Here is a 144,179-nt window from a genome sequence, read left to right as displayed (position 1 = left end):
TTACAGGGAGAGTAAAAAAGAAAGTTTCTCATGCAAACATAGAAAAACAGTCCTCTGTTCCTGTATCTTTTCTGTGTCTTTAACTGCACATCTTTCCACCTTTTTAATTTTAAAAGTCATGTGTGTTAAGCCTAGAATTTCCTGTGGCTACAAGGGATGAGGTCTGATTGATCCTAATAAGGGACAGTCTAAATGAAGTGCTTGGACTTGCCCCGGGCACTTCTCTCTGCAGGTGCTGGGATCCCTTGCCAATGTGAATGACTTTTTGGAACACAAGTGATTATTTACTGCTGAAGCAAGCCAAAGGCTATGCTTCTCCTTGCAGCTCACAGCCCTTGGCCTCCAACAGGAAATGTATTTCATTTTCAAATCCCTCTCTGACCAAAAAAGAAATTCCAGCAAAACAGCAATAAACATTCAGAGAGTCTCCTCTTCTGTCGGGAAAAAAACCTCATGAGCTTGGGTTTAAAGTGAAATATTCTGTGACTAATCTATTTTAGGACCGGGCTGGGGTCAGTTTGTTGCATGTGGGAGTCAGCAAGATGACCTGGGAGAAGGTTGCCACACCTTATTTGCCACCCATCATACTTTTAGAAACTCTGAATATCACCAACATGATGTTTTCAAACAAGGATTGCAAAAGGCTTTACTGCTTGATCCTCCTCTTCGCAGTTTGTCATTGATTTCCCCCATCAAAATAGTTTGTGCAACGAATCCCAGCTGTATTGCTGGTACTTTACTAGCCAGCAAATACAATCCAAATGTTAATTCTTTGGAGCTGAGAGCTGCGTGCCAAGGAATGAATAATCTGTGCAAGGCTAAACAAACAGTTTATTGACAGGGTGGGGTGGGGTGGAGGTGGGGGGTGGCTGGGCTCAGAGGCAGAGCCTGAGCAGGAGGACATCAAAGCTGCTTCTGTCAGAAGATTCAGTCACATGGGGTTTGTTTTCTCCCACCGCTAATTCAGTTACAAGTTGAACTACCAATATTCCCAGGCAAGAGTGTGAGAGCTTTCCAGCCCAAGCACAGCAGGCAGGCGAGGCAGATGTTTGCACCCTGCTCATCCCAACTTGCCCTCTTTGTCTTTTTTGGGATGTGAGAGTGCAAGGGACACACTGAGGCCCGGCCAGGCACTCTCTGCACTTGTCTCTGCTTTATAAATGGAACACATGAGACAATTTGGAAGTTGACAGTGGCATTCCTCTGGCAGCTGATGGGACTGTGGCAGGGCTATTCTGATGAGATTTAAACCAATAGATTTCAATTACCTTGTTTGATCTTTGCACCTTCTGCCTTTCTCTCCCACATTATCCAGGAGGTCAAGACCAGAAGCAGGATTAAAGGCTAAATGCCCTGAGTCCCAAGCCAGCAGCAGTGCAGACCACTCATTGCAAATGCTGCTGGATCCTGACCCCAGCTGTGTGCTGTGGTAATCCACTTTGCAAGTTCTGGGCCAAAGCCAGGGCAGGATCCTGCCCAGACAGGTCTCATTCCTCTTCCAACCCACTGAATGTTGCAGCATGCTGTCTGTATTTATTGGGGGGAGGGGGGTGAGGCCAGGGAAGGACTGCGTTGCACTTAAAACCTGAACCCAGTAAAATATACAGACAGAAATTTGATTCTTAATTTTAAAAATAGAATATCTACTCAAATTTACAAGAGCCACATGCTGGAGAGATTGTAGGAACAGGTCTCTGCTGCTCATTCCACTTCTCAGATGCACTGACAGAGTAGGTATCTCCATTTTTCCATTCCTCCCCGTGGCAAAGAGGGTCCTTCCCACCCGGGGATGTGCCTACACTGGCAGTGTCCCTGCTGGAGACACTCATCTTGCAGACAGACCTGCCTAGGCTGCAGCTCAGAGGAGATGGAGGGATTCCCTGGCCACCCTCAACTCCCAGCACGGCACAGACAGGCGAAGGTGAGGGCCTGCAGCAGGATGGTTTAATAAGCAAAAGGCAGGAAAAGTCACAGGTGAGGGTGTTGTGATGACAGGCTATGGAGTTAAGTGTGTCAGGGGTTAATCTAACTCAGGTACTGATGCAGGCGTTTAGATAGTGGGTAACTCATGCAGTCATTAACCTGTCAGCATTACAGCAGGAAGATTATATCCTCACAAGAGTGTATTGATCTGGAAAGGGACGTGTTAGGCATGACCAAGCTTTTTATATACTGTCTTTTACCACCTGCTTTTCCCCTGATCAAACATGCTTGATGTGTGTGGTCAGTGCAAAGAAAGCCATGCTTTCCTCTAGGCTGGAGAGATGTTTCTCTTTGTCCCCTTCCCATTATCTTGGATGCAATCTAAATGTCTGGTTACTTGCACAGCCCCTTCCTTTTCATGCTGGTGGAGCAGAGAAGGTTGGGTTGGTGTCTCTGTAGGTCACCACAGACTTTTGCAGAGAAATTTGTGCTTGCTGTGTGCACTATGAGCAGCTCAGCTCTGAACTGGAAGCTGGGTGTGTAACACAGGACTCTACTGGAGCTGGTAAGCCTGTTCTCAGCAGGTGACTTACTGGTTCAAGGTGATGAAGTAGATCCCCAGCTTTTGGAGTAGAATTGGTTCCTCCAGATATTCAGGCCTTGGGAAGAGTTTGCCAAGGTGTGCTGCCTAGAGATGCATTCCAACATCTGTTTTCTTTCACAACACACCAGAAAATGAAAGTTTATGGCCTTCATTTGGGAGAGGCCGAGCAACAGTGTGCATGACACACGGAGAGGACAAGGGTTACAGCCAAGGGTTACAGCCATAAATGTCTTAATATGCACCAAAAAGCTAAAATTGAGGACCATTGCACTGGCAATTCCATCTAGGGTAAATGATCTTTTACAGGCAACAGCATTCTTCTGATGACAGAGCACATCCATTCCCAACAGTTCCCAGACTGGGGCAGGTGGCCTAGAGATGGTCCCCAAACCCATGGCAGACTCATGTGTGCAGTGCTTTTGGGTCACTCCCCAAGGACAGGACCATGTGGGAGTCCATAGGAAAGTTGGGCAGCTGGCAGATATGCCAGGACTGAAAGTGCAGGAAAGAGCCACCCTTACCAGCAGGATTGCATTTCCATTACTGAGTGGCATCAGGATTTTTCACAGCATAGTGGCATCTACTTAAATTGGGATTTTTTTCCCACCTTATATCATGTGGATTGGCAAACATCCCAAAGAAAAGTTTTGCATTGTGAAATCAACAAAATTCCCTAGGAGTGGCATAGAAATGCTGATGTTGGCATTTCTTACGCTGGGTAGGAGACTACATTTCTGTGAGCTGTGCTGATGAAAATTCAAAAGGCAGGTAAGTTTTTCTTTCATTCTCCTGGTTCCCTTGCTTTGGGGATGGAGACAAGAAGTTAGTTGAGTTCAAGTGAATGTTCCTTGTTCATTGTTTACGTGAGAAAACAAAGGTAACTGATAGTGGAGATATTCTCTGGGGGCTGTGCATGGCCGGTTGCCCTCCAGACCTGCTCCTGGCAGGGACTAGTCATGGAAAGTCAGAGGAAGCAGTTATGCTTCCTTTCCCTTTGCTCACCCCAAAGCACTGTGTGAGATGTGAGCAGCTTTTAAACACTTTCCTCCTTCATTTTCCTGCAAGTGTCCACTCAGCACAACCTTGTGCTTCCAAAGTCTGAACTGGAGACACCTGGGGAAGCATGAGAGGCCAAAGAGTCTCCCAAGAACTGTTCTAACTCGGCATCAAAATGTTGACAGTGTTTAGACAAATCCTTGCTCAAAGCCTCCTGAGAAGAATTTATTTTCAACACTGCAGTGGAAACTGGCAGCTCTTGGATAGGAGGCAGGTGGAAGTTCAATGGATGTGTGGCTGGTCCTAAATCCTCCTGCCTCAGACTGGGGGTCTCCATCATCTGTTGGCAGCTGGGTTCTGGAGAGCTGATGTATGTGTGCAGGGCACTGAGCACACAGCATACAGCTGCAAACGCTGTTCAAGTGCTCATAAAAGGTGCCTGCACTTCCTTTATTCAAGCTGCACCACAGCTCTGGGCAGATGACAAAGTGGCTCTTCCTCTCCCCTTAAACACATCCACAAATTAGGACTTAATGTTGAGAACAGAGCAAAAATTTCCCTGTCTCTTATGTCAGCACATGACACCCCTGGAGAAAGCTCCCCAAGCTCCCACTCACCCAGTCCTTTGAGAGGAGGCAGCCCTGCCTCGCTGGGCCTGGTGCAGTCATGGCTATTCCTCGTGCTATTCCATGGCTATTCCTTGTGCTATTCCATGGCTATTCCTTGGGCTATTCCATGGCTATTCCTTGGGCTATTCCATGGCTACTCCTTGTGCATGGGCCACATAATGATATAACACACAAAAACCCCATAAATGGAGAGAGGAACAGAAACAAGCATCCTTATCAAAACCACGCTAAAGGCAAGGCTCTTTGTGATGTGCTGTTCGAGAGCAGGCGGGCACTGAGCTGTTGTTACCAGCCTCCATCATCTGAGGGCACCCCAGCCTTTGATGTTGGCTGCGGGAGAGGGGAGAGGTGCAGCACCATCCCCAGTCCTGGCAGGGCTGCCTCTCACTGAAATGCTCTCTTCCCTCCAGCCCTGCAGGTCGGAGCTGCTGGGATTTGCTTCCTCACTGATGGCAGCAGCACACGCTGGGCTCGCAGGTCACCAGCCTTATTGGAGTGTGGGGGATTGGAGGTGAATTGCCTAAAGGAGGGATGCGCTGGCATGCCAACACTGCTATTGATTAATGCTAATTATGATTTAATTTAACCTCCAATTAGTTTTAATCAATTGTCACATTCTCCCTGAATATGATTGCAAGGATGATGTACAGTAAGGAGGATAATTGTCTTGAGCTTTTCCTTGTTTGCCAGATGGCTATTTTCTATCCCTTTCTTTTGCTTTCAATGGAGCTGGGGGAATAATTTATTTACCAAAATTTGCTGCTGCTGCTGCTGCTTCTTGTCCCGTGGAACTATCTGTAAGCACAGTTTGAGCCTGATGCCTGGTCCAGAATTTCTCATCACAGATTATTGGTTCTTGGTCTGTACAACGCATTACAGCCATTTGATCCTGAAAAATCAAGCAGGGTGGTTTCACTTTAATCAGGCATGTGGTGGAGTATCATGGCCCTGGCCACACTGTTGCTGTCAGTCATAACTCTGGGGATCCAGTTTTGCTTGAATTTTCTATGTTTCTTTAAAAAGTGGTCACAGTCATGTTTCTGTCACCTAGAGTGCTTCCCTTCAAAGGGGGAAAGCAGGGAGAAGGGGCAGTCACATCTGTTCATCTGGATCATCGTCTCCAGGGCTTGAATGCAGGCTCTAGCAGTAAGAGAATGGCAACTCAACTTCTTCTCCCAAGGGGCCAGCTCCTCTCTGTTACAGCACCAGCTCTTTTAACATTCTCCTCTGTGGTCTTCCCACTGAAGCTGGAGAGACTGGTTTTGTCTGAATATCGCCATGACAGCCTGGCCTTTCCATGTTGCATTTGAATGGACAGTCACAGAATATATATATAATCAGAGGCACTTGTCCAATGCTAATAATAGCTCTGTCTGTCCAAGAGAATTACAAAAAAATATCAATTCATTAATCACCCCCACTGTTTTTGTGTACATTACTGATGAAACATCAGGCAGTGTTCCCTGAAGGTCAATAAACTGGGGCAGTTATCCAAAATTACCTTCTGAGATCTCTCTGAAAGCTAAGGGAAAAGTGAGCAGAGCACAGTCCCATCTATTCTTGCCAAGGATCAAAAGCAACTCAACAATACCTCAGGGCATCAAAGACAGCTGATAGATCTAACAATAACATCTTGGAGCCCTGATATTCATCTGTAACCTGGGCTGCCCGTGCAGTGCAGTCTCTGTGCTCCTCTCTGTCTGTACCCAGACCGACGCGGGTCAGGGAAGGCTGGAACTGTCAGGCACTCGGGGAATTCGCTTCCCTTCACAACTTCCTCATTAACCATGCCCACACTTGAAGAACAAAAACAACACAGCCCCATGGCCAGCATTCAGCAGTAGCTTGTTTGGGCACCTTCTCTGCGCCTTCCAGAGATGTCCCCCACCCGCCCTGTCGCGGTTTCAGGCGGGGCAGTTTCTTCCCCCAGCCCTGCCACCAGGTATCTGCAATGCTGATCAAAAGCTGTGGTGGACAATGTGGGTTCATTTCAGCTGGTGGGCAGGTCACATCTGTGCCACCAGTGCCACTGCTCCTCTTTGAGCCTCTGCTGTGACCTGAAGTGAGGCAGTGGCGGTGTGGGCAGGTGGATGTGGCCCCTCTGCTCTCTGCTGGCGAGGCTTTCCACATGGGCATTGGCCTCCAGGGCATTCCCTCCCTTCTCTTCCCTGCAGAAGGCTGGAAGAACCTCATTGCTGGAGTACCCAGAGCCTCCCCTGCAACAGAAATCCAAAAGAACCCGGGTGCTTTGTAAGAACCATGCAGTTCATCCCAGGAGTATGATCTGACTTTTAATTTAGTTAATTTTTTTAGTTAATTTTTTTAGTTAATTTTTTTAGTTTTAAATTTAGAAAATTAATTTGTTAATTTTTTAGTTTTATTTTAGAAAATAAAAGGTCAGCTTATGTGTACAGCTGAGCCCTCCTTCCTCCTACCCAGCCCATTCTGTCCCCAATGGATCAAATTATATGGGCTCACATGTCCCAGGCAGATAGTTATGTCTTGGTTCAACGTTATTTTATTATAACCATTTAAGTTACAGGAGAACTTCAGTGAAAAATAAAACTATGGTAAAGCAAATCCATTGCTCCATCGAAACGAAAGCTGACCCCTTGCTCGTCTTTGTGCATGGGCTGGATTACAAACCCATTGTAAGATTAAAATGAAAAAAAGAAGGAAAGCCAAAGCTTGTTTTGTTCGTATAAATATGGGACTTTCAATTTATTTTTCACAGAGCTTTGACTGAGCAACAGAAGAAATGTGAGATATCTCACAATGTTCCCTTGGCATAACATGGTGCTTTCAGTCTCATTATTATTGCATTATATGTAGCACATCTGTTACTGGTCAGGAGCCAAACTATTTAATTCTATTAGATACATCTATACAGCTAAGTGATAATCTACACCAGGTTTATGGAACAAGCACTTAATTCTTGGCAGGGAGCAGCTCAAGACTTGATACAAGAGCAACAGAATATACGCAGTGTAGTTGTAGATCAGTGTCAGAAACTGGCCAGAAATCATTTCTGCATTCTTCAGCATGCAGGCATTCCAGTGTGGGAAACTATTCATTCAATTTATTGTTCTAACATCTGTAAGTTATTGGGTGAGGGGGAGGGGAGAGGGAGGAGAGGAAAATGCTCAGAGGGTAAAACGTTTACCTAACAAAATACTAACTCTTTCAGGGGGTTGCATGTCAGCACTCTGTAAATAATAGGAGCCTTTTAATGCACATATGGTTGTATTTACTTTGTGGAGAGGTAACACAGAATTCTGCCTTGCTCAGAAAATTTTGTGCCCTGGTGCTTCTCAGGCATACAGTTTTTGCTGAACATATTTCGTCTCAATCCATCTTTTATCTTGCTGAACACATCTACCAAAAGCAAAGTCACGTTGCATCACCTCTGCTTGCAAGCACCCCTGGAGCAGGCTGAACATCAGGATGTGGGGTTGAAAGAAAGAGCTCAACTCCTCAGCCCTGCTTCCCTCGCAGGGCACAAGGCAGCTCCAACATTTGCTGGCTGGCAATTTGGATCCTGGTGCTTTTTCCCTCCCTTCTCTGCAAGGCCCTTCCAAACTTTGAGAGGAAGAAGCCCCAAGCCATGTGTCCTTCCCAGAAACAAGCAAACATGGTTTTAAACCCATTTTGGAGGGGAGGAGGAAGGGCACTGGGAGGTGATGACTTGCTCGGGGTTGCACAGGATGTCTGCAGCAGAGTGGAACAGGGGCCAACTCTGAACTGTCAACAGTTCCTCTACCTTTATCCACCAGGCCATCCTTCCTTCCTCTATGCTGAAGAGTTGAAACAATTCTGAAAAAAAAATAAAAAAGGGAAAAGGAAAAAAAAAAAGGAAGAAAAAAAAAGAAAATAAAGAAAAGAAGAACAAGACAGAGTCTCCACCTGCAGACATTTCCGACCTTCCACTGACAGGGCTTTTCTGTTCCTTTCCTCCTTCCCCCCATCCATTTTTTTGGTCTCTCAGCGGAATTAATTGGATCTATTTCTCAAGGAAGTGATGTCAGGAGACCTGGGTGTTCCAGGAATAGTCATTTCCATATGATTTGAGCAGGTTCTTACATACTGTGACACGCACATTGTAATTTAAACAGACCTGGCTCTTCGGATTGAAGGCCATTTATAAGAGTCTCCAGCTGGAGAGGAATTCATTTACTCGTGGCCTTTGGGGAGCAGCAGCATCCTTAACTCTCTGCTGTCTCCTCCAATGCCTGGTGTCTGAAATTTCCCTGAACTGTCTTATCCTGAGCCTGACCCTACCCAGGTAAGAACATCTATTGATTTCAGAGGTCCTGCTCCGCTGTGGGTGAACGTGGCTGGGCTCCACTGCACATTGCAGGCAGCAGCCTCATAATTCCAGCAAAAACATTCCTGGTCATCACTGGTAGTACTTGAGTTCTTATAAGAAAAAAACAGCCCTTGCACCTGAATTTGCAAGCTGAATCCAGGAGGATAAAAACAAGGCTCTGAATGAAGGGAAAAGGCTGTAATGCTGAACTGTATTTAGGCTGGGAGCTTTGGGGACAAGTGCTGCATTTATTTTTCCCATGGAGTTGTACAGCATCTAATACAGTCGGGTTCTGGTTCAGGACAGATGTCTGACATGAAACTATAGTGCCAAAATAATATCATTAAATACCAGTAATAACATCATGAGGTAATAAATAGCAATAAAACCTTGGAGGGAGGCCAAGTAGAAGGGTCTTTAAAGGCTGTGCTGCCCCCTGCTACTCTTGATTCTGAATTGTACGTGGTGTTGAACCCTAAGTGAAGTGGAGACGTGTCAAAGAAACAAGGCTCTTGCTTGGTGTGTGGCCACAGCACCTGAGGATGGGATGAGGAGGGAGAAAGGTCTGTGCCTTGCTGAGCCCCTACACCTTCCCCTCCCACCCAGCACAATGTCCTTCTGACCATCCAGAGCACTGCCAGGACTTGTCACTGGTTTGGGGACTTCCGGAGATCATTTTAAAATCAAATCATGATTTAGTATTATATTTGCATTTCCCAAGTGCTGCTCATGTCAGGGATGCCAAAAGCAAAGCCAGAGACTGGCTGAGGCTTATTAGGTCTCAAACACAGCCCTGACTGTCTTCTCCCTTTAGCTGAAGGCCTTGGGCAGGGCCAGTAAGAAGGAGCAAGTCACTGCTGACAACAGCAATTTGTACCACATTTGTCAATACATCCACTTGTACAAGTTAATTTCCCAGCACATGGGTCTCTGTCCATTAAACAAATAGCTCACAGCCCCACATGGCCTGGACTGAAGGAAGGAGTCACTGCTGGCTGAACGTCTGACTTCCAGCCAGGTTCTTCCAGGGGAGTTTTGATCTCTGTGGAGCAGCGAGCAGAACAGACACATCCTTTGTACTGACCAGCCTGCTCCCACCACTGATTCTCTGACTCACTGTGGGGAAGGATTTATAAGCCCTCCACATCCTTTCTTGAAAATGGGGAAATCAAAAAGACCAAATTCAAATGGTAAGAAAAGTCGAATGGGGTTTTTACTCTTTATTTGCCATTGGTTTTGATAACTGCTCCAGAGTGCTGTACCTTGTGATGGTGTCCCCTGCGGTTCCATGCTGAACATATATGCTGATATCCAGAGGCTTGAGGGCAGCAGCTCTGGCATCACACAAACTAGCACTAGCAGCAGAACTCGTATTCAAAATGTTGAAGTCATTGCCAGTTACCCCAGCAGAATCATTGTGCTTTTCACAGCACCATTTCTCTCTTTCCTCCTCAGAGTTCTTCAATTATACCAATGAAGCATCCTGGCATTAGGCTGCAAGATGGCTTTTTCCAGTTAGCAACTTCAAATTTTTCAAAATAAAGGATTTTTTTTGGTTGGTTTGTTTGTTTTGGTGGGGTTTTTTCCAGGTTTTTGGGTTGGTTTTGTTTGTTTTTTGTCCCTTTCATGAAACCTGGTGAGATGCTGGTAACACAGGCGTTGCTTACTAAAGTGGGGTGATTTCTGCAGGCTGGGAAAATCTTACATTTATTATAGAAATAATACCCCCTATACCCTTGAAGCCTGTTCACCATTTTAAAACTACTCATGTGATGATACCAATTCCTGATGCTGGGTATCAAAGAAAAAGCTCTCAGCCATCTTCTGTGCAATCTTCCTTTTGCATGTTATTTGCCTGTACACTTGATAGGCAACTGAAATCCCTACAAAAAAAATTATTTTGTCTACTATTTTCTTGCCATGGTCCAGAGCAGAGGACTAGGCAATGATCTCAGAACACCATTGCAAAAAGATGACTTGCAGACATTTAATTTTAAGGGCTGCTCATTAGATATTTTTTCTTGCTCTCTTCCCGTGGAAGAGAAAAATATGTAAATGGAAAACCTCAATGGGAGTAGTTTGCAGTGCTTTGGATTACACCTGGAAAATGGGTGGGAGTTCCAAGATACAGGTGTTTCACCTGGCAGAGCACACCGTGGTCCTGCAGCCAGAGCTGGATGAAGCCTTGGCTTTGGTGCCATCACAAATCCACCTCTGGAGAAGCGAGGTGTTTCTGCCATCCTCTGCTGCCAGTTACAATCCACTGGGACCATTTGTAGGGCTATAGCCAGCCCCTGTAAGAAACATTCATCTGCCCATCTACAAATAACAGGATTCAATTCCCCTCTATAAAATCAGCATGAGGCTGTGTAGGAAGCACCAGGACAGGAAAAGCCCAGCAGAACAGCCCCTGGGGCTAGTGCAGATCTGCTGACAGTTCACACTGCTTGCTGCTAATGATAGCTCATTGGCCATGGTGTTGGACAAGGTTTTGAGAGGTCTGACTTCGTTTTCTGGTTTTCCATAATATTTTTGTGCCCTAATTCCTCACTTCTGAAAGTAAAGTTGGTAGGGGAATGCACATCCTTCTTGAATGTTGTGAGGGGTATGACCCTATAAATCCCATACAGTTATAGCCTCAGTCACACTGCACTGTTTTTAGAGCCTCCAAGTTCTCCACAGGCAGTGTAAAATAACCATTAAATCATCTGTAATGAAGCCAACTAAACTGTAATTCTATAAGGCATGGATTGAGGACATGTAACTAACAGATCTGGTTAGAAAATGTGGGAAACTTTCAAGGGAGAATTAAAAATAACCTTTGCATTTATTTTTATCCAAATTTACTTGTTTGCTTTTAGTTAAATGAACTTTTCCTTTCTCCTTTAAGCAGGTTTAATTCTCTCCTGCTTTTGTCTTTCTTATTTTTTTCAATGTGAAGTGAAGGAAAGAAGGGGATGAAAATCAATAGGGAAGAGTGAAAACCTGAAAATCCTCAAACCTTGCTGGTTATTTTTTTGAGATCATTGGGCTGGGGTTTTTTTTGTTTGTCTCAAAAAATGGATATTTATGTAAATGCCAGAAAGTTCTGTTTGATTAAATGGGTTGTTTGTGACTGGAAAGTGTGGCTGAATTGAAGAGGGCCAGGCCTGATCTTCTCCGCTGCAGCTGGGGAAACTGAAGTGTGTTTGACCAGAGTGATGACCCTGAGGCCACGTGTTGGGGGCCAGTGTCAGAAAAGATATTTAGAGCAGAGGAATTGTTGGCTCGTCTCCCAGATCTGGGCCATCACTGCTCGCAAGGCAGCTAGGTGAGGTCTTCTCCTCTCAGGTGTCTGTGGTTGAGATGACCCCTGAGTTATTAGAAAGTCTTTTCTTTCCCAGCCCTGCAACTGAAGAAGAAGAGATGCGTTGGTTCCGCTTTTCAAGGTTGTTTATTTCTTCTTATCTATTATATTCGTTCTCTGACCTGCTGAGATCTGTCCAGCAGGTCGGGTTGACCGCCCTTGGGGTGGTGTCAACTTTTATACTAAGAACTACGTGTACTTTATTTACAATAATTTTCCAATACCTATCACCTATGTTAGACAGTCTGTCTCTACTCTAAACCAGTCCAAAAGTGCCACCATCACAGCAGAAGATGGAGGACAAGAAGGAGAAGGAGAAAGACAGGATATGCCCAGATTCCTCCATCTTGCCTCTTGAACCCCCATTTTAAAACCCCAAAATTCTACTTTTCCACCCTGTGACAAATTCACTATCTTTCTACTCAAACTCTTGTGGCTTTCAACTCTTCACACAAAGTTGGTAATTGTTTCCATGGATTAAAATCAAAGGCACAGGTGTTTTTGACTTCGTGCCAAGGTCTCTGAGCCTCTTACCAGGGTCTCAAATCACCCAGGGCAGCCAGAGGAATGTCCTGAGTCCTGACATTGGAGCAACACAACCACGCTGTGCACAGGGAAAGCCTGGAGGGCTTCTCTCTCCCCCTCCTCACAAAAAAAATATCCCAACATCTCAAGATTCCTTTTCAGGCCCCTTCTGCAGCAGTGTGATGAGGGAGCACTCCAGCATGGGTGTTGGTGATGGGTGTAGGAGGCAGAATGCTGGTGCTGGGGACAGGTGGCAGGTGTGGGGACAGGGAGCAGGGCTGTGGGGCACAGCCAGGAACGTGGCGAAGGACTGCACACACACAGCTACAGATGCCTGAATTAATTGCCTGCTGTTTACAGCTTGGGTTTATTGCTCAGCTTTTAATTAACTGTTTCCGGATTTAATCTCACAAATGTTCTGTCTTGGTCCTTGTTTAATCCGGCAGTCTAATGGCAGGCTGATTTATGCAGATCAATACTGTTTACAAACATGAAAGCCGCCGGTGGCTGTTTGAACTTTCGGTGTGATGGCATTGGTTATCAATAGCTGAAGCAGCCTCAGCAGGTGGCCTGTCAATATGCAGCCAGTCAATATGCACGGAGCAGCCAAGATTAAAACTTTTTTTTAGCAGGAGTGGGAGGGAGCTGCCTAAACTCCTCATCATATTCATATATGGAGGATTTACTACCCGCTCCTGCCCCCGCTTTCTTTTATTCGTTTGCAGCCATCCGAATGCAGTGCTAATGAGAATAATCAGGTTATTTGAGAACATAGGTGGTGGTGGGGGAAATCACTGTTCCTACAATCTGTTTCAGACTCTCTTTCTCCCTGAGCTAACTCACCTGCAAAGGTGTTTTCCCTCTATTAAAACTATTTTAAGTAGCAGCAAGGGAGGCCTGGCTTGGTCTTTGCACCTAGTTTACCATTGATTTAAATAGAAATTACTGAAGGTATTGGATTATATTCAATTTACTCTATTGACTTCAACAGGCACAGAAGAACCATTCAGCAAATTCTTCCCTGAAAACAAAGAATGAAAACCCGGTGGCTGGGAAGTTTTGGTGAGGGAATGCATGGATAGAGCAGCTGTTGATGTGAACCTGCTTCTGTAGCTTGTATCTCCTTGGACCTGTTCTTCTATTTGTACCTTGGGCAACTGTTGGCATAATTGTAAAGGGGGGAAAGGGTGTTTTCCCGCTGGGTTTCATAGGTTTGAATAGCACAGAGTTTGAGCCCCTAAAGGACTGATGCATGCCTATTTTATTGCTCTCATCTCTGTTAAAGTCAGAGGCCCTGTTTTTAACAGGACAGGTTAATCATGTGCAAACCTCTGAAAAAGCAGAGCTGAAGTTAATCACTAGTCAGGGCTAGTTAAAGCTTTTCCTTGGGAAGACTTATAGGCCTAAACATGGAACACAGAGCCTCAGCCTGATTTTATCTGATATAACCTTAACCTACCAAGGTAAATGAGATCAGGCTTGCCTGTGCCTTCTCTTTATTTGCGCAGTACTCCCAACACCATCTGCATTCAGGGGCCAAGGCCCTGCTGTGCTGGGGTTGGTACAAGCAAAGCTAATTGCATGTTGGCTAAAAACACAGCTCTTACACAGTTGTTACACCTTTCATAAATACATTTCTAATAATCAGCAGACAATAGCACGGGCAAGCCAGAAGCATAACACAAAGCATAAGAATAAATTGCATTTAATTACAAGGAGAATCTAATTAAGCCTGATTTTCTTAGGCCAATGTTAGACTAGAAGTAACTTCATACACATTAATAGAGTTGTAACAAATGTGACCCGTGGTATAATGACAATGACTACTCAGGGGTGGATTGTCAGATTGATGCACGGCATGACATGAACACCATCCCCTAATTTCAAAGGTGCAGAGTGGATCATTTTTATGCAGAGCACAAGGGCTCCGATCCCCTCGTTACCTTTGTGCCTTGGCTTTATGCTTTTGGCCATTTGCAGCATTTTCCAACATTTTCCAGTCTGTTCTAGTATTCATTGTCAATTAAGTAGTCAGGAACAAGACTCTTGGGGCAGCAGCCGCGGTGTTTGCACTGGGGTCCTGTGGCTTCCTTGGATCGAACACCCTCCACAGCCTCCCAGGAGGGGGGTATTTTGTTCTCCGGGTTCAGAGGCAATGCCATGATGGTTTAATCTGGACTCTTCCCAGATGACTCACAAAAGCGGGAAAATAGGACGTGGGGAAGTGGGAAATGTGGGGACATTGTGGGAACGCCGGGCCAGCCAGGCTCTGCAGAGCCAAGCTGGATTTCAAAGTGACGCACCCTTGTGTACAGGCGAGCTGGTTAGAAGCTGCTGATCTGTTCTCTAGCAACTTGTGGCACACCGCAGGCTTTGTGAGGCTGGCAAAGTCGGAGCAGCTAATCAATTCTGCTTTATTCTCCTCACCACAGACCTTCGCCTGCAAAGCACAGCGCCGGTTTTAATAGTGACATCTTGAGCGCCTTTCAGAGTCTGCTTGAAAGCAAATATAGGCCTTTTAATAGGTTATTTTAATGCATTAAACTATGGAGAGGAGGAAGAGAAGGGTAAAAAAAAAATCCCTGGCACATACATCTCTGCAAAAGTTTCAGAGTCTGGAAGAATCTGATCCAGAAACAAAAGCCCTTTGAATCTCTCCCCTCCCCTGTTCCCCCATGCCTGGCTCCCCCTCCCCTTCCTTCCTTCACTTCTCCCTCCTCCTGCTGAGCAGTAACAGTGCCAACTTATCAGATACTTTTAGCTGCCAGCTTCCCAGATACTTTCCTTTGAATGTGACCTGGCAGCAGCTCGCTGCAACTTTTGAACTGCTATGTATGTCATATGCTAAGAAGAAGAAGAAGAAGGAGCTGAAGTATAATGACTACTGGAATACGCGATTCAAGACAAAGTCAAAATGCTTTCAGTGGGGAGCGTGAGGCAATTTATTTTAACTCGTGAGGCAACTTTGCTATCCGACAGGTAGGGGGGTGGGGAAGCGAGCAGGATAATCGCCGCATTTTATCTTCACCTGAGGGCTGCCAGCCCGTTGCCAGCATCCACAAATTGCCCCTCCTGAGAGCCCCGAGGTGCCCGTGGGAGTCTGGGGTGAGGAGGGAGAGCAGAGTAAGGGCATGTGCCTGGCTGGCCAAGGAGGCACCTGGGGGCACCATCCATTTCCCCTGGGGAAAGGGGAAACTGAGGCAAGCTGACTCCTGCTGCTGCGACAAGCCTGCGCAGGGAATAGCACCAGGGATCAACCACCTGGGTTCCCATTTTCTGAGTCACTGGGATGCCTCTGTTATGCAAAGGAATTCCCAGAAATCCAAAATACACATGGAAATAGGCTAACGGCTAAGTTTCCCATGTCAGTACCGGCTCAGGAAAAGGCTATTGTAGGAGCAATCATCATTCAATGATAATTAGATCTTTTTTTCCTTTTCTGGAGAAAAGTATGGATTTTGACGTGTTACTTTAAATCAGTTATAAAGGGAAGCATCTGATTAAAAACAAAGCAAATTCCATGAACAGCAATACCCTGATTTTATTCATGCAGAAGATATAGCTTCAATTTTTGAAACAAAATAAATTTTCTTTTGGCAAGGTGGGAAGGAACAGAGACGTTTTCAAGGCTGAGATGTGGTGAAAAGTGATGCCATTTATGAAAAGATGTTTCAAGTAATTGGGCATTAGTTTTTCAACTTTTGCCTGGAAAGAAATGGTTGAATTCCCAAGTTTTTTTTTGTTTCAGAGCAGAGTGGATGTGGTGTTCATGGTCTGTGGGGTATTCTGCACAGAGGAGAAGCCAGTTCCTGAACAGCTCTAGCTCTAATACTTTTAATGCCCACAATGCCAGGGATCTGGGTGCCTGTAGCTGCCAGTTGAGGCTGTTAATAAAGGAGTGGGAATGCTGAGACTGGAGGAAGGTGGTTCAAGATGTTCCCTCCAGCTCTAGCTTGTATTTCTCCAGGAAGCCCCCAAGTGCTCCGTGAGCCTCTGCTTAACCCTCACTGAAACAGGTAAACTAGTAATTATTTCCTATAAAGTTTATTAGTGTCCTTGGCACATTTCAGCAGAGGCAGATTAAGACCACCTTGGCCCCAAGGAGTTTGCTGGTACACTGCCACCCTCACCGGGGCTTGGCAGGAGACTTAATACAATAATTTCACAAAGCGCTTTGAGATCAGGGGATGAAAGCTGCTACAGAAGTGCAAAATATAATGATTAATTGCCTTTTCTTGGTGGGAAGTTGCTATCATCTCTTCACTTTCTATGGCTGGCAAACCGGAGGGAGTATTTAACTTTTAAAAAAACCAACATCTTTACAAAGTAACAAATTAAGATGCAAATCTGGAGGGGTTTTTTCCCCTCTTCTTTTTTTTTTCCCTCTCTCTCTCTTTTTCTTTTTGCTAATTGGCAGAAAATTAATGACTGTGTTTCTGACTGAGCAGATGCTCTCGTCAAAAAAGGCAGATTTGGAATTTCTCTAACCCTCCTTTTAAAAACACATCAAGAAGGCAGTAGCATGTGGCAGGTCAGAAATTAAGTGAAGGTAACTGTACAGATTGTAAAGAACACAAAGGAGGTTTTGTGTGTGCATGTGAGTGAGTGAGTGACTGAGTGGGGGGTGTTATTTTCCCCCCATCTCTCCCTTTTGTTTTAACTTCCTTGCATTGGATTTTATGGGAGTTTTTGTTTTTTTGTTGTTGTGGCATTTTTTTTTTAAACCCATATTCCACTGCAGCTCACAATTAGCAGCCAGGCCTCTGGGACCTAATTAACCAATTCAATTAACAAAAAAAGCATACAAGTCACCCTGACATTTGTCAGCCATTAGGAGGGATGTCAGGCTGGTAGGTTCTACCGACACATTAATGATGATTAGCTCATTTGCAGCTCACTTTTACCCCAGGTGTCCACCTGGAGAGACTGGCACGAAACACTCTGCAGACAGGGAGAGGAGCTGGGGCTGGGGAGAGCTTTACTGAAGCTGTGGTGACCCTCAAAGGGAGTTTTGACCTTTTATTGAACGTATAATCAATAAGATTTTTGCCTCAGTTAAGAGAAGCTGCTGCCCCCTCATCTGGCTCCTGTGCTAGCTAACCTTCAGAGGAGTGCTTGCCCAAAGAGCCAGGGGACCAGTGCTTGCCCCAGGGGCTGAAAACCCTTGTTTTTCAACTCCTTCAGTGGGAGAGAAGTCTTTATAAACATTTTCCTTGTCGATAGTGCTGTTTGCTTGCTTACCACAGCAGGGCTCCTTCACTTGGCTGGGGCTGTTCCTTGGTTCAAGCCAAGCCCTTTGTTCTCAGGATTGATTAACTACAGTACTCTATATAATATAGGCAGATATTTATATAGATGTCGCTTCCGCTCCTGCCTCTGATCTCCCTTAATTTAACTCCATTTCCCCAGCAGCATTGATTTAATAATAAGTGGCTGGTTGTTGCGGAAATGAAACCGAGAGAAACGCCGGCGAAGATCACTTCCAGGGTGGAGAGATGTTTCACCCTTTGGGGATTTTCATTCTTTTTTCTCAGCATCTGAGTGCAACTTTCCTTTCCTGCCCAGGGTTGACTCTGGGTCACCTGAGGCTGCATCTGGTTCTTGCCATCCAGGCGAGAGCCAGATGTGGCTCGCACTGCCTGCAAGGGCTCCCTTAAGCTGGATGGAGAAAAGGCGTTGCTGAGGTTTGCTCCTGAGGGGACATTCGTGGGGCTGGCCAGGGTTCAAGGGCAGGTCCCTTGCCCTGTGGAGGCTGTGAGGGTATTTCAGGTGAGTGAAGAAGGGCACAGTTGTGGGAACACACCTCCACCATTGTGCAGGAGTCAGTGACCCCCATGAGGGACACAGTGGGATCCTGCCAGCATCCTCCTTCATCCCACCCAGCCCTCCTGCCTTCGCCATCCTGGCACCCAGTCCCAGCTTGGTGCTCGTGGTGCTGTGTAACATAAAATGAGAACAAAACTACATGCACAGGAGTCACCAGAAGTATCCCTGGGGCTTCTTGAAGCTTCCCTCTCATTCAGATCTGTCTGACAGTGCTTTTCCTGGAGGACCAGAGCATATCAGTCTCCTTCTCCTTGCCCCTTCCTCTTGTCCATAGCACTGCTGGCCAGCCCTAGCCAAGAACAAACTACAAACTGCTATCAAGGAATATATTTCTGCCTTGATTTTGGCATTTTGCAAGTTTTCTGCCCTCAGGGTGAACTCCTCACGTGCAAAGGCAGTGACAGCAAAGTGTGGAACCCAGGCACACCATCTCCGAGCAGGGGAGAAAGCCCAGAGAGCAGTTCAAAGGCAATCGGGTGCTTTCCTTAATTTCAATTAAATCCTAACTGCCCCTTCACATCACCTAATCACTGAGGGGCTGATTCAGCTCCTTCTGCAAAACCGGACATGTATCAATAGCCAGAGCCAAACACTCCTTCCTGGAAATCTGCAGTGCACAATAGTAAATACAGAGAACCAGGACTATTCATGTGTTAACAATGCAGCGGCAGCAGCCCTTTATTGTCACACACATTGTTAAACCCACAAAGAGCAACTGGTAGGTTAAATCTATTTTAGCTGGGAAAGCTTGACAAAAATCCTTGCCACCAAGCATTTGATACTGATCACAGTGTCACATCAGGGAACAGCGAGCTCAAAAGAACAAGTCATTTTTTTTTTATTTCTGAACTTTAGAGGCAACGGCCTCTCCTCTTCGCTGGCTCCCCAGGTCTTAGTCCTCTTAGTAGGAGGTGGTCTTTTTTTTTATTTTTATTTTTCTTCATGCCACTCAATGAGAGCAAATTCGCAGGGGTGGGGAGGGGAGGGTAAAAAAAGCAGGAAACATAGAATGCTGTATTGAGGCAACACAGGTGGATGGGAATGTGAACAGAAGCTTCTTTCTCAAGGGAAATCAAATCCAAACCTCGGGATGGCAGCAAAGGGTGTGGCTTGCGAGGCAGCAGGACTGCTGGTGGCAAACAATCACAGCATAAATCAGCTGTCTCATACAGAGACAGCCTACCTAGAGCATCTCTCTGAAATAAACACCTTGGTATTAGCACAAAAAGCTCGATTCAGATGAGTCTGTTTGAGCTGCAAACATTACTGCAACCTATTCATTTATCCTAGGAATTTTCTATGCAATGGGACCAGATGTTTTTTCCCCCCTGTGACACACCCCCATCTGAAATTATGTTAATTATCACAGGCACTCTCCACAAAGGTGTCTTAAAAAAAAAAACAAACCAACAAACAAACTCTGGGTCTGCAATAGGACAAAGCTCCCCTGAAGAAGATGGAGAAAAGTTCTTATACAGCACCATTTGTCCCCATTGCAGGGATCACTGAATACTGCCAGGAAGGTCTGGTGTGACAAGGGGACATTAGTGTTAGCCAGCTGCTGGAGTCTGTCTCTTGCCGAGTGGAATATTCTTATTTAGATGATGGCAATGAGTGGCTCCTTAAAAAGGTAATTCAAAGCTTCCAAAGTAGGATCCCACACTGATTTCATAACTCACGTGTTGGTTTTATAGGGGTATTGAAGATAGCTCTGTAATTGTGGATGCCTTTCGTATTAAGGTGTTCCTCTTAAATTTTACAAGGGGATTTTTAACATTTGTAGAAATAACAACTCACTGGGAGGATAAAGCCCAGGGCTCTCAACACAAAACACCATTTTTTATAACTCCCATGCCTCAGAGTAGCAGGGTCACTAGGGGATAAGAAATTGCATATGCTGTATTTCCTGGGAAGAGTGGATGACATGGTCCCTGAAAATCCTTCTATGTATATATGGGTGAAGAGAGGGGTCTGGATTAAGGTCTTTGGATGCAAAAGGAACTTGGAAAATGCCAATAGACAGGATTTTGAACTACCCACCAGAGGACATCGTGACTGGTGTGTCATGCAGGGAAACCTGGGATTAAGGAATTTACCAGCTAAAATGAACTTCACATTCTAGAGCACTCTGAAAGAATTTTTCAAGGAGAGGGAAAAAAAATCTGGTTCAAAATCAGGGCTGTATTAAACTCAGTGATCTTCATAAGCATCATCACCTCAGCTTGGGCACTCAGGTGCCTTTCAGCTACCCCAGGGACAAGGGTGAACTGCAACTGCACCTTGATCCCACTGTCAGGGGCCGATGTGGTTCCTGCACCAAGTTTCTTTGTTGTACTGCCACTCTGCTGAGAACCTTATGGCTCAATTTTATGGATGAATTTTATGCCATTGAAAGTCAGCCAGGCAGTGTGGAGAGGCTGTTTGCTCAGCCATAGCAGGAGTATCTGAAAACACTGACATCTTGTGACAGTTTGGAGTGAGATGACAACAGAAAAGAGCTGGAGAGCTGGCAGGGTGTCCGTGCCTCTGCAAGGACTGGAGATTTTAAGGAGGCTTTTACAGTTATTGCCATTTTTCACAATCCTTCTGCACCACAGCCCATTTGGAGGCCCTGCTGCTGCCAGTGTGAGCAGGTTCACATGGCATTGAAGGTGTTTAAGCCCTGAGTTTCTGTCCACCTTGCTGCTGTTACCCTTCAAACAAAGGTTTGACAGCCTAAATCTTGCGATGGCATCTATAGCCCCGATGTGGGGACGGTGCCACTACCACCCTGTCCTGCAACCTACAGCCTCTCCTGTCTCCCACAGCCCCCTTCCCATGCAGCGATGACTCCCAGGACTCTGTGGGCACACCCTGCACTGGCCCCCACACACCTGGACACCTACAGGAGCAGTGAAGGTGTCTGACCCCCATGCCCAAGGGCTGCATGAAGAATGGCAGCAGCCCCACGTCAATAAAACATTTTGTGCCTCAGAAAACTGGTTTTAGCTTCTTTAAGACCACAGTGAGGAAACATCTGGCTGGTGCTGCCAGCGGTGCAGAAATGGGGCAGGGCTGTGGTGTGTGCTGCTGCATCCTTGCCCAAATTGTCATCATGGCTCAAAGGGCCAGTTGAGTGGCTGCCCTCCAAAACAAACCAGAGGGAAATGTGCTGTCAGAGAAGCCACACCAAGTCCCTGGTCTCAACCAAGCCACCAGATTGGTCCAAGGTTTCATCTTGTGTTCAGGTCTTTGGTTTAGATAGTTTATTTATGGAAAATAGGTATTTTTAAGCCGAGTCAGTTAAACTGAGGTGGCCTTTTCTAGCCCAGACAGATTTGCCTTCTCCGTGGGAAAAGTCAAGTCTCAATAGACCTGGTGACTGCCAACCTCAAATGTTTAAATTCCAGAATCAGGAGATTTGCTTAAAATTATAAGATGAAAAAGGAATTGGAGTTGCTTATTTACTTAGCTCTTTGCTTAGGTCTTTTGAGGAGTGAGTATCATGTTTTCAAACTTTACTGGCAACTGCTGTGAAAGATTTTTACTTTTTTTTTTAAGAAATGACAAGATTTTCATATATTCATATGACTCCTGGAGCTGGCAATTTAAGAAAAATTATGAGGACTCAAGATAAAACTGTGAAAGCTGGTATTGTTGGGACTCAAATTTAAAGTTATTTTGTAACTTAGCTACAGAGTAGAAAAGCAATAAAAATAATGTGGTTATAGGACATTATTTATTCCATATCTAACAGCTATATAAATACAATTAAATGTAGGAATCTTACCTAATTAGTTCAATTCCTTTTTATTTGCAGGAATATGTTATACGGAGTATCAAATAAATAAATGTTGACAATTATGACAAACAACATAGAAGTCTTGCTGTGAAAATTTAAAGCAAATTTGTTATCGTTTGAAAAGAAATAGCTGGTTGAGAAGCCAGCCAGTGCTTTCCAACTTCTTTTATTAAAGAGAAACTAGACTGTTTTTAAATTTCTTTCTTTGAAAGATCCCGAGGTGTTACGAATAGTCTGCTAAGCAGAGTCCAGGTAAGGCTGATGAACTGCTTTAACCAGCTTCTGTTTCCAAAATTAAAGTTCTGTGGGCAGAAGAGGTCGTCAGGGTGGCTTGCTTTTTCCTTATTGAAGTCGTGTTTGGGCTTCACAGATTTTAAAGCCAGAAGGGACTATTATGATTCTCCTGCCTGACCTCCTGCATAACACAGACTGCAGAACCTCACCCAATAATTTTCGCATCAAACCCATAACTTCTGTTTGATCTAGAGCATATCTTTTACATCAAGACTGGATATCTTCTTAAAGACTTCAAAAGTGATGGGGAATCTACCAAGTTCCTAGATAAGATAGTTTGAATTTGTCTAACTTCGGCTTTCAATCACTGGATCTCATTATGCCTTTTTCTGCTAGATTAAAGACTCTTCCATCAGAAACCTCTTCCCATGTAGGTACTTGAAGACCTGGAGAGGGTGATAAGAGAGGATGATATTTCTTGAATGGTTGAAGAGAATGTGTCACCTTAACAAAGATAAAAACTTATCTGTGGATATTCTTTATTTTCCCCCCAGTTTACTGCTGGTAAAAGGTGAAACCAGAAGTCTGCTCTGGTGAGCAAAGATTACTGCCAAGAATAAGGGCTACAGAATCAAACTCTGACGAACTCATTGTAAGGTATATTATTGTGGATTTTAAAATGTCTGTCAATTAAATTGCCCTTCCTTTTTCCAGGTAGAGACATTATTGTATAGTAGGATGCAGCATCTGCCCATATGATTGGAGATTGTGTTTTTAACAGGCATTTACAGTTTTAATTCACTCAGGTATGATCCATTTCGCTATTTTTTTATCCTTTCCTTTCTAAACACAAGCACAAGAATAGTGTCACCTCAGGCTATGTCTGTTTTAAAAATGTTTACTACAGTCCCAGGAAAAAGTCTATTTTTTGTGTGTGTGAATCTACATGAAGGGCTAATTTTTGCTGTAGGCTAATTGTGAAACTACATACACTTAAAAAAAAAAAAAACAACCAGCCAAATAAGCAAAAAAATACCCACAAACCAAAATGCAGCACCTCTATTCCCAAACATCTCCTTTCCTGCCCATCTAAAACAGTCTTATTGTTATGAAATAGGAGAGGACAAAGGAAGTACAAAAAAGAAATATTTGCATGGAGGTCAGTGGCTGCTAATTCTCTCCATGAACAACCTTTTCCTCCCTCTTCAGACCACTGACAAGAATCCCAGGGATTATTTGGCCAAGGAGTTTACAGGAACACTACACTGTGGATTATTTGGCCAAGGAGTTTGCAGGAACACTACACTGTGTATTATTTGTCCAAGGTGGATAGTGCCATAAAGTGCATTCAGCTGGAATGCTCCACACCTTTGTGTGAAGGAACAAAGGAGATTATTAATGGACAGTGGTGAACCACATGGTCCTGGATTCATGTTACAAACTCTGTCCTGCATGTTTTTTGATGAGACACAGCTCTCACTTCCATACACACTGCCTGACTTGAACAGAGTAACTTTTCCAGGCCAGCACTGGAGCTCCCAACCTCATATCTGGTGCCTTTCCAGGGCCAAGTCTTTCCAAAGGGAATGTCTAACTGTATACTATCTATGGCCTTAGGGTTAAGGAAAAAATGGGATTTTTTTTTTTTCCCCATTTCATTATGCAATTCTTGACAGTCTGAGGTGGAGCCAGGAGCTCTGCAGGATCAAGTCCTCAAAGCAGAAGATGGATATGACCACACGAATGATTTTTTTTTCCAGAGAAATTATTTTCTTACATCTGAAAAAAACCCAAACCTTTTTTAACATCGTGTTTCACTTTTTCCATTGTGCAAACATTAGGGATAAGGATGGAAATAGCTAATGGTATTTTTGGCCCAGCTCAGTGATGTTTTGGATAAAGATAAAATTCTGGGTGTTTCAGCAGAATTGGCTTTATCAACACCATGTGGTGCTCCAGCCTCTCCTGTGGGTTTATCCACGTGCTGGTTGGGCAGTAGAGGTCTGGCATTCAGCCAGTGTCATCCAAAGGGCTGAAAGGGCCTGAAGAAGCTGGGAGAGTTACGTGCATACAGACAGGTCTGTTTCATTAAAACAGGCAGGGCACACAGTTTACCTTTTGGAGCCAGCATCTGCCAATACAAACTAAACTTTCCAGTGTTCAGCTGGGAATTAGCCCACAGAACCCAGTTGGAAAAGCACTGCTGGATGTGGAACTAACACCTGCCTGTTCAGCCCCAGCCTGCAGGCATGCAGCAGAAAAGATCACTGTCTTTGGTGACACCCAGCCACTCTTAAGCAGGGAATGTTAAACCAACATTGGTAATTAAATTTTTTAAGTAAAGGCTCTTGTAAAGGCCACTTATTATCCCAAGACACCTCATCAGCTCCCCATGGAAATGGCAACCTGTCTCTTCACAGGCAGGTGACAGCCTGGCAGCCCCACTGCCATTCTCGGGCTCCCTGGGCTTCGCTGCCCGTGCACAGAGCAGCCTGTGCGGATGAAAGCAGCTGCTCTGCAGGTATCTGCACCAGCAGAATGCAGCAGGCTGCTGATGTTGAGTCAGGCACTGCCTGCCCTGCAGCCCTTGGGCATCCTGGCTCAGCCCTATGTCCGCCCCAGTGGTGGCTGGTGGCAGCAGAGCCTCCTCTGTGGTCCCCATGCAGGTCAACCCAAACCTGCTCCACTGCACCCCTGGGGGATTTACAGCTGCAGAGAGAGGTGGAGAGGGAACAATGAGCAGCACAGTGGTTTAAATTGTTCCCACTGGCATGGTAGCACCTTGAGCACAGGTAGGAAGGTGGCACCTGGGGGAATGTTCTCCAAAAAGCCTCCTCTAAAGGGCTGGACTCCTCACCATGTCCTGATGTCCCCCTTGGAGGCACACAAAGCTGTTGCTCAGCTTGCTTTTCCTCTGTGTGAAATGCAGTGAGCAGAACTAGCAACCCACTTCACAGGCATGCTGTGAGACCTCCTTAATGAATGCGCATGAAGGACCCAGGGATGATAAATGCAAAATAACAAATAAAGAAAACCATGGAGTCTCAGAGCTCTGCTAAAGGAAGTCAAGCATGTGATGAAAAGAGGTTTTAATAGATCCTGACCAAACCTCCCTGTGTTGCAGGCCTGTGAGCAAAATGCAGTTTGCCTCATGCCACGTGTGAGGAGATTTAGAAAGCCAATTAAAACTGTAAGTAAAGTCAGGAAATTTTAACTTCCTTTTTTTTTTTCAGCATGAGATTTTTAGGCTGTCTAATCCTAGGCACATCTGAGCTGTAAGGCACCTGTGCTGTGCTGTGGTTTGGTGATCTAGTGCTGATACCCTGGGCGGTAGCATAAAATATTCACAAAGACAAATGCGAACTGAAGCTGTACAAGCTCTCTCTACCAGCTGTGTGGACAAAAAAAAAAAAAAAAAAAAAAACAAATCACCCCCCCAAAAAAACCCCCAAAAACCCAAACCAAAAAACAACAACCAAAAAAAAACCCCCCCAAAAAAAACAAAAAAGAAAAACCAAAAAATATTCCACCCAGTTAAAGGAAATGTAGCAAGGAATCAGAAGTGCCTCCTCATACCTGAGTTGGTCTGTGTGCTTTAAAAGCCAAATTATCAGGGTTTTGTGAACAATGTGCTCCTGACAAGTCAGAGGAATTTTATTCCTTGCTTTCAGCTGCTCCAGTGAAATTTTATGCAGCTCTCTAGAGAGGCTCAAGCATACAGCACTTCTTCCAAAAATGTCATCTTTTCTGTCTTTGTTGCATCCCTCTCCTTGTCAAACTTCCACTGCTCCAGTCCCCAACTCTTTTAAATGGGCCTTTCCTGTTCACTTTTGTGCTTTAATGGCTGCACATAGCCAAAAGTTTTTCTTCCTGTCAGACCTGAAACACCCATGAAGTTAAACTTCTTCCCTTTGACAAAAGAAGAGGGGCATGGAGACTTGGAAATCTCCTGAAAGGAGAGAATAAAGTCGGGATGGGTCTGTGAGAGGCTGGTTCTCTGGGTGTCCATGGGTTGAGGTGTCACTCCTTCACAATGCCTCTGAAGGATGTGCCACGAGTTCCTAGAACACATGAGGTTTGGACAACACTGGAGAAACAAGTAGTAGAGAAGAGAGGGTGTGGGATTTGGGGGATTTTTTGTTAGTTTAGCTTTTTTTCCCTGTGATCCTATAATATATAGGATTTGAGGCCCAAAGTAGAGGTTGAAGGAGCAGAAGCCTTTCCAGGCACTGCTGGATGTGTCTCCTTGACGAAGGCAGGCATAGCAGGGGCTCAGACTGGTCTGCCCAAACTCACCCTTGAGGGCAGGTCTGTTTACCACTGTTCTCTCCTGGCTTCTCTAGAGAGCCATGGCATTCATTAACGCCACGTGGAATGCTGGGGACACCTGCCCCTGCTCCGTGGGGGCCCAGTGACCCTGCAGTGGCAGGAGGTGGCGGCTGGTCCACCCAGGGAGGACTCAGATGTCCGACCCAGGAGCAAACACCCCAGTATCCTGTTACTAACCCAGCATCCAGCTAGACCCCCAACTCTCCCCTCTTTTTTTTTTTTTTTTCCTTTAAAGGGCATTTGCTGCACCAGCTGCCAGAAGATCTCACTTGCATCATGTCAGCAGATCCATCTCAGGCTGGTGTTTTATTCTGGGGTAGGCTGGGCTCAACTCTTCCGTTGAACAATTAAATCCATGCGCACCAAACTCGAACCAGGCTCTGCTGGAGGAGAACAATAAATATTGGTGACTTGAGGCAAGTCTGGCTTTTGTGACGTTTGATGACAACTGGTATCACTTACAAAAATTGCATCATAAAGAAAAGGCAATGAAATTGCATGTCATCAGGCATCACTAAATGTCAGAAGAAATATGTTTATCCTTTGTTTTCAGATCCAAATTCAGTTTTAACATTTAAATGAAATCTAGGGCCATTTTGATATTTATCAGGCACCATTACAAAAAGTGCTGGGGTATTTTTGTTTGCTATCTTGCTCATTGCCAAGGGTGGTGTGTTGTTTATGTTCCTGTTCTTTCAAGCCAATTTATGCTCAGTAGAGCATCCTCTGAATTGAAACATCCCCTTCCTCTTTACCCCACCCACTTATTTTTGTCTGTTCTCATGCTCTGGAGGATTCATGGGCTGGCAGCTTGTTGAAAACCTCAGTGTAATCAATGGCAATACTGGGCCTGGAGTGAGATTCACAGAGGTCTGGTATTAGCAATAATCCATGGGTTTATTGAGATACTTGGAGATGTAAACACTTTGTCTCCTGTTTTTTCGTAAGCTAAATAAAATTAGGACTGTCTGGACCACTGCACCACAGCTCTGTGGTTCAAACAAAACAAACCCTCCCTCTGGACATGAACCTCAAGATCCTATATATAACCACGGATGTTAAAATAAATGCTATTATTAAGCAACATTAGAATTTTCAGCTATTCTGGATGCTTTAATATCTACTGTCAGACACATTAAAAAAAAAAAAAAAAAAACAAAAAATGAAAGCAAAACAACAAAAAACCAACAAAAACACACAGAGAAACCTTAAAATGCATGTCTTAGTATTGAGGTCCTTTTGCTGGTCAAATTCTAAAAATTCTTTCTTGCCTTTGCACGAAATGGTAGATCACATGAGAAACCTGGCCTGGGGTTCATTGCTGTGTTTGTCAAGTTCCACTTTTGATAATTGAAACAAATGTAAAAAGTTACAGTTCAGGGAGGAATAGGTAGAAGAAAGCAGAAATGGCACTCAGCAAGCATCTGGGAGGGTACAAATGTCATTTCTCTTTGAAACAGCACACAACAGCATTCAGCACCTTTTACAGCAACCTACATCTCTACGGTGTCTGAAACCAGTGAGCTGTTTGAGCAGAAGAGCTTTGCCATTGCTTTCATTGTTAACAATGTCCCCTGATGTCTTATGCAGAGGGAAAAAATATGCTCAAGTTTTTTTGCCTCAGCCATAGCAGATGAATGTGCTCCCATCCTCCTGTAGCCCGTACACAAAAGGTGTGGCTGCCCCACGTGCATCTCCAGGGCAAACTGCGCACACAGCTTCAGTGTCTGCTCACACATCAGCCACAACTTCGCATCTAAGCCCTTGGAAGGTTGGGTAAAGCCTGCCCTGTACCTTTATTGCAAGTTAAGCCCCCTGAAGATTTCGGTGTTTTTCATTTAGAAAGCTGCTAGGAGGGGTCAGGGGAGTTGCTTTTGACTCTGGGGGATCTAAACCCAATTAAACTATGCAAAAAGTACATTTCTGGAACAATTTTGCTGTAAAAGTTTCAGTCAAGTTTTACTTGTTGAATTTTTGGCTCATCCCTAAAGAGCCAAAAAAGGGGGAAATATATTATTTTTTTTCCTCCTGGATGGTGCACAGGCTGCCAGTTCATGCAAACTGAATAATCATTGCTGGGTGTTAGGTCTCAGATTTTCTGATGATTTTAAAGCAAGGCAGGGGCAGCTGCAGTTGTTTTACACTGAGGAATTTCAAAGAATCATCATATGCTTTTTCTTGTAGTTGAAATGCTTAAAATATTCCTGTTCCTAAAGTAAGCTGAATTTACACACATTTATATGTATATATAAACAAACACATACTAAGGCTCTAAGTCTGCTGGGAAAAAAAAAGAAAAAAAAGTAGCAGTTGAAGCAGGAATACATCTAAGTTATTCTGGGAGACTATGAAAGCATCAAAAAATAAATAAAACCTAAAAAAAACCCCAAACCACGGGAAAAAAAAAAAAAAGAAAAAAAGGGAAAAAAAAGAAAATATAAAAAAAAACAAGCATTCTTAAGGACAGGAAGATATTTCATTTGCTTTGCTCATTTGCATGTCAATGCCACAGTGCCATGCCAGCTTGGATCTGCTTCATAGCAGCACTGGAGTCTGAGCCCAAGGGAACAATGTGAGAGGTCAGAGCAGCACATTTGTAGGTTCTGTGATTTCTTTTCAACATGCTCAGGAAAACAAAACAGAAGTGGAGAGACAGGATCCGTATCCTACGTGGTGATTTGTCACTGACCTTTCAGGCCTCCAGCACAAGCATGGTGGCTGGTTTTCCTTTACACTGCACAATGTGGGGCAAGGAAAAACCCTGGAATTCCACTGTGGGCTCTGCTGCATCTTCACAGTCAGCACAGCACCCACCTAGGGATGCTCTGACTGTCAGCTTTTCTGTGCCTGAGCTGAAGGTCAGGGTGTCTTCAGCTGAAATAGGAGCAGTCAGCTTTAATTATTACTGTCAACTTCTCTAAAGCCTTGTATCTGAATGTTCCAGGGCATTTTATGGATGTTAAGGGGTAAATTTGGCTCTGTTATACATACAGAGCACTCTTAAGGGTGTTGTATTTGTGGCTCTGATTTGAAACAATTAGTGAAATTTCATACTATCACATCAGCAAGTGCTCTTAGGAGGAGCCTCCAGCTCCTGTGGAAAGCAAACTATACTGATATGTGAGGAAAGAATAGGAAAAATACTGAGTCTGAGGATGGGAAGGGTAAGCAAGCCCGGTAAGAAGCTCCTGCTTCAGTAGTTCACAGGTGAAGCATTGTTCTGTAATTCCGGCTGCACCTTATTGGTATTACACAGGACTCCCTTATCTTTCCTTAGCACTTGCCACTGGTTCATGATCTCAGCCCTGAATTTTGTGGTTCACACTTTCAGGTGGTTATGGCTCCCTTCAGGCTTAACTCTGGACCACTGCCTTCATGAGATGGTTAAGAACTTAGAAGTTGCAGATCCAGGACTCAATTTTCTTTGTGGAGCCAGCTCCAAGTTTTCTCACCATGCTTAAGATGACTGCTTAAACAAGTCCAGCTGTTGCCACATGATAAACACAAACAGCTACTCTGGATTAGACCTCCTGCTACAGCTACAACTGCTCTATTTTTTATTTTCTTAAATGCCTGGGATCTTATGCCACCATGCTGTAGTACCAAAGAACAAGAGACCTGTAGAGGAATCCAAAATCTCTAAACAAACTGAAAATAAATTCTGCAGCTGGAGGATACCAAGAGGAAATGGAAGAGCTGCCAATGCATGCAGCATTTTTCAGCCTATCATTATGTGCCAATTTTAGCTTGTCAACCATTACTGGCAGTGGCCAGAGAATGTGAGTGATTTTCATTAATTACCATTTCCCTGCCAATGTAGATAACCAGAACTTTCTTCCACCTCATTGATGTGCAATTTGACTTTTCTTTTTTTCTCAGTTACAAAACTTCCAATTATCTCTGGAAACAGGAACTTTCACCAGGCCTTAAGACTGCAGATTTTTTCCTGGATTGAAGTTGTGTCTCATTGATTTAAGTTCTGTTTTACACTTGCTTGCACCTTCTCAGACACTGAATGCTGATCAGCTTTTCTGTAGTTTCAGCTGGTTTTAGGTGATGGTAAAACCTTCTCTTCTCTGCACTGGATTTTTTTTTTTTCCAAAAGACAATAAAAACCCCCAGACTTTCTTTCCTTCATCTTGGCCATGGGATAGGTGAGCAGAAAGTTGAATTGAAAGGGAGCAAAAATTTCCATTTGGGGAAGATCACATTGTGTTAATAATGAAACAGAGTTTGTGGGAGTAAACCAGCTAGAAAGCTGCTGAAAGCTGAAATGTTGGTGTTAATCTATCTCATGTTTTGTCATCACCTGTACAAAGGGTGAACTTTACTTTCCACCCTCTAGCCACAGTTATCAAAGTGTATGTAAGCAAGGGCTGCAAGGAGAGGCAAAGCTATTTGACTTTATATAACGTAATTTCTCCCTTACTGCTTCTGTCTTGCTTGTGTTTTTAGACTAGCAGGACCACAATGGCGTTGATCCTTTGTCATTGGCAAGACTTGAATTATTTTGTTCATGAACTAGCAAGTGATTTTGAAGGCTACAGGGTTTTAGCTCAGATTTTGCTCCAGTATTCAGTGGTTGTTTTTTTTTTCTCCCTACATGGAATATTTAGTCATGGTTGAACAAATAACAGATGAGCAAGTTTGAGAAAAGTGAAAGCTAATTTAAACCATTGATTCAAGACTGCTGGTATATTCAGAACATTTTTTCTAATGTTTCTGTTAACCTAAACAATTGTATCTCCAGCACAAAAGGCAAAAATGCCGGAGTTTTCCATAGCAATGTTCTCAGCCACTTTATCACTTTCTGTGAGGCCAAGTTAATAGTTTTCCTCTCTTTAAAGGATAACACCTGTTCTACCCACAAACTTAAGGCTCACTTTCTGAAATAATCCCTGCAGTTCTGTTTTAGCCTCTGATTTAACATAATTCACTTTCTGTGTTAGCACAGAAGATCAGCCTGTTTCACTCCTTTTGGCAACCTGCCACTGAAATCAGAAAAGTGTTTAGAACCAAACAGGTCTGTCTCAATGATGGGTAGACAGTGTTTAGAGAAAAGGGTTTTGATGGCAAAATAATGTTATTATCCAGCTTTCCATCAATATTTCTAAACATACCTAGATTCTTCGTAAGTTCTAGAGAATGCCAGTGGTCTAGTTTGATTTATTTTCTTATCTTAATCACCTGGGCGCTAGCATTTATGAAAAAAATCTTTAAGATTTATAGTAGAAATAAAATTTTAAAAAGTAGTAACTTTGGTGTGTTTCTCTCATGTCTCCTTTATAGTATTCAAGGCAGGTTTTTTTTCAGCTTTGATTTGGTTTACCTGCAGCTTTATCTTTCTAGTTTCTTATTAAATAAGATCTGACTCATACAGGAAGCATTTATATCCAAGTCATGACCCCATGAAACATAAATGTAAGCTCCTGATTAAGTTCCTACCTGAGGAGATGCCCGGATTGACCATTTTGTGCCTGTTGAGATCCAAAATACTATTTCCATTCTCCGGTTTCTGAATGAGTATCTGGCCACTCCTTCAGGTCATTTTTGTAGGCAGATTGAATCTCTGCTCTTATCCTTCCATCCTGAGGGACCTGAATCTTTGCTAATTCTACCCTAGGACCCCGAAGCACTTTGTTTTTTCTGTCCTTCAGGCTGTACCACAAAGAAAATGAGCTAGGCTTGATCTTGTAACTCACTGTCGACATTTCTGAAAATCTGTGAAAAACTCTGCTAATTGTGCTTATGTGTTTGCATACCCACGATCATGTTCAGCTGTTTAGCTGAACTCTAGGAACAGTCAAGCCTCATTAACTAATCATATCTTTGGTGAAAAAATTGGATCTGACATCTTCATGGACATAAATGCCCTCTAGTGACTGGTGATCAGCTAAAGTACAGCTAAAGAGATGTACTTTGGATACAGCCTGTGTATTCCTTGATAAATATCTTGTACGTCTGTCTTGAAGAGTTACTTGCTGGACTGTTGGCCACTTATGGTACTGGTCTGTTATGGGAGAATTCAATGAAGTTTAGGGTTTTTTGAGAAAAAACTCACTCTTTATTCTTTAACTCTATGCTTAGACTGAAGGTATTATATGTGAGAAACCCCTCTGATAGTCTTTGCTCTTTGCTTTTCCTTCTCTCCCTCTTTTTCAGATAACATGAGCAGATGACAGCTGTCACATTTCCCTGACAACCCTCAGTGCCATGTTTTCCCCCAATACGGAGCAGCACATCTGCAATCAGTATTACTGGGTCTAACTGTGCTTCTAATTGTGTTTTTCCACAACTGGAATAATTTAATTCTCCTTAATGAGCAGGAGAACTGGGAACAGGAGGATTGGGACGGCTTGCTTCTGTTCCCTGCTCTTAGTGTGAGATAACTTGTACAAGTAGAGCTTTATTTTTTTTTTTTTTCTTAAAGCTCTTGGATCCCTAATTCCTGGTTTCTGCTTCTGTTAGCTGGGGTTCAGAGATCCAAGGAGCCCTCTTGCAGAGAAAGTACAAGATGCCCATTGCCTTTGCTTTTTAGCAAGATAGTGCCAACCCCTCAGGAGAAGACTCTGCCACTGCTGTTCATTGACCCATGGACGGATGGGTTTGCTCCCAACCCAAGCTTTCACCAGTGGAGACAAAGCCCTTTGAAGCTGCACCTAACCAGAGCTTTGACTCTAGACCTCATCCAAGTTGTCATCAGACCAAGAGATGTCTTTCATCCTCTTGACTGGGAGACACAGGTCTTGCCCACTGGCACAAGGTGTGACAGCCACATTTCCACACTGAAGCCAGGCACCCGGGCCACACCGTGCTGGCCGTCCTCTACAGCCTCTGGCTGCCCAGCTTGGACCTGCTGTGCCTCCTGCAAACCCCCTGTCATGTTCTGAGGTGGATTCCTGGCAGTCTTCCTTCCCTGCTCCCAGCCCATCCTTATCCTGCAGTGTGTGCTGGCCGCGCTGTGCTGCTGCTGCTGATGCTGCTGCTGCTCTGCATGCCAGCCCATCACTGCCAACGAGCTGCTGCTGCTGGGCTGCATGCACTCACCCTGCACGCTTTGGTTGGGGTTGTGTTCCTTTTAATGCTGCTAATCCCCAAATCTTATGCAGGACGAATACAGGACAGCTAAAGAATGGTTCTTTTTTGGCGAGAGAGCCTCGCAAAGCTCTGCAGTCAGCGTGTCAGTGCTGTCTGGGGAGCTGATCTTGGCTGTGTCTCAGGGTGGCTGAAGGTTTCACATTAGTATGGGCTGATTTGTTTGGAGCTCTTTATGCACTAAGGTGCTTGCAATATCTGCTATACAAACATATTTTGTGTGCTTTCATGCATGTGTGTTATTTTCCATGTCGCTCTTAAAAGGATTTGCCATTGCTATTCATACTCCTGCCCCTTTTGGGTGTCATTACCTTCTGCCATGACAATTAAACCAAGAAGGGGGAGGGAGAAAATAACCACACAAATAAAAACTACAGACTAGTCATATTTGACAAAGGCATCAACGTTAAAACGGAGGTTTTCAATACCATGGCTGCTTCCTTGTTATGCCTAGCTAAGGGAAAATGCAACTGATGTTGTGTTTTTTAGTGATTAAGTGGTTAATGATTTAATGAACTAAAAAAAATCTCATTTGTTGCATCCCTTGGACTCAGAAAAAACCTCAAAGAGCTGATTTTCTGTGTACCTCAGTCCAATATTGCTACCTGCTGGGATATGAACACAATCTCTAAATAAATTGCAAGTGGCCTTGGGCAAATGGAAGAGTTTCTCTTTGATCTTGCTAGAGAGAATGAACTCAAATGTTCAATCAATCAAATTCATAACTTCTAGCTACAATCGGCCTGACAACAGCCTATTATTTATTTTTAAAATCATATATTTCATTATTGCAAAACACACAGTCTCTCGTGGGGGGAAAAGCCTAAATTATTGATAAGCCTTGTATGTGACTGAGTTTGTTGGTTTTGACATGCTTGTCACTAACTATTGTCAGGAAGAATTTACTAAGATGTTTAGTCTGAAAAGTTGGCCAGGAATGTGTGTTGTGCCACATTTAAACTGGGTAGAGAAAACTTTAATAGCTGCTTTCTTCTTGAATTCCTAGTTGGTATAGACAGCTGAAGGCAGACTGGGCTTTCTAGTGTGAAAACAATGCCTTAGAACAAGCGCCCTTTGTTTTAATTGCTGCAAACCAGATGATTCAGGCTCTGAAATTATCCATGAGCTGGGGATATGAAACTTTTACTTGATTTGTGTATTTCTGGAAATAGCAATTCTCAGTCTGCAGAATATTTATGTGTACAGAAAAAGGAGAACAATTAACCCCACACCTCAAGAGTCTGTTTTCACTGGTGTTTGCCAAAAGCATCTGAGGAGTGGGTAAGGGAAGAGAGTATGAGGGAAGTCTGTAGGGAGAGTCATCCTATTTTACAAAAGCATTTATAGACATGTTGTAATGAGTAGTTTCTCCAGCCCAGCCGGAGTTTGTTTGCAGGCTGTGCAGACACCTGGATGCAGCTCCCACATCCCACAAGGGACCCCATGCCTGACCTGTCACTGTGTGCCTGGTACTGGGTAGAGTTTTGTAGGAGAGCCACCAGCTCTTCATTCCCCTCTGCTGTTTATGTGACCCTTATGGGCTTTACATGTCTGTAAATAGCTACCAATACTTCCTTCTTGCTGATGCAGCTCTGGAGCAGATTGAGGGACACCTCTGATCCATGAGTATAGTATAACCAAAAATCTGCAGAATTATTTAAAATGCCAATATGTCACACAGTCGTAGGGCTTGACAGAGAATTCTGAAGATAATTTTAATGGGAAGGTGATTGTGTTACAAAATCAAAGTGATTGAAATAAAACTTGCTTTTCTTCTAAATTCTGGCTCTCTCTGCAGAGTCTAAATATGTCATTTTATTTCAGCTTAGTGTAACACTGATCTTTTTTTTTGTTTGTTTTGGCATGGCTTGATTCAAAATGAAATATTTCAGGTCACCAAAAGAAGAAAAACTAAATGTTGTCATAATCCCCAGAATGTTCTTTTAGTAAGATATTGAAACTACCATTTTAGTAGTTCTGCCTGTACTTGGTCCCAAACAATTTGTTCCATGAACTTTTGGATGATATTTCATCGTTTTCTGTTGACTTCACAACAGTGGAGTATCCCATGGGCTACAAGTTCCATGAGAAGGTAGTGGAAAAGCTGAGCAAGAGGACTGATTGAACCAAACTTTAACAATCTGAAAGCTGTGAATCTCACCCAAGATCTTCCAGGGTGCCTCTGCAAAGAGGGGCCCTTCCAGGGGATGGTTTGCCTTGTGCAGAAGCAGTTGAGCATGGACAACCTTTCTCCATGGGAATGGAGGTTACTATTATAAGTACTATTTGTATTTTTGACAGCTTTCCTTGTTTCCTTATTTTAGCTGCCACTGTTTCATGGTTTGTCAGAAGTAACAGTGCGAAAAATCTCCAAACCTTTCCAGGTGCCTCTGTTCAGATGTGTCAGAAACAGCACCATGGGAGCAACAGGCAGCTCCAATAAATCCTGGGGGCTTTGGGAGCTTCCCTTCCTGGTGCCTGCTTGGCAACTCTGAGCATGAACTCACACCATTTGCCTGGTCTGTGTCACATACGGCAGTCCTATTTGCACCTAGGCTTGGGTCCAGGCTGTGGATGTCTTTTAAGCCCCACACCAATTCACACTTGTTGCAAAGCCCGGAAAATTAAGCCTTTCTTTAGGCTTTACTCCTGTGGCATCATTGCGCTATGTAATTATAGAGACTGTAATGTTATTTTATTATGAAGGTTTAGCAAGATGAGCAGTTTGGGACACACTTAATGCCTAACATGCAGTTCAGCTTGGCTTTGATTTCCGTTATGAGATTTATTATCACAGGGAATACACACTTCACTTGACTCTGCTGTGTGCCTGTCTAAGCTGCTACAGTAGACTTTTTAAAACTAGAAAGATTCATTTGTTCTTTTTAATGTCTGGGACTAAACTTTTGCATGGAAGGAATGTGTTGCCTAAATATAATGTGATCCTTCCAGGTATATAGTGGGGTAGAATAATTTGCTTTATATCTGTTTTTGTCTGAGAAATATTTCAAAGATCTTTCCGGCCCAGGTTTCCATAGGGCTCTAAGCGACTGTTGTCTGTTTTCAGAAGTTCACAGGTCTATCAAAATGTACAAATCATATCTCTTCCCTCTTAGCACACACACAGGCTCAGATCATTGTGGGGAGACAGTGCCAGCGTTGTGTACTTTGCCAGATGCTTAGCTGCTGGGATAATGAGGGTTATTAAGGGAACAGGGATATTAGCTGCTGCAATCCATGATAGTGGGGGACTGTGCCTGATGACTCAGAAAGTCTCCTCAGCTGCTGTGTTCTTGTGTTTAAGGAAGGTGGTGTTTGTTACCTGCCAAGCAGCCTCTGATTTACAATCTCAAAGCACCGTGAAGTGTCAACACCAAATTAATTTCTTTGTGTGTCGGTTGTGATCTCAGACAGTCCCTTCTGATACGTGGTGGTTATGGAAGAGTGGTAAATTCAACTCTGAGGTTGTTTTGGTTTTTTGGCTCAAGTGAACATCAGAGGAAATCCTTCCCTTTTTACTCAACTGTGCTATTGAGAAGAGCGGAGCAATGGCTCAGCTATGCAGCTGGAGTCAGTTGGAAGTGTTTTCAAAGGAAAAACAGCACTTGAAAACTGGATTGCCCTGTGATTTCTCTTAACCAGGTACATTTTGCTGTTAACTATAATAATGTAATCCCAAGCAAGCCACATACCATCTGTTTATCAACTTATCCACTTGGAAATGAACACGCAGCAGGCAATTCTGCTGCTGTAGGTGGCTCAGCCATGGTACCTCTGGGGACAATAATTATCAATCACTTCTGTCTGAATTAAGATACCCTCTGCACCAGTTCACAACAAGAGCAGATGTTGAAAGTTAACCACACATGCCTGCACAGGGGACCAGTAGAACAAGTTTGTCACACAGGACAGGATCCTGTTGCTATTTTGTGTGCCAGAAATTATTCATTGACTTCAGCAGCCACAGAGTTTCGGCCATGGCTTGGAGTGCATGTAGCAAGGGCTTGTTTATGAAGACTTTTGACAGCACAGCAATACCTACTGCCTTCAGGTCTGGGGAATGAGACAGTTGGACATTTTTCTAGGGAACCTGTGCATGTTGCTGCCTCAACCTCTGTTGGTTTTCCTTCCCATTCCAGTAATTTATCACAGCATTTCATGACATTGAAACCTGGAATTCAAGGACACCTTTTTACCCAGGCAAGCAATTGTGTTCTTTATACATACACCATATGTGGGCACTTCTGAAGGAACCAAAAGTACCATGTGATTGTTTGCTTCTGGCTTTTGCATATGAGGCTCTCCATTTGCATAATGGCATGTTAATATACCAAAAATAAACACCTTTTCTACAGAAAGTAGAAACCATATAGACAACCTGATGCTTTCTCCAAGTGAAAAGTGGAAGTAAACAAATCAGGCAGTGTAGGATGGTTTAGTTCCTTGTCCTTGCTGTGAAAAATTTTCTGATCTAATTTCCTCAGGTTCTCGGGATGCTGCTCACCTGCATCACATGCTTTATCAAGATTCAATTATAGGCAATCATCTGTTTCCTCAAAAACATAATTATTGATGCATGTAATATCCACCCTTATAAAAGCCTGGCCACAATGAACTAGAGGAATTGAGCTTTATCCCTAAAGAGAAGCTGATTTATTCTAGCAGTGTAGTTGTAATGGGACTCTGTGAAATAACAAAGGGACAAAAATGACGCAAGAGGATGATAATCAGTACATACAAACTGGAAGAAAGGCCCATGTAGCAGGCTTGGATGGCAGCTGGCCCAGGCTGGCATAAAGCTGTAGCTAATTCAGGGTGCCCAGGTTCCCAGCAGAGCTCCATCTACCCCTGCCTGTGACTGAATGGGCAGTGCTGAGCTCCAGACTCCACCTGCTCAGAGCATTTCCAGATCTTGTCCATGTTCTGGTTTCTGATACATACAAGAATTCAGGTGTGATATCTCAAGCTGGTCCATGAGCTCCCCAGGAAATCTCACTGTGCAGCACTGTTGCTGATGCTGGTGGGTTTCCCACTGCTAGGTGGAACACCTTGGGTTTTGCCATGCTGTGGTGTTGTTTGGAGGTGTCCTGCTCCCAGGGAGAGCAGCCTCTGAGCACAGAACCGCTCATCAATGTCCATCCTGATCCTGGCACTCAGCTTACTGTCTATCCACCAGTTTTAGATTCACTGTATTGGGGGGCTTGATTTCACAGGGGCAGTGGAAAAGATTTGACTCCATGACTGACTTTCCTAGAATGACACTGACAATGGTTGATGGTTAATTTCTGTTGGTCTCATTGTGTTATTTTAGTTGAACTTCTTAAACCATAAAGTGCTTATATTCCCATTTTTATCCCTGTGGTAGCACAAACTGCAACTCATCTTCTGGATATAAGATGTGGTTATCTATAAATGCATGGGAGAGAGTGGATTATGCAAATATGCTTATTACTCTGTTGTGGTGCTGGTGGTGGTTTGTTTGAGCTTTTTTTGTCTTTGCTTTATTTTTAATTCGAGCTCATTAACACTTGAGGCAACGTGCATTTTTCCTGCAATCTGAAGACAAAATCACAGGAAAAATTATTGTTGCCACCTCTATTATGCCTGGGCTGAGACATAAAAACAAAGAGGCTGCACATTGTTGACCAAGCCTCTCTCAAATCCCCCCAGCTCCCCCTATGTCAGTCCTTGTTTTCTCACTCCTGAGCTGAAAGTATCAACCAGGAGCAAACATACAATGTTTTTGTAGCTGTTTCCTTAGAAATTGGGCAGCTCTGCTACACCTTGCATATGTGGCAGATCCCGTCATAAGTCATTCTGACAAAAAGGCCAGGGAACGTTGATATTTTTGTTTACAGTATGTTAAACAGATGTTTTTTTCAGTGTAGAGATAAGACTACATTAAATATGATTTTATAAATAGAGGCTCTCACAGCTCAGCTCCTCTCGGGACTGCTCTGATTTGCTTGTTGGATGATTATAATGGGTTTTTAATTACACCTGTTAGCCAAGGTGTATATCAGAACTAAATTACAAAGCACCTTACAGTCAAGATTTTTCCAGTGTACAATGAGCTGAAAAACACTTTTTGTCCATAAGGACAAAGAAATTATTTTTCACATTATCAAAATTACAGAAGCTTTCTGGGCAAACATTGTGATAACACAGTAGATTAAGAAAAACAAACTTTTTCTTTATTTTTCTTATTTGTTTATTTTGGAAGGTGCTTAGTAATTACTCCCAGCAAGTTTAACTCCTTGTGAGCAGCTAGCTAAGCCTCTGGTGTTTTTCATACTTGGTGAAGTTTGCAGCAGGTTATTTTGTCTTGGTTTTTTTTCTAATTTATTTTTCATAAGAATGAAGAAGGCCAACTGTGACATAAAAAAAAAAAACAAAAACAAAAACAAATACCCTACAAACAAAAAAATCCTACCCAAAACTAAAAGGCTGTTGAGAAAGTGAGGACAAATTATTTTCATCCTTGAAAGAATGATATTTAGAATAGTTCAATGTTTAGTGAGTCATCTACAGCTGTCACTTAGGCTGAGAGGTACCTCTAGCTGCCACGAGGAGTTTGACAGCTGGAATCATAAAGGAGTGGCTATTTTGGTCATTTATGAATGCTCAGTGGAGTTACAGAAGCACAATAATTCCATATAAACAATGATTGAGGCAATATTTAGAACAGGCTCGCTTAGTGCAAGCTCTCAAACACATTATTTCAAACATAATTGTCAGGGTGGTCCAGGTCCTGCTGAGGACAGTGGAGATAGACCAGTTTCAAAGTTTTGGTTATGATTACAACCAGATCCAATATCTTTTGAATTTACCTGAAACACAGGGTGAAGTTTTCGAAAGCACTAATGTGAATTAAGCTTCCAGCTGCAGAAGTTATTGAAGCATTTTTGAACATTTCATTGGTGTTGTGGTGTGCTTTCAGCCAGGAGTTGTTGTGTGTTTCCATCCATTGAAGCACACGATGGCTTGAACATCAGAAGATCTGGGAAGGCCAGAAGGGATGTGCTTTGCAGGGCTGCCCTTTCTGGCAGTGTGCACAGAGGGAAGTTGATGGGTTTGCTGGGAGACCCAACTCTTTAGGACTTAACCCAGCAAAAGGTAACCTGGCCAACCTGCATCTCTGTTTTAGACATCGGTTGGCATTGGTTGAATTCCAGACTTCCACAAGGAGAGCCCACCAGTGGTGTCTCAGGGACATCCAGATGTGTTTGAAAAAGCCCTGTATGCAATGAGAGATTTGATTGTTGGGTAAATATAAAATGCCTGTTGCTTATCCTTTTTTAAAAATATTTTTTCCAGTATCACACAGTATCAAGGAAGCCACCATGCACCTCCTATATTTGTTTTTCACCTTCTGGGTGTGCCAGCATGCAGGGACACTGCTGGTCTCGGGAGTGACAGAAGCTGTGGTGCCTGGAAGCCCAGCTGCACTGCTCCAAGAACTCATGTGTTTGCAGGGTGTGAAATGGAGTTCAACCAACCTGTCTTGACTCGTGATGTGTGTCAGGAAGAGCCGTTTCACTGTGCAAGTGAGTCTTTTGCTCTGTCTTTCAGAATAATTGTTTTGACTTATTGGTGGTTTTAGGGAACTGATTACAATAACCATGTAGGTCTGAACTTCTCTGAAAAGCACAAGAGCAGGCGCTACCATAGTTTCTCTCTTAAATGCAGAAGTCTGCTCAGAAAATATGCTTGTCTCAGGGTGTAAAAGACATTTTTTTCATTGTTACAACCTGCGTAATGCTGATCCCAACTGTTTGCCCCATAGCAGCTCAGCACTGCCTAGTGAAAAGAAGAAGAAATCTCTTTTCCCCATGTGTTTTGAAAAGGGGAGGGGTTGTTTTTTTGAAAATTTTAGGAAACTAAAAACTCTTCTGTTAAAAAAGAAGGGTGGATGTCAAAGGAAGGAATGCTGAAATAGTCACCTGCAGATACCATTGTTGAAAAACTGTGCAGTCTGAGGACATTAGTCAGGCATAGGAAGGGAAAAAGGGCAAAAAGCAAAGCTGATTGCCATGTTTACCCTGCCTTGGTGAACTTACCCACAGGGCAGCCTTCCCTGCTGAGTTTATTCCCCATAAATGTGCACATGTACTGAGGAGGCAGTATCTCTATTCTTGCCTCATATATCTTTCAGAGAATGAACTTGCTGTGTTTCTGAAGGTATTGCTTAATGGCCAAGGGGTAAATGGACCACTTGAGATAAGCCATATTTGAAGGAGCCTGTAGGCATGTTGTTCATGAACTTTAATTTTTCCCTGAGTGGAACACTGGAAGACAATAAGCTGAATGTTGAAAGGTGGTGATGGAAAAGTAACACAAAAAGAAGGGGTAGGAGGAAATGCAGCACATAACAAAGTAAGAAGAGATGAGTAAATGGGAAAATGGAAGAAGTGGAAATGAAGAAAGATATTAGTGAGGCAGCTGGTACTAAGGGATTGGTCCTAACATGAACCTCCAGATGAGATTTTATTAGCTCATTTTATTATTCTCAGGCAGAGAGAAACTGACTGTAGTATATTGGCTTGGACATTGTTTTCAGACACTGTTTTCAGCCAATACAAGTGTTAATGCTGGTTTGAATGAAGCATTTAAAGTTTCATAGAGAAAAATGGAATATGATCCCCCTAGGCTCTAATCTTATGGTGAACAGTGGTGTTGTCCATTGTGCTGATTCCAGATCTAGTGCAATTCAGAGGGTTCACTCATACAGGGTGTCATCAAACTTCAGAGGAGCTCCAGTTAGCACCAGGTCAAAGAGAGGCTAACTGTGCTTCCATGGAGCCTTCTCTTTTGGAAATGCCAAAAGAGTGGCTGACCCTTGTTTTGGTTTAGATGTGGCACATTAGAGCTGGCATGGTTGCAAATGCCAGCCTAGTTGGTTTGGGGAGTAATACTTATTATTATACACAGCTCCTGATAGGATCATGAGCACAGGGTATAGAAGGCCAGATGTGTAACAGGTATGAATTTTCTACGCAAAAATCTCTTCTGTTCCATTGAACCAAATAGTTCTTTCACTTGTTAAGAAGTGCCGCTTCTTGCTGGATGTTGACAGTCAGGGCTCTTCCCAAATGCTCTCCTCATTTCTCTGCTGGCTTTGGCCAGTGTGTGGTGGCTGGCACAGCCCCTCCTAAGTGAGCACAGCAGGACTGCCGGTTTCTGACTTTTTCTTGTTTTCACAGGGGAAGCAACAGTGCAATAACTGTATAACTTCCCTGATGTTGCTGACTTGAAACGAACCCAGGTAGCATGTTTATCACAGATCACAGCTCTCTTTCAGAAATCAAATTACCTTTGATCTCCAAATCCTCCATTTATTACCATTCAAGACCAGAAAGCTTGATTCATAAAAATGAAGGTAGAACCATGTTCAAGAAGCTGGGCCTGGCCTCTGTTGTTCTTCCTTTCCTGAGGTGTTGGAGCCCATATGAGGGTACTCACATGCTTTAAGGCCTCCAAATGACAGGAGAGTGCACTGGCAGTAAAAAGAGACATACTGTAGGGCTGTGGCAACTGGAGCACACAGCGTTATAACAAGTAGCTCTCCAGTTGCTGTCAGCCTTGACGAGCACCCTATTGAAATGCAGATGCCTCCTTCTTGCGCCCAACTGCAGCAAATGGTTCAGCCAGAGTACGTTCCTCTGGCTCTAATGAGAAAGAGGGGAGAGGATGAGCTTTTGATAATACCTAATCATCTCGGCTTGTCTGTGCCTCAGGGTAGGGCAGTATCATGCAGGTGCTCTGTGCATTATCCTGTTATGAAATTTAATATTTGGCCTATCCCACCCACAGCCCAGCCAGGAAGATGCAGTGGTATCTGACGATTTGTTCCCTATTTTTTGACTTTGTGGCAGTAAGTGGGAATGACCTCAACCTTGACAGAAGATGAAATTTTATAAACATTTACCTACAGGGGGATGTTAATAAATATTTCTTGCCTTCTAATATCCTTCCGCTTAAACATTATTAGTAAAATCTCCCTTCTTCCTTTAATCACCGGAGCTAGACATTTCTGAGCTTTTGAAAAGAGACAAACACGCAACAAATCACGCTTGACTAATTTTGTTAAATTCTACAGAAAAGCAAATGTGAAGTCAAGTCTCTAGAGGTCGAGTCTTTGGCAAGAGGAATTTATAAGCAGAGTACTATTTGTTCTCTTGATTATTTGCTCCGCTGACAGTAGATGAAGAAAAGATGAAGCAGAAGATTTGTGCTAATTTAGAAAAATGTTTGAAAATGTTTGCCTTGCAAATCCAAATATATTAGCTAAATGTTATTGAATAATAATGAGAATGGGCGTTTATTGACTGAAGGACTTTGGAACTATGCAAAATTAATTTGTATTTATTTAACACTGCCTTTCAATGGATCTTTGTTCATGTTTCTGCAGCTTGGATTTCCTTGCAAGAGCTGATCTCTTTTTACAGCACTTCTTTATTTTAGTAACCAGCCTAAGTGCCTTGGTTCCCTAACAAAGCTTGAACAAGAAACGAAGTAAATATACAAAGCAAGGGCTTGCTTCTCAGAGGTGCTATTGTTTGTACAATGGTAAAGAGCCGGCATCTCCGCTGAGGCCTGGGCCACCTCTTGCTGGATGTGTAGTAACCCCAAATCTTTCCAGACAAATGGCTGAAAGAAAAGAGCTCTGTTATCTTTGACTTGCAGGCAGAGAGCTGAAGTGGGGAGCAAGCAGGAGACCCATCCCAGTCTCTGGTAGCAGTGATCTGGGCTTCCCCGAGCCGCAACCCCTTACCCCAAGCATGATTCCCTCCTCTCATCCTCGACGAAACTCTCCACCTGATGCCTTTTTCTTACACAAAGAGAAATGTTTCATCAGATTAAAATGAAGAAGGATGAGAGTCGTAGGTAAGGAGATCTGAGAAGGACTTAGTAGTAAAGAGTAGCTATTAAAAGCGAAAAATCAAGATCTTGCCAATCTTTCATACCGAGATGACATTGTCCAGCCTGTGCCTACAAACACCATGTGGGAGGTGAAATTAGCTGAATGCATCCTCTTCCTCAGTCTTCCAGTGCCCTGGGTGCCTTCCTGGCATTTATGCATCCCATTCTGCTGTGCCCTGAAGCACAGCAGCGCTAAATCCTGTGTGGTCAGCTCTCTGCTGAATCTCATTCCCCTGTGGGTCAGTGTGGAGTATGGTGTTGGTTGACAGACTGGAGCTGCAAAGACCCCCATCTCTCCTGTTGCACCCCATATAAAGGGCAGCTGAATCCGTGGGGATTCTCAGAGCTCTAGTGCTTCCACTTGCCACCTCTCCATCACTACAGAGCCCATGGCCCATGTGTGTCCTTCCTGTATTTCCCAAAGAGGTTAGGATTTCCCCCCCCCCTTCCCATTTTGGAAATGCCACCAAAGATTTGTGGAGAGGCCAGTGAAAATGTTTCACAGTTTGGAAAAACAGAGAATAAACAGCATTTTTCAATAGGAACAAAAGCAGAATGTCATGTTCCTTTTCTCTGTGGGTGTGGAAGTGTTAAAGGCTGTTAAGCTCTGCTGAGGACAAGGTAAAAGGAGTCCCCAGCACGTCTGTAACAGTTGCACCGATGCCTGCAGGTACATGTGTTATCTGTAGCAACACAATACTTTTGCAGAGGGCTTTGGGAAGTGTGAGAATGAAACAGACTCTTTTTAATCTCATTTATTTCCTCAGGCCATCTGGATTTAGTAAACACTCAAGACGACTGACAGGAAAAAGTTGAACCTTAGCACTAACAGGTTCATATGTGCATTAAAAGCCAGGACTTTCTGCACTCCAAGCATTGGCTGGATCATTGGCTTGCTATGAAGCCTTAATAGCTTTTCTGCAGTTTATATGTCTTAAAGTAGGCCCAGCTCTGACTCCTTGCCTCATGGGGTGTTGGGAATGTTTATTACTTATTGCTGAGAGTGGACAGCATTACTGAAAAAAAGCTCTCAGTCTTATCCAAGGCTCATTAAACCCATGCAAATTTGGCTTGTGCAAAGTCATTCTCAGGAGTTACCTGTTGAAGTTGCTTTGCACCTTGTGTGAGAATGGCAGAGCTGAGCCTTTCAAATGGTTTCCAAATGAATCTGCTCTCAATGTGGTCAGGAGAATCTTAAACTGGCTTCAGTGGAAGCGTGGGATATGGTCCAAAGTAAAAGCATCGGCACTCTGGGAGTTTGAATGAAAACTAGTAACTAATAAATGAAAAGTACTTTTGTTTATCCATGCTGGCAGGCAGCCTGTCTGTAGTGGGAACACCAGTGCCCAAGTATGTTCTTTATCCCTTTGGATTTATACGATGCTAAAATGGGAGCCGGGCCAAAGCAGGAGGTGCCCCTGCCACAAAAAGCAAGCTTAGCTCTGAGAGCCATTTATGAAATCTGTGTGAAACAGAGCTCCCAGCTCCATGAAATCTCTCTCTTTGCCTGCTCCTGTTTGTGTCTGTCTAGCACAGACTTCCATTAAAGAGGCTGCTACGTTGCTGACCTCCGTGCAATGCTGAGTGTGGTGGGAGTATTTGGATGTAAATTGAGCAAAACATCAGCTAGAGGCCTGAACGCTTTTTGGCCTCATAGTCCTTAAAGTTCCTTCGCTGGGAGGATTCTCAGATGGTTTAGTCAGCTTGGCTCTTTTATTGCCTTGAAGTAGCACTAGGTGTCCAACCCACCAACACTTGTGTGACCCTGTACCTACCCCTCTACTTGCTGGTGTCAGAAAGAGGATGAGTAAACCATAATTTCACGTATGGTTTCTGGGGTTTAAAAGTAAACTTGTAAACCTTGATTTATTTTGATGTGAAGGCAGCAGAAGGAAGGGTGAAGTGGTATTTTTCCAGTATTGTCACCTATCTGATGCTTACCCTTATCTATAGTCCTGCTGTGAGTCTTGTGTAGTTTTATTGAAATTTATGTTATGGTAAGTGTTATGAGAGGGGGGATTTTCCTCTTTATTGTTCCTTATCCAGAAAACTGAGGATGAAAATATTCTACTTAGACTTCAAGGTGTATTTTAACATTAGGAGTGTATTTTAACATCAGGAGAAATAGCTATTTAATGCCTTTTCTTGGGGTTTACACTCAAGATACTGGGTTAAATGATAAAATTGGGTCTAATTATTGTATGAATGAGAAGCTGCTGGAGGGAGTTTTGAGGAATCATTCAGCTGAGCTACACCTTAAATATCTTCCTGATTTTTGTGCCTGAGCACACTAATTACAAAACCCCCCATAGCTGAAACTTGTGTAGGACATTTTATTCAAGTCAGGCATATATTAATAGCTGCTACAGCATGATACAATGCACTGATAAAACAATCTTTAGCTGCAGCATCATGGAGGGGCTTTTTAAATTGCAGACAAAAAACTCCCACCTATTGCAAGGCATCTTGGTCAGCTGCTTCATGTCTTCCACTGGAGGGGGAGTGGGTGGTTTCGTGCAGGCTGGTGAGTCTGAACCCTGGTTTGACACCACCTCAGTCTGAGGTTGAGCCATTTGAATTTCACGGGTATGCAAAGTGATTGGGATGGAAGGTGCGGGGGGAAAAGGCTTTCAGCTAGTTAGAGCCTTAGACTGTTCTTGGTATGATGCCTCCTGATGGGAAGCAGTCTAATAAAGCTTCCATTTTCAAGTTGAGATAAAAGCATTACCTATCCAATAGATCTATGTGTAGAGACTAATGCCTCTGCGCTTTGTTTTCACGTATTATATGTACAACTGGCATTAATTGTTACATTTTCCTTATGTTTTTCCAGTATGTTTTTAATCTCTGCAGGCTGTATTGATTTTTTCCCGTGTTGCTTCTACACTTGCCACCAGGACCTCCTTGTAGATAAGGTGTTTCAATTCAGCATGTGATATTTCTTGGGAAAACACTCTAAAACACTTTTTTTTCTTTTTAAATGTGTTTTTTTTCTTCTCTCCCCCCTTTTGCGATGTATTAAAAGGAAGATGTTGGAAAAGAATTCAGAGCACAAAGCAGGGACTTGGAATGCCCTTTCTCTTTCAGCAAACCCTTTTATTCTACTGTGAGGAATGAAACGCTCCTGTTACAGCAAACACAGACTTGTGTTTTACAGCAAAAGCTGTTTAAAAGGTTATACACAGACTGTACACAGAGTTGAGCTTGGTAACAAGAGTGTTTCTGTGTTGCTAATATTGAGAAGAGAGCACTTATTCTGAAGTCACAGTTGTTACTGAAGGAAACTTCCTTTTAGTGCTTCTGTCATCTCTTTAATTCAGAGCTGAGGGGGTTCTGGTTGGAGAGTTAGGAGTTAAGGCAACATATTAGGATGTCACAGAACTAGGCTTGGGGGCTACAGAAAGGGTGTCCTTGTTCCTCTTGCCTGATGGATGATGATGGGGCATAAAGTCTGACATGGGGTGGGTAAATCTGATAGTCACAGATAGAGAAATCACAATATTTTGTAGGTTGTTAAGGTTTATAATGCATTCCTTAAAAAAATTAATTAAAATTCATCATTACCTCAGCTCACACAAACATCAGACATGAAACAGTCTGAAAATACTGTGGAGGTGGACTCAGCTGCCATCTCCAGGCAAACAGAGCTTCCAGAGATGGCTTGTGGTATATTGTGATCACCAGTGCTGTGCAGATGTGATTTATGTCCCTCTCACGCCTCTCCCACCCTCCCAGCATCCCAGGCAATCCGAGTGGCTCTGCCAGAAGGCAGCTTTTCCCTCAGGCATGCTGCCCTCAGCTGCCAGCCATAAACGGAGTTGTTAAAACTTGGTATGAGCACAATCCACCTTGGCACAGCACATCTAAAACATGTGTCCTAAAGTCCAGCCAGAGCCACCCTGTGAAGGTCCCACAGAGGGGCAGTGGTGCTCTTGCTCCCTCACCCTGCGTTCTCAGCCAGCTGCTGTGGCAGCCCTGAGTCACCTCATTCAATGACAAGTCCTGGGCCATCCAAATCACTGCTGAGCCCTCTTCAGTTATAAATGCAGTGGTTTAATTTGTCTGGGGAGGCAGAACCTTTTTCTGCCCTATGCACTCCCCTGGACACATGGTTGCTGCCCTCTCTCTTTCCTGGTGTGGACTGTGTGAGCCTGCTGCCCTGTCTGCTGCCTGGACAGTATCCTGCTGGTTTCTGGATATGGTATAAACAGGCTAACCCACGTTTAGCAGTTAGGAGACTGTGCTTGGAGCATCATGCTGTGCACTTCCCACAGCCTGTACGATGTGCAAGCCAGCAGCCTTGTCTGCCTCAGCCATGCATCATTATCTGGGCCCTTCAGATCCACTGCTGCTCATTAGGCCTCTTTCTTTAGCACAACAGGGTCCACATGTGCACCCCCAAAATGTCAGGAACCCTCCTAGCTGATGCTGCCAGGGTGATGACACACACACAAAACCAGTGCTCAACAGAGATGGTTTTGGTAGACTACTGGAGTTAGTTCAGCTCCAGACTGATGCTGCTCTGGGGAGTTGAGAACAGGGAAATACAAGCTCCTCTTGTTACCAGGTGCTGTAAAGACTCAAACCTGTTTCTCTCCTCTGTCTCCCTTTATTCTATGCCCTGTGTTTGGGGGTGTTTTCTGCTTATGGACCCCCCACAAACTGTGCTGGGAGTGACTGCGCTGCATCCACTGCTTTTGCCAGCACTTATGTGGTGATCTCACTGTTCTGGCTCAGTTCTCAGTGCAAGATAGAGCAGAAGAAACTCCCCTTCAAAGCTCAGGGTTCAAAATCAGACCAGTATCTCCCACAGCATTTTATTGCCTGGGAAGCCTATCTCAGCTGTGCCCTCTATACCATCAGCCTGAAATGCTCCAGCATCCAGCCTCCCACAAGCAGGAGAGGGAGAGGAGATGAACTTCCCATCAAGCACCAAGACAAGGGAAAGAGCAGCAGCCTGAGCATCTCCCAGTGATGCTCACTCTTTCATGCACAGTGAAAGAAATTGCCACGAGTAGGTCAAAGAGCTGTGCTCTGTTGTCATGGGCTGTACCTCAGGCAAAACACAGCTGAAGGAAAAATCAGAAACCTTCCAACCCAGTCAACCTGGATCCTAAGCAGAGCGAACAATGTTAGAGCAGAGCTGCATTTCCATCTGATGTCCCTAAATACAAGTGATCAGTGTAGAAAATAATTTAATAATAAAAAAATCAACTGCCTTGATCAGAAATAAGCCCTGATTCAACACAGATGTACCAAAAAATGTTTTGAATTTTTAAGTCTACACCCCAACCCCAGAGAGCTAAACACTGAATCGTCACCGCTCTGAAATGCATGTTGTCTACTGGAAAGTTCTCCAAAAGGTGAAATGTGCTGTGGTTTGTTTTGCTTCCAGACTGATCTAACTAACTGTTCGAACTTTCAAAGAAACTGTGTAGGAGTCTGACATTTAAAAGAGTGGGGAAAAAAAAAATGAACGTAGGGGAGGAAGTCGAATTTGAAATTACATTTTTCTGCCCCCCTCCCAGAAGGAGAGTGTGTCTGGAGCACTGCTGGGCTGGGGTTGGCTCCCAGCAGGCAGGAGGTTGCTCCGTGGTGTCCCAGGGCTGCAGGAGAGAGGAGAGTGCAAGGATGCCAGGCTCGCCTTGCCGGGAGGGGATCGCTCCGGAGATCAGCTCCCCCTGCACCGCGAGGTGCTGCTCGGAACAACGGGAGATATTTGCAAAGGCTTGATGGGCCATGGGAGATTCACAGCTGGAAAACACAGAGCCTGCTGCACACCGGTCATCTGCCCAGGAGCCCGACAAGTCCTATACTCCCTTTAGTCAGTGCAAACAGGAATTTACTGAACTAAACTGGGGTGCATTTCCAGTGTGCTGTTCCCCCTCTGCTGCATGCAGAATTTCCATGCATGCATACACATACAGAATCATACATATAACAGAATCATATAGAACAGATACTGTGATATATGCAATAGAATGTAGAATATAAGCTTATATATGAATATATGAGCTTATATAGAATATATGCATATAGAATATAAACTATGATATATGCAAGTATTTTCCCCATCTGTTTAAGTATTTCTTCTATATTTTGAGACACATCGTGGATGCAAATCAGTTGTTTGAAAGCACAATAAAAAATTGCCAGAGCCCATGTGTAAGTCATGAAAAGGTGTCCCTAGGTACAAGCTTTCTGAAATCTAGCACAAGAGAGGGAAACTTGCTTTTTCCTTAGGAAATCATCACCAGGCAATACATAGGCTTAGAGAAAGCTGGGGGTTTTTTTTCACTTGCCATACTGGCATAGACAGACTCAAAAAAAATGATCTGGATTTAGATAAAAACTCCTGAAGTCTAAATGTTGGCATACAAATGGCAAAGTTCCCTGTAATCTTGTTGAGCAGGTGACCATGGGTTGGGCAGCACAGCTTCACTCCCAGGGCCCTTGCAGCTCCTAATGGAGGGTGCAGGTCCACACTGAGTGCCAGAATGATGCTGTTATGGCTGGTAAGAATTTAGCTCTCAGAAACTGCAATAAATGCCTCGTTCAGGAGGAGTGTGGTGGATGTTTCTGAGGCTCCTGGCCGTGAGGTGTGGAAACAAACCATTAGGTTAAGTCCTCTCCTTTGTCAGCACTGGATGTGGCTGCTGTCCTCCAAAACTGGACTCACACTAATTCTTCTCACTTATGTCATGCTTCCCATTGAAGTAAAATCAAACTCCAACGCTGTTCCTTTCTCTGAGCTTCCCTCTGCATCCTGTCTCTTTTGTTCCTAACAGAGGTTGGGAATGCGGGCTGCTCAGGATCGCAGCTTTCAGCACCAAGACTTAAACTGAAAATAGTGCCTTATTGGGGAGGTGAGAGACAAAAAATATCAAACAGAGGTTAGAAAATGCATTTTCAGGGGTTTCAGTAAAAAAATGCAATCCTAAGAGAGTATTAACTGATACAACTATCTGCAGAATTTTTTTAACTAAGCTAATATTTTGATTTATTGGAGAAATGTAAATCAAGTTCTCTCTTCCTTAAATAATTTCAATTTTAACATTTTTCTTTCATATAAGAAACCTGTGAATCTAGTTTTCTTTTTCCTTTTTTTTCTCACAGTAAGATAAGCTAAGACTGTTCAACAAAAATTTTAAAAGAGACTTATTTACATGAAGTAAAATAAAATGTGTTGTGTAAAAACAGGAAGTAACAGGCTCTCTTTCAGTCCTTTCTTGGTTTTTGGTTGTCACCTAGAAATTTTAGGGGTATGTGTTGCTAAAATTATTTCAGGACTTACATCTTGCATATTCCAGTTACATATAAAAATATTTCATATTATCTTAGTGGCATAATTTCTGCTATCAAGAATGACAGTAATTCACTTCTGTGTGTTTTTAATGCTGGGGTTTCTTACATCTGGTTTATAGCTAACAAAAAGGTGTGAACTGATTTGCACCAAATTTCCTCATAACAGCAAGAGTTTATAATAAAAAGTGATTGTGAAAGTGAGGGAAGCATTAAATATAATGGCAGAACAATCCTTTTGATCACTCAGAATAGGATAAGCATGAAATGCAACTATAATATGAATGATAATCTGAGGGGGGAAGTAACAGCTGAAAGACTGAAAGAATTTCAATTAAAATATACTAAGCTTAACAGATTGTGCAGATAAAGCCCACCGATACAGCAGTGACGGGCACTCCGTACATGCCACTGCAGATTCCCCGAGCACACCGAACAGTTGAATTAAAAATGAATTTCGATACAATTATTATTTTAGCCTGACAAACAACCGCAACAGAAAGCCTCATTCCACCTTACAAGCTCCCGGCGCACAAAGCGTTTCCCTGCCGGGTATTTACCCGCCCCGGTTTCGTTCCAGACCCGGTAAGGGACGCTTGGAACGCGCCGCAACGAGCACATCCTCGTGTTGCTCCTTTGTTCTGGAATTTTATCCCGAGCTGTACCGAGAGGGAAGGCGGCGGCACAGCCGGAGCCCCGCTCGGCGCAGGAGCGCTCCATCCATCCCTCCATCCCTTCGGCTGTGTGTCACTGCCCTCTCGTGGCTCCCGCGCCGCGGGGACACGGGGGACAGCCGGCCCCACGCGGGGACACTGCCACCCGCGCATGGCCCCGCGCCCGCTGCGCCTTCTGGCTGTCGGGATGAGCGGCGCTGACCCCGCTCCGGTCCCTCGCCGCGGTGACTCACGCTCCTGCCGCCTGCCTGGACATCAAAGGATGCTGCAGCCCGAGCGGTACCTGCCTGCGTGGGGCTTCTGCAACAGTCAGGGGTTATGGGCTGTGTGATGGCTACTTCAATACTTAATCGAGCATTTCAAAGTTCCCCTGTGATCTATACATACGTGGCATTTAAAACATCTTTCATGTCTGTTTTGTTCTCATAATATTTTTTGTTCCCCCACCAGCAGCTTCTTCCTGCCCCTTGCTCTCCTCCCAACCCGAGCAGCGCCTCTCTCAAGCTGCAGCTCTCGGTGCAGGGGCTGCAGGCTCAGGAGCAGCCAGGTCGTGGGCAGCTGCCCAGGGGGCTTACCACACACATCACAACTTTCTCTCAGAAATTAAGTTTCCTCTTTTCTCCTAGTCCCGAGTGCGCTGCCAGTCACACTGATTTGTACCAAACTGTGCAGTACACGTGCTCTGATACAGAAAATTGTGCCTAATTCTGAATCTCAGTCACTTATCTAAGACTGGTGAGGAGTCAAGCTGTGACCATTACATTCAGATCACTTATGACATAACTTGATTTAAACATGTATCTCAAGAAGCATAAACCTGTGTCTTCTGACTTTACTACAGTTCTAGATGATGGTAAAAGTCAAAACCACCACTGTAATTACCCATCTATTTCTCATTGTGTTTTCTGTAGTGCCCATCACTGTAAAATCTAGGATGTGATGTTTGAAAGTTAAATAAATGATGTGGAACTTAGATCTTTGTTTCAGCCAGGCATTTTTTACAGCATCAGAGCTTGAGTGCAGACTAAGCCTTGTCGGTGCTCCATGTCTTTTATTGCTTCCTTGCTTGTACAGTGCAGCTTGGGGATTTTAAGGCAGAGGAGGATGTATGAATTGCTCAGCTCTGTACCACAGATGGAACAGATCCCTGATGTAATTCTGCTGAAGTAGGAGAGCTGTAAATGAGAAGGAGTTTTGCTCAATGTTTAGTATATCCATTTCACCAAGCAGTGCTCTGCCCAGCCCCTGAAGCCTCGTGCTGAGAAAGAGGCAGCTGGTGGAGAGCACTTGTAGGTTTTAAAAAAAATTTAACTGAGTAAGAGTCATATTTCCTTCTTCTATTTTTTGTGTCTCTGTTAGACTATGTAGACATCACTTTTTATTTTCAGGGACACAGCAAATCAAAGCCATAGCAGGTCTGAGTTTTTCCTCTGATACCCTCTAAAGGTGTGGGAGTCTTCCATTAAGATGTTGTTGAGTCTGGTTTTATCTTCTGCTGATACTGAACTGATGTTCCAAGTGTGGGGAAGTTTCTTATAAAAATGTTTTTGCAAAAAAATAAAAAAAAAAAATTAAAAAAGGAGGAGAAGAGGCACCAGTTTCTGTGAGGTTCTTACTGGTTGGAAATTATGTATTGGTGGAACTGAGGCAGCTCATGGAGGTAACTGCTACTTCTGCCTACTTTCCCAACTTTTCCAGCCATGTTAAGAAGAAATGTATCTAGTCTTTGAAAAGGGTGGAGGGAAGCAGACAGGTCATAAGAGCCAGAAAAACTTCTACTGGGAGCATCCAACACATCTGGTCAGGCAGCTCTGCTACATTACTAACATAAAAGTGTGTGCACACAGTTTTCAGTCTTGTATTTTGTGAATCATTAAATGGTACCTTTCAGTACAAACTAGGATACTTTATTTTCAGTCTTCAGTATTTCAAGTGCCTCTAGCATCGAGCGTAAAGATGTGGAGAGAGGAGTTACTCATCTGCTTTGTGACTAAAATTCCAAAGGACCAAGGGCTAAGGGATGTTGAGCACCCATTTCAGTTGGTGTTCCCACTGCAGACCATAGAAGGCTGCAGTTGCTGCCACAGAGATGTCAGGTGTGTGCCCAGTGGTGGGAAGAGCTGAGGGACTTTGTGGCTGCAGCCACTTGCTGTGACTGTGAGTAGAAATGCAGCTCCCTTTGCACAGAAAAGGCTGTGAGAGGGACTTTCTTTATTTGCCTGGACTGAGGTGAATTCTGTGTTGCCATGATTTTGCTTTTCTGTGATTTCTGTCCTAGTGAACCCTATCTTGCCGCTCACTGACATTTTCTTGAACGCAACTGTTACAGTCAGAACAAAAGGTGAATAGTCAGAGATGTTTTTGGAAGCTGGTTGCAAAGGCCAGGTTAATGGTTACTTGTGTGCTAACACAGACTCTGACCCATATGGTGCAGCTAGAGCAGTGCAGAGCATGGCTGTCATCCGCTCACACAGCACAGGATGGCACAACACAGAGATGACCTGGAGTAGTGCTGTCTCCTCACTGCCTCATCTCTCATTAGCAGCAGCCTCTACAGCCAGAGATGCTTCTTTGGAAATTTAAAAAGTGAGCGTGAATGCTGTTCAAAAGCCTGCTTGTTAGAAGACTAGAAATGAGTGGCAGCCTGAGCCAGAGAGATATAGAAGACTTTAAATACATATATATGAATCATATATGCCAGCCTATAAGCCAGGGTGTATAGAAACTGACCTTTCTCTTTCATCACTGCAGAGTAAACAAACTGCAGAATTTGCTCCATCCATGTGTACTTGTTCCCTCTGTGCTGTCTGTCCCAATGTCACACACTGCAGCTGCATTTGGCAGCTCGACTCCCTCCCTCCTCCCTCTATTCCTTCTGTCCTCTGTCAGCCAGCACAGCAGGGTACCATTCCTCTATCCTCCCTGTTTCTTCACCAAAAATATGATCCAGTTCATTCAGGTGCAGGGGTGAGTCCTGATCAGTTGGGCAGAGGCAGGGTAGATCAAAAAACATAGGAGCACCTTGTAGGAGAGCTGTCAGAGCTGTCCCAGTTTTACTGGGACAGTCAGTACATCTGCCTCAGATACAGAGGTTTAGGTGGCTGGATGCTTATCTGGAAAGGCAGACATCCTGCTCTTGGTGGAAGAAAAAAAAAGTTATGGCCAAGGAGAGAGAGAATAATGTAAAGGTCTACCACTAAAAAAGGCACGTGAATAGAGTGCTTAGTCCTGGTCTAACACATGTTCGGGTATCAAGATTTGAGGTCACACTCAATGTCAAGACGTTTTCAGAGTTTTTTTGAGAATGTATTTGCTCCAGCTTGAAGAAATTCCTCAAGAATTTCTTGAGGAAAATTTGAATGGTTTTACATTTGGATTCCCCAACGTTGGGGCAATTTCAGCTTCAGCTAAAAACGGTGCTAGGACATGTAGTCTAGACTGTGCTTTTGCCAAGCAAGGTTGGACCAGGTCCTTAATGTCCCCTTCCATCATGGTATTTATGATTCTATGATTTTGTGATTTGTTAGCTAAATTGCACAAAAAGTTAATGTTCTCAAGGCTGAAGATCTACATTTAGTTTTTCCTCGAGGTAAGCAATCTCCATCAGAAAATATATGGTTTTCACTCACAGAAGCAAACATTCTACATGAAACTGATGCATAAAATAAGCAAAGAAAGCACCCTCCTGTGAGTACAGCAGCCTCCAGAAGTCCTGAGTAAGCAGCATTAAAAATCTATTACTTCATGGAAGCTGGAAATGGTTTGCTTAATATTTTTAGCCCAGTTGACAGTTTTGCTAACCTCTCTCCCTTTAGTACATTTTTCATGTAAATATTTTTCAACAGTAAGTATAGAGAAGCAGAGTGGTAAAGGAGCAGGGAAATGTAAGAGGAGCACATGAAACTGGCAACACAGGAGCTGAGACCTATGAAATACCAACTCTGCAGCCTGATCTCCACCTGCTCTCTCGTGGATGTCTGCATGGGGAAACTTCAAAATTCCCCTCCCTACAAATAAATCTGATCTCCTCTGGGCTGCACACACATGCTTCATACATACTGCCAGCACACAGCCCACCTCAGCGCATTCAGCTGGGAGCCCTGGCCCTCCAACACAGCAGCTCTGACCCCTAAACATGAGCAAGAAGAGTCCACGTGTTGCAGACAGGCACCTCAGTGGTGCCTCTGAGCACCAGATCCATGGTGCCTTTTGTGCCCAACTCCAAAAGACTCAGGTGCCACTCAGGATAACTGGCTTCATTTCAGTGTAACACTGAGATCTAGTCATGAAATAGGAGTGTGAGCTCTTTATTTGCTCTTGACTGCTGATTTCAGGCATTCACTGAGGGATAACCATCCCAGAAGATGATAGGCAGTTATTTAATCAGCCTTTTTCTCATTGCTCCAAAAGAGATTTTTTTTTCCTATAAGTTTCCAGATGAAGGTGAAACCATGGCCACTGAGAATTACAGATCACAGAAAGGTCAGGCTGCAGGAACACTCCCACCTGCATGCCCTGAATCCTACACAAAGTATTTCCTGAGCCTAAAAAGCAGGAAGAATGGTAAAGACTCACTGTAATGGAAATTCTGAACATGCACTAAACCACCAGGCATTAAGGGAGGTTTAGGTGATGGGACTGGGGACAAGCATTTTTGTGAGGTAGTGATGTCATAACTGGAAAAACCATCTCTTTCCTTTGTGCTGAGGAGATCAATACTGGAAGGGGCTGTGCCAGGAGGCTGCAATGCCTCTGCTGTAAAACATCTCTGAGATCCTGCTAGAAACCTTCCAGCAGTGCTAGGACAGGGGACAGATTGATGAAAATCACGTGAAGTTGTGTGATATTTGCTGTTTTCTGCCAGATTGGGTTGTTGGATGATTCAGCTATGTGCAAACTTCTGTCTCCTCCCTGCTGTAACATCAAATTACCTTCACTTCTCCTCTCTCCCTTCCTGTGCCACTTATTTGGATGGAGGTTAGGTGACCTGGCATCCTTTATTCATGAAAGGAGCCCTGTAATATATGTACATTTGTTCTATGTTCATGGGGTTAATTTATTTTTGGCAAAAAGTGCAGAGAAGCAGCCCTGAAGATAGAAATCCTGTATTTTCCTTCCCAGAAACAGTGTTGCCATTGCTGCAGTGGTTGTCCTGCAGAATTTCTCCTGCCTCATCTTGAACTCCACAGAGAATTTCAGCTGCTTGTACAGTCCTTGGCCTTGCTGAGATCAGGATCAGCCTGTTATGCTACCCTGGTAGGTTTTACAGCTTCCCCCACCTCCTCCAAGCTATAAATTAGATTGGGGGAACCAATTTTTTTTTTCCCTGGGGAAATTCAGTGAATCACAGCTGGTGACTGATGTCATCCCCTTCTCACTACCCAGCTGTAACTCATGGGCAGAAGATTTGTTGTCTTCAGCAATTAAATGGTGGGTTAAAAACTGGTTATCTATCCCTCTTATAGCAGGAGGTGTCTCTTTAATTGTGAAACTTAACACCATCAGAAAACTCCTGTTTGTCCCACATGAGCTATTATGGAACTTTTGAGAAAGAAGCTGCATTTGTCACTGGGGAATAATAAGTCTTATTTATAGAGTAGCCCATGCATGAAATCCTCTGGGCAACTAACAAAATAAAGTCTGGCTTTAAAAAAAACAACAAGTAAAATCTGAAAAAATATCTCCATGTAGTCCAATAAATGCCAAGAGGGGTGAAACAGTTTCTTAATGTTTTTAGACCAAACATGGTCAGCAGTAAATGAGAGTCAAATGGATTTTTAACAGACATTTTCTGGAGTTGCTTGGCTATCCTCTTCCAAATGGTTGGTAGCTGTGTGGGATGATCAGAAAATGAAGAGAGAATACAGCTGAAGAGCTGATGATGTCTTGACCTTCAGCTCATCAGAGCACCCCTTCTGTCTCTCAGCAACTTTCATCTAAAAGCTACTGGAAAAAACTAATACAGGAATGGCTCTGCTGAGCACCAAGTGACATTACTTTTACCCTCAGATGTGGCAAATTAGGAGAAAAGGCCACCTGTATAAAATATTTCCAGGTTAAGTCTTGAGATCCCCCCCCAAGGGAGGAAGTTTGGGGTTTTCCCTTCAGTTCATGTGAGCAGGGTTGTGCACATTCTCTGAAGAGGCTGAAGTCACAAGGGGATCTGAGGACTTCTGGGCCACCCTTGAGGATCTGCTCGTCCCCAGTGTCAGGGGTGGGTGTCACTGAGCGTTAGACAGAGACAGCACTGGGGAAAAAGTGTGAGAAAGGACAATAAGTGTGAGAAAGGACAATAATATCCAATATTCCTTTTTATCCCTGGCTGGAATTCATGTGAAGATCCAGATCTGGGGACCAGAGCCAGAGGTGTTCTCCATGTCAAAGTTCTCATCTCTACTTTCTTTTTAAGGAGAATAAGAATGAATTCAGGATGCTATCAAAAACCAGATGATAATTTATGCAGGTACAATGCATCTCTTAATATCTTCCTTCCAACCACATTTCCTGTATGTCGCAGCTTTTATTTTAATTATTGCATTCCAAATGACTTGCCTTTCAGTCAGCAAGACCGAAAGATCTTGAAAGACCCCAGAAGTAATTTATGAGCAATTATCTGATTTTCATTTTTAGCAGCCTGTACTGTTTCGGTTTCTGTCACCTTGGAATATTCTTCGCTGCAGTGTAGATAATTTAACTAATAGGAGGGACACCCATTTAAAAGGGGGCTTTCTAATGACAGGCCCTGCTGAGCCTGCTGACACTGGTGCTGGTAGTTGGAATTATTATGGTGATTCTCAGCATTTTCATTAATCTCTTCTGCATTCTCTGGGGTTTTCAAGTTGAAATTTGCCAGGCAAGGTCTTAGCAAAGTAACAACTTTTATTCTCTTTCCTTAGGGCCTTTTTTCCTATTGCGGGAGTCTATTAAATAAGTTAAAAGTAGTTCACAAAACTACAAATGAAGATGGTGACAACAGGCTGAAGGCATATATAGGGAGAGCACTGACTGTCTGCTGGAGCAGTGAATTCCCCCTTTCTCATACTCTTGTCCTGAACATCTGGGTCGAGGAGGGTGATGGAGTGGCAGTGTGTCGGGAGAGAGGAATGAAATGCACGCAAAGGGCCCTGTGAGGGCTGTCAGATGGGTCTCCCCCACCTGGCAGGACATGCAGAGCTGGATGCAGAGCACTCACTTTCCCCCTCTGCTTGTCCAGGTACAGCTGAGGTGTCCTCCAGCAGCTGTTGGAGGGTAGGGCAAGATTATCAGAGGGGCAGCACAGTCACATCCATTATTCATGCTCTCTGTCCACCAAGTGGCCACTAAGTGCAGGAAATTGTCTGGTCTGACAGTGTTTGACCAGCCCTGAGAGGACAGGGACCTCATGGAAGAGCTGGTGGGACCAAAGCTCTTGCATTCCTGAAGCACAAGGGCTCCAAAGGGTTCCCTCTTGGACAGAGAGCCCCACAGAGGTGGTGGAACCCTCATATCTCTTGTCATCACGTCACCAGCTGGGCAGAGGGTGCCCACAGCTCTTGCAAACCAAGTCAACCAGAGATGCCCTGGTAAAATGAGCATTTCCTCATGCTGGTCACTAACAGAAATAATCTGCTTTCATCCTCCTTGTGTTAAATTTGCTTATTGAGACTCCTGGTGATTCAGAAGATGAGAAAATTCCACTTTTTTCCTGTACAGCATTGACTGCAGGAGGTCCCATTTTTGTGTGGAGCATTTGGGCGCTACCACAATCCAAATCACAAATAACATTTTTGTGTTTATCTTGCTTTCCCTTTGATCTTTCCCACACTGTGATTGCTGATAGATTCAGCTAGCTTAGAAACAAATATTTGTTGCGGCTATGCTCTTCCATAAATAGAAATTGTATACTTTAATTTTATTTTTTTAAGGGTGTGTCTGGAAGCAAAAGGGAAGGAAATCACAAGCATTTAGAAGGGCACAGGATGTAGGCATGTGTCCCATGTCTGCACTAGTGCCAAGCTGAGCACAAATACCACTGCTGTTCTCAGCAAACATCAGAGCCTTTAGACGTTTAAACATTCAGCATGCAGAGGAAGAAAAGGCATGGCAGCTACCAGCTAACTGTGAGGTTTTGTTTTATTTCTCTCTCTGTTCCTCTCGAACACACTTAGAGGGGATGGCTCAGAGGATTCAAACTTCCTTGCTTGCTTATAGGGAAAAAAAAATCATCCCTGCTTTGGGAACCCAACTTCTCTACCCAAGTAGGAAGTCACAGATGTAACACATCAGTAGGTAAGAGGAATGCTCACCTTGCCCCCACCCTGGCACATCAGAAGTGAAACCTAGGTCAAATCTTTTCATGTGTTGCTCATAGTTTCTTTAAAATAGTGTTTCCACTGATGCACACCAACGTGATGAAGATTTTTTCATGTATTATTAATGCATTTCTTTGTACCATGTTCCCAAAAAAAAAAAAAGTTTTGATTTATTCTACACCTTAAACCCAATGTGACAAACTAGTGAGATGGCAGCAGGCTGCCTCTTTCTTTCTCCAAGATTTGAAAACTGAACTTAAAAGTCTGGAATTATACTCAGATGCATTCCACTCTTGTAATATTAACATTTTTTTTATTACCTGAACTATTTTCCCTGTCTCCCTTGACTCCCACAGCAGGGACTCTCATATTATTTCCTGCAGTGTTCCACCCCCACTTTCAGAGACCTGGATTTGAGGAGCTGCCCTACCGTTTATCAAAGCTTTTCCCTTGGTCATCAGAGAGAGTCTTGTCTGGTTTGGGCTCTATGAAATTGTCTGCTTCTACTTTTTTCCTTGCTTTTTCTTCCTCTTCTTTGTATCGAGTTATCTGTTCACAGCCGAGTAATCTCAGTAGAACTGCGGGGATGGAGATCTTCTTGCCTCACGTCAAAGATACAGAACCTTTTTCAGCTGAGCCAGGCATTGGCAATACAGACAGGTATTTATAAGTGCTCACACAAAGTAGGCATGAGGTGTCCTCTGTGGCAATTCCTGTGCAATATTGTATTGATCATATATACCTCTGACCTCCTCTCCTGCCCTCTCACCCTGCAGTTCACCTCCAGCAAGACTAACTGCTTTCTGTCTTCTTTACTGCTTGGTGCCTCTCAAGCAGCAACCATCTTTCAGGGAAAAACAAAAGAAAAGAAAATAAAACTCAAACAACACACTCAGATCAGAAAAAAAAAGGTCTTTGTTTCTTTTCTTCAAGGTGTAGGATTTTCTCCCAAACCAAGGCTGTAAAATATATAATATCCATTCCTAGCTGAGCTGATATATTTAAATCTCAGTGGATTGTAAAACTCATTAAATCATCACTGTATTTATCCCACATAGATTTGGAAAACATTTGTTTGACAAGAGAGAAAAAAATACTAAGATTTAGGTAGGTTGTGAGATAATAGATTTAAAATTTCCAGTATTATTGTACAGAGAAAAATCACAGATCATTTCTCAGTGAAACCAATGCTACTAAATTTGTAGACAGTGTCCATCATCAGTAAATATTTTAAGGATATGATATTAGTTTAAGTGATCCAACTGCAGAGTGGTGTGATACGACTCTAAGCAAACATTTTTGTTAAACTTGCTTGGGGGCTAAATTCTTTGTGAGCTTTCAGCTCTCCTGTTGGTGATCTTTTCTTCACAAAGCAAAGCCCCTTCCCTGCCTGTGCTTTACTTCTGAAGCTCTTTAAAACCATTTCTCCCTGCAAGCCTTTCTGTGATGCAGGGATGGATTTCACAGAGGTGGAAATTTTCGGTTGTCCCTAATCTCTGTCCATTTGTGTGACAGTCCCCTGTGTGGAAGCTTCTCAGAATAGAAATGAGTCTCTCCTTCCTGAGAGTTTGGAAATCATCTAGCCCAAATCAGCACCTGTGAAAAAGATGCTGATGCCAGTGTTGCAGATGGCTATTATTTATTTATGTTCTTGTAACAGGGTAATGGAGTGCCCTCACCTAATATTAATAGAAATATCTTTTTACAGCAACTATATATATAAAAGAGTACACATAATGGGAACACTATAAACTTCACTAATTAGGTCCTCTAATATTTTCTTGAACAGAAATTGAAATCTCCTTTATCTCTATTTGTTTTTCAGTTATTTGGGGAAAGAAAATAATTTTTCCCCCAGATATAATTGTCACATTTACTTAAAAAAATAGAGAGAAAAGACCTCTCTTCTGCTGTGTTTTTATGTTGCAGCCCCTTCTGAACCTGGGCACTTGTGGGGAAGCTAATCACGTTCTGTGGCTACTCCAGGTGACAACTGCAATCACAAAACACTGATGTTTGCTTGAGATCCTGTGATATAGGCAGAAAGCAAATTTGGAATGCTAAATGGAATGCAAGGAAACAGAATCTCATTCTAAGAGCAGCCCTCGATCTGCTAACCTGACACTGAAAAGGAAATTCATATGAGCTATATATACCAAACCAAGATTTACCAGCCTGGCTCCCTTACCAGAGGGTTGAAGGAAAGTGTTTTGCTCATGGTTACAAAATACAAAATCTGCAAGGTATTAGAGCATGTTTTGTAAACATAAAAAGTGGGCAAATCTATAGAATAATTTATACATACTTTTTCCCACTTCTTTTTTCTGACAGCATAACTCTGCCCATACTGTGCTGAAAAAAGGGTTTTCACAGATTTGTGATGTTAACTGTTGAATCTATATTTATGAGTTTCCATGATGTTTCTGTAATAATAAGATTATTAACGTCCTTTTTACTTAGTATGAGGCACTGAGGCAATCAATGCTTGAAACTCACCCGCCTGTAACAGTGGCTGGTTCATTAGCCAGGGACTGCTGTAAAGACTGGGGTGAACATTATGGAATCTGCATTTATTTTTAGCAGGGACTCGATATTCTGTGCAAATCCAGCATGAGAAAGGGGAGTGGATTTCTCCTTGGCAAAGAATCCTTTCCAGAATGGCCTCATTCAAACACTTTATATCTATTCTTTCTATTCCTGCAGCCTAAGGCGCTGGTGAAAAAGCATGAAAAGCACAGAGAGGGTTTTTTGGTGAAACTGGTCCTCTGTTTTGAGTGATGTCCCTGGAGTGTGGTTCTACCAACAGCTGTGCCCACTGAATGCTTTGTCTGGTTCCCATTTTTGGCAATTAGCACACCAGAACATCATGTTGGGTTTTTTCAAAAGCCTCACACAATCTTCAGACTTACCCTGCTCGTGTTGAATTCTGCTCTGTCCTTAGTATCTCCTTTCCTTTCAAGTGAGACCAGGTTAGATGGGGAGGCAGCTCCCAAATCCTGGATCTCACACCCTTTGGAGAATCCCCAGCCTTGGTGACATCCAGATCCCTTGGTGGGCATGGAGTGGCCTCACCACCCATGTGTGGTCACAAAGGTCCTGATTCAGCAACTGGAATCCCACCCTGTCACTGCATGGGACAGCCCCACACCAATTGCACAGCGCTGAAAACGTTGCTTTGACAGGAACAGGTTGTGCACATTTTCAGTTCTTAAACTTCAATTAATCAGATTGGAAGTCCACTTGATCAGCTGAGGAGCTTGCAACAGCATGTGAAAGTGACAGCTATGGAAAATGGCATCATTAGGAGCATTTCCATAGTGTGTGTGGCTCTCCATCAGCAGGCAGATATCCCAAAGCAACGCACACAGTATTTTCAAATTATTATAAAGTGTATATGAGCGGCCTTTGTAAGCTTGCTGTATATTCAGGGGAAGCTCAAACTGAGGCTCTGACCCGAATTTGGAATTGAGTGCTCCTTTCAGTTAAGTAAAAGTTCATTTTTCATGACTAGAATCCATTTATTAGATGAACCAAAAACCCCATAAGCAGACAGTTTTAGGATTTCAAAGTGCCTTCATACAGGTTCTAGGAAACAACTTGCAAAACATGCAGGAATTTATACAGAGATGTTTAATAAATCAAAGAGACACTTACAACAATGAACATCACTCAGTTTAGGTGATTAGTTCTTTACAGTCATTAGGATTGGAGACCAGAGTGTGTGGACTAGTCTCTTTTTATAGATGATTGATGGGATGAGAGAGATCAGAAACAATATTGTAGACAACAGATGAACAGAGAATATTAAAAAAGCAATGGGGGGAGGATTGAAGCCCTGCTGAAAGATTAAAGAATAGAAAGAAGTACAAATGAGCAAATCAATTATTGTGTGAAGATTTCTAGGATGCTGTTTAATTCATATTGGCCTGTTCTATATTTAGTTTCCTCACAGTTTCTTTTTTTATTGATGTTTCTTTTAGTTCCCTCTCTGGAATCTGATTCTAAGATGCATCATTGAATCATCCTTTGAGGGGAAATGTTACAAAATGAGACCCAATCTAACAAACATTTTCTGACATGAGCTGTCTTGCCTTAACTAAGCAAAATTCAATGATGATATTTCAGAGTATGAAAATCACTCAAAGAAGCAAAAAGTTTGGAAATATGGGCCATGGAGGGGGGTAAATCTTTGGGAGGGAAGGGCAGAGAAGGAGTGGGAAGGGGTAACTTCAGGCATACTTTTTCCTTCCTCTAGAATTTAGTTGAGCAGCCAGTATATGGGGCAGGTTCCTGGAAGGATGGACTCACAAATACCCAGGGCAAAGGGAATTTATGTGCAGCATCTGTCTGTCAGATCCCCTTGTTGGGTGCAATGCCAGGAGCTGGGCAGCTCCCCCATGGGAACATCTGTTCAGGACCAGCTTCAGGGGCCAGGGAAAACGGGGTTTCCAGCTTCTTCTCCTGCCTGAAACCTTGTCTTCCAAAGTATCCTGTATGTGGCGAGAAAGATCCTTCCCTCAAGGAGGGTGTTTGCTTTGGTTTTTGGGGTCCCACTCAGGTGCACAAGTGAGGATATCAGAGAGGAGAAACACTTGTGCTAAGGAGGCACCATGGTAAAGAGAAAAGGGGAAATAAATACAGGTTTTAAAAATTATATAATATTATAACAGACCACAGACTTTAAAATAATGTAACCATTTGCTTTGCTGTCTTCAACATGTCACTAAAGAGCTGAGATCAGGCTGTTCAGGAATCAGTTCCACTTTGGAGCACATTTGCATTAGTTTTAACAATAAATTGTTCAGCTTTTCAATGCCTGGCTTAGGAATTATAACATCGCTGTAATTATTTTTAATGTAACCACTCATACATGCTGCCACCCATACCAGCACCTCCACATTCCAAATTTGCAGTGAAAGTTTAGGGGTCATCTAAACCGACTGTATGAGAAGGGCTGCTTTACACACAAAATATAAACTTTTTCTCAGAAGGTTCTTTTTAACAACAGCCAAAAGAATTCACTGATATCCTTCTTGTGAAGTATTTCATAGGAACATAGTGACTCTTCCCTCTTTTCTTCTGGCTGGAAGACTATGATGCTTTACAGGGAGATTGTCAACCAGGATTTTCATGTAATTACCAAGGGTTAGAAAAGGAGGAACTTGACAGCTGCTATCATGAAACATTGTCATGGTGGGCTCATATAAAAATTCCTCAGCCTTAAAAATGCTCAACTTTTGAGCCTTTGAGGAGTCTGGAGTGAGAAAACCTCATTGACTTTCCAGTGAGCTGATACAGTTGTTGGCTGTTAACAAGAGAAGCCTCACTGGACACTGTCTGCATTTCCCTTTCATGAACTCCAAACTCTGATTTTTCATGGTGCTGGGTCTGTCCTTTCCCAATCTGGCCCTTTGAAGGTGGTGCTGGTGGTATGGGCACAGAGACCCTCTGGGCTGCAAATACCTTGCTTCCATCACTTCCACCAGGTCTGGCTCTTCGTACCTTCCATCAGTGTATCTTTAAAGCCTGCAAGATTTGATTGCAATGAGGACAGAAATTGGAGATTGGCAAAGGTAAAAAAAAGATATTTGGTAACTGCTTGGCCAAAAAAAGGCTGGTTAAAGAGGACCAGAGGGAAGAAGGCAAACTGTACTGAATGCAGTGAACTAGAGGGAAGAACAGGTTGAAGCTCTCAGAGTAAGGTAAGGATAAATTGAGTGGAAACAGGACACAAAATCACTTAGGATCTGCTCACAATTCCAGTGACTAACTTACAAACTATTACCCCTGCAGTTATTGATCTGCTGCTCACATTTAGCATTGCTGCTCGAGAGACAGCTTTCTCATCTGAGAAAGTCCGATAAAAACCATGATCAGTTTTACTTGTGGTTGCCCCTGCTACATGGAGGAAAGTGCAAACCATACTGTGCTGTTTCTGTTACAACTTTCAGAATCTTAAATTACAAAAAAAACCTTATTTGACCCCAACTATGTTAAAAATGAGCTTGAATACTGAATCAGTGTCTACAGAAAAAACAGCTTTTCAGAAAGAAAATACAGGTCAAGTATAGATCTGAGATGAGGGAACAAAAAGAGGAATTGTAACCTGGGGAAGCTGAGCTTGAAATTAATCAATGTCTTTATGCTCAACCAAATTGGCCCTGCTTATCACAGCAGGCTGGCCAAGTTGAACATGAAACCAAGATAAATATGACATAAGGCTACTCATGTCACACCTCCACAAGGAGAGCAAGAAGCTAAGGCAGGGTCTGGCACCATGTACAGCCTTCCAGCTGGCCATTCAGAGGAATAATTCTGTCTAAATACACTACTGACCATTAGAAAATATACGAAAATTTAAAATCTGCTTTATATACTTCTTTAGTGTGCTGCAGAAGGAAATCTAAACATTTTAGGAGAATAAAATATTCGTATAGCTCTTACTGAAAATTCTTTGGCTCTGTCAGAACTGCATAGCTGTGCTCATGACACTTGTGCATCTTTGCACCTGAAGTTACTTGTCTCTGTTATTTCAGTCATTCAGACAATTCATTGAACAGGATATTAAATTATTCTGCTGAAGGATTCACAGATATTTAGTATTTGTATTACTGTATGAACCTGTTGGATTCCTTTCCTGAAAAAAATGATGACTCAAAAAATTTGTGAGTCCTCTTTAAAGTAATAACACTGCTGCAAGTGGGAAGAAAAATAATTTTTTAAATTGCCATTATTATTATTAAATGATGTATTTTGGAGGCATGTCTTGGTTGGTTTTTTTTAAACTCAGGTGTTTTCTAATTTGTGATTGCCTCTAATGCATGCAAAATAGCATGGGGGTCATATTTTATTACATCTTTACTTGTACGAGTTCCCTCAGATTAATGTTCCTGCTCTCCACTTTGTCTGGAGTACAACCAATGGGGCCTCTGGAGGAGGTGTTTGGTAGCTGGAGCAGAGAGACTATATTAGCTCTACCTTTGCAGTCTAAAAATATCTCTGTTTTAGGATGGTTGGACAGAATTTGGCCCTTGGGATTTATAGCCTAGGCAGGTTAAGTGAGTGCTGTGCACATTAAATGCAGACTTTGAGGTAGGCCATCGCATCTTTCCTAAAATGATGTTACCCTACGGTCAGATTTTTGTTTGTTTTTAATACTCTGTAAATTTTCTACAGGGGCTTTGATGCATGTTTTTCAGCTTGAAAGCAAAACTGTCTTCCTTCATCCACCACTTTACAATTTTAATGCTTTTAGCAGGCAGCTCCAAGACACAGAAATGGGCTCAGAAAGCAGCACAGCTAACAAGAATATCTGGAGCTCTTCTAGGGAAGATTTAAAAGAGAACCCAAGAGACCAGAAGAGGACAGAAAATCTTTTAGCTGTGCATCTGTCAATCTTTGACTGAGGACATGGACAAAGCTCCACCATGGCAGATTGTTCTTCAAGGTGGTGTTTATGCACCTTCAGAGGAAGAGTTTGGTACCAAATCACCGCCAGATAGAGGCTGCTGGTCCTGGTGTGCATCCCTGGGGTGGGATTGCCTCTCTCTCCAACCAGCTCAGCTTTTTGCAGCAGCTTTGAGCTAGCATAAAGCCTTTGATGAGTTACTTCTGGCTTACAGCAGGATGGATGAGGGAAGAGCCCTCTTACACGTCCAACAGATCTTTCTGCTGCCTGCACTCACTCATTCTGTTTTTTGCTTGTTTGATTGTCTTGAAATTTTTAACTGTGCTTTTGATCTGAGCCAAAGAATTGAAACCATCACTGGCAATGTCCTGCTAGAGAGAATTATGAAGCAAAATGCAACCACAACACTTTAAATGTTGATTTAAGGGACGTGTAGACCTCATGCTGGCTTTCTGCACCAAGATGAATTTCTCATAGAGAATACCCCTCCTCCACTTCCCAGATTTTATATTAAAAGTCAATTCCCTATACTCTGTCTCAACTCTAGTCCTTCTGTATGAAGAGGAATAATAGGGCTTCTGCTTTCTCATTTTCATTTGCAGTTTGGAAAGGGCTTGTATTTAATGGAAGTGGAGGGAACACTAAAGAGGAAGCATGAACATGTGTAGGGCTTTTGAGTTATTAGGTTAATTAAAGAAAGCCACTAAATGGTGGCAGTGTAAAAGACCAAAGTCAGAGCATCCATGCATATTCCATGGCATTGCCGTTGACTCTGAAGAAAGATGCTCTTACCCTTGAAGAGTGTAGCTTGTGCTCCTGTGGGCTGATGCAAGCAAGTATTTCTAGAACTTCTGCTTTTATTATATTCACATGGTAGATGTTTTCATGGTGCTTTTATCTTTGGAATTTTCTCTCTTCCCTCACAGGTGTGGTGATTTGTTTATTTTGGTGTTAATAACTAGATCTGCAGTTAGTGTGTCTAACAGCATAATAATCCACATACACCAGACACACAGAGGTAGATACAGCACAGAATATTCATTTGTGTTGGAAGATGGAGAGGAGTTCTCAGCCAGGAAGGGTTTGAAATGCTTTCCAGGATCAGAATTCAAGTGATCTGTACAGTGGCAGAAAAATATCCAAGAGTAATATTTTTTCAGTGGAAATTCCCATTTTAAGGGAAAAAAAAAAATGGACAAAGTAATGTTTCTGCTGTTTATTCTGGCAACCAAAGCTGCTCAAGCATTATAGACTATAATACTCAAATAAATCATTTGAGACTACAGTCTTTCAGGCTGGTTATTTTTTCCTTCCTTTATAGTAGACATCACAGCTAGGACAGGGTATGTCTTTTACCTAGAGCTGCTCATTAACAGGAAAAAATAGTGAGCCAGAAGAGTTTATTATGTAAACAGACAGGACATAGTGAAAGTAGAGAAGTTACTAGCCACACTCTTGTGATGGGAATGAAGGAGTATTTCGAGAAATTATTTGTTCAATGAGGTATCAACAGTGATGCAGAAAACCCTCAGCCCACCATAGTCCTGATCCAGTACTTCAAACTTTTGTTTTCATCTATTTATTCTCAATTTAAAAGGATTTGATGGTTTTTATCCTTTTTTCCCCTCCATGTTTTTGTTGGAAGACATCTAAATTGTCGCAGAGAAATGCTTCATGTCTGATGTGCAAGCCATGATCACTAGGATGGTCTTGGAGATGTAGGGAATAGTCAATTCCCAAAAAAAACCCCACCAGTACCTGAGTCCTGGACCACCCTTGAAGCCTTTTGCTGTACACAACAATGTACACAACAATATATTTTATGCATTCCCATGCCCAGAGGGAGTGGCCATATCCTGATGGACAAGGAAAGCAAGATGTGCACATGGGCTCAAAATTTTGAAGTGTCAGAATGGTTGCAAAGCCTCTTTTCAGTTTCTTGAAGCTCCCTACTGACAAAATATTTCTGCATATAGGAAAGTGAAAGAAGGATTTCCACTTGTTTAAACTTATTTTATAAACTTCACTCCATCTCCTAAAACAGAAGGAGTTGCAGAGAGGTTTGCTTTTCCATTGGGTCTGACATGAGAACCACTTTGCCACTGTCAGTGGGCAGAATAAAAATGGATCCACTGGACACTCTCACTGGTCAAAATCCTCCTGGCAACAAAGAGAGAGCAGCAACCTTGTGTCTTGCTCCTTTTTGTGTAGATTTGTGTGGTATAAAAGGACCATGAGCATTGTGCTAGCTCTCTGCACATGGCAGGATTTCACTCAGCAGCTTGAGAAGGTCAGTTAAGTATTAAATAGCACCCAGGATGACAGGGTAAGATCACTAGGTGCCATGTAACATTTTTTTACATATCATGAGCTGTGCACAAGGGCATATCTAAATAAAATGCATAGGAAATAGCATCACACAAATATGATCTACATTTTTTCTTGATCAAAGAGGCTAAGGAAAAAAATAATTAAAAAGTAAAAGCCTTATGCAATGAGATTGAAAAGAAAACTTCGGAGGCTGATAAGACGCATCTGGCACAACTTCAAAGTCCATCAAAGTACATATAATCAATGTTTGTCAATAGCAGTTTTGCATCCTTTAATTTATCTTTCATGGATATAAAGCATGATGTTATTAGGATCCAGTCCATACCTTAATTCTGTTTGAGATTTGATGAATCAGGGCTCTATTAAAATTCAGTGCAAATCAGCTTACTCAAGGACACATTACATAAAGTCATGTGTTATCTAACTGCTTTTATCTTGCTGTCTTTCTAACTAGTTAAAGAATCTGGAATTTCATAAACTTCTATTTGTGGCTGGCCACCAACATACTGACTCAAACCCATATTGCTTGTAGGCACCTGCTTGAGGTATGCACATGTGGCATAGTCGAGATACCAAAATTCTTTGTGTATTTTTGGTGTATGAAATCTCCTTTAGGAATGTTCATGCTCCAGAGCAAGGAATCATCAGAAACAAAGTTCTCTGGCATCCAAATTTCAACACCTGTCACTGTAATCAAGTGCTCACCACAAAATCACATTCAGGATGGGAAATTTTGAAGCCCTTGGGATTTCACTGTTTTCTGCCTCATATTTCAACATGTGGACACTATTTCTATCACTTTCTTCCTTTTCAGGTTCTAAACTGTCTCAGAGAAAGAATGGTTGCTCCATTTGTTTTTGTGACATGCACCACAAACAATATCTGATCAGCAAAAGTTTGTCAGCATTTCTGCAACAGGGGGTTGTTTATTCTTGCAGAAATTCTCTGATTTCCCGAGTTGCTACCGTTGTTACAAATGCTTCAGCCTCAGGAGAATAAAGGTTACTCAAGAATTTAGATTTTTTTATTAAAAAAATGATAAATCCTGGTTCTCACATTAGTAGAATAAAGCTTGAGAACATGAACTCTGATTCATGTCTGAAATTTAGAAAATAATCAAATAACACACTTCGATGTTTTTAAAAATCATATATTATGTAACAAGATCTTGCTGTTTTTCAGGTGAGAGAGAAGTAGGTATGATTCATACTTTTTTCCAGTTTAAAATAATAGTTGAAAGATAATTCTAACACAAGGTAAATGCTTGTTTTTATTTTTAATTTATACTGTTCTGATCCTTGTTACTTACCGATTTGAAACACTTGCCAGTGGTCAATGCAGTGATTATCTGGAAAGGATGCAATTATTTGATCAGGGCAATCTGTTGAACATTAAGCAATATTTGAAGCATGGTTATTTATTTGCACTGAATTAGCTTGGCCTCAGAAGACTGTGACTTGTCTGAAAAATCATAGGCAAGAAGAAAAGCTAATTTCAAGAAAAAAACGAGGATGGTTAACAGTGCTTTGACACTTCAGGTTCTTCCACTGGTTATTCTCCTAGGGACCACATGTTTGGGCGTGAGTATGTTTTTATTCTCCTTTTCTTTCTGTGTGCCAGCTCTGCTGTATCTCCATTTCAGGCCACTGAGGTGACCAAGTTAATGCAACATAAGAGGGAAGCCCCACGGGCTTTTTTGAAGCAGACATCTACAGTGTCAAAGAATGGCTTTCCTGGGTACAGTGAGTGGCCACACCATTGCTGGTGGTCTGTGGTGGGGAGCATGGTCCCTCTCCTGGTCCCAAAGAAATGCTCCAAAACCCTGGACTGCAGCATGGGCAACTCATCTTAAAATCATAGAATGTTCTGGGTTAGAAGGCACCTTAAAGATCATCTTGTTCCAACCTCCTTGCCATGGACAGGGACATCTTCCACTAGAGCAGGTTGCTCAGGACTCCATCCAGCCTGGCCTTGGGTATTTCCATGGATGGGGCATCCACCATCTCCCTGGGCAACCTGTGCCACTGACTCACCTCCCTCACCATCAAAACTTTCTTCCTCATTTCTAGTCTTCATTCTGAAGGACCTAAATGTCTGATTAAGCAGGTCAGGTAGGTCCTGCCTTGGCAGTTTTGCAAACTCTTCTGTAAAAGGTAGAAATTCCCCCAGTCATATGTTTTGAATGACTGAATTATCGTTGTTGCTAATGTGGGAGGAAGGTTAATGGCAAAATATTCAGCACAGCTAGGGGTGACCAGAGCTCTGCTCTGGCAGAGCTTGATGTACTTTCCTACATCTATTCATCTTGTCTTTAAAGAAGACTGGAAGAATGACTTGTAATCAAAGGAATGTTAAAAGTCAGTTTTAAAAAAATTTCTTTTGTTCTTCCAAGCAATCAAGTAGATTTTCTCATGAAGGAATCTGAAGTTCTTTAAAACATCTGCTTTCTTAGTGGCTTTCCCTATGTGTGCAGGTTCATATTTACTGAAATAAATTGCAAAAATTCAGATGTTGACATGTTTAAATTGAATTCTTTGGGAAAAATATATAGTGAGCCTGTTTAATAGGGCATAGATTTTTTTATAGAAGTCTGGAATTTGAGATCAGTGATTCTCACAACTCAGTAGAGTAATTAATAATTAGTGTATTACCAGGACCCATGCCACACTTGGTCCAGTATGGATGTAGCATCTTACTGAGGGGATCAGCTCTAGGGTACTTAAATGCCAGTTTTACACACTTTGTGGTAACCCTATCTAATACAAATAAGCTCATCATGAATTGGGCAATGCTAATTCATGCTCAGTTAGGAAGATGTGGGGCCAGTCTTAGACAACATGAAGTTTTGCCCAGATTTTTTCTAACGAGTCCTAAGTGTTAGATTGATTCAATGCTTTGACAATCCTAATCTGACTTTGCTTTAAAAATTGCTATGGAAAATGTAGAGTATATCTCTCCCTGCCCCTGAAAATTCATTAACAGTGCTAAAATGCAAAAGCAATTCTGCTGTCACTGAAAAGCAGCACGACAGAATATTCAGCAGGCTAGTTTTTAATAAAACATGCTTTTTCTCCATAATTAATATAACAAGGTTTTCTGGCTTAGCACTTGGCATGGATCCCAGAAAAAAAAAAAAGAAGGAATGAGTTGCCATGATGTGACCATTGCATGACAAACAAGTTATGAGAGGATATTTTTGTCTTAATGATTTATCCTGAAGAAAAAGTTGCACTGAAATAGCTTGAATGAAAAGATAATAGATGCACTTTGCTGAAACCACCCTTAAATTCATATTTTCATCATTTTCTAGAACTAACTATCATTTTTATTTGAACCTGGTTTTAGAAGTAATAAGATGATAAACAAATACCATTGGTGAAATATAGCAGAAGTCAAACATGGGTTTAAGCAGTAGTTCATGCTGAGTCAGTCACAACAGAACAAGAAAATACTTGGACATTCATGGATCTGACAGGTTTGGAGCAGAATCCTAAGACAAAAATTTTCATTCAATTCTTTCATACTACCTGAAAAGAAACTGATCCCATCTGCATGAATGCATACTATTTCCATAAAAGGCATAAAGCTGCATGGTGAGCACTGAATTTGGTCCTTTAGTTTAGCATCTGTGATGCAACTGCACCAAAGATTGTCTACAGACATGGCAGGTCTTCTTGGGTTGGGGTTTTTTGCCCCTGCTTTTCATTCCACTTCTGCTCAGCAAGATACTGTAGCAGAAATCTGCCTGCCATCAAGTTATTGTATTGATAAGTATTCCTTAATTAGTCAAAGAGAAAGCCAAAGAACTCTGCTGCAACTGAAATGTGTATCCTCAGTTATCCAGACTTGTACTGAAACAACTTTTCTGGAATGCACTCAGATTTAAATGCCGTGCCTAAATGTTGTGCTGAGCTGGGCTAGAGAAGTCTGGAACAGGACAATAGAAAGTTGGATCCCACAACATTCCAGTGACAGCTCTTCCCATACACCAGCATGCAGCTCCCACTTAACAGTGCTCTAAAGTGATTCAGCACATGCTTGCAGGAAGAAAAGTTATTTTTAAATCTACAGGTGTTCAGATCAGGCCTTTTCCTTGTACCAGATATCCCTGCAAACTCACTGTCCCTGGCAGCAGGGAGGAAGCCTTGCAAGGGTCAGAGTAGCAGAGGTGGCTCTTCACTGAATATTTTGCAACTTCAAAAAATTGATGTCCACTTAGTTGTGATGGAAAGTGTTTTGAAATCACAAGCCTTGCCCAATCCAATAACCAAGTGCACTTAGTAATGGAAAGGAAAGGATGAAAGTATCACATTAAGATCAAACAATTGTAAAAAAAGAAACCCTTATCATAAGGACCTATGGAGAGCTCTTGGCCCACAGAAAGAGGATGCTGTTGCCAGCAGTGCCGGTCTTTCTTCGCCTCAGGTGCTTGGAGACCAACATTTTAGGGTGTTCCAAAGTCAACTCTGTCTGACATCTTTTTCTAACCCCTAAGGGATCCATTCCTGTTGTAAACTCCCACTGCTGCTTCCCTCACCCTCACTGCAGGGCTGCACCACGGACACAGGGCTTCACGATCCGCTATGCTGATCACTGTGAAGAGAAGCGAATGCTGCCAAGCCCTCCTGGATTTGTGACCCATCAGGTGTAATGCCCTTCTGCAGTGCTCTCCTAAATTTGCCTGATGCAGCAGGAAAGCAACAAAGCCCTGGGAGCGCCCCCAGCTAATTTTGCACGGTGCTCTCAGAGAGGGAAGCGTTCCTCGCTGACCCCCCAAGGCAATCAGCTTATGCCCTGCAGCGTGCAGGTTGATATCCCGTGTAACTAAAGGGACTTAATGACTTTGCATAAGCTTTAAGTCTAGCAGTATAACCTGCATTCCCAGGACTGGCTGCAGGAGTGTTTGATAGCACAGGCACTTGTTAGTGTGACTAGCTGGCTCCTGCAGCCCCCTGAAACACATTTTGTAGCTTTCCTGTGCTGTGGCATCCGAGGCTGACCCCATTTTTCACCTGGGAGCGCGAGTGCACTTCAATCACCAGTGAGCTTTGAAAACATCCAGCTGCTACCAGGCCACCACTTACAGAGCAAAGATTAATTTGGAAACTTTGATCTCTTGGAAAACAGGAGCAGGCAACTCCTGAGCAGAGGACCAAGCTGGTTTCAGTGGTGCCTCCGAAGGGTCTTGACTTTTTTTTTGGATCCCTGTGGGTCTTGTATCAGGAGCTACCATGGGAAAGGTTCACCACTAAATAATCAGCAAAATAAAGATTTTAAGTGTGAACTTCTCTGGGTACTCTGGGACTGGTTGATAAGGAACACACCATTTACTCTGATGCCCAAATTACAGTTCATTGTGGAGGCAGGAGATGTCTTGTTAGAAGTGAAGAGCTCAGAGGTTTTCGTGGAATCCTTTCTGAGAATGGTTTCCCAGGCTAAAAACACAACATGTGTTGCATGTGTGCTCCAGATGATAATATGCCCTGCTTTCATTATCCTGCAACCATGGCCTTGGCTGAGAAATACAATGTCATTGCTGGAAAAGCCACTTTCCCTTGAAGTTCAAAGACTGTCACTACCCAAGATGGTTGCAGGCAAAAATCTGGCCGATTGTAAGAGCATCAGAACTGTCGATTCCCTCCTCCTTTGGCAAGCAGCCCAGACAAAGGTTCCTACTGAGAGCTGTCAGCAGGATCAAGGGGTTCACTACGAGAAGGCAGTAGCTGTGTCTGCCCTCGTGGCTCCTTCATGGCTTGTGTCACTTGTGGATGGAAGTTGATCAAATATCCATCTTCATTCTCCAGTTCAACCCCATGCCACCTCCTTCTTGGCTGCAAAGCAGTGACTGCACAGATGAACAAACGAAAGCATAATCTTTGTTTTTCTGCCACAGAGGCCACTTCATGACAAGTTGCAAGAGAATTTGCAGGACTTAATGCAATTGAGTGAATAAGCCAATTCCTACAAATGCAGTTTCATACTGGAATTCCTCTAGTGCTTTGTTGCAGTGTCTGTGTATGTATAGGGCTAATTTTTTTCTCTCTTGCTACTCTGTCATGCAAGCTTGAGTGATTTCACTGTTTTCTCTGGAAGTCTGTTTTGCACAGATGTAAATTCACAGCATAGCCATGGGTTGTTACCTTTTGCTCTCCTTCTCCACCTGCCTTAGTGTTTTAGTGATTCATTTTTGCTGCAATAAGAGGTAGCAAAGTACCCAGGACACAATAAACAGTTCAACTGGAGAATGGCCCTGGCAGCCATAAATAACTTCCCTTGAATTTGGGGCCGAATCTTCCTGGGTCTGTTCAGAAAGAATTGCTAGAGATTAACTGGACATTTTTGTCTGAGAAAGAGCCATAGGATTCCATCCTGAGATAAAGACAGCTCCTGGTTCTGTCATCTATTACATCTATTCTGTTTGAATCTATTACATTTCATTGGTCTTTCTTTCTTAAGGAGTTGAAATGGAAAAATTGCATGTATCATGTATGTGCAATGTAATTAGTACAAAAATCTATTTAGCAAAATTTTGAAGGTTCTTTTTGAAGAAGTGAACTTTTAGTAAAGTACTAATCTTTACAGTGACAAAATACAACAAAGATCAGGTGAAATTAGGATATTTTGAATTTCACAATTTTTTTCTAGGAGATCTATAAATGTAGTTGGCTCCATAGTCAGCAGTGCACTGTACCCATGTAAAATGTCCCTCCTAGCTTTTTTTCCTTTTTACTGTTTGGGGGGGTTTTTGTTTGTTTGGGTTTGTTGGGCTTTGTTAAAATACAACAAAGATCAGGTGAAATTAGGATATTTTGAATTTCACAATTTTTTTCTAGGAGATCTATAAATGTAGTTGGCTCCATAGTCAGCAGTGCACTGTACCCATGTAAAATGTCCCTCCTAGCTTTTTTTCCTTTTTACTGTTTGGGGGGGTTTTTGTTTGTTTGGGTTTGTTGGGCTTTGTTGGGCTTTTGTGGTGTTTTTTTTTTTTTGATAGAGTTTCTTTTTTATGAGACTGATGTAGTAAAATTTAAAATTGCTCTCTGCAAATACTTGCAGCTCTGTCCCTCATCACTGCAGAACTGCTATGAACAGAATCCAGTGATTTTATTCCCCCTTGAGAGAGCACACAAAGTATCGGTGTCGAGCTGCAGCAAGGAGACCGTTTGGTGAAACCAGCCCACGGTCTAATTTCTTCTCCCCCCGCCCCCCTTCCTTTTGTTCAAATCCTGCTCCTCCTTGGGCTCAGTGTTGCACCTCGTCGGAAGGACAAGATCCTCCTCTGCTGGCCACGAGCAATACGGCACTGCAGGCAGGAGGCCCTGCCTTCTCTGCCCCTGCAGCCCCCTCCCGGACCCCCATCCTGTGCATCCCTCCTGACAGCCTTCTTCTGTATCCATCTCTAACATCCTGCATCCCCCATCCTCTCCTGGAGGGGATGAAGGGGAGAGCTCCAGCACACAGGAGGGAAGGAGTGAGTTCTTCCTCCTCCTGTGCTGCACACCACCGTGGCAAGCTTCAGGCCATGAGTCAAAAAGTGAAAATTTGGCCCTCTCCTGGCTAGCAGGGGTGAAATTGCTTCAAAACCAGTGTGGGCTGGTGAGTGGTCCGGGGGACCCCAGGACAGAGGAGAAAACTCTCCATGCTGAGAAGTCAGCTCTGCCAGAGGTTTTGTCCCCTGTGGCTCTGCTGCTGCAGCTTGTGACAGGCACACGAGGAGCGAGAGCTGCAGCACAAAAGGAGATGCAGGAGCTTTACAGTAAAGATTGTGTTTAACTCCTGGACTCTATGCTGAGTGCTCCAGAAGCCTTTGTTCCCAGTAATATTTATATTGTGGCAGCAGACTGCTTTCATCCAAAAGCAGGAATCAAAATCTGAGACTCAGTCACCAGCCACCAAGCCATTGCCCGCTCTGAAGGGTGATACTGTAAACCTGCACATCGTTGAGGGCACCACTTTATTGCAAGAGGCAGTTTAGGGTAGCTGCCTTTCTGTGGTCAGCTCTACCCATGTTTGGACAGAGCAGCAGGTGAATAGCCTGGGAAAGAAAGTAGCGTAGCACAATGCTGCATCTCTCATCTTTCCTATTTTCTCAGGGTATGAGTATTGTTAAACTGTCATCTCCACCCTACAGCTGGGGAAACTGAGGCAAAGAACAGCCTGGTGTACCTCACTCAGCCTGAAACACTCCAGCATTCCCTGGAGTGCCAAGGGCTTCCCCCAGGGCAGGGACAAACTCACTCAGTCAAACCTTTCAGAGCCAAACCCCTTCCAACCCCATAAGGCAAACACAACAGCAGGGCAGCACGGAGAGCTGGAGAGCGAGATGAAATGTTTCTTGCATCATCCTGCTCCCAGTGCTGCTTCCTTGTTCTTTGTTTCATCTGTTCCTCCAAAAGAGAAGAGTACACTTGCAGGGTTTGTTTTGGTCTGTGTTTATGGATGAATGCTATCACTAATTGTAAATGGAGCAATTAGACCTTTGCTTTATGTGGTCTCCATTGGGGTCTGGCAAAGGATCTGACGAATGCTGTACCTGCACTCAAGAAACATATACACCAAGGACAGAGCTTTTACAGCCTTCTCATTTACCATCATCTCCACACTCATTCAGGAGGGGCAATTGTGTGAGGATGTGTGTCCTTCCAGCTGCAAAGGATTTAGTTCTGTACGTGTGTGGCTCACTCAAATGCACCTGGGGAGGGGCTCTGCTGAGTGGTTCAGGGGACATTGCTCTCATTAAAGTCAGTGGGGAAGGGGAGAACTGGAGTTTCTGTTCTCCCTGGCTCAAACATGAGGGATGCAAAGGTGCCTGAAGCAAAAGTTCATTTATATATTCCAGATAATATTCACAAATGCGAATTCTGAGCTTTTTATTTTGTCCTGTTTCTTATTCATTGCTTCTGATTCATTTGTTCTTAGTCTCAACCAGCATTATCCAAGAATGTCTTTCTTCAGTGTTTAATGTGTGACTAAACAGGGCATATATTTACAGTTAATTGTATCTGTAGCAGTGCATAGGTGCACATAATAATTGCATGTGTATGCTGTCTTTACTATGTGTGTTAAATTGTTTGGAAATGCGTTTTACTCCCTAAAATTATGTGAGGGATGAAGAATAGCAGCTTCAAATCTCCTTCACACCCACTGTTAGCATGTATATCCTCACTGCAGGCAGGTAATCCTGTCCTCAGCTGGGATTTAGAGCAAGAGGAAAAGCAAACGGAAATTGTCACGCTGGGGATGCGTCCTGGTGTAAAGTCAGTGCCTTTCCTTTCAGACAAACCTCACTCACACTCTTCAAAGGCTAAGTGCTGTTTTCCTTCTTCTTCTGTTCCCTTTTGTTGCTTGCCCTTGATCATGAGCCAAACAGGAAAGGCTGGAGCCCCACGTTGGAGGTGGGACACAAGGCATTTCCTCCTGGAGAGGGCCAGAAATATTCTCCTACATCCAAAGATTGTTAACAGCCTTCCAGCTCAGGGGTCCAGGTCCCACTGGGTGCACCAGGCGTAAGGTCCTGGGCAGTGCTGCACTGCCCAATATCTGCTCTGCCATGCCCAGGCACCTCCCAGCCTCCAGCTTTGGCAGCCAGCTGGAGCGTGGCCTCTGTCAGCAGCTCAGAGAAGTTGGACAAATAGCCAGTGTGCCATCACCTCATAAGCAAAGAGACAACTTAACTCATTCAGGTCATGTTTGCCCCAAATCAGACCAGCCCAGCCGCTTAGGTCGTATGCTTGGAAAAGCCAGACCTCTCCCATGGGCTGTTGACATTTTGTTACCCTTTTCAAAGCGCCCTAAAAATCTAGGTCAGTTAGCTCCAAAGTGCGGGGAGGAGGGCGACAGCCTTATCTGGATGTCCAACATTAGGGGCAAACAGAACTTTGTACTGTAAGCAAAGCTCTGTGCTGCCTTCTGTTTTATCCAGAAAATGACTCTCTGACCTTTATTATCTCATGCAGGTTTCCCATTCTTCCCTTTGGGGCAACACAATGGAAGGTAAGTGGTTTCAGTTTCATCATTTCGACTTCTGCCTGCCACAAAGCTGAGAGGCTGGCAACCTGGTTCATCCAGACCCCTCACTAGGGCCCAGTGCTGAATTATTTTAACTTCATGGAGAGCCTTCCTGTGCTTAAAATATGGTCTGTGATCAAGCAGAAAGTCTGTTTGACTTTGGACAAGTAATATGGTGAGTGCTTTCAGACCTCCACGTGTGCTGCAGGAGACAACGCTGCATCATGTCCCAGCCAGGAGTGTGTCTGACACACTGCAAACAAAAACAGAGGTACAGCAGCAGTATCAACACGCAGCTGATCACAGGGTTCTCCTGGACCACACCTGCAACTCTCAATTCTGTCCCAAACCATGACTTTTCTGTCACTCTCTGCCTTCATGTGCTTTGGGGACCAGTAGGTGACAGTGGCCCATGGTCTGGAGGAGAGGTCATGATGCTGGGCTGCAAACCTCATAGAAGGATGAACAAAGAGCATAGTTGGGGATCAAAACTGGAGGTCAAATAAATGAAGGCTGACTTTCCCCTGCAGCATGCAACTTACTGTGGAACTTAGCTCTGCAAGGCTTTGTCCCAAGTGCTAGAAGATTCAGAAACAAGCCCATACAAGTAAAAATCGTTAAAGGCTGTGTCACATTAAGATGTTGATAAGGGAAAAGCTGTGATGAATATTGTGTGAGGACATGTAGGATGTGTGAGGATTTGTATATCCTTTCACAGTCTATGTGGGCCATGTAGAAGATTATGGTTTTATTGATAAGTTTAGTATTTTTGCAGGTAAGCCTTGCTCTTCCTTCTCTTGATTTCAATGTCTGAGTTTATAATGCATATCTACTTAAATATGACAATCATTTTGCTGATTTTCCTGCACAAAAATATGGTGGATTTTAGTATGCAGTGATTATTCATCTGCATTCCTGTTCAGTCCAGTGGTATTTGGACTGATGTTGCTTTTCTAATAACCTCTGCGTAGAAAACAAATTTCCAAATTATTTTTATGTCTGAGCTCAGTATTTGGGTTCTGCAAATATTTGGCCACAGTCGTGCACTTGATGCAGGGTTTACATAGCCTTGTGCAAACTGGTTGATCTGCCTTTTGATGGTAGCTTATCTCTTTAACAATTTCTTAACTCATTCCCTGCCTTATGGTGTATGGTCCTTACATCTGTCCCCCCACTGTTCCTACAATCTCCTACTTCCCATCCCCCTTAAAGTTTCCACTTCTTCAGCCATCATGATTCCCCTTCACCCCACATCCATCCCTCTGAGGAAAAAAGTGCTGCAAAACTGCTTTTAAGTAACAGACACAAAACTATTTGAAAGGCTTTCTGGCTTTGTTGTTAGCTGGTCTCCCTTCTTTCTGAAGCTGCAGCTACTCCCAGCCACAGCCTGCTTGGAAGGGAGGAAATACTGTGAGGTCTCATCTCTGCAGAAGTAAATGGGGAATATCTCATTATTTAAAATACAGTCAGGATTTCAGCCTCATAAAAATAACACTGCAATAATCTCAGAGCAGGGGACAAAAAGTATTTAGGGGGGTGGTAGGAAAACTCATCCTGCTTAAATTAGGCCAGATTTCAGTCAGTCTCCAGAGGTTCAGAGAGCTTGAATAAATGCTGGGTACTTTCTGGCACTCTTGATGTGTGTTGGCAATAGGCTTTAACTCTGCACATCACTCATCTTGACAACTGCAGTCCAACAAAGTTACCTCGCAATTCAGGTCACCCGATGGCATCCTAATGCATCACTTTCCCACTTGGAACATTAGTCATCACTTGATCCAGGGAAGGTTTTGAAACCAGTGTGACTGTCGGCATTGGGGTATCTGTTCTCTCCGTAACAGAGAGCCCGTGTCAGCTAATGAACAAGGGGATATTGATCAGAAATCCATCGCTTGATTGACAGCTCTTGGCAATGTGAAAAACTGCAGATGAAAGCTTGTACAGTTTAAAAGATCACCCAGACCTCAAAGCTGATTTGAAGCTTTAAAAGTCAATCTCTGTCTATCAATTATGGGGGGTTTTTTTGTACTACACAGAGGAAAGTTATTCTTTGAAAATTTGCATGCAGGATGTCTAATTTAATTTCATGTAATAGTCACATTTCAGTGACAAATGTCAGATCACTGCTTTTTTAAGCATGTTAAGGTTTTCCAGCACTTACAAAGAACGAACACTCTGATTTAGTAATATGTTTAAATCAACCAGTGTATCAGACTTTGTGCTTTAATTATGTGCTCAGATAAAAAAAGTGTTGTTTTTGCTTTACTAAACCTATGGCTTGTTATGAATAATTTAAAAATTTGGAATGGGAGCACTTCTTAAATAAGACATGTGGAAGCCAAATAGTTATTTAGTGTCAAAAAAGTGATAAATAAGAAGACATCTCGTAGTTTGATATCATATGCCCCAGTGAGGGTTTTCTGGTCTTTGTTTTTCACTGCTTCATGCAGCTGGAGATGACATGGAGCGGCTGGGAGATGGGAAACATCACTCATGTGACCTGCAGGAGCTGTGTCTGTTTCTCAGTTTCATGAAGAGGGTTAGCAATGAGGAACTGGTCATTTTCTCAGATCTGTTGCACTCTTACATCACCTTGGCTGGTCTCCTAGGTAGTAACCTCAGCTTCCTGACTCCCATACCCACATGAGGGACAGGGTACCCAAAAGGCTTTGCTGATGTCTTCTGAGCCCTTTCCACATGCACCCTGAACTCCAGGCCTTGGCTATTAAATTTCTTGAAATGGTAATTGCCAGCCCTTGAGGGGGTTGCTCAGGGTTGCCTGCTTTACCTCAGCTCTCTCTACCTGAAGCTGCCCTCTTCAAGGGCTGCTGGGTGCCAAATTCAGCAGGTGTGCTATGGCCTCTCCCAAAACTGCCCCATCAGTTCAGATGGGGGATTGTGCCCCCAAATCTCGTGAATTACATCTTGGCCACCTTGTTTACAGAAGAGCTGAACTTAAAAATCGTTCATAACCTGTCAAGTAATTACATAAGTGATCTTAATAAATGATTAATCTGTTGCTGAGAAATCATGCCAAACAAAAATCAAGTGACAGTGGTGCCATTTCTTAATAACACGCACAGAGCAGTTGGCTTAAAAACCAGGGTAGATGATTCTACAATGGCTTAGCCATTTGTCCTCATGCAGGGCATTAATTTTTCCTCTGTTGACTCATGAGAGTCCTCTGTAAAGCATGCTGGCATGTTTGCACTCCACCTTTCTCAGCCATCTCTCCCCCGTTCATCCTTCATAACTTTAAGCAGGTATATTTTTCCATAAAAAAGGATACCCCATCCTTCAGACAGCATCTGTGGAATAAAAGCCAGCATGCCCCTCTAAGATTCTGAAAATAAACAGGGGATACAAAATCAGACTACTTCAGACAGTTCCCTCAACCTCAAGTCGTTTGCAAAATCTCCTCTCCAACAAAGTGAACTTGGAGGCTGCATTTCAGGCAAAACTTCCTTTTTGTTTTTTTTCCTTAACTACATCACATTAATTTTAATTTTTTTCGGTGTAGACAATGTCCTTATCTTTCAGCAAGATCCTTCTGTTCCTCAGCAAGGCGTACACTTCTGCAACACTTGCACATAGTCGAGACTCGGCTCCTGTGGAAATAATGAGCTGAGGAAAAGGAGTCTTGACTTGACATAGCAATAAATGAGGTGAAACTTTCCTCTATTTTTTTTTTTTTGGTGAGAAACGAGAGTTGGTATGTAGGAGAAAAAAAAAAAGAGAAGAAAAAAAGACGGTTCTATTTTAATATGAAATATAAAACATCCATTGTACAAACGTGGAATTTCTTTCTTTTTTTCAGAAGCAAAGAAAGAATAAAGATAAAGGCTGCAAGTGAATGAATGAGGAGAGAAAACTAAGATAATGCAGTCGATAATCAGTTCAAGGCAGAGCATTATCCATGGGGCCATCGGTCCGGCCCTAGGGGAGAGCTTTTTAAAATGTCTCTGTATGTAGCTTAGCTTTGCTCATTACCATAGCTTGTCTTTGAAACACTGGAGTGGCTTCCACTGGCAAGAGCTGTACCTGTGGCAGGAGCCGCCAGTCCACTTTAATCAAACACCCCCTGTGTGGCTGGCAGAGCCGCGCTCCCCACGGGCTCCGTGAGGGCTCCGGGCCCTGTAGGCCACGGCTGCCGAGGCAGGGATGGGCTCCTCAGACAGCACATGGCTGCAGTGCCAGGCCCTTGCTGTCAAAGGCTGCTTTGTGGGTCAGAAGTCACAAAGTCGTGGAGGTGGATGACTCTGTTTCCCCTGATTCCTCTCAGGATGGGACTCTGTGTCCCCTCACACAGCAGGGCCCTCACGATGGGGAAGGCCCTGCCTCATTCTCTGCAGCAGTGGTGGTGATGGTCAGCAAAGCAGCTGGACAAAGAAAATCCCTTCTTCTTATAGGAGACTGAATCTCTTTTTGTGCTGGTACCAGCCTCATCGTCCACCCTGGCTGTGGTACCAAACTCCTTATGCCTTTGCCTGGAGAGCCCTGGCCTGCATTCCCTCTGCGGCTTCCTGGCAGTCAGCACTGGAGCGAGCTGGGCAGCCAGAGCCCCGGTGCCTCTCAGGAGCATCCTCGAGGGCAGCACTGGGGCCAGCGGTACTCAGGGTGGCCATGCTGAGCACTAGGTGAGCTCTGCCTATGCCGAGGAAGAGCTGAACATCATCTTTGGTCCTCAAGATTGTCACTAAACCCACTGATATCCCAAAGCAGCTGAAAGGGAAAAGTACTGTCCCTCTCAGGAATAACTTCTTTCACAGCTTGTCTCCTTCCAGTTTTAATTCCTGTTCCAGTTTTAATCCTCTGTTCTTTCATTCTCTTTTCACCCCTCCCTGCAGATGAGACTGATGACTATGAGAACTACTACTATACAGAAGCGAAGCAGGACACCAACCTCCAGCAGGAGCTCTCAGAGGAATTCAGCTGGATGGAGAAATCTTTAGGTGTCTTCGATTACATGACAGGTACTTGTCAGGGGTGGGCAGGAAGGCAAGGAAGGGGTAAAATCCCAACCCTGTGCTTGAAGCATGAGTGTGGCAGGCCTGGCTGCCAGCCTGCTCTCGAAATGCCTGCATCAAAGGGATGAGTTAGGAGAATCATTTGCAGTGTTCTTCTTTGTATTTCTCTTGTAAGGATCCTGTGTTTTATCTCCAGGTTTCACAGGATGGATTCTGATCATGCAGAACATTTCTGATTGCTACTACAAAAAAGCACAGGCTTATTTGTCTATAGACACTGTAAGATGTAATTGCTGTTTTCATGGGATATATGTTCTGTATTTATGCTGGGAACCAAATGTAGAGCAGGTTTCTTTTTTTTATTTTTTTTTCTTCTTCTTTTATCAGTTGCAGAGGTTTTATTTCCTTTTCATTTTTTTGTGTTGCCAAACTTCAGGAGAACAGGAAAGGATCCTAGAGATTGCTCAGGGGACTCAAAAGGATAGGCAGGAAGATGTCTGTAACATTCTCCAAGTTATCCCCTGGTACAAAGCAGCAGAGCTGACTTTGGGCTGTCTCCAATACCAATTGCTTCTAGCAGCCTGGACTGCAGTGGAGATGTTGAGCACAGTGTAAGAAGCAGCACACAAGTGACTTTCAGCAGGTGCCAGCTCCCTTGAGCCAGAGCCACCCAGAGGTATGGTAGAGTCTAATGGTAGTGGATGGCTTTTCCAGGGGAGATTAATGCTATGTTCCAAATACGACATTGCCAAATCCACATCGCTCCAGACTCAGTCCATGAAGGCAGACAGCCAGAGGCAATGCCACAGAGACAAATCTGTCTCTGATCAAAGGAAGGGACTTGCCTCATTACAACTCTGTAATAGGGGAGTAGAGGATCTCCAGACCCAAAGCTATGAGCCATTGCAGCTTGGAACAAACTCTGCAGCACCTCATACCACTCCTGTGGGTGCTGAGTTGATGCACAAGCACAGCACTTGTTACAGAGGATGCTGTGCCAAGGAAGACAGACTCTGGCAACCACAAAATGCAAGAAGAAAAAGCAGGTGGTGAACGTTGAGATGCTGAAGGATCTCCATCCTTACCTCTACAGACTCATGCTACTCCAACCCCTGCAAGAATGGTGGTACGTGTGAAGCCAAGGGAAGTGACTTCAGCTGTCACTGCCCCAAGCCATACGGTGGGACTACATGTGAAAAAGGTAATGGCTCTTTTGCTAACCTACACTCCTCACTTTGGTAGGTAATGCTACTGTTGCAACTTTATAAACCCGCTGTTTGCTGAGCTGGGTGCTCTGACAGCCCAGAGCAGTCATGTCCACAGTTCTTAGGACCTCATCCAGACCAAAGTCTGTCTAAAGAGCATCCAGTGAAATAAACTGCAGGAGTGCAGGGAGTGCTCCTCTATGCCCTGCAAAGCGGGCAGTGGGGAGCTGCTCACTGGTACCACAGATTTTTTGCCATAGATGCTCTGAACAAGAAGTGAGACCCCAAGTCCACATGTGCCAAATGAAAGCTTCCTTAGAGTGTCAAGGGAAGGTATCTTCCCATGATCCCTGCAAGGGCACAGCTCCTGTGCACACACAAATGTTGATGATGTACTTTATGTGTGTTTTCCACAGTGGAGGACATGTGTCTGGAGAAGAACTGCCACTTTGGTGACTGCCTGGTAATATTAACCCCACCTTATTTTAAGTGCAGCTGCAAGCCTCCCTACAAGAGACCCTCCTGCCAGCGCGGTGAGTACTCAGCTGGGCACAAATTGTGGTGGGGACAGCACTATGGCCAGTCTGCAGTGGGAAATCACCCACTGCAGAGGGTGATCCTTCCCTAGTAATGCTGCAGCTCCCATCCATCACTGGCCAGTGATGAGTTGTGCTTGGTTTGCAGGGTGGTGGTTCAGTAGCTGGTAAAACCCCCAGAGATACGTGTTTTACAAGATTTCATGAGAACTCAAAGCCAAGAGGCTGAGTGGGAGCTCTCCCCAGCTTCCACTGGGCATGCGAGAGGCTGTGTAGTGTTCAGCACTTTGACAAGGTTGTTCTGTGTTTTCCACATTGACAGCATCCAAACAGTGCAGCCCAAACCCTTGCAAAAATGGAGGCACCTGTATACGGAACAGATACAGATCAAAATTCACCTGCAAGTGCCCTGAACCTTTCAGAGGGAGATTCTGCGAGATCGGTATGTCACACCCCCTCAGGGAGAGGGGTGAACCTCCAGGGAGCCAGGGGCTGGCTTCCCCCTGCAGCCAGACCATCTGATGCTATTCCTGTAGCATCCTGTGGTGACTTCCTGTCACTGCTCCAAGAGCCTGACTACACCGGGGCACCAGGGATCTTGGAGAGTGGATCAGAGGAAGAGGCTGACTTCTGCAGCTACTGCTGGCAAAGGGGCTTGAAAGAGTTCCCATCTTGGTGTTTTCTAAGTGTGCTTTGGGGTCCCCAGAGGTTACACGTCACAAAGAGAAGTAATGTTGGGATTTCCTTAAACATTCAAAATCTGATGTAGTGAAGATGCCCCCCCAGTTGCCTGTGACTCCCCAGGCTGAGGGGACTACTTCTGATGGGTGACATTTGAAGTCAGTCAAGGTAGAAGATGGACAGATGTTGGGACATTATTCTAATTTCTGGCCCTGTGTACAATAAGGAACATAATTACTTGGCCCAGTAGGTACTTCTGATCCTCCATAAAATGAATGCAGGACGAGGAAGGGAAGGAAGAGGAACCACTTTGAGCAAGGAACAACACAAAAATCATTTTCATAATTTCATTTCAGTCATTGTCTTTCTACAGGACCAAATGATTGTTATGAAGAGGACTCCTCTACTTATAGAGGTAGAGTGAGCCAAGCAGAAAATGGCAGGACCTGCCTGCACTGGAATTCCCACCATCTCTTGGACCATCCTTTTAATGCCTTTATGGAGGATGCTGACTCATATGGCATTGGTGAACACAACTTCTGCAGGTAATATTTTGAAGAAGCAGATGTAGAGGTCTGTATCAAAGAGATCCTTGAGGACAAACTGCTCATGAATTTGAGAAACTAATGGTGTTAAGATCTCCCATCTTTTTAGACACTGTCTGCCCATAAAACACCAAAATGTTAGAGATACCTTCTCTAACCATGCTGATATGAGGCTTCCAGAAGCTGCCTTCTTTGTTTTGAACCAGTCTCACATTTTTCTTATGGCTAAGATAGGGAATAGTAATATGGCAGTACTTTATGCCTCGCTCCAGCATCTTCTTTGTCAATCTTATGAAATATTATTTTTTGTTCATCTCCCATATGGGAACATGAAGCTTCTTCCTAAGAATCCTCAGCTCCTTCACTAGTTTCATGGAGATTTCCCCATTCCTGCTGGCTGATTCTCTCAACTGTCCCCTTCAGGAATCCTGATGAGGATGAAAAACCCTGGTGCTACATCAGGAAAAATAATGAAGTGGATTGGGAATACTGTGATGTTTCACTCTGCGCGGGTAAAGAATTAGAATCAAGTGATTTGGCAGCACGTAGGTGGTCTAGAGCAGCAGGTGACTCCCTGCTGCTTAAATCTTCCAGTCTGATACTAACTCTGCATTATACATCTGCTGTCTCTTCCAATTCAGCTGAAGAGACCCCGACAGAGCCCCCTACAGACCCCCCTGAAGTATTCCAAACATGTGGACAACCAGAAGTTCGTAGGACACTCAAGAAGATCTATGGTGGATCCAAGGCTACAGCTGGAAAACATCCCTGGATGGCATCTCTGCAGATACAGACTCCAGATGGGAATAAACATTTCTGTGGTGGAGTGCTAATTAAATCATGCTGGGTTCTTACTGCTGCACACTGCCTTGAGTAAGTGCATGTCCTATCATTAGGGTAGACAAATGTATTAAAATCAGGAGGGCTAGTAAAGGCAGCTTGGTATCCAAAATATTTGCAATCAAAATGATTGCTGGGAGTCAAATTGAAAGGAAAACATATATGTGGACAGGGAAAAAAATAATACCTGCATTAAAATGTTTATATACTTGAAAATGGTGCTTGCTGAAATAACAAACTTAGTCCCCACTTAAATAAAATGAGGTAAAAAAGTTGTGTGAGAGGAAAAAAGGAGGAAAGTAAAAAAGGAGGGAAGATTTTGCAATGTGTAAAAGAACTCTATGCAAACCTCAGGAGATATTGGGATGCCATAAGCAGCATCACCTATTACATCAGAATTAAGTTCTTCAAAACAGTCTAAATATGTGCATAGCTTTAATTTTTTTCTGCATTAGCTAGCTTAGAATACTACATTTCCTCCAACATTTGTATTGAATCAGTTGGAAACCATCACCCTAGGAAACAGGTAGATTACAGACTGGAAATAATTTCAACACATATAATTTTAAATATGCTCAGACAATGGCAAGCAACTTTACTGCCATGGCTACATGAGCTGCCCCTCGTCATCACTGCCACAGTAATAGACTGTGCACGCTGCTGCTCTGCCCTAAAAGGCAAAGAAAATCAGCTTAATTACAGCTGATTGCAGCTCAAAATCACTTTATTTCATGATTGCGACAAGTTAAGAGAACAAGCATTTTCCAATACCACTACTTTCCTATCTAAGCCTTCCTATAATGATTTTAGGAAATCTTCTAGTCAAGCTTTACAACAGGAAGAAATATGTGAGTTCCTGTTACTAAAAGTGTACCCCCACTGATAAAATATGTCTGTATATAAATGACTTTTTTTTTCCCCCAGAAACCTAGAAACAAAGATCCAAGTAGCCCTTGGCAAGCAAAACCTCAAGAAGAAAGAGGATCATGAGCAAATATTTGATGCAGTGGAAGTAATTTTACATGACAAATACAGAGAGGAGATGGGTCGTGCCCTATACAATGATATCGGTAAATCCTTTATTTGATACTCACGTGGCTCACCTCCAACCTTTGTTGTTTGAAGTGCCTCTCTCCCACCAAAGTGAATGTAATATTCTCATTGATGCTATGCTCTGGAAATAATCAGGCCAAATTTTGACCTAGACCTGTTTGAATCTTGGGATGTAAATTGTGATGGGCAGGCAGAAGTCACTGCTCAGGAGGAACAAACAATGGGAACAGGTCCAGCATAGGGGGGAAAATGGGATGTTGGGTTTATGCAGCTTGGCATGGTAACAACTGCTAACAATAGTTAGGGATCAAAATTAGCTCCAAATATTTTTGTTATTGTTTATCTCCTCTCCAGCACTGCTTAAACTGCAGCCTGTTGATGGCTACTGCGCAGTGGAAACAAAGTATGTGAAAATAGCATGTCTCCCAGACTTCTTCCTTCCTGCTGGAACTTCCTGCTTCATTGCTGGATGGGGTGACACAGAGACAGGTACTTGTGGGCTAACAGGATTTTGGTGGGTACTCCAGTGGCAAGGTGGGCTGCTACTTTCAGTAGCAATTTCCAGACCCAAATGAGGAACTAGACACTGGTGAAACCAAGACATGGAATTAAAAAATAAATTCAGCTAAACCATGCCATGAAAATTACTCATTAGCAGAAATCTCCAACTGATAAATCAACCAAACCTGTCAGAGTTCTGATAAGATGCCTGATGCATTTTTTAGCCTGCCATCCAACTCTCCATGTCATGGTTTCATCTGAAGCCAGCTACAGAAGCAAGGAAGTATCAAGAGAGGCTATCGTATAGCTTGTGTGCTTCAAGACAGCACCAAGAAAGACAGGAATTTTCACATGTTTTTCCAGCCCATTGGGTCAGATAAAGCTTTTTGGAAGCAGCATCTGGACCTTCAGATGTACTGAAAAATAAAAAAAAATTCCCAAGCTTTTCAAGTTCAACCAGCTCTATCCAAAAACCTTTCTTGCCCATGGTAAATCCTAAGGGGAGAAATTATTATGCTTAAAAAAGTGTAATGGCAATTTTCTGAAAAATGCATTTTCTCATGTTCTGATTGATGTGTTGCTGTGAAGCAGCAGAAGGAAAACCTGTCACTGAGGCTGCAGTAGGTGTCCTAGTGCTTAGTGACTGAAACAGCCTGATACAATCCATGGGACTGAATTCTCCCTTCACATAACTCCCATTGAACTCCACAAGGGACAAGTGTGTTCATTTGATCAGAATGCACCAACAGAATTTAATGGACTTTTTTTAAAGTTCCAAATAAAGTCCCTCTTAAAAAGGGTAAGGGGGATTTTATGGCTTTTCCCCCCAACAAAGAATATCAAGTACCCTGTATGTGTTCAAACTAAATGGCTCCTTCTTTGAGCAGAGCTATTATTAGCATTTCAGGAAATCACTGCAGAAATGGAATATTTCCTGAAACTCAAGCAGAACCAAACTTATAAACCACCTTTAATTATCTACAGATGTAGTACTTTGAAACTAAGGCTATTGCCTTTAGATGTCAAGTTATGTCTTTAGATTCACTGTAATTAATCATTGCCCTTAAATATTGTATGATTTTCAGTTTTCATCTGTTTCATTAGCTTGCATGTTAAAGCATCTAATAGAACCAGTCTGAGAAGTGCTGAGCAGCTCAAAGTCCCACGGGGGCCTCTGGGAGCTGCTGACAACCAGCACCTCAGAAAAGCGGGATTACACAGAGAGAGCTGATTGGAACCAAATTCTGAATACCTGACTTAACTTTAATTTAGACAACAGCTCTGTCCTGAGTAAAACTTCAGGTTCCAGCTCATTGGAAACTTATCATTTCAGCCAGATAGTTCTTTCCTTCCCAGGCTACAACATGCATCATCCCCCCTTCTCTTCCCCTATCCTATTTTTTTGCCAAGGAAGCTTGTATTTTGAATAAAAGACAAATTATGACAGGAATGGGAAGAAAGTGACTCCACTTTTTTGGTGCACATCCCGTAGGTGACCCATCCCATCAGCTGTTAGATGCCAATGTCAGGCTGATTTCGCAGAGGAAATGCAATGAACCCAACATACATCATGACAAACTGGACGATAGCATGTTTTGTGCAGGACGTCTTCGGAAACCCGGAATCGATTCTTGTCAGGTGTGTGGCTTTTTCTGTACTTGAACACTAATTTTTTTGTGTAAAGAGTCAGGCTGTGCAGAACTTTGGCAATGTGCTGCATATGTACCTGTTCTCACATCAGTGTATTTCAACAGCTTTTCTGCAGTACACTTTGAGCTGTACATCCTTAGAGCTAATATTGCCAGTGTCACCTACAGGCAGATCTGTGGAATCAAGAGACTTCTGAGGCAGTTTGTCATAATAACCTGAAAACTTGTTCTTTTTTCCCCTCAGTTTTGTTATGGCCTCTACTTTGACTGGCAATTCTAATCTGATTTTCACTATCAGAGCTAACACTTGCAGGGAGTCAGTATTGATGTTTCTTTTCATTACAGCTAACACAAATGTAAAACAAGTTCATACTTATACCATTGAAAGGTAGGAAACAGTTTGGACAACACTTCCTAAGGTGCAAATTACCACTGTAAAACATATTTTGCAATAGAAATCAGAAATAAAACAACAAAAAAAAAATTCAAGTAAGCAACTCAGAATAAGGCTATTTTGAGGAGTGTGAGAGAGCTTGAGTTTTCATTAATGCCAGGGATCCCATCTCTATCTTTCTGAGTTCAGGATCTGAATTCCTGGTACTTTCACACCTGGGAAATTTCATGTGACCTTGTCAGATTTATGTCACAGACCAGAAAAAAAAATTAAAACCTACAGCCAAAAAGTCTGGTATCATTTGACTTGATCACAGAACTGCAAGTCCACTTAAGGGCTAAGCAGCATCTGATGGTACATCTGTCAGGAAAAAAACATCATTATAGCTTCAAAGTCTTGTGATGAGAGAGAAGCATTCTGATTTTGGTTACTATTTTGCTTCATGCTTTGAACATGTGTGCTTTCCTTCCTCAGGGAGACTCTGGAGGCCCACTGACTTGTGTAGCAAATGGCTCCTACTACGTATATGGCCTTGTGAGCTGGGGTGAGGGATGTGGGTTAAAAAACAAGCCAGGAGTTTATACCCAGGTGACAAAATTCACCAGTTGGATTAATGCTGTAATTCAGTATTCATCGAGGTCACGTCAGTAGGAGAGAGCTTTGGAATGACAAACGGTAAGATTGAGAGTTTTACTGGTTTTATTCATTCCCTCATCTTTGACAAAAAATATTGCTGATATTTTCTCATGGCCTACATGGGGCATCCCTCATCACCATCTTGAAAATAGCCTGAAGAGTGTTAGCTAGACTGTCAGTGACAGTTTTTCTGTTGTGGGCTTTGAAGTAAGCTCACATTTTTTAGCTGAACAGATCAGAAAGTAAAGCTACTCAATTTCTTCCCCAAACAATGAAAGACCCTGATATCATGTTTCTAGATCTGCTTTTCTAGCTGTGAAAATTCTCCCAGCTCAGCTGCTACCAGACATTTCCTCTTCCCCTCATGCTCCTGTCTAAGGTGTGTTTTTTGTGCACTCATTGGACCCTGACACCTCAAAGCTATTGGTGTGTGCTCTTAAAGCCAGTACCATTTTTCACACACATAAGAATCACCATGTGGCTGAGTTTGCAAGATTGCAGCCATTGGGAATTTCCTGAGGAGAGAGGATCAAGCAGGACAATTATTTTTAAAAGCACTTTTGTGGGTAAATAACTACAAATTTTATTAGTGATGCATTTCAGATTGAAAAACCAAACAAACTTTCAGTACTAGAATTATCCACCTTATTTCTGACTAGAGAATTATTACATGTTATGCTCCAGATCTACAATGGTTTATATGTACTTAACCAGTGAGAGCTAGTAGTACTAAATACTATTAAAAATCTGTCTAAAGCCATTGGATAATTTGAGAGTTCTCATAAGATGTACCGGTCAAATTGTGTAACTTTTGCCCAATGATTCTGCACAAAAATTTGAAAAACAAGGGATTGGTATTAAATCAGGATATAAAGAATAGACTTGTTTGTGAAGAGTCAGCTTCTTAAAATAGTGATCTCACTATTTTAAATAGTCACTTTCACTTGAATTCCAGGGTTTACAACATTCTCTAAGCAGCTACCTAATCTGTCAATAGCTGCAAAGAGTAATTCTGATTTTTTACTACTGCAAAGAGTAATTCTGATTTTTTACTTCGGAAGGTTTGAAAAAAACTGAAGAATTGATTGTGGCCTGAATACATCCTGATATTCTAGAACAGATTCCCTGAGTCTGCTAGAAGACCTGCCTTTGGCAAGTCAGTGATAATTTTTCTCCCACTGGCCTTCAACTCGTTCATCTCTTAAACCACTTGAATTGTGCTTTTGTACTCTCTTAGGTCAATGGTGCCAATATTCAAGGAACATAAAAATCTCCAAAAATTACAAACATGGAATAAGAGTCACCTGATTTATTAATATAAATTATTTCATATTCTACCATCCATGGTACAAAGCTGAGCCTGTCAGTCATCTAGTACTAATTTCATTTACAGCTTAAAATAAATAGCAGAATCTGTAATACTTTCAGTGATAAATCACAAAGTATCCACACAAAAATAAAAATATCAGTTATAATTTGCAATGTTTTGGTTACATCTTAAAACAAAAATTCTTAAATGCCATCTATTGTGTTTCACATAAATCTGAAAAAGCTACATGATTTGCAGGACAAGATGAAAATCTATTTATGTTATGTCATGTTTCTGTTTACTTCTGATAAAGCTGCATTTGCCTTCTCTTGACTTGCAGAATTTCTGAAGCATCAGGATTGACTCCAACTTGCTGAGATCCTTCTGTCTCCAGTTGGTCCTGCAAAATCACAACCCAAAAAATTGTGTGAAACCAGCCAGTGGATAGGGGAGGGTTTTAGCTATTATTCTGTAGCAGTATTTTCATATTCAAAATTACACAACTGGCAAAAAAGTGAGGAAAATCTAAATCACTGTTCTGCATAGAGTGAATTTCTGCTGTGGAGAAGGGCAAAAAATGGACCTGTTCATGTAAGTTAGATACCTCATATACCAAAGGACAAAATGTGCTCAAGTCCTAGTTTCTATTTTGAAATAAGAAGCAAACCAGCAAACACCTGAGTTCCACATGGATTGCACACCTGTAGGTTTCCCTGGGACCATCAGGTCATTATCATACCTTTGACTTATGAAGATACTGCTACTACTATCAGTAACAGCAGTTCCCACTGCCTCCATTACTCAACCATAGTTTTCACTTATTTCCTGAGTAACTTTTCAGATGGGGATGTAAATCATTGTGATGTACTGGTTCTCTTGGTCTGGATTATTGTTTGACTTCTTACCAAAGTTAACAACTAAATGATCAAATTATTTGAAGTGCAGTGCTTCTCTTTTCTTGTAGCTGAATGGTTCCTAACTGTAAGGGCTACAAGATTCCCGTATGGATTTCTGCTCTCTTGTGCTGGGACACTGCAGACTGGGAGTCATCCCTGTGACAGAAGGAAAGCCTGGAAGATCCCTGCTTGTAATATCTTTAACCTTGAGCTAGACAGAGGCAGAGGAGACTGGAGCATTGCCCCTTTGCACAAAGCCTCCCACAGCATATTATCTGTCAGGAGCCTACACCCAGCCTGTCAATACGGCTGCCAGTGGAGATTACATGGCAACACTGAATTACATGGTAACACATGGCTCCTGATGAAATTAGGAAAAGAGAATGGGAGTTCCATGGGGAGTCCCTTCTACCTCTGCTTCTGCTTTCCTCAGAGGTACTAGGACACTTGGAGATCTGACATCATCCACAAGTTGGGGGAAACACATCCTGACATGACACTGCTGAATTCCCTTCAATGGTTCCTTCAAATTAAGATGTACACTAAGGCACAAAGCTTCATGAGGGAAGTGCACATATCCTGTTCAGGTAATATGGAGAGCTGTAGACTCCAGGGAGCATTCAAAAGTGTTAGACAGGATGTGTGCAGGTAAGGAACAGAGCTGTTGGGATTTGTGAGAAGGATGGTTTGCTCTACTTACAGCTCCAGGTCTGTGCTGAGTAGAAGGCTGCAGCAATCCCATTTCCCGAAGGTATGCCAGCTCAGCAGCTCTTCTTGCCATTTCAACCTTGTGAGAGCCTGGGGGAGTCCAGCCAATGCCTCTGAGCCAGTTCAAGTCAGACTTGTATTTTATCTGAGAGAATGAAACATGCACCAGGATGTATTATTTTGTTGAGCTCTAACCAAACCACACCCTGGGTATTCAGGAGAGAGAATAATAAAGGAGCAGCAGAGTCAATAATAAACAAAATATTAAATTTTAGCAAGCAGACTGTGATTCTTTCAAGGTGATCTTGTTGGCAGGTAAGGTTTGCAAAGGAGATTGCACAGACAGCCCCCAGCCCAGGGAAGGACCATGTCACTCAGCCACACTTACATCACTCTGCAGCTTGTAGGCCTGCTTTGCATGTTTCACATTTAGCTGCTCAGGGTCACAAATGTATTGGTGCAAGGGCTGCCTGTAGTTAACATTGCTTGCAAGCTGCTGGCTTCTCTTGGCATGGAGGAATCCTGGCTGGTTGAGATGACTCTGGAACTGTGCCATGTTTAGGGCACAATCACTCCTGTACTGGAGGTCGCTCTGGAGTTTCCCCACTCTGAGGACATGTCTGATTTTGGGATCGTCATTTGCACTGAGGAATCCAATCTGCTGGCCTCTGTCTCTGAGGAAGGCTTCTCTGTATTTGTACTGCAGGAAGTACAGAGGAAAATCTCATTTTCACATTCAAATTACCTTCAAATTCTGTTATGAAATAACTTATCCTCCTCTGGCTATCAATCATGTTTCCTGTAGTGCACAAAGACCAAGGGTTTGTTTGATATCAAACCGCATCTCCTAATCTAACAAGACACTTTAGAAGAATTACTTTTGTGCTCATTTTTAAAGGAGTGGAAAGACTTAGGGGGCCCAAAATGCTCATCTCTCAAAAGTAATCAGAGATCCTCCTACTGTTGCACTCTTGGGTACACACAATACAGAGCTCAATCAATGAAGCTCCTCCATCTTTAGCTTTCTTGCCAGCTGTGGTCTTCTGTGTTCAAAGATAACCCACTTTATCCTAGATCATGTTTTAACTATTCATAGCCTAGTACCTATATTATTTGATTAAATCATAATATGTCTTCTTCCCAAGAAAAGCTCTTGGGACATAAGAACAGCCTGGTATTGGACATTATTAATGATAGACTTTAGTTGGAAATCTTTGCACTTAACCAGCACTTTGTTTCATTGGATCACCAATTTTCCATACCAGAACAATGTTCACTCGTGTCAGACTTCACCCATTTTTGCAGGATGGGGTGGTTTGGGAAGAGGGTTGGGAAGTGTTTGAAACAGAACAATTCTTACATCACTAGCAATCTCTCTTGAAGCCTTTGCTGTCTGGAATGGGATGGCGTCAATCCTAAAATCATAGCCAGATGCCCTTGTCTGTTCCCAAGATGTTTTATACAATTTCTGTGTTGAAAAGAAAAGAACAAAAAAGTCATTTCCCCCTGCAGTTTCTTAAATGCAGTCCCATAACTGCAATAATAAATGTTTTATCCTACTGGGCTTATTTGTATCAAGAGTCATCAGTACTATCTCCAAGGTTTTGATCCAGTTCTATAGCACTTCAACTTCTTTTCTATTCACCATAATGATAAAATGCCTCATCTGAAAAGTGCCACCAGGGTTTCCTTTTGTACTTGAATGTGGTTGTTTTTGATGTGATTTAATTTCTATTAGAAACTGTGATGCATCAGTCACATCAATATTGCATTGATATTGCCCTTATTCTCTCTTTTGATGCATCCACTCACAGTGTCTTGGGTTTCCTGGCATTCTAATTTCAATACCAGTTATTTCAAGCTTTTCAAATGATCCTCATCTCTATCCCCAGCCACATGTGGCTTCATTAACTCATGTGGAATAACAGCCGGTTCTAATGTGACTTTGAGGATGTGAATCACATTTACATCCTGAAGAGAAGTTGCTCTAGATTTGGTTCTTCTTCCATTAGTAGCTTTCTTAAAATAGCTTTCAGTCTGCAGGTCCTACTACACAGCCATAGTATCTTAGCTGACACTTTCAGCTGTCCCCTTCTGATTTTATTCATTTGCTTTCTGTAAGTCTTTGATTCACCCCTCCTGGGGTTTGTGACCATGGGAAAAGGAGCACAAAATCCACTCCACATTTTAAGACAATCTTCTGTTTCATTGGTGACTGTAATGCTAGGTGATAATAAATTTGAAAGTAAATTTAGATGCCAGAAATCCTGCAAGACAGTCAGGGCAGAAGCAATGTAAGCATCAGTGTACATCCTGCTAGCAGGGATGACCTTTCATTTGTGTGCAATCCTTGCACATAATATTTCACTTTTTATATTTTCCTCTATTGCTTCAAAATGTAATTTCTACTTGTTTCTTTCACCTATCTCAAAGCTCCTGGCAAGCGATGGTCATTCTGACCCTACAGGCAAAGACAACAGTTATTTAGTCAGGGAACAGGACATTAGGAACAGACTGAGTTTCTCTGTATGAGATAATGTGGAAACAAATTCTGTTTAAAATAATTCCACTCTGATTCAGTTACATCCAGATTGATGACAACTATGCCTAAGGGATCATTTCAACACAGTGTTGCAGCTTCAGAAAGGTAGAATACATAGTCTAGGAAAGAGGCTTCTCCCTCCTCCCTCACCCAAACAAAACTGAAAAAAAATTTAATTTGTAACTAATCATATCTATAATGAAGGTTTGAAATCCTTAATAATAGCTTACTGCCCTAGAAAATGAAATGAATGCTCAAATGGAAAATCAGCAGACTTTACCCGATTCCTCCAGCCCAAACCTAGCAACATGTTGGCTTTTCACTGCCTCTGGCTTCTTTTAGTTCTGGTCAGGCTCAGAAAACTTGGCTTCTACATACATGAAAGTTTTTATTCCCAAACAAGTTTACCAAGCCAGTTCCCCAGAGGAGAAGGTTTACTTACATCACTGATGTAGAGTGCGTTCTGGCGGGCTCGGATGAAATCCGGATGATCGGGAGGCAGGGTGTACCTGTGCCTGTCTTCAGAACCTCCAGCCTTGTACAGCCTCTGTGGGGCCAAAAGTCATTGAATGCAGGTGATACTGGAAGCAATGTCAAGATCAATGCTTTTATGCATTATGGTACAGCAAAAGTTAAGGTCACTTATACATTAGAATGAAACTTACGTCATTGCACTGGAGGTAGCTCTTTTTGGCATGAATCAAACTCGGAGAGTCAGCCACAGCAGTGAACTTCAGACTTTCTGGCTTCTGACGGTACTTTATCTGAGAGGGGCAGGAGGCAACAAAAACAAACAAAGAAAAAAAAACAGGATATGTTTCTGTTAATGATATATGACAATTCCAGGAGTGTGTTAACTGGGGTAAAACATAAAAGACACTTTCCTGAAGCTGCTGTTCTGCTTTAGTCTCAGTTGCTCTTTCAGCTAGGGACTGGGGATGCCTTTGTATCAGGCACAGAACTTTTTTGTGAGTGTGTCTATGTGTGTGTGTGCACAAAAGACTTCCCACTAAAATTGACATGCAAAAAGCTTTTGAACACTACGCTTTTGACAGCTCATAATTTTTCTCCATTAATGCATGATACTGAGCAGGCAAATGCCCCTTCATTGTGGTTGTCAGTGCTGTATCTTTCTACACAACTTCCATAACCACCTGCTTAGAATTTCATAATGGAGTTTCCTGCATTTATTTATTCCTACATGTTTTGCCTAGACTCTTGTGTTTCATTTGGAATGGAAAATATTCAGCAGGTGTCACACAGTGGACTTGCGTCTCCCATACTGCTTCTTGGTAACTTACACCTTGTATAAACAGGCTCCCACATCAAAAGGAAATGATAAGCTACATTCGTAAGTGTCATGTAACGAGGAGCCTTGATGGTAAACAATTCCTACAGACTTGCTATCCCATGAAAGATTTATCAGTTACCTCACTGATGAGCTCTCCAGCCTTCTTTACACTTTCTATCTGCGGAGATCTCAGAGCCATCCAACCAACTCCTTTCATGAAGTTCAGGTCTGATTTATAGCGATGCTGTTAAAAATGAAAATCGTTAACTATCAGTTTTGTATCCACAGCTATTAAGGTTTTTTTAAAAAACTCCCTGGTTCATATTCACATTTTGAGGTTTTTCATTTGCCATGCACATATCGTAAAGCCAAACTGTTTGCATTTGTTCATTCCACCAGGAATTAAATAATGTATCATATGCAAGTTACAAGAGAAGGCCCCACGAGTGAATTAGTATGACTCAAAGCAGTAAGTAATAACCTGTTTGTACTGGGCGTAAAAGAACCTCTTTTGAAATAATTTTATGAGGTGAGTACAAGTCAGGAATACTAATTATTTTATCTGGTTCATGGTTCCTCGTTAACCCCATTTCTAGGAGGACATATTAGTCTTTCTTTACTCAGATTAAAGTCTTGCTTTTAGCTTCTAATCTATTAAAGAAAATCAGGCAGACCCAATAAAAAGTGAAAGTCAGCAAAGTGCCCGCAATCCCAACAATCCTGACTTCACTTCAGAGTCATGGTGTCTCACTGTGTGACTTTAATTCAATCATCCAACTTTCATTTCTGTTCTCCCCTATGTGTACATAGGACATGACAATCAACTAACTCATGTGTGCTGTACATTACTCTACTAGGCAGCGAGGGTATCGGGCAAAACCATCATCACCATTTGCCTGGACTCCTGACTTGGGGTTCTAAAAGCGGGAGCCAAGTGCTGAGGTTCTCCCTCACATCCTATCCTATCCCTCATCCTATCCCGTCCCTCTCTAGGCAGGCTCAGGAGCAGCCTGAGCTACTGGTACATCCTACCGACTGAGGCTGGTAGGGTCCAAAAGAAAGATTTTACCTCACTCTGCAGCATGTGGGCTCTTTTGGCCCACTTCATCTTCATGTCTTCGGGAAGCGCTGTAAATTCATGGAGTCTCTTTCTGTAGTCTTGATCACTTGCTAAGGCTTGGGCTTTCCTGGCATGGACAAGATTGACCATGTCCATGGGCAGATGAAACTGAGACCACACATCTTGAGATCCCTTCTTATACTCTTGTTCACTCTGTAATTTCGCAGCGTGCAAGCAGTGCAGCAACCTGGCATCATCCAGAACACTTCTGGCACCAATGCATTTTCCTCTCTCCATCACGAAATTGTGTTTATATTGGTACTAAAAAATTTAGAAAAAGCGTAAAAGAGAATATGTGCCAAACTTAGACCAGCTATTCCAGATAAATAACTTAAGATAAATTACTAAAACATCTATGTTTTCTGTAATACCACCTCAAGGTGTGTAGCAGTAGAAAGCAATTGTTTGAATATCTCATTGCTCTCAAATTTAAATACCACAGGAGCTGCAACATTAAAGTTAAGTGCATCTCATTGTATTTTCTGAATATGCCCAAAACATTGATCATGTTTAACCTCAAATCATGTACTTTTATTATCTCTCTAAGAATTCTATTCCCATCAGAATAGTGAATGAGAATATGAGAGAAACAAACAAAAGACAGAAGAAAAAGAAATCTATACAAAAGCAAAACACCGTGCACTCTGTAGCCTTCAGATTTGCAAATGCCACCCAGCTATTTTAAAGAGTAAATTCAGTTTTCCTGGAAAGAATAAGAACCAGCAACCCCTCATTCTCATCTTAGCTGGGACTATGACTCTCCCTGTGATCTTGCATTTATCCTCTCTGTGAAATAGTGATGATGATGATAATGCTTATTTATACAGCATCAACAGGGTGCTTAGAACTTTAAAGGGAAGGCCTGGGCCCTGAAGAGTTCATAATGTAGTTGAAATGGGATAATAACACTTATCTACCACACAAGAGAGTTGTGGGGATTAAATTACAGCATCTAATGTTTATAAAGTGCTTCCAAGATGAAGGGCCAAATTCAGATCTGTTGTAAGTGGATGTAATTCTATTACAGACTTGTACCCTCTAGAGCAGATCTGAAGCTGTAACCAAAAGCACTCTGCAAAATATGGTTAAGTACATATTATAAATTACAACTAGACATGGCTGCTTCATTAAAGAAACAGGGGTGAAATATATTCATATTTTATCACGTAAGAGATAAAGTATGCAACTAAGTACTACATAAAATGAAGACTTTTTCCATCTTCCTAGAATTTATTAAGTATCTTGTGTAGGAGGGATGAACTTAGGCTTTCTGAGAAATGGGTATCACCATGTCTGAGTGTTTTGCATACAACAACCCAAATTATAGGATATTTATAAGGATAAGATTACTTGTTTCTTCTATTTTAGAAGTTAAGGGGATACATATTTACAGGAATTTGTACTGATTTTTACTTCCTAACCAGACAGGAAACTCCTGATTTTTGGAGATTCAAAGAACCCTCAGCTTTTTCTGACTTCATTTCAATTTGGAAATACTAAATAGTTCCAAAAGTCAGCTCTAAACAGAGTGCACAGAGTTAGTGGGCACTTTATGATATGAGGAGCCAACAGCCTGAAAGAGAGCAGAATCCCTTTTCTTTCTGTTTGCAAATACTTTAATTCATTTGCTATTTCCCACTGGAAGATGTTTAACCTGGCTTGGTTCCCGATTAGCAGCAATTCTTCCTCTTCTTTTTTTTCCTAATTCACACAAAGAATCTCATTCATAAGTAATATATTCTGTCTCACACTTGTCTCACATGGTTATGGAGTTGCTTTAATTCAGTAAAATCTGCTTTAGACATTGTTTTACATGAAGTTAACAGAAATTAGGCAAGAAGGGAGGTTGAATCATTCAACTCACATCACTGGCAATTTCTCTGGAGGCCCTGGCAGTCTGGAACGGGAGTGCTTCCATTGTCAGCTTGTAGCCTTGAGCACGTAGATTATGCCAAGATTCTCTGTATTTTGCCTAAAGTAGGAAAGGCACATGTAGACTGCTGCTTTACTTTTAAATGCACAAAGGAACAAACAAAGGAACCATCTTTCATTTGTTATTCTGTGTTACAGTCTCATTCTTTATAATCAAAGGATTTTTTTTTAAATTATCTTTGGGAAATCCTACTAACTCAGACAAAACATGTCTCATTCTTTATGTAGATTTAATTTACTCACAACTGTATATATGCTAATGAAGATTTAATTTGATTATAATCAAATCAAGGAAAGCATAAATAGAATAGACCTCAAGTTTCCTCTATTTATTCATCTTCCTTGCCACTGCACAATTTATCCTGCATCTGAAATAAGCTGTGAAAAATACAGAACAAATTCTTACATCACTGAGGTTGGCTGCATTTATTCTTGCCCGTGTAAACTCTGGCAGACCCAGTGTTGGTGTGTAGTGATGCCGACTGTCCTCTCCTGCTGCTTTATACAGGCGCTAGCAAAGGGATCAAAGACACAACTGAAATTAGTTTTCTCTCTCGTTTCAATAATACAACAGCAGTACTTAAGTTGTTAATGATTGTGACAACTGTAGTCAGCCATCATTGAAAATAGCTGAGGATATAATTGAAATTGTGAAGTTTTTTTCTGGACATAAAGATGTGGGGCTTTTGCTGGGCATAAAGGACACTTACACTAATTTTTATAATTATATGATGATGCCAAACCACTACATTCTCAGCCTTGCATTGTTATATTCCCAGCAAGGCAAAAGTAGACCTAAGAATGTCAAGGGCATCATGAATGTGTGTGAAATAAAAAGGCAAGTATTTCTGGTAGACTGGGCATATTTTCTAGCTTGAATTTTTCCTTCAAGTTATTATATATGATTTTGATAATTTTTCTATAGGTTTTGTTTTGTTTTTTTCAGAATTTAGAACAGTGATTCTTTTCTAAAAAAGAAAAAGCTCTTTGAGAAGCCCTCAAAAGTGGATCATACTATGCAAATGAGCTCTCTCTAGAACATCCCACAGTCCTGATTTTTGAGTCTCTGTTTCATGCAAAAAACTTGATAATGGGACTCTGTTGTTTGGATATTATGTGAGATTTTTGAAAGAGATTGAATTGAAAATGGTATTAAATGCTTGGGGAAAAAAAAGGCAATCTAACTATGAAAAAAAACCCCACAAATCAGTGATGCTTTCCCTTTTTTTGATGCATTTTGCTTTCAGAACAGGGTTGTCTCTTTCCCAGTTCTCCATCCCCAGCTTGCTGCCTTTTGAAAAGCATATTTTCTGATTCACGTTAGGAGAGCCTACCTCATTAGCAATCATATTGCTGAATTTTGCATGAAGGAGGCCAGGAGAGTCTGTCACCGATGTGTACTTGAAGGAATGTGGCTGCTGACGATATTTACTCTGAGTTCACACACAAAGAAAAATGAGCAGAATAAGTAAATTGCCCTGTCAGATAAGGGATTTTTTCCAATTCTAGTGGAATTCCACTGCTTCTTGTGTTTAAACTCTAGTTTGTCTATTGATCCTTAGACTAATTTACCTTTTGCTATTCTGAGTTGGGTGCATTCAAGTTTCACAGGGAAAATGAAAAGTAAATAAGAAATAAGACATGAAAGAAAAGTGCTGCCGTGCTGAATATGCTGAAAACAGTAACGAGATTATTTCATCCCTTGGTGTCATTAACCCAGGGTAGTGGAATTAAAGCAAAGGCAATCCAGTCCAGAGAGAGAAGAAAATGCACAAACCCACGGGATTTTTTGTGAGAAAAAAAAAGGTTCCACCCGGCCTGTGGTCCAATGCCAGAATTGTGAACAAAACAACAGCAAGATCACTGCATGTAGGTAGTTGTTCCTTAGTACAAAACTCCTACTTTTCCTCATTTCACATCTATGTGAATACAGGCAAAAGATGCAGGATTTGAAACTATGAGAGACTGTACAAAGAGAACATGACAGATGAAATAAAAGTCCAGTTACAGAGGAAGAAAAACAACAGCACACAAAAGCAGCAGGTGAAAAAGAAGACTGATTGTAAAACAGGAGTAGAGATGAGGACCCTGTAATATTCTGGGCACTGCACAGCTCATTCTAATTTTGGAGAAATAATACAAGGCATTCATTACAGATAGGCACAGCTTTACTTTTAGTTGAAAAAGCCCATTTAAATTCCTAAATAAATAACATAAAATAAATATCTCCTGGGTCTGAAACACAGGAGAAAAGATTTGCAAAATAAGTTAGCAAAGTTTGCAAAGCCTGGAACTCCATCAGGTTCACCCATCTGCAGTTAGGACACGAGTGGAATGATCAAACGCAAGGGGAGGGAGTCTGGCATTATCCACTGAGTCACTTTGCCAGCCCAGTCTAATAGAAAGACATCTGGCAAACTCTTGTTCGTAGTGGAGAAATCAAACCCCTCTTTTGTTACCTCGCTGATGAGTTCAGAAGCTTTCTTCTTCCCTTCAATCTCCAGGGCCCCTGGGGTAATACATCCAATGCCTCGCATAAAGTTCATGTCAGAGCGATATAAATTCTAAGGAAAACCAAGCAGAAGTAATTAAGAGTTTGCATTTGAGATGCCCTATATTTATTCACCCAAAAATATGCAATAACTCCATTAAAATTAGTATCTACTACAGAGAGTTTGTACACATTGCCCTAAGATCTTGTGTTTATTAATGTGTCTGTGTGAATACAGCCCTGGCAGATCTATAGCACAGATGCAGGATTCTGAGCACTACTGAGCCTCATGAACACCAAATGCTGCTTCAACTTCTGTCTTCCATTGGTAACCTTGAAAAAACTTTTTTTAGGTACATGAATTTCCTTCATATATAATACATAAATCACAGGTAGATATTATTGATTTATAAATATACATAAAATAAGACCAGTTTATAAAAACATAAGAAAATATTATTTTTTCTTTCTCTTTTAAGTAAGAGAAACTGCAGACAAAGTAGCCTTGATTTTTAACAGTTCTGAATGGTCATAATATAAGCAAGGAGCACTAAGGAAAAATAGCACTGAACCACAGTACACATATCATTAAAATATTTTCCAGACCACCAAACCTAGCACTGACTCCCTGTAAATATTAATTTTTCAAAAGTTACCAATAGGTTCCTGATAAATACATTATAACAATATTATTTCATTTCATAATGAGAAGGATGGGGAGTAGGATGGATGGAAACCTGCCTCAGAATCTCTGATTATGTGCATTTCACACAAATTAGGGCAACACAACTGGCATCTGATGTTACACTTGTTTGGACATAGTCTGGACACAGTCATCTCTAAGTCTGTTGGCTGATATGTTAAGGTGACGTATAGTGGCATTTTGTGGCCAGGTAGGTTTTTAAGATACAGCCCCTCCTGAGGTCTGCAGGGGCAATGTGATCTATGAAAAGCCCTTTGCTCAAGGCTCTGCCTCCAGATTTGTAAGGCATTATTTAGTTAATTTCACTCAAGGCTACATAGGGAGTTAAGCTCATCCTTAGAAATATAGTGGATGTGTCTTGGGCCAGAGGTTACAAATGTCTTACAAATTCAGTATTTCTTGTGAAAGTACACACGAAATTTCACCCAGATCCAAACCAAGTTGTAAATACCAGTTGGTAAAGGATTTGCATTAAAAAGGGTATTTTTACCAACTGTCCAATCATCCTCACTTGCAAACCCTTCTCTACCCAATCATCAAAGACTACTAGACTTTATCTCTAGTTTCTCTAGTTTCTACTAGACCTTATTCTCTAGTTTCTACTAGATACTCTAGTAGTATCTCTACTGCACATTATTCCACTGCACAATAAGACAAACGTCTCGTTCCTCCACGGAATCAAGGGGGAACAGCCATTGTTTATCCCTCGGCTCTGCCCAAACACTTGCTGCCAGCTGTCACAAGCTGGAGCAGAGCTGTTTTGCACCAGAAGCAGCAGGAAACATCGCAGTGACACCCTGCAGTCACCTCACTCTGCAGTCTGTAGGCGTTCTGGGCGCAGCGCAGCCTCACGTCGTCGGTCAGAGCCGTGTACTGGTGGAGCAGCTGCCTGTACTCCTGCTCACTGACCAGCGACTGGGCCCTCCTGGCATGCACCAAGGGCATCATATCCAGAGGCAGGTGGAACTGAGACTTTGTGTCCTCAAAACCTTGCTTATATTTCACCTATCAAGTGAGAAACAGATCACATAGATATCACAGCAAAGTAATTAAAATTCAGGTTTTGATCAGAAGAGACGTTCCACATATTTCTTCCATTTTGCAGTATAAATTATTCTTTTTTAAAACAAGTTCCCTAACTTGTTTAACCCTACTGTGAAAGATCAATAATTATAATTAGAATATGTGGCAGCCTATACTTCATCAAAAAGTAGCCATCTATATTATATTAAACTGAGATTATTTATTTGTTAAAACTTGATACATTGAATCTATAAAATTAAGCAAACTGGCAAGAGAAGTCCTAATTTACTGCCTTTTTTAAAAGTGCCACAAAAAGAGGCAGCTACTGCCTGAGTAAAACATGCAAGCAGCCTTACTTATATTAGAATTAGAAAAAAACCCTCAGGTTAAAATATTTGTTGATTTGGCCAGTTTAGTTTCATAATTCTAGACTAATATTTAGTGCTGGATTGGTTTTTTTTCACTTCTTGTCTCTGTCCAAGAGAAGAAAGGTGCAGAAATCTTCAAAGAACTTTTCTCACATGACATTTCCCAATCAGATAATGCAAATTTGAGATGTTCAGGCTGTTCATCAGGATAATGAATATCCAGAGTTATTGGGGTCCACAAACAACTTACAGTAACCTGACAGATGGATGAATTCTTCAAACACTTTCTACTAGCTGTTTGTCTAACTCTGCCATCACTACAAAACCAGCACTTCTGAGAACCATAAACACACTCCCATATATTTCACTGCTTTCTGGATCAAGCCAGTCTTCAAAATGCACTGAAGAGTTACAATTCTTATAGCAAACAACAAATTATGTCATTCTTAGCACATGTCAAGATCAGGTGGGAACCATTCCCCAACCAAAAATTCCAACTTGAAATTCCATAAGTTCATTAATCCTTTGGTCTTTCAGAAAAATGATAAATTGAAAATCAATACTGAATAACTAATTTCATTTACTTCTGTACAAAGACCAGTGCTAATTCTCAATTAGACTTCCTTCTGAGTGTGCTTTCACAGAGTAAAATATTTGTGATAGGCAGCAGTGGTATGAAGCAGAGAAGTGTGCTAGAACACAGGCTTCTTTTACTGTTAATACTACTGTAAATAATGTAGAAGAATGGCAAGAATATCACAATTATAGTAATACATCTGGAAAGTGGGACAGAAAGCCCTAAGTTTTAAATAAGTAGGCTAGTCCACAGCTAGTCCACAGCTCTTCCTTGAGGAACTACTCCCAGTTAGGAAACCAATTCAAGAATGCCCCCATCTCCTTCCTTGTACTTACATCACTCTGCAGAGATGTTGCACGGACTGAATGAGCAATATGAATGTCACCATCCAGGCCACATGAGCCAGCCATCTGCCCTTTCATTTTCTGAAAGGCCTCCTTATATTTGTGCTAAAAAGAAAGTAAGAAGAGAAATGCGGATAGGAGTAAAGAGAAGTATTAGTCCAGCTGTTAATACCTGAATAAAAGGGCTTTCATAAGATAGTAAATTCTGACAACATTCAATATGATAATAAATCTGAATAAAGATTTAGTGGGTTCTAGGAAGACCTCACCCAGCTGCAATCACTGTGACTGTGTGGTCACTGCAGCAGGTAAACTGCTCAGCTTTGCTTTCACAAACCTGCCTTTGCTTATTTACCAACAACATCTCACTGTGGCTGCGCCTCCAAAAGCATCACTAACTAGTCCAAGGCCAGATGTCTCCCAGGCGCAGAGCTGGCAGGACATGCCGTTCCCATGAAAAGTCACTCAGCAGAGCAGATGCAGTCTGGAGTGACTGATATGTCCTACTGGACAGCATCAGCAGCAGGTTCACGTACATCACTTATGATTTCACCCGAAGTCTTTGCTGCCTGGAAGGGGATGGCATCCAGTTTCAGCTGATAGCCACCGTCTCTCATCCTTCTCCAGGACTCCTTGTAACGAGTCTAGGAAATGTGGAACAAAAATAAAGAGTAGTTGCTGTTCAGAGGGTTGACATTGCAGCATTATTGAGACCCTAGAAATATTACCAGATGAGTTTCATTCTATTCTAATGCAGAGGGCAAACACAAATGAAACTACCAATGCACAACAGGAATTATTTGCAAATGTCCATTGGAAAAGACTATTTATTTGATCATTCTTAATCTTTCTAATGTAGGTGAAGTTGGATAAGTTTGATTTCCCACATTACTTCAGAAATATTTAGACCATAGAATGATCATATGTGGGGGAAATGAAAGAAATCTAGTATAATTTCCTTTTTAGGACAAACAGTGAAGCACTATCAACATTTCCACTTTTCTTTAATATATTAAAGGTAAGGTTTATACCTCACTGATATTCATAGCATTTAATTTGGCCTGCAGGATTTCAGGAAGATCTGTTGTTGGTGTATACTGATGCTTTATACTCTCTCCATGCTCCTTGTACAGCCTCTGCAAACAGAGATGAATTTCAGTAGCAAGTACTCTCTACATGTTCAATCATTAGTTCAAACAAAAACATTAACAATTAAGTTTATGGAAAGCAAACACTACAGAAAAGCAGCAGAGGCATTAATAAACACAGGTAATTGTATCAGTCAAAATGGATTCAAAAACCTTTGGGATCTGATACACTTATCAGCTAGAGTATGCTAGAGAGGAGCTCCTTGAAGTTTTGAGTGTGTAAATCAATGTATATGAAAATTCAGATATTTGAATATTAATTTGATAAAACTTCTAACATGTGGGTGGGGAGAAGAAAAATAAACAGCAGTGATTAAGGGTGTGCAGCCCCCTAACACTTTGAAATTCCACAGAAATACAGGGAGTTGAAGACCCCCAAACACCTCTCCAAGGTGTTCAATTTTAGCAGATAAATGGGATGGTAATTATCTCTGCAATTACTCCGAATTTATCTCCAGAGTTAGTTGCAAAGGGGTGCTCAATAGTCAATGGGAAGACATTGCAACACCTCAGAGGGTGATTTATCCCACCACAGAAGAGGTGTCTGTGCACCACTCTCATCAACCCTTGGAGGAAGAGCACAGAGCTGGCCCTGGACCAGATAACTTTCAGAGGTCTGCAGACAAGTAAGAGGAGTTCTATGCAATTAACTGGAACTGGAACTTCCCCTACAATGGCTATGCAGATTTCTCCTTCTCATATTACTTTTCTTTGCTAGCCCAGTTTTTTTCTTTCATTGACATCATAACTTTCAGAGGGGTACAGACAGACACTTTTCTTTCCTTGGCCTCAGATCTGACCCATGTCTGCAGCACCTGACTTGCCTTTCCCTGGCTATTATTTCTGCAGAAGGGTTCAAGACTCTCTGCATTAGAATGGACTCCTCCATTTCACCTGTCTGACACTTTTTTAGCAGCTGGGCCCTCTTGTATTGCAGCTCCATAAGAGGAAAATTAATGAGAACTCCATGTGTGAAGAAGTAGAGCACCAGACTGATTTTGACTGTGGCTCAGTGAAACAAAATTACTTATATTTATCCTGCCTGAGATGTAAGCCTTTTGGATCTTATTAATTAAACCAAAGGCACAGACACCAAAAGTATTACAATAGCATGTGTTTTACACAAAGTCTTTCATCTTCTCCTTCACATTAAAAATATCTATTTTCAAAATAAAACACCCTCTCATGTTTGAAACTTGTCTTTTTTGAGTGACTTTTGCTTATTATTCACTTCTGTATTATCCCAGTTAAGTCTACAATATTTTTAAATCGCTCTTCTATTAAAAATAAACATGTTTAAACACCAAACAGCCTCAATTCTTCCCTTTAAGGTTTCCCCTCCTGGATTTCTCTCTCAGCAGGATGACAGCTTGAAATAATTTATTTTTCCTTCCTTGTCATGCTGCCTTGCGTTTTGTTTCCAAAGAATATGCAGAAACTGAAATTTGAAAGATCTGTCTGAAAAAGGGAAAGAACCCCAAACATGTTCTTCCTTAATGAATATCAGAAGGCCAAAATTCTTTAAAGGTCAAAGATCAATCTTACTCCTAAATTTTATTTCTAAAGATAAATGGGACAGAAAGTGCTTTCTGTATGAAAGTCCCATTCACTTCTGGGGGATGTCTTCCCAATCCAAGTTAGAAACGTTCTCTTTGTGGGATGCACCACACCAGAATACAGAAGTTTCATGGTTCCAAAGGATAATCTCAGAGAAAGAAAGAGAGAGAAAGCCAGTGCTTCAATCAGGTCGTTCAAAGAGGATACCACTCTTATAATCATAATGTATATACATTATAACTTACATCCACAGCCTGGTTATAACTAATTCTAGCCTGGATCATCTCAGGAGTGTCTTTAATACTGGTAAACTTCAAAGCATATGGATGCTGACGGTACTTCTTCTGTTGAGCAGAAAAAGATCAAAGCTGTGAATTTTGTGCTGCTCTTTCATGCTATTTGAAAGAGAAAAATCATAGGTTGCTGGAGATTAGAGTGAATTTGTGAACATAATTATTATTCCTCTTTCCTCATCTTTATGTCCTAGGTACTTTCAGATTAATATTTGTTTCAATTCAACAATAACCTTTTGCCAATTAATATTAATCCTTAAATATAAGAAAAATATTTCAAAATCAGGTTCTGCTTGCCTAAATACTCCAGAACTCAGGATTTTAAAATCTTTTCTACATTACTTCAAATAGACTATGACCAATTGTATTTTTAATTTCCAGTTCCTTTAAGCAAGAAATGATAGACAATTGTAATATGTTAATAATAGCAACTATTTAACTTATTGGTTAGGGGTTTAGGTTACCTCCTTAAACCTGCAGCAAATCTGTGCAGTGGTTGACACAGTATCTAATTGTTGTGGCATATCTTCTAGATAATGATATAATTTTGTTCACTGTTAAGAACTCATAGTAGCTTCTGAGAGTTTCTTAATCTTGTTATATATACATAATTAAGGTGTAGGCAGTTCAGTGGAAAAATGGCAGGTTTTCCATTTGGCCAGGTCACTAAAAGCTTCCCTTCCTGCAGGAGTTGTCTTAAATCCATCAATCCATACCTTTATCACTTCCCCAAATAGCACATACCAAATTTTCCAAATGCATGAGATAAACTCATGGTTTGTAATTTTTCTTAAAGTGAGCTGTGACCCACAGAAGTATTTTTACTTTATTTGAAGTAACATCTTGACCCTTCAAAGACTAAAAATGCCAATGTAAAACACACAAATACTTTAAAGTATTATAAACTTGTAAGTAATGTTTTGGTTTCCAAAAGTAATATCTTAAAACTGAGCAATCTTACTGAGTTTAACAGGGAACAAAAGTGTTTTATGCCTTGTCTTAATCAAATTTGGAGACAAAGCAGAGTTGACCAGAACATCTCTGCAAAAAATTGCTGGAGATTATATCCTGGAAATTGGGTTTTTTTTATCAGGATTAGAAGGACTGGTCACTATATGTTAGAAAGGACAAGGCTCATAGCAACCTAACATTACTTAGTACTCACAAAAAGGTTGAGATGAGCAGCCTAGGGGGTCAAATTTCTGCTCAGCAGTTTTCACACTGAAACACCCAAATGGAATACCCAAATGGAATTCAGTTACTCATCCAGCTGGCATTACTGTAGCAACATTTATAGAGCTACCTTGCTTGACACTAGCTGAGGATCTCGTGTATTGTGTCTAAAAAATCATCCTTCTTCACAATGGATGATTACATGGGGGGAAATAAAATAGTGTTAGCAATCAGCCAGTTGTGAAGGGATGACTATTTTTCTGAGACACCACAGACTGAATGGACACATGATTCCTGCATCATAGTTACTGAAAAATCACAGGATTCAATCTCTTACAGTAATAGATTTGGCCATCAGGACTATCTCTGAAATAACAGAAACAGAATACTATGAACCTTTTAACCATTTCCACCAGAACTTCATTTGAAGGCCTCAGGGGACAGGCACAAAATATTCTAGAGTCTGACTTCTCCTGTAAGTGATATTGGCTATAGGGAGAAATAAGGTTGAAAACTACTTGGGCTGATAGATAACTACAGACAGAGATATCTATATGAATTTCAATGAATATATATGAAAAATGAGCAAGAAGGAAACGTGTATCTGTTACAAAGAGAGGTTCTGGGTCCAATGGCTCCATCTTTTCATCATCTCTGCTGTTTTGGTTCATTAAAAAGGTAGGCTAGTGGGTAGCAATTGAGCACTGTTTGATTGCCATTATTATTCATAATATCATTTGTCACCTACTTTGTTTTTGCAAAGGCTATATGGACTCCTACTGGCATGTGTTTGGTATCTGATTTCCCTCTAATTACCAGTCCTATCCCTGGTTTTGAGGGCTTTCATGTGGTATGCCTTTTTCTTTCCCCTTTGAGTGGAAATTATTTTAATTTTATACAGACATTTTGCACACATTATGCAGCAAATTCTGTTACATGCTGTCATGAAATCTCACCTCACTAATGAGTTCTCCTGCCTTCTTAGCCTGTTCCACATTTAATGACCCAGTGGCTATCCATCCAGCTCCTTTCATCCAGTTCAGATCTGCTCTGTATCGGTTCTGACAAAGAAAAGAAAATGTCCTATTGTTGGTGTTCATACACTTAAAATGCCATTAAAGGATTTAGACATCTCCAGAACAACAATGAAGTCAAATTAGCGCCTGCTTTTGTTTTATTCGCTATTGCACAGTTGCAAGGAAAGCAAAAAAATATACAGAATAAAAAAGAAGTATAAGGACTCACCAGTACTTGTGCAATATGCCTTGCAAGGTAATTTTTAAAAGTGGTCTACACCTTACTGTTGTTTGCAATTTTTACTCTAACTTCAGTTTTACTGCATATGGAGCACTCTTTAAAAGATCATCCGTGACTTGCAATAAAAAGAAAATTACACTTAGCATTTCCCAAAGCATACCCTTTTGTTTTACTGGAGAGAAAGCACTTTGGTTGGTTTGTTTTTCCATGTGTTATTAAGGAAGAGCACAGGAGTAATTCTCACTTTCCTCACAAAATCTCTCCTACCAACAGTACTGCATTTCAAATGCTTGGCTGTAAGTCAGGTTTCTCAAGGATGTCACAAAGGTTTCAGCAGCCATACCTCCAAGGCCCGTACACATTTCTGTCTCAGTCTCCTTGAAAAGTTCTGACTTACAGCCTCAGAGTGGAAAGTTTAACTTAACTGTTTACAGTATCAGACAGTTCATCTGATGGTTACCTGTGGTCTCCATATGGAATTTTATCACTGATTTTATCACCATACATTATTTAAACTCCCTGCACATTAGGAAACAAAAATAAATGTACATCATATAGGAATCCTAGTGTTTTATTGGCATTTGAAATAGGCTTTGAAGAAGCCATGCTCATAAACAGAGTTATAACCCTCCTCAGAAACACTGCATAACTTAAATATACCTCTTGAGGAAATAAGTGGTTAATATTTACTGTCAATATTTACTGTTTAATAGCTGAAAAATTAGGTGCATAAAGATGTCATGGCATTACAAACATAAACATCTGAAGAAAGTCAGCCCTAAGTGGGGCTGAGAGTGGGCAGGGTGAGAGAGGGCTGAAACAGGTGAAGCTCTGGACTTACATCACTTTGCAATCCGTAGGCCCACTTGGCCCATGCCACTTTCCTGTCAGTAGGCAGGGCTGTGTACTGATGGAGAGAGGTCTTGTATCCTATATCTGTGGCCAGATTCTGAGCCTTTTTGGCATGAACAAGGTTAACCATATCCATGGGGATCTGGAACTGGCTCTTGGTGCCCTCAAAGGCCTTCTTGTACTCCAGATCACTCTGCAACTTTGACATCTGCAGGGAATGAGCCATCTGTGAATCTTCCTCCACAGCTTTTACTCCAATGAGCTTACCCTTCATCTTCTCATAACCCTCCTTATATTTAACCTGTGAAGAAGAAAACAGACCAAGAGTTAATGATTTAAGCTGCCAAACTGACTGAGAGTAAAGCAACGGTCTGTCAGTGGTGTGGCATGCTGGGTCAATACAAGCAAGAAAAAAGATCATTTGCAAAAGATAACTGGAATGTCTTAGAAATTAGTGTCTCTAAAGAATAAGCCCTTTCTTGATAATAAAATATTCACAAAAACCTGTAAGAAATATTTTCTTTTTGGTTCTCTCTAGGAAAAACAACATTCTTCGGGCATGGAGGTCAGAAGGTTCTTTCAGGAATTTTCTGGCCAGGCAGAGATGTATTAAGTTATGATGTTTCACAGGAGATTTCCACTTCATTTTGAGTTCTAAAAATTCACCCTCGGGTCAAAATGAGAATAGGAAAACACAGTCAGCATGTGGGGAAAAGCTCTGAATTGCTCAGAGCAACCCTTCTGACTAATTACAGAATGCCAATCACCCAGACAACTCCTCCAGCACTCCTTAGCATGAATCGAGTGAGGGTGGCTCAGGGCACTGAGACATATGTGACACATCCCCAACACTAGCAGCAACCTGGACTGTCAGCTGTCCTGAGAAAAAGGAGGCTGATGGAGACCATACTCACATCACTTGCCAGATCCCTCTTTGCCTTAGCTGTCAAGAATGACAAAGCATCCAAACGGAGCACAAATCCTTTTTCCTTCTGCTTCTCCCAGCTACTCCTGTAGAGTTTCTAAAGAGATGACAACAGCACAGTTTCTTTATTATTATCAATCCTTTCTATTTCTTCTATAGTCACAGTGAAAGCTCTCAAGTAATGAGTCCCTCCTGCACTCCATGCCCAGAAACAGTATGGGTACAGATCAGAACCTGGTGTCTTCCCTTAAAAATCCTGTAACTGTGGATACTGCAATCCCAAAATCTCACTGGTTCCAGTGAAACTGTCAGTATGCCACTCGCCTGGAAACATGTGAAAAATGCACAGCTTCAAACTCTAGAAGTGGCAAGTCTTCAGAACAGCAGATGTGACCACTATTTATTAGGAGCAGGGAATTAAATTTCAAGATTTTATATCTAAAACATGAGGACCTTCTCTGAGAAAGAACATAACTTTTACATACAGAACAATGATTTCACAGCAGCTGTAGCTATTCACAAGAGTGAGGGAATCACACAGTACCTCACTGATATTGGCAGCGTTTGCTTTGGCCAGCATGAAGACAGGGTCATCTTTGCTGATGGTGTACTGATGAAGAAACTGCTCTTCCCCTGACCTGTAGGCAACCTGTCCACAGCAAGCAAAGCAGAGTCAACAAGCAGTACTCCACATTTAATGTTGAAGGAATAGTGGTTAAAACACCCCAAATATCCAAGGATTTGTAAGGGTTAACTGATTTGGGAAAGTTATTCTTTAGCATCTTGAACTTTTCTGTTAAATATAGAGTTAAAAACTGACCTACAGAGTCAGGTTGACTAAACTACTCACAGTTAGATTTCAAGGAAGCTGTGAAACAGCACATATATCAGGATACTTTATTTTCCAAAGTTAGCTACTTATCTAGCTATAAAGCTGACAGCAATTCATATTCTATACAAAATGCATGCAAAACATATTTCATCCAGTGTTAAACTGCAGCTACTTTTTGTTAATAGGACACAGAAACAGAGAATTCTAGGCATGAAATGAAGAACACTAGCAATTGAATCTGCAGAGAATGTTTGTAACCTAAATGTAATTGCTGACACAATACTCCAGTGAGGACTAACATTACAACTTTGAATGAAAACATCAAGGATCTTTTATGTTTTGAGTAGAAATCATCCCCATTTTATATCCCAGGGCTACGACAGCAGAGAAATGAACTGCTCTGGTTTAGCCCATGAAGTTCTTGGAGGAGCTGGTGAACACTATGAAAATATGCCCCATTCACAAAGTATTACATTTCTTACATCCCACAGAAAAAGAAGTCCCTACTATAAAGCTCGAAATCTATGGTTACTATTTTGTTTTCAGCACACAAGAGATAAGCACACAAGAGATTCCCAACGGTGCTTGATTTTTGTTGCTGTTGTTCTAGTTCAAAGAATTCAAGGAGAGAATTAATCAAATAAACAAATAAAACCCCTTAGAATTAATCTGAAGAAACTTTATATATTGAAAGGCTTCATGACTGGGGGCTCTCTTACCATCACACTGGTGTACATGTGTCAGGAATGACCACATTATGCCTAAGCTGCTTACAAAGAGACAAATCCAGTCAAGGACTCACATCACTTTGAAGTTCCTGGCTTTTCTTGGCGTGCTTGATCTGAGAACTGTCAGCCACACTGGTGAACTTCAGAGCATCAGCCTTCTGCCTGTACTTTTTCTGCAGCAAATTAAAGCAAGTTACACAAAATTTTCTACAGTACTTGCCCTCCCCTAGAAATGTATCACTTTTAAAAAATACATGAGTGATAGAGCCAGAAGTGTCCTGTAAATTCCCAAGACAGCTTTACACAAGGTAAGCTTCCAAGTACTACCCACTGCTGGTATCTTGAGGTGAGGAGGGCAGTGCACAAGTGTGTGCCAAATGCACTGCTGCTGACACTGCAGGCATGGATACCTTTGGTGCCAGATGTGCTGACTACATATCTTACAGGACCTAGGTTGCACACCAACCAGTGAGTGGTGTTCAACCTGGGCATGACTTAAGTCAGCATCCAAGAGAGCTGATTAGCCACACAGTCAGTGTTACTATCTCATTCCCTTACAAGAAACTTCTCAAGCACATGCATGGGTGGTTCAAACCACTGAACATATGTTGCTGAGATATTTTTAAATTATTAAGATGATAATTAAATTAGAGCGAGCTATTTCAGAGTCCTGAAAGTAACTTGAATTCAAAATTTTCCCCATCCTCTCAAAATCTTCCTCTTTTCAAAGCAGAGTTAGGCACAGACATTGCAGTCAAGCCTTTCTGGGATGAACAGCTATGAGAGTTCTCCACAAGGCTCAAGTCTCAGATATGGGAAAAAATAATATTCTTTATTCATCCTCTGGTGCCAGTATTTATATAAAATCAATTGAATGGACAAATGTGCATAGAGACTAATATTTTTAGTTTGGACTGTAAGACTGTCCATAGTTTCATTCCATTTTGCATTTTGTTTTACATCTGAAACACTGAAGTGAATAGAAAACTTTAATTGACTTCATAAGGCTTTAGAACAGGCCTGTTTTAAATCGATGTCTTTGCCTCAACCTTTTGCACCACTCATTTGAGAGCAATCTAAGCATCCTTTCTTTCCTTCAGATAGTACAAGGAAATGCAGGACTCTGTTTCAAGACCACAGTGTGACAGGGGAGACCAAGCAAAGAAGTTGTATCCTCTAATTGAATTCTTATTCTACCAGTTCAGTCATGAAGTGGGGCATTCCACCTAGAAAGGGTGTAAATGCATTTTTTTCATTATCTGGCATTTCAGGAGAGAAATTCTTCTGTTTGAACTGATGGGTGAACAGATCAGTTTGCACTGTGTCTCTGCCAGGGGAACACAAAATAGAAGTTAAAAAAGCATGCAGCACTTCAAAGAGGTGCTCATCGCTTTATTTTAGAAACCTGGAAGGGAGGGCGGCAGATTAAAAACAGTGTGTTTTGTCACCTTGCATGGAACACAATGTAGTGACATCCTGCAAAGAAATGACAAAACACCAGGCTTTGTATGGCAGTAGAGATCTCTAAAATAATATCCACCAGTCTCCAGTTCAGGTGACTGGCAGCCGTCTCGTGGCCTTGCACAGCACTGGAAGGAAAAGGCAGATCATTATGGATTAAATATTTGTGGAAGTAATTACTACTTCAGCACACCCCAGAAGCAGATGTCAGTAGCAAGACACCAGATCTGAAGTTGCTGCTCTTCTTTTGTTTCTAAGATGTATTTTTTCCCCTTGTAGGAGTAGTGAGAGCATGTCAGAGACCCAGGGTGTCAGAGAGTGTGATCGCCAGTAACTAACTGGCTTCTGCTCCTCCTTCCAGAACTGAGTGGGATTTTATCCTTCTTGTCAAACTTCCCCTAATGTATTCTTCTTTATGTTCTCTAGTTTTTCTAGCACTAGTGAGACTGCTCAACCATAGCTAAGAAGCTGAGGAAGTTTACTTCCATAAGGTTAATGGCAGTGCAAAGCCATGAGTTAATAAAGCAAAAGCAATGAAAAGCACGAAAAGCTGAAGCTGCCAGTAAAGTCCCAGCATTTCCTACTTGCCAAGGACCAAGGAAATTTTCAACTATGGCTAACAAATATCTAATTTTTCAATACTGGTCCTTAAAGCCTCTTTGTACTTCATGCAGCACATGAAACTCAATGGAAATTCAATGCTGATCTGCAACATGGACAGGAGAATGAAAAGAAGTGGAACCACAAATACAGGAATTTCTACCTCACAGATTAGTTTGATAATTATATAAAGGGAAAATGTCATTTTAATCTCTAACCCAGGATCTTTTAAACTAAATTATGTCCATCAGTTTTTCCATTTCTGAGATATTCCTTGTTAGGAATCCATACTTATTCCACATAATGTAACAGAATAAGTGTGCATGAACCTTTGAACAAACAACACACAGAAGCCTGAGAACTTTGCTTACCTCACTGACTAAATCTCCTGCCTTTTTGGCTTGCTGGATATTAAGACTTCCTTCTGTGATACATCCAGCTCCTTTCATCCATGTCAGATCTGCCCTATATTGGAGCTGCAGAGGAAAATTACATTTATTGGCACAGACAACACGAGAATAATGTTTGCAAGTGAACATGTGCACCCGTTCCAGTTTCAAAGCCATTGCAAAGACATTTTTAAAAGCCACAGTACAATCAGACAGTGCTCATATGAAACAAGAATTAACATCAAATGGGAAAAGTTATAAACTCTTGTGCTGTTTTTAACAGTTAAGCTGGGTGTACATCATCTTACATCACTCTGGAGATCATAGGCCTTCTTTGCCCACTTGGTCTTCATATCTTCTGGAAGCACAGTGTACTCATGGAGTCTCGTTCTGTAATCCAAGTCACTGGCTAGTGCCTGAGCCTTCTTGGCATGCCTCAGGTTTATCATGTCCATGGGCAGATGGAAATGGGCCTTGCTCTCCTCAAAACCTTTTTTGTAGGCAATCTAGACACAGGAGTGAAAATAGATTGTCTCTATCAGATATTACAACGCTATCTCAAGCCACCTCTCTTGTTTGGTCCTTATGCAGATTAGGCAAAAAAACCCCAAACACATGTAGAGATCAGGTCCTAGGAGGGACAAAACAGATGCCAGGGTAAATTTTCTAAATTCTAGAGACATTTTCTCTATTGTCGTAAATCTTACTTTTAAACATAGCCTTACAGTCTTGAAAGTTCTATGTAGAAGTGTTTATATTGAGGTTTTAATATGATGATATTTCATTCATATTGAGGTTTTAACTGGATGTTATTTTCCTGCCCCAAAATAAGGTACCATTGCCCAAAATCCCCTGCTGTGCAATCATTGCAGATTAACAGATGGTGAAGGAAACCAATTTTGTTAAATGCTTCCAAGAATTTCTTACAGTGAGAGCAGTAACAATGGTAGATTGCACAGTGTTGGTGAAAGTTTTATTATTATGAAAAACACCTTTTGAGTAAAAGAAATCATTTACCTCACTACTCATCTTGGCCACCTTCAGAGAGTGCAAAAGTCTTGAATCCTTAGTTTCCGTTGCTTTTCCTTTTGTTTTTTCATATTCTTCTTTATATTTAATCTGTCAAAAAAACCCAGCATAAATCTAAGAATATTTCCAATTACCCATGAAATAAGCAATACATTTTTCACTGGTGATTTGAATGGTCAAAATTTAGAAAAGCTTAGTCTGATTCTCTCATTGTCACTTCAAATTTCCCAGATTTTCTCAGAAATTCCAAAGATGTAACATCAGTGTCATTTATGATGTCTTTAACCTCATTCCTTGAGGCTCAGCCCTCTGAGGTGAACATGCTTATAAACTTTAATTCTTCTGATTAGCTAAATTATTTGGCTCTTAGAGGCAAAAATAAGAAATCAATCCAAGCAAGGAATTCAAGACTTGATTTTTTTAATGAGGTGGGGTTTTAGAATCTCCACCACTGCTGAACATTTTTCAGCTGCAGGAAACCTATCTCCCTTTTCTGCCTCTCTATGGGTGAAAAATCTTGATATAAGCTGTTTAGAAAGCTTTTGTTTGGCTTTTTTTTTTATATACATGTGTTTATGTTAAGGAAGCAGACTAAAGAAATATGCATTCCCTTTGTAGTAGATGATAATACTATTTTTGAGATCATAAACAATTCAAAACACTGAATTTCACTATGGGTTTATTATGTAAATTTTGCTTCACTCTGTACACATGATTTAAAAAAAAAAAAAATTTTTTGGAGAGTGAAATTTCCCAGCAGAATCTGAGAAAGTTTCCAACTGCTCATTAGCCATTGAGAAAGATGGACAGCCAAATGCAGGATTTAAAAATCCAGATGAAGTGAGCTATGCTTTATTTCCCTGTGCTATAGCTACTTATAGATAAAGAATAAAGAATAAGAAAAACTTAAAGAATAATTCCCAGGTAACTAAATGTAACATACATCACTGGCAAGATCCCTTGAAGCTTTGGCAGCAAGCAAAGGCAGAGAATCCAGTTTCATTTCAAAGCCCTGGCCCTTACTCTTCTCCCAGCCTTCTTTGTACTTAACCTGAGAAAGGAAAAACAGCAACATGTCACTAACACAAACACACAGGATTTTCAAACAAACATGGAAATGACTCAGAGAAAAACAGAAGCATAAATATGCTCAGTCCACAAACTGGGACCTTCTTAAGTCACAGTTCATTGTCATTTTGAGCATATTAATTGTCTAGGATTGAGTCAAAATTTTATTCTTGGAGTTCACGTGCACTTAATGTCCCAGAACATCCAGCAATAATTCTCAATTTCAGACAGATATGGAGGAGGGAGGGTTTTTCAAAATTGCCTCTGATTATGTCTACCTATGAAAATAGTATAGATACTGGCATTCATGATGCTGATAATAGACTGACATTACTGTAAAGATGATGACACACTTTCTGGAAGCATTTAGCATTTTTCACTTGGCTTTGTACTAAACAACATGAAATATGGTGGAAAATATTGATGGAAAGTCCCAATATAGGAGCTGATCCGTAGGCAGAACAGCTAATGCTGAGAAACACTCATTTTAGGATTTTTCTTTCCCACCCCCAAACTATAACCAGTCAAGTCCCAGACACTGAATTTGAAGGTGCAGTTCTTTACATGAGAGAGCATTCAAAAGGAATCCAGCTGGTGTGCCCTGAGACCACCCCACAGGGTGAAGCAGCATCCTTCATGGTCAGATTGTCTTCAAAAGCATACTCATGAGCCACTATCTCACAAATACCAGTGAAATGTGTGAGAATCACAGCCTTAACTTCTGAAAGTTGGTGGAATAATAGTTTTTTTAAGTAATAGTTTTTTAAGCTCTTTTTCAAGATTCCACATGAAATTCCATTAAAGCAAGATCAAGTATGCTTTCATCCATACTCTGCATGCACCTAATGAAGGTAGAAGGTTTTCAGGAAGCCCCAGTCTCTGGATTTGGCTTTTTGCATGTTTATATTTATCCTGCTTTTCATCAAGCCCAGCAGTGGGCTTGATCCAAGTTTGCTGAAGTCACTGTTTCTTTCCATTGACTTCAGTGGACTTTGAATTACTAGAACTGTGCAAATGTTGGTTCTTCTTACAAATTTCACCTCAGAAGCAGTTAATTTTGAGGAGTGAATACTGATTTACTGGTTTAAAGAAATTCAGATCATCAGAAAATATCTTGGGAAAAAAAAGTTTAGAGGTTTCACTGTCCTTGAAATTGGATCTCCATCTATTCTGGGCACCATATTTCATGTTGTTTAGTACAAAGCCAAATAATAAATGCTAAATACTTCCAGAAAGTGTGTCATCATTTTTACAGCAATTTCAGTCTATTAACAGCATCATGAATGCCAGTATTTCCTCAAGGCTTGACTTACCTCACTGTATAACTCAGCATTGGCTTTGGCTTTCACTAACAGTGGTACATCCTGAGGTAGAGTGTAATTTGATTTTGTCTTCTCATACTGGGCTCGGTAGTTCACCTGTGTATGTTGAAACGGTCAACAAGAAACTCAGTTATTTTTAACATAACAAAAATATAAAAAATAGACTGAATAATTGCCATTAAATTTCAGGTTATTGGTGCCATAAATTATAAATACATTCATAGGAATTAGTGATGCAAGTATGAAGGCTGTAAGGCTAACCTTTACTTAAGCAGTAGGAAGTGAAAATTTATTCTGTAAATAAAAGAGTCACTGATTATCTTTAAGTACAAAAGATATAATTTTAAACCTTGCCTTAATAAATACACAGAAAATAATTTCTTAAAAAAGCACACTAATACAAATCTTAAAAGTGGAGACAAATCCACTGCTATGCTTGCCACATTTTTTCAAGTGATTTTATTCAATATATTCTTGGTTTGGCTATGCATCTGTTGAAGAACTGTCAAGAATAAAACACATAAGGCTACAAATGCTATGAAATTTAATTATCTCATCATTCTAATAAACAACAGGAGCTAATGATGGGAGAACTTACATCACTGAGCTGCTGTGCATTTATTTTGGCTTGAGCAATTTGTGGAGTGCTGGCCACAGAGCTGTACTTCAGCTTGTCTATGCTTTGCCTGTAGTTTACCTAATTTAAAATTAAATTTAAAAAAAAATTAGTAAAGGAAGAAATAGTCAGACCAGAAAATGAGAGATTGACTAGATGAAGTTTTGCTAACTAAAACTCTGGATAAAATATTACTTAAACCATAATAAAACTCATTTTCTTAACCATCATTTAGTCTATTTTTGTCTTTAGCAGACAAGAATTATTGTAACTGCTTATGAAGTGGTCTGTCCAGTGTACCACTGGATAGAGCAAATGAACTCTCTTATATTTGGTCTTTTGTGAGTTTTAATGCAATAAATTAACCACAGAAATTCCCTGTGTGGTCAGAGTTTTGTGTGGATATTGAGAAAAGAAAAATACATATTTATACACCAAAAAAAGTCATTTTAATGTCAGCTAACAAGAGGACTGAAGTCCATTAAATTACTAACACACTAATGTGGTAGCAACAACAATAAGTTATAAAATAAATATGTTAAAGCCCCAAATTATGCATGACAAAAAAATCATATGTTACTTCCTTTCAAACCTGTTGCTGCAAAACACAATTATTGTTCTTTGTAGGCCCTCATTAATATTCACTGTAGTTAATCACCACTTTGCAAACATTGCAAATCACATTGTTTAAAACTAGTTTCTTAAGAACACTTCTTTCCAGTAAAGTGGAGCATATTTCTGGAGACTTTGAGTTACTGAAACTATTTCAATGCAAACCTTCTTATCTCCTGTATCCTCACATAAACTTCCTCATTCTGCCAGAATGATAAAAGCTAGGAAAAAAGGCCTGAATTATCTCACAGGTCCAAAGTGATTAATGTATTTAAAACAGTGCATTTGCTTCCTCAGAAACAGAGAGAATTTTAATTCCATGGAAAGGGATCATTTCTTTTTAACTGAAACTGAGTATATGTTGCTATTTGTGATTGCTTAGTGTATGAGAGAGGTGTTTTCCTAAAAGAGTTCAGAGTAAGCATGTTGGTTATTTGGGAGTGCACAAGTCCTGGGAATAATGCAAAATCCTAGACCACAACTGGTGGAACTGAGTCTCTGTGGAATGATGTGCTTCAAACCCTGATGCTGACTACCAATTGTAGAGCCACTGGAATTGCTGAGACATTTTTTTACATTTTGGACACCAATCTATGTTTACCTTGAACTCTTTAAGAACAGAGCTCTCTCACACAGTAAGCAAACAAAAACTGAATTTTACTGTTTTCAGTTTTTACAAAGGCAAAGCTGAATTTACTGCTGCAGAGGCAAGAGTTCAACTTAAGAGTTGAAGTGTACCAAACACTTCCTCAGGGGCACAGGGGCTCCTCTCTCAGGAGGAGGAAGGTTCTGTGACCATTCCCCTCCAAAGGGGAACCCCAGTCCCAGGGAATTCACAAAGGATTCACAATTCTGTTTTAGTCTCCCTGTGCTTTCAGTGCTTGATGCTGCTGCTGAAGCTGCCCCAGGGTGGTGAGACCTTTGCAGCACAGAGCTGGGATAGGGCAGAAGCCACAGATTTCACATCACTCCACAATCTGTGCTGAACTGACACCAGCAACAGGACAGGGCAGCACTTTCTACTGCTCTGAGACCTCTTGACACTGCACTTTTTTGCTTTAACTTTGTTAGCAATGGCTGTTTGCTCCTGTCATTAAATCATCATTTGACACATGCAATCTATCACAATCTCTCCTACAGAGAGATGATGAGCTATGCAAGTCACAGGGGAAAAAAAAAACAAAAACAAAAACATAAAATTATTTACATCTTTCAAAGGGACCAACTTTCTTGTTGTCTGGTATGAAGGAGTGAGAGTAGCTGGGTAATTGTAGTCAACACCATCATGTTTGTAATCAGACTTATAGGCTATCTGAAACACAAGGAGAACAAAAAAAATCATTCTTTTTTTTTTCAGCTGTCATTTGTTTGAATAATTATCAGTCAAGAGGAAAGGAGAAACAATAATATTAATATTAAATGCAAGAAACAAAGTAAGTTCAATGTCATGAGTGACAAAGAAAATGAAATTATTTGCATAGTTTAGCCACTAATTGATTCTTTTTCAGCTTCTCAATTAATCCAATGCCAACAGTGGGAGCATTAACTTAACTTCCACCTATGACACATCTCTTTTATCTTTCTGCTTAGTTCTCAAGCTTCTTACAGATTTGTAAATAATGTACTTGAAGGAATGGTATGTACTGAAATAGCTTCTTGACTAACCCAGTAAATTAAATTGGAATCCAGAAATCTTCATTAAAGACTGTTTTTTCCAGCAAAGGTCTAACCCTGGGGGTGGTGGCAAACAACCTTCAGCATCCTACTGATGTCAAAGAAAACTGAAGGATCTCAGTATGTTGCCAGATCACTGAAATTTCTTATTTTAACTTCTTCCACACAGTGAGCCATAAAACAGTACAAAAGGGTTTCCAGAATTTCCCGTCTTCTCAACACATCTATCCATCAGATCCCCAGTACAGTATGATCTAAAGTTTTCTATCAACTTAATTCTGGAAAAAACTGAAAGACAAGGAGGCCACAAGCACACAAGTGTGATTAAAAGGGACTCACATTGCTTGCCAAGCTGCCAACCTTCATGGCATGGAGCATCCTCTTGTCCATGCCAATACCCACATAGTGACCTTTCATCTCATTCTGGTAGGTTTCTTTGTACTTAAGCTGTACCAAAAAAAAAGAATAAAAAGATAAAAATACTCTGAGAAAATATATTCAGCTTTTCTAGTGAAGAGTTTCAGCTTTTAGGAGTTTCCATATTTTACAGCAGGGAGACAATTTTTACAGCTCTGGTCTGCTAGTGCTGATCCAATACAGGAACTCATTAGTCCACAGCAGACTTAGTATTAAAAAAAAAACAACAAAAAACCTAAAACCTTCAGTGAGTTTCTTTTACTAGCAGATATCATTTACCTGCTCTTCATATCACCTAAATGCCACATAAAGAAGATACATCTGTGTTTCATCAGAAATAAATACTAGAAAAAAGTCCCAGGGAGACAATATTTGTCAATTAAGAAAGAACAGAATTGGGTTGTTTTGGTGCATCTTTCACCAATCCCAGAGTGGGAGATTTGACAAGAAAAATTGATCATTCAGCCACCTCAACTGTATGGCAAAATATTTCCTCCTCTGGATTTTAGAGAATGGTAAGAGGCAGTATGAAACAAAATTGTATTTCATGAGAAACCAGAGGTATAACTATTAACACTGATTATTTTCACGCAGTAATTATGTTTTTCTCTGGCATAAACTCTGGTGAAGTATCTTCTGCCTACCTGTCCAGTCAGGAAATGGACATGCACAATGAAATAAGTAATAATTATGGCAGACCAGAGTAACAACTCTGCTACTTCTCTAGATCAGCAGTACCTGGTAAGTGACCTTTCTTCCAAATACCATAGCAGTTATTTTCATAATCCTAAATGAAATGAGCCCCAGCTATACATCAGGACACACTAGGATAAGTGTTGTACAAAAACAGTCTAAAATGAGTTATAATCACATTTCCAGCACACATTTCTGTGAAACACACACTCACAGATGACCTGTGATTCCAGCAGCTACCCAGGCAAGCAAGCCACACACCAGGCACTGAAAACTTACATCACTGGTGAATTTTGAGATCTTGCTCATATTCTTGAATTGTGGAGTGTCACAGTAGTTCACGCTGTAGCCTTTGTTGTTTCCAAGGTCCTTCTTGTACTCCACCTTAGTGACAAAAATGCACAACGGGAAGCTATGGTAAAACCTTAATCTGCTCTATCAAGTTCCTTCACACACTTTTTATTAGGCAGACCCACTGTTCAGAGATTTTGACACATGGTGTTCATCAGAAGGCATATGATGAAAATTAATATGAAGAGAATATTCATATACTCAGTTCTCATTTTGTAGGCAAAAGAAATGCAATTTCATCCTCTGCAAACTATAGAAGACAGTGACAGGAGGGAAACTATTAACAAAAACAATGATATACAAAGAAATTCTAAGGTGAGCATGCAGCAAATGAACATGTACAAATGTGCCATGTACCAAATTCCAGCAAGACCCCAGCAAGGGCTTTTGTACTCTTACAGTCATTCCTGTTTAAGGAACTCAGCCTGTAACAGCTGCAGTGAAAGACTGAGAGATGAGAGGAACTCAGCTTGCTTAGCTGAGGAAATCAAAGGCAGAGAGAAGAAAATGATATATTTGTAAACCTCTCAGAAAAGTAACCATGCAGGGAGAAGAACTTTTTAAACTAAAGGGCAACGCTAGCACAAAACACAGTGGTAATAAAGTGGACAGGAATAAATGTAGGCTAGAAATTGGAATAGGAGGATTATACAGTGCTGTGTTGAAGCAGCAGGAGCCAGGAATCATTGGCCCAGGAGGCCCCTTCCAGCCCTACTTCCAGGGGTTTTTCATTATTGAAGGTTTTATACTTTGACATCTCAAGAGTATAAGTTTTTAAACTGCCATGGGGAAGTTCTAGAAACTCACATTTATTAATAGTTTTATAGCTGATATGACACTATAAATAAATTAATAATTCAGAATCTACTGAGAATTCTCTTGCAATCTTCCCTTATCAAGCAGAAAAAGAATCAATTATCAGTGACTCACAGTCTTTCACAGGATGGAAGCAAACAGAAATCTGCATAACTAGAATGGTTTAAATTTTGTCTCTGTTCTTATTTTTTGATTATTAGAATACCCTCTGAGACACTCTAAGGTACACACCAAATTCATTCTAAAGCTTTATATCTTAATATCATATTAAAAGCACAATTCAGGTTTGGGATGGGTTTTTTGTCAGATTTCAATTCTTCACATGGTCAGAACTAGAATCACTCTCCTGGGGTTCATTTCCCACACTTTCACACAGATGATTGGAAGGGTCAGAACACAGTGTGTAAAGATCTGTTCTTGAGCTTTTCTCTCCAGTTTCTGTGCTACACATAGATGATTTTTGTTATGTACAATGCAGTAAGAACAACAGCTTTTTTTTTTTAACTTGCACTCCTTACTCATCAAACACAAATGTTTGTATGAGCTGCTCCCAAACTTGTTAAGGGATCGATTCAAGCCCTTACCTCACTGACAAGCTTGTTAACACTTTGGGCTTGTTTAAGGACCAAGTTGTCTTCAGCTGTTAGGGAGTGAAAGTGAGCTGCACCTTTCATCTTGGAAAGATCTTTCTTGTATTTTATCTGAAAAGAAGTAGGGAGAATTATAAAATAGCTGTGCATCTTTTCATCCTTACTATTTAGACTGGCTTCATGAGTCAGGATAATATCTTCCCTGTGCTTGCTTTGATAAGTAAACGGAACTTGCCAAGCTGAAACACTGTATTTACTGCCTTGAATAACCCAAATATAACCCCATAACCCTTCACAGTCCCTCTCAAGACATTTACTAGATAGCATGTTTTATAAATTTCTGACATAGACTGAACAGCAGTGGTTGTTGTTCATAGCTTGAAGAGATTACTAGCAGATTCTTGGCTGGAGCTTGTGTGCTCTTCTATTAATGAAGTTAATCCTCAGTACTTAATTTTAGTCAGAGGATTACAGATAGTCATCAAGCAGTCTGCAAACTTTTCCTTCTGTAGAAACCAGCTTTTAAAAAAAGCTCTATGTTTTTGTACTTTTAATGTGTTTAAGGGAATTACATTTCTCCACGAAATCAAGATTGAAATAAGGTATTTCTAAATTAAATTTAGACATCAGGTTTTTGACATAAATTGGACTTGGATGGGTGAAGAGAGGTAGTACTTGGCCTTTTATAAATTATTTTACATGAACTGAAATGCAAAGTAGTTTGGTTTTTTTTTATTTTCCAAGTCTGCACACATTTCCTCAGGCTTTAAAACTATAAGGAAAGTTGGTAAGTACTGTAGTGTGCAAATGTTACTTCCATGAAGCAATCCTCCTCTTCTCTCTACGTATTATAAATTACTGAGGAAACTACTGACCATTAGCATTTTCAAAACCTATCAAACTGCGATCTTTATCTGGAAAGGTTAAATATTCCATGTTTAAACAGGGGATCACTGAGTTTGTCACCAAACTGGGATTGGTCACGGAGGATTTGAGGTGTTTTATATTCTCTCAGTGATAAGCTCAGGTAACAGAACATGACTGATCCTCTCACTCCAGTTTATTGCTTGTGTCTAGTCCACACTAACACAAGCTGAAAGGCTCCACCATCTGTTCTCTGCCCAGAAGACAGACAGAGCTCATCAGCCCAGGCAGCCCCAGTGGGGACAGGTGCCCACACTACAAAAGTTGTCACTCATAGGAGCCCTTCAGAGCAGCCACAGGGTACTGACCTACAGACTGACCCATTTTTTTGTCACTGCCAGAAATGGTCTCCCCAAATAGGGCTGAGGCCCTCTAATGGACGGGCTGGATGCAGGAATCACACACCACCACCTCTTTGCCAACTCTTTCGTTTACCACCAGAAATTACATCCCAGAAATAAGCTCACTTTTGTGAAGTGACAGTGTCATACTCTCTGCTTCTTTACCTCCATATGACTTGCTTTGTGCTGGAGGCATGATACATCAAAATATCAAAACCAGTACAGTTCATTCATCCTCCATTTATTCACTACTGGGAATACCACAGTAGTCCACAGGATGATTAAGGCAGTTGAAGGTTTCATTAATAATACAGGTGCAGATTTGCCAGGAGGGTTAACCTAACAGTAGGGATCCCCATTAGTTGCTACATCCATCTCCTCCCTCATGCAAGTTGGAGCTGTGCCCCCTTCTATTAATGGATGTTATTAATCCCCTGAGCCATCCAGTTCCCAGCACTACAGCAAAATGTCACTTTTGTTTACTTCTCAAGTGCAGTTTTAGCATTCTCCTCCCAGGCACTGCTCTGACAAACTGCTGTTTTTAATTGTTTATGAATTGTATTGATTCAGGTTTCATACTTACATCACTTGCCAATTCATTTGCTTTCTTGGCATTTTGATAAGCTGGAGTGATCATAGCAGGAAAGCTTCCTTTCCCTCTGCGTTCCTCAAACTCATCCATATATCCCTGAAGAAAATTCAGACTGTTTACTCATCACACATGAGCAGGTGGGGCCATGGGTTATTTTGCAAAGCCCCACAGTCCTTGTTAGCAGGAAGGTTCATGGCTTCAATGACGCTTTTTTAATGAAAAATGACCAAAATATAAGAATAAATTGACCTGTTAAATTACCTATGCCTCTGAATGTACCTGTGCTGCATTCCAAGAGAAATTTAGGTAGCTATTAGCTGTGTTAAAGATAGCATTCAAGTGTACAATGACATACACCATTCTGCTCTCACCTCATTTCCCACAGAGATGATATCTGCTTGCCTCTCTGTTTGTCAATACATATGTTTTCCTGGAATTTTATAAAAATAGCTAATGCCTTGGTTAGCCCAGCTAACTTAAACTTTAAACTTTACACTTTAAACTTTAGTGGCTTAAAGTTAACAAGTTTGACATAGGATCAGCCTTCCTTTGTGGTGTTACAGGAGCTGCTTGATCTTTCCATGGTCATTTTTCACACCATAATTGACCAAAAATAATAGTTCACTAGTGCAGTGATGTATTTTGAAGAGAGATTAATAAATGAAGCAGAGATACCTAGATATCAAAATGCCAAACTCCTTAGTGAACAAAATCAAAAATTCCATTTGTCTGATTTAAAAAACCCAATTGTTGTGGAAGTAACACCCTTAAATCCATCTATAGATAAGTTTATGTGTAAATATCTGACAATTTGAAAACAACTTAGATAGTTTAACAGCAAAATACTGGAGATTTTTTTTAATGTAAAGGACAACAATAATCTCAAAGCCTTCTATGGCAAGATCTGGGGAGAATATGGAGTACAAACAAGAATAAGAACAAGTGAGATAAAGTGTAATGTGTCTTCTCTGCAATATTTTGTAATTTTTTTGTAGTGAAGAGGCAGTTTGAGTGAAAATAGAATGGGCCATGAATAGAATGCATGTCAAGAATGCCATGGAGAGCACAGATAGGAATGGCTAAAAATATCTGGGATATCTCTTTTGTGTGTTCTCAGTGCAAAACCATTCATTGTTGGTCATTTTGGGCAACATCAAAGTTATGTTTTAAAATAGGTCACACCACAAGTTCGTGGACATTATGATGCACATTGGTGAACAGTACTTACAATGGCATTAAATTATTCTATAAACAGGCACAGAAAAGAAAAAATACAGTTGAACAATCAGCTGAGTTAGCGTCTAAAAATACCATTAATGAGTCTGAATTCTCCAAACCAACCTATCTTTTGAGTCTAACTTTCTTAAATACATTTTAATATAATTTCTAATATTGTGCGTATATTCAAAGTTTCAGAAAACTATTGTAGCCACTCTAAGGTTTTTAAACATGAACAAAACAGATGCTCAGCACAGGAATTTTACTGTAAGATTCCTTAAATTGTCTCATGTTATCTATAAAAATATGCATGTACATATATATATCTATATATATCAGTCTGATGCACACTTAATTCATTGTTAATGATCTCAACAGTTAGAAATCTAATCTCTTTACCCATGTTAAGTCACAATTTACTCAGAAAGATCCATTAATTTCAGTGACTCTGTGTTATTTGACTAATAATATCAGTATCCAATCTATAAAGATTAAAACTCAAATCGAATTTGAAGTCCATGACTGAAGTTTCAAAGACATTTTCAAAGAAAGAAAACTTAAATTAATTCTAAAACAGAAGCATTCTAATGCTTGGAAATGTAATTAGTGCTTTTTCAAATTCATTTTATTTGTTTATTCCTATTAAAACTTGTAGCTGCTCAAAAGACAGAAGTAATTGAAGGCTCCACTGCTACAATTCTAAACTCATATTCTTCAGGGATGGTTTGCTTTCCACAGAATACTAAATGTACATTTCAACTGAAGAAGTGAAGAAATGTAAAATACCAAAGGTTTTAGGAAAATACAGCCCCTATTCCTTCATTTCTCCGAAGTATATGGACCTACTGAGGAGCAGGACAAAAAACCCTGAGATTACCCATTTAGTTTTCTTTATACAACACCACTATTCAATTCCTTTCAAATTCCATTTAGCTGCATTCAGTTCTATATAGCTGTGCTATTCCCCCAGTCTAATTGGAATTTAGGTGCATTTTGGGCAATGACAAAACCAATTGTATTCCCTTAAAAATGAAACATAAGCAAAATGAATGCCACTGACCAAAACAGAACTAAAGCCTATCTGGTTCCACAAATACAGAGGTATAGCTTATCAGGTTTACAATTCCCCTTTTGTAGAGGAGGTGAAATCTGAGAGATTGTGTGTCTGAGAGACTCAGTGCTGTTCACACATATTTAGAGCTGCAAAGCTCCTAAGGTTTGTGAAAATACCCACAGGGAAAAGGCACCTAAGTCTCTGCCAGCTTTCTACCATTTCACAAACCTTTAGCTTTTCTCCTGCCTGAATTTCCTTATTCATGGAATGGGAATATTTCCTCAAGTAAGCACATTTCAGTGTGATACATAACAACACCACAATAGAAATGCAGAGTGTGTACATGCACACAGATAAAATTTGCCAAGGTCAGACTTTAGCAATGGCCCTACCATAAGGGTCATGCAGTGACAGTGCAGCCGCCTTGCAGTCACATCTTCAGGTGCCAGTGACAGATACATTACACTTCAGGAGCGCAGTGCTGTTTGTACACCATTCTTTCTCTAGAAACTTTGTTTTCTCACACAGGAAAACAAAGTGAAAATAGGTGCCACCAGTTTCTGAAGCCTTGAGCAATCAGCTGCAGTAATGATCAATACCAGCATGGCTATCCCTTGGATGTTGCATACCTGTCCATACTGATCTGCATTTTCTCTTGCAAAAGCAACATCTGTTCCAGCTGTATGGCTGGCTTTGCCCTTGATCTCTTTTTCATATCTTTGATGATACTTCACCTAACAGGAGAAAAAGGAAACAAATAATCCGGGTGAGTTTAGTCTGGTTCACAGATGCTGCACAATAAATTACAACCAATGGCATGCACATGTTGTCAATAAAGGATTGTCAAAATTCCCATTGCCACCAACCTGCACAAGTCAAACATGCCACTTGAAGATATAAAAACAGAACTAGTGGTGTACTTAATAATGCACTAGGAGCACAGGACTTGCCATTTCAACTCAGACCACTGGGTCAATGTGTTCAGCACCACCTGCTTGACAGTGGCTAATCCCTGATGCTCCAGCAGTTTAAAAAAGCAGAACTGATTGTAATGCAAATTCATGGTCACCACAGAGCACTTTTTTACCACAGGGTCACCTGAACCCCAGCAATAAATGGGTTTGTTTCTGAAAGATGCTTTATCCCCAGTGATAAAGGGAATTTTAGGCAATCAACCTTCAAGTTTAGACCAAGATTTGCACTACATTTGCTAAAGTCAAAACAATGCCTGTAACCTGATGTTGCCCTTTAATCACCATGTGTGTTTGCTGACAAAAGTGAAGGGTTTTCCACAGATCAAAGGCAAATAAAAACATGTTATTGTTTTAGAGTCAGTTGCTTTTACGTTCAAAATTATGGATCTCTTCCTCAATGACTCTTAACAATGTTTTAAATTCACTTCCTTTGAGTTAGATGTTCTTCCATATGATACCTTCTCCAACAAAAAGAGCTTTTCTTTCAGTTTCCAATAACAAAGCACAATTAGCTGGACATTTTGAAGAAACACAGGTGTCCTTTTATGGTTCTTATTAAAGAATTCAGGAGTGTTGTGGTTTGTTATGTTTAGAAAGGAAAAGAAAGCCAGGGAAGATCAGTATGCCATGCTCATGGAATTTCTGCCAGCAAATGTTTCAATTCAAAATTTGTGTGACAGTTTAATATTTCCTTTCCCAAAATAGACTTTTCTTTGGACACTTACATCACTGGCTAATTCATTTGCTCTCTTGGCTATTTGATAAGCTGGAGTGATCATAGCAGGAAAGCTGCCTTTTCCCTTCCGTTCTTCAAAGTCTTCTGTGTATTTCAACTGTAAAAAATCAAGACAGTTCAGAAGCAATTAGAACAAATATGTCTTGATTGCACACTTAATCAATCCTTAAAGTTGCAGAGTCAGGTGCTCCACGGCTGTCATCTGCCAAAAGGAAGATGAACCATGAAGTCTGAATCTTTGCAATTTGGTCTTTAACTACACAATCACACATCTTCTGTACGGCCTCTTTGTCTTGTTCAGGGTGTAGGATGAAGAGAGTTGTTTAAAGAAAATACTTAAGGTGTCTGCAAGATCCTGCTCTATTTATGTTAGAGTCAGGCAGCTTCTTTCTTTACTTTGCATGGCAGCCAGTTGCTGGGTATGGACCAGACTGGTGCCCTAGCTTCTGTTCTGACAGCCTAAAATGGCCTCAAATTGAATGTAGTCTTTGCAACTGAAAGTATTAAATGCTTAATGGTAAAACAAGTCTGCCTTTAAAATATTAATTTTAAATTTTTCTTTGTATTCATATTTACAAGTCGCTTACAAATACCCTAGGAACCACTTGCAGAGCCAAAACCAGATCAATCTATTTTGTTTTACTTACATCACTTGCAAGATGTGCTCCAGCCTTTGCATGAAGTATATCTGGAGTGTCTACAACAGAGGTGAACTTTGAAACTCTCTCTTCATGTCCACGCTTATATTCCACCTGAAGAGGAACATATATATCCATATTACACCAAATAAGCAGCAAAAGTATATCTCATGTCAGAAGGCTTCAAGAGAAAATGAGCAACAGCAGTCATGACACTCTTCACCCTCCACAGTGAAGCTATCCATATACTTAAGGTCCAATTTCCTTAAAGTGAATGTATATATCATATACATTCCAAAAACCAGACATAAATCGACCCAGACATATATGGACCCAAACCAGACATAAATGGACCCAGATATTCAAACTTTCACTTGATTTATGTGAGCCATACATTTGATTAAAACACCATGAGAATAATCATTAATGTCCCAAGATCATACTGCAATGACAATGTAGATATTATCTCTGCACAAAACAATACAATACTTTAAAATAATTTTTAGGGGATTTATTTTTACATATCTTTTTCATGTGAATTTGTCTTAAATAAACAAGCAATTTTCTGTGCATAAATTTAAAGTAGCTTGTATATGAATTAATTTTAATCTTACAGCTATTTGATTTCAAATAATAAAGTTTAAAATGTCACATATAAATAATCTGATGAATACAGCCCTAATGGGAAAGAAAAGGTAATGAATTTTATGAACATTTCAGTGCAAGTCACAATCTTTTACAGATTGTGATAAATTTTGCAAAAGTTGCTACATTTTCCAGGAAATATCTACATTGTCACTTATTCTATATGATTGTCTTCCCAGGACAAGTACTTTATTAACCTTGTTTTCTGCATCATGTTAACATTTTCTCACTTTGTAGCAGTATAACAAATATTCACCACAGAATCTAACATCTCAAGCGAATGGCCTGAACCCAGGATTCTCCAAATTCAGAAGTGTAAAATATAATTAAAAACCTTTGTGACTTACATCACTGCTTAGCTGGCTGGCTCTCTTAGCAACCTGGTAACCTGGAGTGATCATAGCAGGGAAGCTGCCTTTGCCTCTTCGTGGCTCAAAATCTTCTGTATATTGAAACTGGAAGATGAATTTGTTTATTAGAGAAGAATCCACTGTAGTTTAATACAATTCTTCTTTTCATGCCTGTTTCCTAGAGGTATGTATCACTTTATTCAAAAGAAAATAAATTCAAGAACTTCCACTTTGTTAGTTACAGCTATTTCCTACATACAACAGAAAGCATTTTTAATTTGTATCAATTATACACTGTTAATTTCCTATGCTGATTAGGTCACTAACCCATTGTATGAACACAGTCATAATTTAGAAGTGATTTTCATCAGTCATAGAAATTCAGTCAGTGAAAAGTCTGGTCTGTAGAAAATACATTTTTCATCGTGAGTCCTGCTCTAGTGAGAGAAAGAGCACTGCCTCCTAGATCAGATCACCTCAGTTTGGTCAGCAGCTGAAGTGTTTCTGAGTTATAAAATATATAAATGGGTGATGGCAATAGAACTCTTATGTGACTTTAACCCCTTAGATGGCTAAGTATTGTTATTGACAGAAATAAACATGTCAGGATATCCTTTGGCAACATCTTAACAGAGACAGACTCTCCAGATACCCTTCCTGCAAAGCCTAGAGGTGACTTCTTACCAAAGACTGACTTGATGCATTTTTAAGTCTTCAGAATAGGATAGACCATGAAAATAAAGCCAGACACCAGTCCACTTACATCAGTCAGAGCCTTCTGTGCCTGTGTTATCTTGACCATCTCAGGATCTGGGATTGTTCCTGGGTACCACGATTTTCCTTCCTCACAGACAGCATAGTAAGCATTCTACAAAACAGGAATTAAATAACTACCTATCTTCACCCTGGTTTTAGTACTCAAACAGCTGATCTGACAGGAAAAAAAAAAAAAAAGGAAGCACACAGTGCAGTGGAAGTGAAATTGTGCAGCACAAGGCCTACATTCCACATCCCTTCAGAGTGCCAAGGCAGAACTTGTACAGCAAGAACTGACATCAAGATGACAGGATCTAGGATCCTGGAGTGAAGCTCAAATAACACCCCCTGGGAATCAGATCTCCTGCTGTGAAGCTCCAGTGCCAGTAGAGAGAAGACACACAGACTGTGGCTGTTCCTGCAGCAGCCCCAACAGCTGACTACAGACACACTCTTCCTTCCTCACCTTCTGATTATTCTATCCTAAGCTAGAGTTGAGCTATTTCGTCTTGAAAAGTTTAGCCAAATGAGAAGCAAAGGCTATTGTTTTTAGCATTGAAATGTCATGGTTAAACCCCTGACAATCAGGACCAATCCTTGGTGTCCTGCAGGCTGCTGGCTGGGAGACTCGAGGGACATTTCTTACCTGGGTAGCCAATTGTTGGGCTTTATAGACACTTTCAATTTCTCTGGACCTTACATCCCACTGAAAGACTGATTTGATTTGTTCACTCTCTTCTCGATATTTTATCTGAAAAGATAATGACTCATTTTAGTAGTTTGTTAGTGCATACTAACACTCACCCCCTTTGGAAAAGAATAAGAGGAGAGGCAAGGTGATGATTGAATTTAGCCCCAAGGCCAAAACTCTGCTTTCTAGTCCACCCCAGCTTCTCACTAAGATTTCTGCCAGTATAGGAGCTGCACATCTGTAAAGGAGCAGCATATTACACCTGAGACCTGGCATGACATTCTGAAAGAATAATTTGATATTTAGATAATACTTTTGGGAGAAATAACCCATGAGAATTGAAATCCCTAAGAAATTTAAAGCAGGATGTGTCAATGCATTAGATGAAAAAAATATTACCAAGCAAGCAATATTAAAATACTCTCCTATTTCCCTGCACAGCGTCCACAAAGTGTCATATCCTAACTGTGCATATGTAAATGACTACTATATTTAGTCCTGGGTCATTATGTTCTTACTGCTACTTTTATCATGTTAGCATGTAGAAGAAATCCAACTGAAATCACAGATCAGTTATACAACTCACTCTCTACCCAGAGTAGAGAATTTAAACTGACTGGACAGAAATGTTACTGAGCACATGTACCATTATTCCCATTTATAAATTAAGCACAGAAGTGCAGAGAGCTGAATGATTTGCCTGCTAACACAGAAATTCTGTATGGAGAGACCTAATTGTTATGTCTGCATCCCAGTTGATGTCTCAACATAAGACTTATGTGAGAACATCGTGTTGGGATTGAACAAACATTCTATTTTCTGCATCATCAGAAATAAACTTCAATATAAAAAGAACAAACTTCCATGGCAGCAAGAGAAACCTTTTCCCAAGTTATCATTATTTTATACATTTACTAGCAAAACGTTTTCCTGCTGTCAATTTTTTACAGAAGTATTCCCTTTAAGCAGGTACTGCAGAATCAGCTCCTTTACTACCCTTAGCAGTTTTCCCTCTGGAACAGAACCTCATTATGTGATTGAAAAGGACAGAAGGTGTTTAAGGTGTATAAAACAAGGGAAAGTGATATTTGAGCTATAATTTCTCTGGCTTGTGTACTCACATGCACTGGAAGTATCAGTCTCATATCACTGCCTAAACCAGAAATAGAACCTGCAGTAATCCCAAACTCATTCCTGAGCAGATCTGTCACACACAGTTTAAAGTAAGTGTGATAGTCATTGCCGAAATAGTTACAGCCCATGATACTGCAAAAACTGAGGCATAAGAATGCTGTACAAAATGATAGTGTCTGGCGAAGGCTATTCATGTGCATCAAGGTTTTACAGCTAATACAGGACATCAGAATGAATTGAGCATGCCATAATCCAAGAAATACAACTTTGTTAATTTTAGTGATGGCTAATCACATCAAAACACATTGCTTTGCCTGTGAAATACATTCACAAGTAATGTTGGTTTAGGATATATAAAGACGTGACATTCAAGAAAACAGCATTAGGCAGAGGAGTGAGGTAGCCATCGATTACTGGGCGTCCCTGTATTTTTTACTTCAGCAGACCCCTCGCAGTGCAGGTTTGAGGATGATGTTTCTGGAGGGAATCAGTGCGGGGGCGGCGCTGGGAATGCCCGGGGGCCAGAGCCGCCCTGGCGGCTGGACCAGGCAGGGCAGAGCCCGCAGCGGGATGTGCCTCCATCCCCAAAAAACACCTCCAGCAAAACCCTGCCAGGCTGCCCGGACCTGCTGCTTTCCCACCTCAGGTCCGGCAGAAATACTCGACAAAGTATTTATGGGAACTTATGCGTGCATCCCACCTAGTTATAATTTATCTGATGTTTCGTAGCAGTTTCTGATGAGATCACAAAGCAAGTTGGTTGTTCTTGCTTCCAGGGGTTGTGAAACCCGGCTTAGTCACTAAGTTTGCACAGCTCTGGGCAGTTTAGGTGAACTGTGCTTCTGTATAGATTATCAGATATACAGGTGAGCAGCTCCAATCAGTTTTTCCTTCTGAGAGGAGAAGGAAATCCAGATCTAAGATTTCTTTCACATGAGTAATCGCATTGAAAAAAAATTATGACTGAAACCCAGCTGAGGTTTGAATCATACACAGGAAGGTGAGTAAAAAGCACGTATTATACTTACAAAACAAGAGATGTTATCAATGTGTTATCAAAATGTAGAACAAACACATTTGACCCTCAAGCTTCTTACCTCACTTACCACTTCTGACAGTTTTTTTGCATTCATATTTATTGGTGTTTCAAATACACTTGTGAATGCATTGTTTTTTGGATTGTGCCTAGAAAAGGGAAAGTGTAAAAGGATATTAGGATTGTATCAGACAGCCCACCAGAAAGGTTCTCTCTGAGCACTGGAAAACACAATACCAGCCTCCACCCCTCTATACATATCTCTTCCCCCACTCACACAGAGATCTTAGATTGCATTCAAGTTATTACTGTAAGGAGTAGGTGCCTAGAGCAAAATTAATTTTAATGATCATCATATCAATGCTGTGTTTCTAATAACAAAAGAGAATAATAGAATAAAAAACAACTGTCATCTCTCCTTTTTCTGCTGACAAATTTGACAGGAATTGATCATTATAAAATAAAAACTTCCTAGAACAAACCAACTCCAAAATCTGCATTTTATACATTTTCCTTATGATTAGCTCAACCTTGTTAACTCTTAACCACTGATTTCGAAAGCACTGATTTTTGTGGTTGGTTTTATTTTCTTCCCACAATACTGAAATGGAACTTGATTTGGTATCTTTTAACACACTGGCCAAATGAGGAAGCTTTATGCATGGTAAAAAGAGTTTCCCACCATTTGTGATTCACGTAAATCCAAAGATATGCATGAAGGCACCAACAATACCTAATTTCACATCACACATGGGACAGACTGAGTCCAAATGGTGATCTTCCATTATATTAAAATGGCTAGCCAAATTAAACCTTTGCTTAAAAAATAAAATGGAAGGAAAAAAAGGGAAATACACTTACGCTTGACAGTAAGGCTTTTTCTCATGGCTAACAAAGTTGTTTACAGTTAACATCATCTTGCATACTTCACAGTGAAAACAGGCTTTATGCCACGTCTGGACACGCCACAAAAGAGAAACCAAACAGACAAGATTTGTATTTCATTATTATTATTCTGCTAAGTTTAAAATCTCACTATTGATCCTTACCCTTCATTTAATGAATCTGACTATTTTTTTTCTTCAAATATATACATGTTATTAATTCATTTCAGGTCTGAACCCAGTTACGAGCATAGAACTTTTGGAAGCGAGAGATTTGCACAGTGTTAGAAGTGCCAATCTGTACATTTATTATAGTCCAAAATGATAAAGAAAGAGAACTGACCTGATCTATACAGTTAATCTTCTCAGCAGGGTAAACCCCATAGCCACATCTAGCACACGGCTGCACATTCATCTTGAAATCCACAGAGTGAAAAATATATAGGTTTATACAAAAGGTTCAAAGAGTATGAAAGTGACTTTTTGGCCTGTGCAAAGCACACTCTAGACACTCCAGTCAAGGCCTTTTGCTGTGGTCAATGGCTCCCATTAAAGCTCTGAATTGAAGTCTGTTGCTCCCTTTGCTGACCTTCTGTTTCAAAGTCAGCTGCAGGCTGGCTTTTAAAGCTGCCAGTTAGTAAGAGTGGTTATTTTGGCAACTGTGTCAGTGCAGAAGGGAGGGCAGCAATATCTTTCTCTAAATAGAAGAATGAACTCACAGAAACGAATCACATCCATGTGAATGCTAGAGCCTGATCATTTTGTATTTCAGTTTTGCAGTCATAGGCCCAGGATGAAGAGAAAAGTACACACAGAAGCAGCATTTACCATAAGTTCCTCCTCACCCTGATAAACAAGTGACCTCACGGGGGAGCATTTTGTGTTTAGGAGCAGCCTCACAGCAGAAGGAGGTACCACCAGAGATGCAGGCCTGAGACGGGTTTGAAGCTCCCTGGCCCTTGGGTGGATGTAGAAGAAATTCACTGCCGCTGTCCCAGACAAGTAATTAATTTTTTTCCCTTGGTGCCAGCTCAGTTTCACCTTGTATATTATGTCAGCACACTCTTTTTTCATATCTTCCTGTTTCATTTACCTGTCACTCCATCTCCAGGTGTAGGAGGATGCACTGTGAAGCAGGCAGAGCCTCTTATCTCAAAGAGTTCTAAACATGATGGTAGAAATCCAAACTTCTATCTCCTACAGGAAAAACTTCAGAAAGGAACCATTTACTTTTTAATAGAGTGAACAAAGCAGCTATTTAACAGTGTTCACCAAGAGTAGACTGCAATAGATCAGAATATAAAAATTCCTTCACCAAAAAATGATAAGGAATGTCTGATATTAGGATTCAAGCAAGCTATTAGGTTTGTGAGGTCTGCTCTGAACAAAAGAAGCTATTAAATTCTACCAGCTACAAATGGTCAGGATTTAAGATTTACATCTTACCTAATCATAATACCTCCAGCTGCAGGGCTCCATAACCCTGGGACACAGCTAAGAGTTATCTCAATCTGAGTAAAACTCTCTTAGTGATCTCTGCATCTGCCCCACCGCCTGCAGCAGTCCTGGGATATTGCTAAGCACTTCCCTTTTCTATAAATTGCAAACAATTCCATCAAAATAGTTTCTGTCTAAACCTTCTGGGTATGCTTAGAGAGCCTCCTGTTCATCTCTCTGTTGAGAGATGCAGTTCTGCTTAACTTACTATTGCTACTTTTATTGAATGCTGACAATGTACTGGCACAATGTCCTGTCAGCAACTGGTGTGCTGAAAATAGAGTCTCTAATCTAAAGAGCAGTGGCACTAAGTCCTGAAAACACTTAAGGCCTTTCAAAGTAACTAATATCAGTACATAAACAGATGCATTTTCATTTTTTAAAAATGTCCCCAGAACATAATTTCTTATACTAAAATAACTGCTGAGTTACCTTATGTTATTCTTTTTGGGATCAAGAGAGAGTTATGTCAACCATATTACATCACAATAATATTTATCTCACTCACACCTGTGAACCAAAGTCATTTGGAAGGCTTCCAGTTCCCTTCTCACACAGCTTTGCATCTTGTCCCAGATTGCCATTCTGTTTTTGCAAGTGACCTGTATTAGGGTCACAGTGGCCAGGCTGTCTCCCCCTCACTTAGCACTTGGCACACTACCAGTTGTCACCTCTCTGGGTTCACCCACTCCAAGAGTCACCACACTGTGTATTTTCTAGACAGTCCCAGTGGTCTCCATGCTGTCTGAAGCCATGTTGGAGCCCTTGTCTCCCACTTTAGAAAGAATAAGAGTGCATGATGTGCTCCTGTCCCTGCATTGCTTAAGACCCTCCTGAAACGAGTTCAGAGAGGTGGTGAAAGCAGGACATCCCTGAACCACACAAACCCATGAAGACTTGGCAATTACAGAACAAATAATTAATCCAGGAGTCACCTGGACACTGATCACCTGGAGAGGACTCCAGCATGGATCATCATGCTGTCCCTATGGCTGTGTACCCACAGAGCACACAGACATCCCTGAAGGCAATGAGACCGTGTGCTCCTTCCAAGAGGAAAGAACAAATAAAGCCCTTTATTTCACAGATAAGTCCTACTTCATCTCAAGACATACAAAGCCTGTTTTTCTCTTTTCACAGTGACAGATACTACCAGCTTGGCTGGAAGTCAGCAAATGCATTTTGCAAGTTCTCCTCTTCTCCCAAGTCACAGCATGTTCAAGAGGAGAAGTGTGGTAAGACACATTGTCCTCTACAGCTACTGCCTTTCCCAGCCACACTACTTCCCTCACATCCATTGTGCACCAGTTCTGCTGGAGTCTCTTAAAGATTTTCCCATTTCTGAGGACCCCAAAGCTGTCCTGTTCTTCACCACCCTGGATTAAAGCCGAGTTGCTAACAAAAAAGGGGAGTTTATTAAAAAGTAAACATTGAATGGTCTCATTACAAAGTACACGCTGCATT

The 144,179-nt window shown here is 41.5% G+C and overlaps 2 protein-coding genes across 2 annotated transcripts; one reads left to right on the top strand and one right to left on the bottom strand.

Annotated features, from left to right (window-relative positions):
- Positions 1-72,034: 72,034 nt before the first annotated feature.
- On the top strand, positions 72,035-93,553 carry HABP2 (hyaluronan binding protein 2). The gene is made up of 13 exons (XM_031061271.1): positions 72,035-72,107; positions 84,972-85,139; positions 85,379-85,504; positions 86,592-86,699; positions 87,120-87,236; positions 87,562-87,681; positions 88,294-88,465; positions 88,889-88,977; positions 89,107-89,338; positions 90,230-90,375; positions 90,713-90,847; positions 92,352-92,497; positions 93,377-93,553. Exons 1-13 carry the CDS (start codon positions 72,035-72,037, stop codon positions 93,551-93,553), a joined length of 1,809 nt encoding a protein of 602 aa, XP_030917131.1.
- Positions 93,554-94,096: 543 nt separating this feature from the next.
- On the bottom strand, positions 94,097-141,866 carry NRAP (nebulin related anchoring protein). The gene is made up of 42 exons (XM_005416369.2): positions 141,562-141,866; positions 141,196-141,290; positions 140,396-140,483; positions 138,120-138,224; positions 137,481-137,585; positions 136,715-136,822; positions 135,732-135,836; positions 135,074-135,181; positions 134,004-134,108; positions 131,094-131,198; positions 129,240-129,356; positions 127,768-127,872; positions 126,718-126,825; positions 125,912-126,016; positions 124,075-124,173; positions 123,468-123,572; positions 122,030-122,137; positions 121,075-121,176; positions 120,366-120,563; positions 120,040-120,144; positions 117,682-117,780; positions 116,592-116,696; positions 116,037-116,144; positions 115,112-115,423; positions 113,970-114,074; positions 111,793-111,891; positions 109,874-109,978; positions 109,379-109,486; positions 108,834-108,947; positions 107,338-107,535; positions 105,796-105,900; positions 104,671-104,769; positions 103,743-103,847; positions 103,269-103,376; positions 101,354-101,665; positions 100,424-100,528; positions 99,659-99,757; positions 99,436-99,540; positions 97,812-97,919; positions 96,840-97,151; positions 96,444-96,596; positions 94,097-95,247 (listed from the first exon to the last, which is right to left on the bottom strand). Exons 1-42 carry the CDS (start codon positions 141,631-141,633, stop codon positions 95,146-95,148), a joined length of 5,214 nt encoding a protein of 1,737 aa, XP_005416426.1. The 5' UTR covers positions 141,634-141,866; the 3' UTR covers positions 94,097-95,145.
- Between the last annotated feature and the right edge of the window lie 2,313 nt (positions 141,867-144,179).

This window comes from Geospiza fortis, unplaced genomic scaffold, assembly GCF_000277835.1.
Source record: "Geospiza fortis unplaced genomic scaffold, GeoFor_1.0 scaffold130, whole genome shotgun sequence".
Classification (NCBI taxonomy): domain Eukaryota; kingdom Metazoa; phylum Chordata; class Aves; order Passeriformes; family Thraupidae; genus Geospiza; species Geospiza fortis.
This window is presented reverse-complemented; position numbering and strand designations above follow the sequence as displayed.

Excerpts from the sequence above, each read along its gene's own strand:
- HABP2 (XM_031061271.1), top strand. The coding sequence starts at position 72,035 with ATGGTTAACAGTGCTTTGACACTTCAGGTTCTTCCACTGGTTATTCTC. Across the intron at positions 86,700-87,119 it reads TGGGACTACATGTGAAAAAG|TGGAGGACATGTGTCTGGAG; the intron begins GTAATGGCTCTT and ends TGTTTTCCACAG. Across the intron at positions 89,339-90,229 it reads ACTGCTGCACACTGCCTTGA|AAACCTAGAAACAAAGATCC; the intron begins GTAAGTGCATGT and ends TTTTTCCCCCAG.
- NRAP (XM_005416369.2), bottom strand. The coding sequence starts at position 141,633 with ATGAATGTGCAGCCGTGTGCTAGATGTGGCTATGGGGTTTACCCTGCT. Across the intron at positions 103,377-103,742 it reads ATGCAGCCAACCTCAGTGAT|GCAAAATACAGAGAATCTTG; the intron begins GTAAGAATTTGT and ends TTCCTACTTTAG. Across the intron at positions 101,666-103,268 it reads CCAGAGAAATTGCCAGTGAT|TACCAATATAAACACAATTT; the intron begins GTGAGTTGAATG and ends TAAATTTTTTAG.